Source organism: Marmota monax, unplaced genomic scaffold (assembly GCF_021218885.2).
Source record: "Marmota monax isolate L192 unplaced genomic scaffold, Marmota_monax_Labrador192_F-V1.1 WCK01_AAM20220418_F8-fsc00013, whole genome shotgun sequence".
Lineage (NCBI taxonomy): Eukaryota > Metazoa > Chordata > Mammalia > Rodentia > Sciuridae > Marmota > Marmota monax.
Genome location: NW_026692202.1, coordinates 10,021,265 through 10,165,443, shown reverse-complemented (window position 1 = coordinate 10,165,443; position 144,179 = coordinate 10,021,265). Strand labels below are relative to the sequence as shown.

The 144,179-nt window shown below is 34.4% G+C and overlaps 3 protein-coding genes and 1 long non-coding RNA gene across 14 annotated transcripts; 1 reads left to right on the top strand and 3 right to left on the bottom strand.

Annotated features, from left to right (window-relative positions):
* Positions 1-4,611: 4,611 nt before the first annotated feature.
* Coq3 (coenzyme Q3, methyltransferase) lies at positions 4,612-25,611 on the bottom strand. 2 transcript variants are annotated; one of them, XM_046431053.2, is made up of 7 exons: positions 20,954-25,611; positions 16,223-16,340; positions 13,911-14,063; positions 11,033-11,132; positions 9,355-9,597; positions 6,300-6,459; positions 4,612-4,915 (listed from the first exon to the last, which is right to left on the bottom strand). In XM_046431053.2, exons 1-7 carry the CDS (start codon positions 21,201-21,203, stop codon positions 4,731-4,733), a joined length of 1,209 nt encoding a protein of 402 aa, XP_046287009.1. In that variant the 5' UTR covers positions 21,204-25,611; the 3' UTR covers positions 4,612-4,730. The 2 variants fall into 2 exon arrangements, with proteins under 2 accessions (XP_046287009.1, XP_046287011.1); XM_046431055.2 differs by lacking the exon at positions 20,954-25,611 and adding an exon at positions 20,752-20,926.
* A 137-nt stretch (positions 25,612-25,748) lies between these two features.
* On the bottom strand, positions 25,749-50,730 carry Pnisr (PNN interacting serine and arginine rich protein). 4 transcript variants are annotated; one of them, XM_046431021.2, is made up of 13 exons: positions 50,622-50,719; positions 50,109-50,145; positions 40,751-40,864; positions 38,850-39,038; positions 37,263-37,486; positions 35,687-35,858; positions 34,445-34,635; positions 32,523-32,660; positions 30,389-30,488; positions 29,625-29,678; positions 28,315-28,485; positions 26,349-27,435; positions 25,749-26,099 (listed from the first exon to the last, which is right to left on the bottom strand). In XM_046431021.2, the coding sequence occupies exons 3-13, from the start codon at positions 40,836-40,838 to the stop codon at positions 26,069-26,071; spliced, it is 2,445 nt and encodes an 814-aa protein (XP_046286977.1). In that variant the 5' UTR covers positions 40,839-40,864; positions 50,109-50,145; positions 50,622-50,719; the 3' UTR covers positions 25,749-26,068. The 4 variants fall into 4 exon arrangements, with proteins under 4 accessions (XP_046286977.1, XP_046286966.1, XP_046286987.1 ...); XM_046431010.2 differs by lacking the exon at positions 50,109-50,145 and having other exon boundaries at positions 50,622-50,730; XM_046431031.2 differs by lacking the exons at positions 25,749-26,099; positions 26,349-27,435; positions 28,315-28,485; ... (2 more) ...; positions 32,523-32,660; positions 50,109-50,145 and having other exon boundaries at positions 34,498-34,635; positions 35,687-35,800; positions 50,622-50,730.
* LOC124084087 (uncharacterized) lies at positions 50,725-55,681 on the top strand. Its single transcript, XR_006849024.2, has 2 exons — positions 50,725-51,254; positions 53,620-55,681. It is a non-coding gene; the product is annotated as an uncharacterized LOC124084087 (long non-coding RNA).
* A 3,838-nt stretch (positions 55,682-59,519) lies between these two features.
* Usp45 (ubiquitin specific peptidase 45) lies at positions 59,520-140,898 on the bottom strand. Of its 7 annotated transcripts, XM_046430939.2 has the most exons (18): positions 140,815-140,898; positions 134,137-134,245; positions 129,021-129,193; positions 127,414-127,517; positions 121,725-121,825; positions 108,148-108,290; positions 107,516-107,611; positions 105,685-105,815; positions 93,488-93,575; positions 80,483-80,564; positions 78,343-78,434; positions 77,305-77,361; positions 76,828-76,968; positions 73,039-73,714; positions 71,485-71,582; positions 67,165-67,251; positions 63,921-64,074; positions 59,520-63,245 (listed from the first exon to the last, which is right to left on the bottom strand). In XM_046430939.2, exons 2-18 carry the CDS (start codon positions 134,234-134,236, stop codon positions 63,115-63,117), a joined length of 2,454 nt encoding a protein of 817 aa, XP_046286895.1. In that variant the 5' UTR covers positions 134,237-134,245; positions 140,815-140,898; the 3' UTR covers positions 59,520-63,114. The 7 variants fall into 7 exon arrangements, 4 of the variants coding, with proteins under 4 accessions (XP_046286895.1, XP_046286903.1, XP_046286914.1 ...); XM_046430967.2 differs by lacking the exons at positions 59,520-63,245; positions 63,921-64,074; positions 67,165-67,251; ... (1 more) ...; positions 73,039-73,714; positions 78,343-78,434 and having other exon boundaries at positions 76,827-76,968; positions 140,815-140,892; XR_009225797.1 differs by lacking the exons at positions 59,520-63,245; positions 63,921-64,074; positions 67,165-67,251; ... (1 more) ...; positions 73,039-73,714; positions 76,828-76,968 and having other exon boundaries at positions 78,343-80,254; positions 140,815-140,892.
* Between the last annotated feature and the right edge of the window lie 3,281 nt (positions 140,899-144,179).

Sequence of the window (144,179 nt, the reverse complement as noted above, 5' to 3'; positions counted from 1 at the left end):
ATAACTCATACCATGAGTCCAAGCAGAAATGAATAAACAAACAGAAGGGGCAGCTCTTCCATTTAGAATTCTATTAACAAGTGTAAAAAGATGAAAACCACAATTAGAAATACCATGGTCATAAAGATTTCAAGAAAGGATCATAAATGGATGATAGAACTTGTGGGCAAAATGTGGTGAAAATTAAGATATTTAAATATTCTCAAGGTATTGTGCTATAACATACTTAATCCATTATCAAGGGGAAAGTAGTAACTTCACAGTGAAGAAATCTAGTACTAAAAAAAAAATCCTAAAATTCAAATTGAAGCAAAAAAGATTCTGAATAGTCAAAATAATCCTGAGCAAAAAGAATAATGCTGGAATTATCACAACACCTAATTTTAAAATATACCTCAGAGCCGGAATAATAACAAAATAACAGTATGGTACTGCCCATAAAAACACAAAACTCAACTAAAAGTGGATCAAAGAGCTAGGTATTGGCTCAGACCCTGCAAATGCTAGAAGAAGAAGAAAAAACAAACAAACAAACAAACGGTAGACTCAACACTCCAACATGTCAGCTCAGGAACTTTAACAAGAATCCTAAAGTGCAAGAGGTAAAACCAAAAATCAATAAGTGAAATGGCATCAAATTAAAAAGCTTGTGCACAGCAAAGGAAACAATTAAGACTATGAAGATATCCAAGTGCCACTGGCACATGCCTATAATTCCAGTGGCTTAGGAGGCTGAGACAGGAAGATCGTGAGTTCAAAGCCAGCTTCAGCAAAAGCGAGGCACTAAGCAACTCAGTGAGACACTATCTCTAAATAAAATACAAAACAGGGTTGGGGATGTGGCTCAATAGTCAAGTGCCCCTGGTACCCAATTTAAAAAAAAAAAAAAATGAAGACTAGGTCGATAGAATGGGAGAAAATCTTTGTCACCTTCTCCTTAGAGCTTTAATCTCCAGGATATATAAAGAACCCAAAAAACTTAACACCAAAAGACAAATAACCCAATCAATAAATGGGCAAAAGAATTAAACAGGAACTTTTCAAAAGAAGAAATACAAGTGGTCAATACATGAAAATGTTCAACATCTCTACAAATTAGAGAAATGCAAACTAAAACTACATTGAGATTTCATCTCACTTCAGTCAGAATGGCAATTATCAAGACAAATAACAATAAATGTTGGCGAGGATGTGGGCAAATAGGTATACTCATACATTGCTGGTGAAACTGCAAATTGGTGCAACCATTCTGGAAAGCACTATGGAGCTTCCTCAAAAAGCTAGGAATGAGGGCTGGGGCTGTAGCTCAGTGGTAGAGTGCCTGCCTCACACGTGTGAGGCACTGGGTTCGAGCCTCACATCACATAAAAATAAATAAAGATGTTGTGTCCGTCTACAACTAAAGAAAAAAATAAGGCTAGAAATGATCCAGCTATTCCATTCCTTGGTATATATCCAAAGGACTTAAAATTAGCATACTACAGCAACACAGCCACATTAATGTTTATAGCATACAATTCATAATAGCCAAACTATGGAACCAACCTAGGTGCCCTTCAACAGATAAATGGAAAAAGAAAATGTGGTATATATACACAATGTAATATTACTTAGCCATAAAGAATGACTTTATGGCATTTGCCAAGGAAATGGATGGAACTGTAGACTATCATGCTAAGTGAAATGAGTCAGTCCCAAAAAGTCAAAGGTAAAATGTTTTCTCTGATATGTGAAAGCAAATAAAAAGTAAGGAGGGTAGATGAAAAAAGAATAGAAGAAAGATTGGTGGACTAGACAATGGGGAATTAGGCAAAGAGAGGAGGGATGGGATAGGGCAAGACAGTAGATCAATTCTAACCTAATTTTCCTATGTATATATACAAATATACCACAGTGAATCTCACCATCATGTACATCTACAAGACAGTAATTAAAAAAAACAAAAAACCTAAGTAAATAGCAGGAACATCAGTAAAGTAGAGGGAAACGAAGGGCGGGGGGAGAGGAAGAGGGAAGGGAAAGGGGAGTACTGGGGATTAAATTAGAAGAAATCATATTCCATGCCTTTATAATTATATCAAAATGAATACTATTATCATGTATAACTAGGAAGAACCAATAAAAAATAAAAGTTGAATCTATTTTTACTTGGCAACAAACCCCAGACAGACATGTAGGCCAATGTAATAGAAGAGAGATCACAGGTAAATCCTGAGGGCTCCAGGTATGTGATTCTTGACAAACATGCCAAAAATGTACATTGGAAGAAATGTAGCCTCTTTTGCAAATGGTGCTGGGAAAACTAGATAGCCATATGTAAAAGGCTGAAACTAGATCCCTGTGTCTCACCCTATATAAAAATCAGCTAAAATCCAGCACAGCGGCACATGCCCGTAATCCCAGAGACTCAAGAGGCCAAGACAGGAGGATAGAAAATTCAAGTTCAGCCTCAGCAACTTAGTGAGGTCCAAGTTCTCAAAAACTTAAAACGGATCTTTTCCTCAAAAAGACCTAAAGGGGACTGGGGATGTGGCTCAAACGGTAGAGCGCTCTCCTGGCATGTGTGGGGCGCTGGGTTCGATCCTCAGCACCACATAAAAATAAAAATGTTGTGTCCACCGAAAACTAAAAAATAAATATTAAAAAATTCTCTCTCTTTAAAAAAAGAAAAGAAAAAAGACCTAAAGGTAAGGTCTGAAACTTTAAAACTGTTAAAAGAAAACAGGGGAAACATTTCAAGACATATGCACAGGGAGTGACTTCCTTTATAGGACTCCAAAAATCTGGAAGTAATAGCAAGAATTGACAAAGGGAGCTGCCAACAAATTAAAAACCTTCTGCACAGCAAAGGAAACAGCAGAGGGAAGAAATAGGCTACAGACTGGAAGAAAACCTTTGCCAGTCAATGAAACAAAGGATCAATACCCAGAATATATGAAGAACTCAAAAAACTTAACACCAATAAAAAAAAAAAAAAAACAACCTAATCAATAAGTGGGCAAATGAACTAAAGAGATACTTTTTACAAAAAGAAGCACACAAGGCCAATATTACATGAAAATGTTCAATATCTTTAGTCATCAGGAAAAGGTAAATCAAAACTACATTGAACCAGGGATAGTGATGAACATACATGTCTGTGAACCCAAAAATTAGGGAGGCTGAGGCAGGAGGATCACAAGTTTGTGGCCAGCCTCAGTAGTCTCAAAATAAAAAATAAAAAGGACTCAGGATGTAACTCAGTGGTAAAGCACCCTAGTTCAATTCTCAGTACCAAATAAAACAAATACCAACAAACAATAAAAACAAAAAACTATACTGAGAGCCCATCTCACCGATGTCAGAATGGCTACTATCAAGAATACAAAAAAAAAAAAAAAAATGCTGTCAAAAATGTGGGGGAATGGAATCCTTTTATACTGTTGGTGGGAATGTAAATTGCCACTATGGAAATCAGTACAGAGGTTCCTCACAAAACTAAAAATAAAACTACCATGTGATCTAGGAATACAACTCCTTATTATATACATGAAGAAATTAAAGTCAATATATTATAGAGATAATTGCATTCTGATGTTTATCACAGCAAAATTCACAATAGTGAATGTATGGAATCAGCAGGGTTTTTTTAAAATATATTTTTAGTTTTAGGTGGGCACAATGTCTTTATTTTATCTTTATGTGGTGCTGAGGATCGAACCCAGAGCCTCACACATGCGAGGCGAGTACTCTACCACTGAGCCATAACGCCAGCCCTGGAATCAGCAGTTTTTATGAATAGATAAATGATAAGGAAAACTTTGTATATATACATAGTGGAGTATTATTCAGCCATAAAGAATGAAATCATGTCATTTTCAGGAAAATAGATGGAACTGGAGATCATAACATTAAGCCAAACTCAGAATGATAAATGTCATCTGTTTTCCCCCATGTTTCCCCATTTGTTTTCCCCCATTCTAGGGGAAAAAAATGACATGAAAGTAGCAAACAGACTCTTAAAGAAGAGGAAGCGGATGGGAGGATAGAGGAAGGGAGGAAAAAAGAAGGATAAAAGCAGGGAGTAGATATGACGAAGCTATGTTAAATGCAAATAGGAATATGCCATATTGACCCTTTTTTTCTGAGTATTAAAATGCACTAATTATTTTTTAAAGGACCATAAAACTTTTAAGGAACTGTACACAGAAGTATATTCATCATAATCTGAACATCTTGATTTAAATGTCTGAGTTCAAATCCAGTTCATATTTAACATCTCATTTGCTTTCCAATGAAGTCAAATTTAAAGAAAAAAACATTTTATTTTCCTGTAAGTGATAACTACATTTGGTTTTCATCAGTCTGGAGCAAACAGCCTTTAAATAAACCAAATAAAAGAAATGTATATGATATAGATTCCTTATTAAGTTAAAATAAATGACAGCATAAATGTATGTGTATACATGTGGGAAGTATGTATGTATGTATGTGGGAAGGTGGGGGATGTATTCTGGAAGATACAATGAATCATGCATAGCCTATTTATATAACAAAAGTCATAAAACTTTTTTTATCAATAGAATCCCTTGAAAGTCACTATTAGATGACGTAAAAACTTTTATCCAAAGATTTAGCTCTTTTAATGACCTTCTTTTATTTATGATTCTCTCTCAAAATATAAGTTGTATATTTTTTGAATCTGTAAACATCAGACTTTCAGCCCTAATACTACAGTCCTCAGAAACAATTCATTTCTTCAGCTCTTCGTGCACACCTGGGCTGGTGGCAGCATTAGCAGCAGGCACTGTGTGTTCCTGTACCATGGATCTCACAGCATGCGCTGCATAGTTAAGGCTGGTATTTTTGTTCCAATGCCAGTAACCTGAGAAGGGGTTATACAGCATTCCTGCCACAGTTTGAACTGACAGACCATCTGAAAAAAATATAAAAAATGTAGGTTTAATAAATACCTTCCAACTGCCAATAATCTCCTTTCACTCTTCATATTAACAAAGGATTTTCAATGTAATGGGCAAAAAATACTTTGTAACCATGTACAGATGATAGTTCACTGTAGACTACTAAACATTCTCTAAAGTATACTGCCTGAGTTTAAATCCCAGCTCTGGTACCTAGTATATGGTGACTACAGGCAAGTCACTTTCCTTTCTGAATCAGTTTTCTCACATGTACCGAACATTTACCATAGCATTGTTAGAAATGGAAGAGAGATGTGCATAAAGAAGCAGAGGGTTGGAATTTAGTAAGTATTCAATAAATATTAGCTGTTACAGAAAATATCTTCATCAGATTATTCCCATAAAGCTTCTGCAAAATATTTTTTTCTACTTGATTTTCAACAAAAGTACTCACAGAACTTACTACATTCCTAGGGACTGATAATATTCCAAGTAGAATCAATTTTATTGATATGATGTTTTATGAATAAAAAGTATGAGAAAGAAGGAATTGAAATACTCAACAATACCAAATGCCAACCAGATGTGGTGGCACATGACTATAATCCCAGCAATTTGGGAGGCTGAGACAGGAGGATTACAAGTTTGAGGCCAGCCTCAGAAACTTAGCAAGACTCTCAGCAACTTGGTGAGATGATGTCTCGAAATAAAAGATAAAAAGGACTGGGGCTATAGCTCAGTGGTAAAGTGCCCCTAAGTACAATTCCGAGTACAGGAAAAAAAAAAAGTCAAATAAATGAATGGAGAAATACGAATTACTTAACAGGAATTCAACACATTGAGTGTTCCCTATATGTAAAGCAAGAACAAGATACTATAAGAAATACAAAAAGGAGATATAATCTTGCCTTTAAGGAATACACAGGCCAGAAAAAGGTGAAAAATAATAATAATATAAGTAGATTATAAGTAATGTAAAACATTAAAAGTGACATGAAGTTCAAAATACATCTAAGTGTAGAAGAATCAGGAAAAATAGATAAGATTAGCCAGTAAACGCAGGGCTTGGTAGGGCAAACTGGGGTGTAATATTTAGTCCTCATTTGCTTAAGGATGAGGTACAAACATCTCACCCTTAAACAAACGAGGACTAAATAGCCAGAAAGTATCATTAATCATCTATTATTTGCTTGGCCCTGGGTTAGATGCCACAGGTGATAAAAAAGTAGTATCTACTTAATTCTAACTTCAAAAAGTTGATGACATAGTTGAGATAAAACCAACATCCAAAAATAATAACCTGTTTAATTAAGTGCTAGATTATGTGATTAATAATTATAAGTACATTTTAAAGTCTCAGTTAGGCTGTGAAAATTGGAAAAAAAAAATAATACTTACTTGATTCCAGAATGCTTTCTAGCATTTCAGGTGAAACAAACTTCTCCCATATATGAGTACCCTTTGGTACAATACCTGCAACCTGCTCTGAAAAAACAATTCCCAAAGCATATGACAGTTGTGTTTTGTTGATTGTAGTAATGAACAAAGAACCGCCAGGCTAAAAGAAGCAAAATTATGTAAGGATAAAATTGTACTGAAGTAAAATGTAAAAGGTTAGGAGTATCAGTTAGGTAAAAGCTTTTCCTTCCTTCAAGAATTTAAGTGCAGTTAAGATACATGAGTATAAATAAAATATAATTTACCAAAATACTATTTTTTCTATTGGGAAATCTACTACTTGAGGCAATCCACTCAGATTCACCGAATCTATACAATAGGGTTTATAACTCTTAAAAATCATACATTACTGACATATTATTTTACATATATTCTTTTGTACACATCAAATACTTTAAAATAAAATACAGAAATAAGATGTTCTTCTTTGTTACAAGTTCACATTTACATTCTAACATGTCACCACTGCTTCCTCTTGGGTGCCAAGTCTGTCTAAGTTTTTTGGTACAGCACAAAGCTACACATCTTATGCATGGGTACATTGCCAGTAAGTGTCTTCAGTTCAAAACATTCAAATGGTAAGGTTTGAACATTCAAATATTAAAGTTTGAATGGTTTTTTTTTTTTTTTGGTTTGTTTTGGCATTGATTTCATTTGTACAAAGATTATGAACAGATCAAGATAAGCACTTAGATGAATACAAAGCAATTATGGGTTATTTAGTCTCCCCTTTTTTTTAACTACATTTATGGTGTTTCTATGTTTAGTATCACAAACAGCAAGGACATTAATGTTCTCTCCCTCTTTTATGCTTTCTTATTAGTGTGATAAGGATAAGATGCCAAAGATTCCTTTCAAAATAATCTTTCTGTATATATGGGACCGGGGGTGGGCAGGGAAGAGATAATATATCTCAAATACCACCCCAAACCAAAAATAAAAAGGATCAGGCCCTGAAATATCAGTGTGTGCTTTTAAACACTGGAATACCTCATACTATATTGTCATGTTAACTTTTCTCTGTAAAACTTTAGCATCTTAAGAATCATGCTGGGTTCAATAGTGCACACCCGTAATCCCAGCAACTGAGACAGGAAAATTGCAAGTTGGAAGACAGCCTCAGCAATTTAGGGTTACCCTGTCTCAAAATAAAAAATAAAAAGAACTGGAATGTGCCTCAGTGGTAAAACATCCCTTAGTTAAGTCCCCAGCTTTAAAAAAAAAAAAAAAAAAGACTCATATATGGACTTAGGGCGGGTGGAGGAGGTAGCTCAGTAGCAGAGCATGCCCCTAGATTTAATCCTCAGTACCACCAAAAGAGAATTTTAAACTTTTTAAAAATTAAGGTTTTTAATTGAAAAATAGGGAATAAGCCTCATAAAATTCCATGTAAGAGAAAACACCAAGAAACTGACAGATTGAAGAAGAGTTAGGAAACATGGCAACTAAATGCAATGCAGGAACCTTAATAGGATCCATAACAGAAAAATGACATTAGTGGAACAACTAATGAAATTTAACAAGCTCTATTGTGCAGTTAATAAGCATAATGCCAATGTTCATGGCTTATTTATGTGCCAGGAGTTATGTGCAGGTACAGAACTATGGCGAGGCAAGTGAGGCTCTAGGGCACAGAACTGAAACAGGCAGTCCCTTCCAGGGTGCAGTGCAGTGCAGGGCTGGCACCTAATAGCTGCCTCCTTCAATTTTATACCCTAGGCCCTTCATTTGATTAACCCTAGTTCTTACCCTTATGATGTGAGTCTTTAATGTAAAGTGAAAATAGTGGAAGAGAACTCTGTATTCTCTTCGCAATTCTTCTATAAATCTAAACTTACTTCAAAAAAAAATTTTTTTTTTTAAAAAAAGCTCTACTTGGACATGGGATAAGTATTTCATTCCTTTAGCTTTTGGCCTTAAGGTGTTACATCTTAAATACGTAAACAATACAGTCAAAACCTTAATAATAATAGCACATTAAAGATATTAAGCTGAGCATAGTGGTACAGGCTTGTAATTCCAGCAACTAGGGAGGCTAAGGAAGGAGTAAGTTCAAGGCCAGCCTAAGCGACTTAGTGAGGCTCTCAGTAATTTAAAGAAACTCTGTTTCAAAATGAAAAATAAAAAGGGCTGGGGATGCTTGCTCAGTGGAAGCAACTAGTACTCCTGGGTTTAATCCCCAATACCTGCCCCCAAAATTATCTTTTAAAAAATTAAATAAATTATTTTAAACATATATATATATATATACACATACATACACACACACACACACACACACACACACACACACATATATATATATGTATGTATATAAAATTGGAACCACATTTGGAGGACTAAATTTGTGGAAAATTATATAAGCATAATGAGAAGAACCAGATTTGGAATCATAAGATCTAGCCTTAAACCCCACCTAACAGTTTTGACATCTCACCAGTTCCCAGTCCTCAAAAGTCAAAAGATGATAACTCCCATCTTTCCTTCCTCATCTGGCTGTAGATAAGATCAAGCAAGATAATATGTATAAAGTGATCCTTTCATAAACTAAAAACACAGATTTACTTAACAAATGCTATTTAAGTAAACTTATGCTAATCATTGTTTTTGTTGATTTGTAAGTATTAATCCAAATCAGTTTCTTGGTAAATTATCATATGATAGCTATTAAGTATTTAATCCAGACTATAATCTAGATCAATAGAAAAATACCACTATAAATGTGTTTGTTATTTTTCCAGTGTTTAGCACCAATATTTTTCAAGATCCCTGACATCACTAAACTAATAGAACACTAGAAAACCCCATATTAAGGGCAATCTGAGGGGCAGAAGTAATTACCAGCACAGAGGCTATCCCCTAATCCTGGATTCTTGGTTTCTTCTCTCTTATAGTTTATCTGCTAGACTGTTAAAGTATTATCGAACATATTAACGGTATGGATATACACATGCACTCACAAGAGAAAGCAAACAAGTGATTTTGAAAGTCTTACTTTTAACACTTGACAGCAGCACTGTATAAATGTTTCTAGATCATTCACATGTTCTATAACTTCAGAAGCTATAACAGCATCAAAAGTTTCTGCCTTCTCTTCCACAATTTCTTCCAGAGAACATACTCTGTACTCTATCCTCTTATCCAGGACTGGATCAAATGATTTATGGTGCTGTGCTGTTTTAATATTTTCATCCACAGGATCTATTCCAACAACTGAAGCACCTAATCGCCCTAGAGGCTAATGGCATAAGAAAGTTACTCTCAGGAAGAAAAAGAACACATGTTAGCAATAAAAAACTTACCAAAAATGAATTGAGATTAACCACAAAGTGATAATTACTGAAGATCATTTTTGTGTATGGGTTCATATACTATTTTCTTTAGTTCGTATACAGTTGAAATTTTCCATAATAAAAAGCTTAAAAGTGAGAACAACAATCAAAATGTACATTTACATAAATGTAGGACAGTGTTAAATATCTGAAATGCAATAAATGTAACACGCCATGGTAAAAACAGCTATTGTTTCTAGTAACCAATTTCTTCTTTATAGTTTTTTCCTGTGACTGACCAGATTTGATTTTGTATGCATGAATATGTGGTATTAGGGGTCAAACCCAGGGTCTTATGCACATAAGCACCCCTCTACCACTGAGCTACATCCCAAGCCCTAGAAATAATTCATAGCTAATTATTTGTTCATCTTTTACATCTGGATACTTCCCATGACATTCCCTAATATTTAAATACAGTCTTAATTTTAATCAAAACTTATACAGTGTTTCTATTAAACAAGGTTAGTCAATAAGCTTAAGTATGACCCATCATCTTAACTTTAGAGACATAATTTCTGCAACAATACACTGAACAGATGGCAGAACACATAGTAAAATCTTATTCATTTATAATTTGTACACCACATATCCTTAATTCACATATTTTAGGCTTTCTGAACTTTTATAATTGATGTAAAAAGAAACTAGCCCACTTCCAGGTCAGGAGCAGGTTTTCTGTGCATGTAGGAACTTAATTGCATATCAAGGACTGTTAGTCACACTATAAACTTGGTTGAGTTATGGACCTCAACACTATCACATTCCATTGAATCTTAAGACTTTTATATCCCCTACTGTTGTTTAAAATATTTCAAAGATCAAATAACAAAAAGTCCCCATGTTGACAGAATACAATATAGCTGCAAGGCGTAAATTTACTATAAACTAAAGCATATATTCTTCAAAGGAAGGATGACTACTCTTTGAAGTACTCTACAGCATCTAAGAAAGAAAGAATCCTACAAGTAGGTAAAATGCTGATAGCTTTGTTATTAAAACAAGTACAAAAGGACAACCTATCATTGCATTTAAATCAATAGAAACTATCTAATTTCTTAGGACAGAAGAGATCACACAAAGGTATTTGAATTACCTATGCCCCATTTTTTATTAAAAATTACCACTACCACAACTAATAACAAAAAGTTCAGTACAATTTTCTGAGACTTTTAGTTTTTAAAAAATTTCAAAAGGCATGAATTACTTTTATAATCATGAAAATATTAAACAAGCATTTAAAAAATTAATAACACTATTCGTAAAAAGGATAAATGATGCAACAAGCCCATTTCTCAATTTTTTTCCCAGCTAAAAATGGCAGAAAAGTCAGTCACTTACTTCAGCTAATAATCCACCACCACAGCCAACATCAAGAATCTTCATCCCAGACAAAGGTTTTCCTAGTTGGTGATTAGCAACTGTTTTCAAAAGATTGTCTCTTTTTAAAAAAATTCAAAATATATAAAAATAAATGATCAATTCAATCAACAAAAAGTCTTAAAAGCATACAGTTTTCAAGGAAATGTTAATTCCCATTTTTAATAGGTTATTAACTTTGGATAAATAGATCTTTTATTTTCAGCATTAGATGACTTTTAATTTACAAAATATTCTAGAGAGAAAAAAGGAAAAGAAAGGTGAAGTGGGGCAGGGATCTTATGAAAATCCAAGTGAAATCAGTAGATGAAAGGGTCTGGAGGGTGGGAGGAGGGGAGGGAGGGGGGAAGTGCTGGGAAGTGATACTGACCAAATTATATGGTTATATTATGCGCATGTACAAATATGTAACAACATTTCCCACCATATGTACAACTATAATGTACCAATTAAAAAGTGGAAAGAAAAAAAATTTATAAAACATTTTCAATAATCAAAAGTAGAAAGTTTAGAGCAAAGCTCTAAAACAGAATCTAGTAGTAATTATGACTTAATTATTGCTTCAGTGATAATCTAAAGAAAAATAATCTAAATTGCTTTGATTAACCTAATTTTATTAAAACACTTTAATTAAACTGACTCAACAGAACAGATACAAATGCAAGGCACCTACTACATCATCAGTACTTGTTAGACCTTTATCAGCAAATAGGTTATTTCACAGGAATTTTATTCAAATATTTATTGAATCAAACTGTAGCAACAGGATGGGATACAAATATGTCTATTGGCTATATCATCAGTACTTGCTAGACCACTTTAGGTCAGCAATTTAGGTTATTTTATAGGACTTAAAGGAGAAGATAAGAGGGCTGGAATTGTGGCTCAGTGGTAGAGTGCTTGCCTAGCTTGTGTAAGGCACTGAGTTCAATTCTTAGTACCACATATAAATAAATGAATAAAATTAAGGTTCATCAACAGCTAAAAATATTTTTTAAAAAGGAGAAGAGATCTATATTTACAAAAGCTGTCCATATTCCCTTCCTAATTCTTCTTTTTTTTTTTTTAGTCATAGATGGACACAATACCTTTATTTTATTTATTTTTATGTGGGACTGAAGATCGACCCTAGTGCCTCCATGTGCTGCTACACAGGTACTCTACCACTGAGTTACAAGCCGAGCCCTTTTTGGTGTGTGTGGAGGGGGAGGGTGGTACCAAGGATTGAACCCAGGGGTACTTAACTACTGAGCGACATCTGCAGTCCATTTTATTTTTGAGATAGGATGACTAAATTTGTTCAGGGCCTCGCTAAGTTGCTGATTCTGGCTTTTAACTTGCTATCCTCTAGTATCAACCTCCTGAGCCACTGGGATTATAGGTATGTACCACATGACTGGCTTCAATTTTCTTTTAATCTTCTAAATTAGTTGTATTCTCATGTATGAACAAGTAGGATGATATCTAATAAAGCAAACTTATTTCTAAGATGATCATAGTAATCCTTTACCACACACACAAACATATGTACATGTGCATGTACACATGGTAGATATATACCTAATGGTAATGTAAAGTGAACTTTTAAGTCAGACTGCATATGAATTATAATTATATTTATATTAAAATATATATTACATATAATAAAGATCTTTGGCTATCCTATATTGCTAATAAAATTAATTGAATTCTTAGAATGACATGTATAATTCTTAGAATGACATGTATAATTCTTAGAATGACATGTATAATGACATTCTTATAATGATATGTATAATGTATAATGATAATGTATAATATTACTTTAAAATATTATAATACACATAAAGTACTCAATTCAAATGAAGTCCAATCCATTTTTCAACAGTCGAAATGACTCCTCTGTATCAAAATTTGTATCACATCACTCTCTTCTGATGGCTTTTAGTTGTGCTGAAAATAAAATCTAAACTTGTAACCATATCTTGCACTGCTCTAGATGATTTGTTTTTATTTGATGTCTAAATAAAGATGTCACAATAGTTTGAATAGACATCTCAAACTTTGTATGCATCAGAATCACTTGGAAGGTTTGCTGAAACATAGACTGCTAATATCCTAGAACAGCAGGTCCAGGATGAGACCTGAGAATATGCATTTCTAATGAGTTCCTGGGTGACACTGATGCTTGCTGGTCTAGGGCCTGCATTTTGAGAACCAGTCATCAACAGTTCTGTTATTTTCTACCTTAGTTCAGTGATCCACAAATTCAGTGATAATATTTCCCTTTTTTCTGCACTGATTCTGGATGACAAGCAAAAACTAATCAGAGAGTTCCTTTAGAATCTGAGTGTGATATTATATGACAATTTCAGGGTCTTACCCTTATGAGTTGTTCAAAAGTGTTTAATGAACAAATAAGTGGAGAGAAGATCAAATAAACTATTTCTTAAATGCAATCCCTGATGGTCTCTGGCCTTGCTTTATCTCCCACAGCAAATATGGACTGAAGCACATTCATGAACTGAAAGCCACAGCAGGTCAGTAGCTATAAAATGGCCTTGATGACCTAGGACCTGAACTCCCTTTTATAAGAACTAATTCTAATTAACTCATATGTCCAAATATGCTCCAAATTGAGTTATGGAAGCATCCTAGATCTTAGATAATGTTAATATAATAAAATAATAATGTTAATGATAATAAAAAATTAATGATTTCACATAGTGGACACTAAAGAGAATGTCCCTAATTTAAAATTTAGAATTTTGAACCTAAGTATAAACCAAGAGAAAAATGAATCCAAAACAAATGAATCTTAAAACGAGTTGCATTTTTAAAGATGTGGAGTTTCTGTTACCTAATAAATGGCACCCTCAGGTCGTTCATAGAATGAAGAGGAGCATATACTCCTTGTTCATCCCACCACTTATGAGCCAGGGCCCGGAAGGTTTTTACCTCACTGCTGTCAACTGTGGACTGTGAAGTACTATACAGTCTTTTCCAAGGGGACCTAAGAGGTGAAAACAAAGAGCCAGGCAAATAGTGCTATTTTTCAAAAATGTAATATGGGATAAACTGTGTAGAAAGATATTTTATTTATAATTTGTTACATTCTAAATACAAAGATTGCTCAATTTTAATGCTTTAAAACCAAGTTTTGTTATAATTGCACTATTCATATATATATTCACTTTTGCTTTCAAAGTAAATTACAACTAAAAACGGAACTTCATAAAACTTGGCCTTCTGGGTCACATCTAATAAAAAGCTACATTTATAGAACCTTTACTAATGCCAAGTACATGTCATCTCACTTCTTCAGACAACTCTACAAGGAAGGTACTATGATTATTCCCATTTTACAGATTAGAAAAGAAAGGCTCAGAAAGATTAAGTAAGAGGTGAAGCCAGGATTTGAACCCAGGTGCCTCCACCTTATTACTCCATTTCTACTGCTATCATCGAGTCCAAGCTCCCATCATCTCTGAACTATTGTCCCAGCCCTTTAATCAGTCTGGCTACTCCCTACCTCATCCCCTTACGATCTGTTCTCCATGATGCATACAGATTAATTACTCCAAAATATTAATCTGATTATGGTATTTTTTCATGTAAAATGTTTCTATGGCTTCCCAGTATCATTAGGCAAAAGATTAAAATCCTTAGCATGGTTTATAATGCTCAAAATTTTTGGTCACCCGTTTGCTCCCTCTCCAAATTCATCTCCTGTAATTCTCTTCATCCTCTCTAGTCACACAGGCCTTTTTTCAGTTCTTTGAACTGGCTATGTTTGCTCTTTCATCAGGCACTTTGCATATATTGTTCCCTCTGCCTAGAATTTTCTTCCCACATCCCTGTTTTCCTCCTCATTCATCAGCTCTCTCTTTTTTTATATATATTTATTTGTTAGGTATAGTTGGACATAATACCTTTATTTTATTTATTTATTTTTATGTGGTGCTAAGGATCGAACCCAGGGCCTCGCACATGCTAGGTGAGCACTCTACCACTGAGCTACAACTCCAGCCCCTCATCAGTTCTTAGTTTAAATGAAATGTCATCTATGAAGTCTTCCTTAATCCTCAAAATTGGGTCAAGTATCCTTATTTTATCTCCTATATCACTTCCTCCTGTGGTTGTATAATTATTTGGTCATGCCTGTCTCCCCACTAGACCATAAGCACTATGAAAGGCCAGCATGAACTGTCTCGATTACCATTATATTCTTAGTGATTAGTACAGTTCCTAGAACATAGTTGATGCTCAGGAGACATTTGTCAAATAATCGAAGGAAAAGGCCTAGAAAAGTATATCATTCACCTAACATTTTTAATCACATAAGATCAAACAGGGACTAAACAGAAATTAGACAGATACTACACTGAGTTCGAAGTCACAGTAGAGTACAGAAAAGTACTCCAAAGTTCTGCTTGTGTTGCTAAGTTAGAAAGGTAATACCCATCAGTTTGTACTGCTTTTCTTAGCTACATATAGAGAATACATTCTAGATTCATTCATTCATTCATTCTTCTTTTTTTAAAGATTCAAATGCCACTTTTCTTTAATATTATCTTAGGAATATTGATTTCCTTTTCCATATTGAATGCATAGTCTTAGTAATCAAGAACTAATTAACCACGGATAACAGTGAGTTCAGTTGAATAAGAATGGCTTCACAGACACCCAATCTCAAAAGATCTCTTTTAAAAGAAATAGGACAATGCACTTGGAAATCAGAGTTCATCTGAAGCAATTATTTTTTACAAGGTTAGAAACTGGTTTATAAAATATAAATACAGAAAGTCATACTTTGACTCATTCTTACTACCTAAAATGTATACTTATCCACCTTGTCATATTTGTTTCTGATTTTTAAGCCCTGCATTTTTTTTCAAGTAATACAGTATTCTAGTAAATATAAAAGCTATCTCTGAATCTGGATGAAAGATATGCGTGGGCTATATATTTTAACTTTTCTATGAACTTGAAATTTTTCAAATCTAAAAGTTGTTAAAATATAAATTAGTTAAGAATATTTAAATAACAAAAGCTACTATAATCAAAATACATGAACAATTGCAAACTAAACAAGTTTATTAAAAGAATCAGTACTAAACTACTTTAACATATAATTATGTAAATATTTTCCAGAGTAAAAAATAAACTCACCTGTAATTTTTTATTCTATTCAAACAGGAAAAGGTCATCCTACAGGATTTGAACCACATGGTTTTGTATTCATTGAAAACCCATGGTTTAATTTGTAGAGTCCAAGTGGGCTGATTCTCTGAATAAAGTGGGGAAAAAAGTTAAATGTCTAGAGAAAAGCATTGCACAGTAAGAATCCCTGATATACATGTAACTGAAGAAATTCCATTTTATATGGTAATTTTATGTTACATTACAACTATTTTTTTTTCAATTACAAAGGAGTTTTTACTCAATTTTAGATTCTACTCAAAACAAACAAACAAAAAATAACAAAATAAAGGTCTTATTCTCTGAAATCTAATTCTATCCAGATATTTCTGAAATTATAATTAGCAAAAATAAGTAATGCATATGTAAAAGCTTCTCACGTCATTAGCTTTTGTAGTCACATTATGTTGCACAAAATGACAAAAAAATGATGTTCTCATATAAAATGTCACCTTTTAAAACAGGATAATATTAATTCTGAGGTGATTTGTCAAAACTAGTTCAAATTCTGTCAATTCCATGTTAGTGACATTAAATGAATTTTTACATATGCTCAACACTGTTTACACAGAGGAAAAAAGTGTGTGTGTTTGTGTGTGTAGCTAAAATAAACACTCACCCAATCTATACGTTCAAATTCACATAGGGACTTGTTTTATGAATCAGTTACTCGGCTGCAGAACGTTTAGGTGTTCAGTAAACATTTAGGCAAAAAAGACTTATAACAAAGACTATTAATAGAGACAAAGAGTGATATTATATCACGATAACAGGAACAGTCCACCAAGAAACCAAGAAGATAATACAATGTATATGTACAAAATAATGGAATTTCAAAACAAATAAAGCCAAAATTGACAGCATTGAAAGGAGAAATAAACAAATCCATAACTACACTGGAAGATTTCAACATCCCTCCTTTCGTAATTGGTAGAACCACTAGACAGAAAATAAGCAAGGATACAGAAGAATTAAACAATATCATCAACAAATAAAATATAATTGAAATTTATGAAACACCCAAACTACAAAACAGTATACATTTTTTCAAGCATGCACAAAGCATTTATAAATATAGACCATATCCTGGAACATAAAACAAATCTTAACAACTTTAAGAGATTTGAAATCATACAAAGTATGTTTTTGACTATAAAAGAATCAAACTCAAAATGTGTAACAGAAAGATAACATGAAAAGAGCAAAACACCTGAAATTTAACAAATGCATAAGTTAAAGACAAAATCTCAGGAAAATAAAAAAACAATGAACCAAATGAAAATCAATATATCATATATAAAATTCTGTAAATGTTTTTAAAGCAGTACTTGGGAAACTTATAGAACTAAAATATTCATATTAAAATGTTGTTCTCAAATCAACAATCAAGTTTTATAGTTAAAATTATGAAAAACAGAGCAAAATAAACCCAAAGTAAACAGAAAGGAGGAAATGATAAAAGTAGAAATCAATGACATTGAAAACAAAACAAAAAAAAACAGAGAGACAATAAATCAAACCTAAAGTTAACACACTGCAAGAATCAATAAAATTGATAAACCTCTAGCAAGACTGAATTAAAGGAATTAAAGAGGGTCTATCACTACAGACCTGGCAGAAATTTCAAGGATGATGATGTACTACAAACTACAGAAATTCCACAATTAGACAAAATGGACTAATTCCATGAAACAACCAAAAACAACCAAAACTCATGTCAGATGAAAGAGAGAACATGAAAAGTCATATGAACACCAAAGAAATTGAATTCATAGTTAAAATGCTTCTAAAATATAAATTTCCAGGCTAAGCTGGCTTCACTGGAAAGTTCCACTAAACACTTGAAGAAGAAATAAAGACCAATTCTACACAACATCTTCCTAAAATACAAGAGAGACATTTCTCAGAGACATTTCTCAGAAATTAAACTGTTCCTACTGTCTATATAGTAAATCCCAAGGAATCTTAAAGAAAAAAAAAAAAGGTACCTAATGTTATGGGCCAGGCTATATGGACAATGACCAAACAAGACTCCGTCTTACCCTGTGACTCCACATCATGTAAAAGCTGTTTCTTCTATGGGAAAGCCCAGCCTCTGTATCCATCAATAGTTGCTTAGCAAAGCATGTTTGGCAACACAAAATGGCCATTCTATTTTTTTAAAATATTTTTTTAGTTGTAGTTGGACACAAAACCTTTATTTTATTTATTCATTTTTATGTGGTCCTGAGGATCGAACCCAGCGCCCCACATGTGCTAGGCAAACACTCTACCACTGATCCACACAGCCCCAGCCCCACAAAATGGCAATTCTTATACAATGTAAAATCGTTCTCTCTTTGGTTCCCATTTTTCTTGGACAGTGTACCCTATCAGAGATTGATTGTCTAGATGTTAGTAACCATTCTTTAACTTGTACTCAACTAGGGATATTTTGACCCACTCCCCCTTGTGCTTATGATTTTAGATCTCATGACATTTGTTTTATGGTTTTGAATCACTGCAACAGCCAGTTATGATTAATATGGTTTTGGACTATAAAATGTGTACTCAAACCCCAGAAGGGGGTCAAAGGGTATAGACTTGATTTTTAGGCCATTCACAGCATAGTCCAAATCCACTACAGTGTTCTAAAGAAAGGGGGGACAGGGACAGTTGTACTTTTAGGCTTTTGTTCATGTTATTCCCTCTTTCACCAACTCTCTCTGGTCTACCTTTAAGATAGTTACCTTTAGCCAGGCATAGTACTACACAACTGTAATCTTAAGTGACTTGGGAGGCTTAGGCAAGAGAATCACAGTACCCCAGTACCATAAAACAAAACAAAAACAAAATGCCACCCTCTTTATGACTTTGGGTAGGTAAATGAAATACTATTAAATAATTATATAAACTATGATGCATAGATGAGGAAATATAAGGTATTTTTATAAAATTGTGCCTCACAGATTTTAATAGTACCTGCCCTCTGATACTCCTTGACCTTCCTCTTATCTCTATTTCTGGAAAATGAATCTATTACTCATCAGTATTGCTAGAATTCTCAAGAGCTTTAAAAATCACCTTATTACAACTGAGTATGTATTAATAAACAGAATATAACCAATTCCTTTCCTAATGTGAATCCTTGTATTTGAGATTTTAAATGAATGGGGATAACTTCACTTAATTAACTTGAAAGTCATTTATAGCAGACTCCACACTGTGAGTTAACAAAACAGGCAACAGACTTTTACCCTGACAACACTTTTTTTCCCCAGGAATCAATTCCTGTCTGGGTTGCTCTTAAGTTTGGAGCCCAAACTTGCCTCCATCTCAGCTGTGGAGTGTTTTTTTGTTTGTTTTGTTTTTTTAATTGATCACATTGCTCCTTTAATAATTTCCACTGTCCTCAGGATAAACAACCTCAAGAGACTTCATGAACTTGTCATGGCCTAAAAGGTCTCTTGTCTCACCTGCTGCCCTCCATTCACACACTGTTCAAGGAACACTTCGCAGTTTCCCACAAACCTTAGATTCTCAAGTTTGTCCTTTGGTGTCTCCAACTGCTTCTAACTATCCAATTCCTTCAAGACAGTTTCTATAAATACCTTGTTCAGAAAGTTTCCCTGATCCCAAATATAGATTCGATGCTCCTTCTATATTCACCCACCCCCAATTTGGAAATGACTTTATTCTTAATTTGATTATAAAAGACATGTTTATTGAAAAGTTTTTTGGGGAAAGTATATAATATATGATAAAATGATTGAAAAGCACCTACTCCACCACAGGCAATCACTGCCAAAATTAGACATATATTTCCAAGTTCATAACACACGCTGATTTGTATCTTAACATACTTAAAAGTATATCCTAATTATTTTCCATGTGAATACAAGTGGATTTATATTGTTTTTATTTGACTGTACTATTTTTCACTGTATGAGAATACCAACTAGTCAACTCTGTTTGTAGGCTATTAGATTTACCATTTTTTAATTCATTATATCCCGATCTTGGTTCTATTATTAATTTTTTTAAGAAGAGACTGTTTACGTATCATTTTTTAATTCCCGGGGCCCATTACAGTTCTTATTATACAGTATTCGTTAAATGAGTTTCATGTAAACGAAGAACTTAACTTTTTGGTTAATACTGGGAGTTCAATAATTTGACGGTCACATACAAGCACCAAATGCAGATAGTTATTTTCTTGATCCTAATTGTAAACAGTCTGTTGAATGAATCAACGAATCAAAAAAGTAATACAGCTGCCTTAAATTCTGGTAAAAGGGGCAAGACATGTGCAAACAAAACACTGCTACGAATACCTACGAAAGACCGACTGGTGTCTTTCAGACCCTTGCAAAAGAAAGAAAGCACGACCTTGAGGCTCCAGTAATCACAGAGTGGGTTGATGGCTCCTGGGGCCAGGAACTTAACCAGAATGAGACTAAGGTCGTTGGATACGTTGCGGCCGCCCGCTGGCTGCCCTCTCCCCGGACAGTACCACTAACCCCTTAGCTTTTTCTTGGCCTCTGCAAAAACGAGCACGATAACACGGTCCTGGAGTTGAACGCAGGGCAAAGTCAGAAGCCAAGCTACAGATTTTGCGTTGAACCAGCGCGGAGGCCAGCGACACCGCAATGTCCCGCCGCGCCTGCGCAGAACCGCCAGGCCCCACAGTGGGCTGCCTGAGGGACTTTAGCACATACTCACCCGCCCAGGAAATTAGGCGAAGACGCTCCGCCTGTATGCCCCGGCACCCAGACCCAAGCACTCTTAAAAAGCGACCCCCAAAGAAGTTCAGCTTCCAGCCTCCCCACATAGTGGCAAAGGGTCCCACTTCTTTTCCGGTTCCTCTCTCCGAAGATCCCCAACAGAAAGGTTCCGAGACCCACTCGCGCCATCTACTGCCGACTTCTATGATTATTTTCATCCTGAACGTGTTGCAAGTTCTTTTGAACATCTAGCAAATTGTGGATGCAAATGAAACTATAAATTGCTTCCAATAATATAAATGGTCGTCTCCTGTATAACCTCTGACTATTCCTATATGACCACCTGAAAACCTCATAGTCATAGTTATAAGTATAAAATCATGCCACTACTTTGTGCTTTCATTCCCTTGTAGTTCTAACAAATGTCTCCCCAAGGACATTTGTCTCCATGTAAGACACCGACCCTAATGATTAAAATCACGAAAAGTATGGAAATGCTTATTCTTTACGTGTAACAGTTTCCCTTTCAAAGGCACTCAAATATCAGATGGCAAAAAGTCTTAATTTATGTTGTTTTGTACTGGGGCTTGAACCCAGCAGTTTTACCACTGAGTCCCCAGCCCTTTTTAATTTTTGAGACAGGACCTTGCTAAATTGCCCACGCTGGCCTAGAACTTACCACGCTCCCGTCTCAGCCTCCAGTATAGCTAGGATTACAGGTGTGTCACCATGTCCAGCTCAAGATCCCAAACTTTTAAATTTCTGCAAATGACATAATCTCCTGGACAGGATTATGTATCCAAAGACATTCAGCCTTGGTAAACTTCCATGTGGAGCTACGAATAGTGGTGACGTTTTTTTGTTTTGTAATTTTTTTTTTTTTTTTTTTTTTTAGTTGTAGATGAGCAGAATGCCCTTATTTTTATTCACTTATTTTTAATGTGGTGCTAAGGGTCGAATCTAGTGCCTCACACATGCTAGGAAAGCGCTCTGCCACCGAGCAACAGCCCCAGCCCACATTTTACTTTTGAATATATAAAAGGCCTTTCCTTAGGTGATGTTGATAAATTTTCAATGTTGAAGGTAAAAATTTTATTCTATCAGGCAGATCCAAATAAGTAAAGGTTCTCAGAACGAGTGAAGTTTGTTACTCAGGAACAGTCTTTCCACCTATAGCTAAAATATTGACCTCCTCTTAACAGTGGTTGCAGGCTTTTCAGCTGCTATGTCTTCTTCAGATTTCCTCTCTCCTTAGATACATGACCATACCTCCAAATGAAGGCAGAAAACTCTGCACAAAAGAAAATTTAGCATGTATTATACAAATTTGTTGAAGTGACAGATTCAAGGGAAATATGGATTTAAAGTTCTAATGGTTTTATTTGCACCATACCACACGGGTTTCAAAGCCGTCCCAGTTCAACAAAGGCGATCAATGATTTGCCTAAATACTGATAGGAAACAATGGCTTTTTGAATCATCAGAACTGTTTGGCCCAGATACATTAAGAGGGTCATGGTACTTTTCTCTACAAACATCAACAAAAGGTTTTTCCAATGATCCTAGACCTCAGCTGTGTTGGAAACAAAGTTGTGTTGGCTGTAATGCAGTGTATGGTCAGTGATGGGGATTATTTTCCAAGTATCTCTACGGTCTCACCCATAAACCTGTTGTAAACTAGAGTTTACTAGTTTATTTTCCTATTTCGCTAGAAAATTCTAATACCTATCCAATATTTCATAATTTGGCTTTATAATTTTATGTAATAAACTTTTAAGGGAAAAGTGCTTCCTTAATGGTTAACAAAGTTTTATACTTTTGAAATGATATATTCCTACATTCACTCTATTTAGCTGGTGTATTTACTCAAAATTCTACAAAAATTGGTAATTTAAAATAAATGTATCATAATTTGCACTATCACAATTAGAATGTGACAGATTTAACTAATGTACAAGAAAACTATGGATGATACCTGGTAAACTTTTATAATATAAATGTAATGCATATTATGTATTATGTGCATAATTTGATAGCTAATAAAAGCTCACTTTTGCTTTTAGATTTGACACTACAATCATATTCTACTTAAAACTGAAGCACTTGGGCTGGGGCTGTAGCTCAGTGGCAGAGGGCTTGCCTGGCACATGTGAGGCACTGGGTTCAATACTCAGCACCACATAAAAATAAAAATAAATTAAATAAAGGTATTGTGTGTGTGTGTGTGTGTGTGTGTGTGTATAAACCTGAAGCACTTAAGGGCTGGAAGAGAACATCTACTTTGTTCCTTATACAAGCTAAAGAAATAGAAGGCCACAGTAATTTAGTGATTTTCCTAAATACATCAATTTAGCAGAGCCAGGTCAATCCAATAACTCTAATGCTACTTCCATACTTAACTATACTCAGTACATTTTAGAAGTTTGAAAAAATTAAAGTAAGTTTATGTAGGAGGGGAAAAAAAAGTTTAAATGTAAAGGTGTCCATAGGCAATATTATAGGAACTTTGGGTCTACCACAACTCCTATGTAAAAATTCCCAAATAAAAATTTTAAAACTCAATACCATTACAGTTCATGTTTCTTTGAAGCAACAATTCACACTAAAAATGGACTATGTTTGAAAAATTTACTATATAATACCATTAGAAACATGCTAACAAAAGGTAAGTCTACAATGGTAGAAAACATGTACACTAATGAGATTCCACACCAATCTTTATTTATGTTTTTGGGGCCTGTGACAAATCTTATAATTATCTCTTCTGGATTTCACTTTATTCTCTTAATGGTGTGGTTTACCCCCCACTTCACAAAAATCAAGTATGATTAATACACCAGAAATATTTTTTAAAGAGAATTTCTTAAAAAAGACATTTTTAATAACCAAGGCAGAGCAATGACTGTCTCAAAAAATGAATTTATAAACTTTGTGGTAGTGTCATTTTAGAAAAGATTTCATAACCAAACTACACATCTAATTATTAATTTATAATGTATAAGTTATAGCATTCACCTCCTAAACCATGGAAGGTGATTATAAAAATCTTACCACTAGAGGTAAACACTTCATCACATGTCAAGGAAGTGATTTCTCTAATTTTTCCATAAATATATGATTATTTAAATACATGAAAAACTCAAAATTTTTAATTCTTTTTTAAAAAAATATTTATTTTTAGGTGTAGATGGACACAACACAATGCCTTTATTTTTATGTGGTGCTGAGGATCGAACCCGGGTCCTACCGGTGCTAGGCGAGCGCGAAGTGTTCTACTGCTGAGCCACAACCCAAGCCCCAATTTTTTTAATTCTAACACTGATATTCCTAATAAGAATCACAAACATCATGATGGTTTAAAAAAAAAAAAAAAAAAAACCCTACAGATTTAACTGATAAGAATCTTACAAATTAGGGCATAGCAAATAAAATTATCAACTACTACTTTTGGCTCTAGTTCCTATCTTGTCCAAAAATGTGTATATCATAGCCAGCAGAATTTTTCTGTAGAATTTTATTTTGAAAATAATATTTTACTTGATGATTAATCTAAAAAACATCTTAAGATATGAAAATGTTATACAACTTATCTATTACAAATTAATCAGATAATCCAATTAGGTACACTTCAATTAGCTTACCTACATATAAAATATTGCACATTTTCCTTTGTCTCCAAATATGACTGATGTTTAAACTATATAGAATTTCAAACTAAGTTATTCTGTGAAATGTCAACTTTATAAGAACTAAATGCACTGTAAACAGCCATTTTGGTAAACATGCATTTATTCACAGTTGATTTATTTCCTTTAGATAAATGCGTAACTGCTCAAAATTATTTAAGAAACTATGTAGAGGTACAGGAGCACTATACAGATCTATTTTTATCTTCATTGTGAGGAAACACTGACCTTGGCAAAAATCTGGCATTATTTTTCAAATGAACTATTGCTGGTAAAGAAGGCATACTTTAAAACACTTTTGTGTTCTGCACTTGCTTTTTCTTTTTAAAATTAAAATTTAAAAGCATTTTTCAGAGATTCATCTATCACTGCATAAGTGCCTAAAAATAAAAAATGGACCCTGAAAACAGTTGAGCACTTAAGTTAAAATGCCTTGAGAGCCCCATTCTTCTTATAAGTTGGCTGCCTTAAAGTAAACCACCCCAATGATCATAATTACCATTAACTGACAAAAATCAGACAATTTTAATGTTATGTAATTGACACAAACCTGCATAAACACCATTTCTCCACTGAGTTGAGGTCATATTATACTTTAAAAATATAAATAAATATACTGAATTGTAAGTCTTATTATCTATAGTAACCCCAAGGTGTTTAAATATACTTGTAAAACAGAAGTGGACTGTAAAATATAGTTCCAGAGTTGACCATTAATGTCAAATACAATCATTCATTACAAATAACTACTGGTGCACTGGCTTGATTGATTCTAGCAATTTCATTTTACAGGAGTAAACCATTATTTAATACACATAGAGAATATATTACTTGAAAATCCCCAAAATAGGAAATTTAGAAAGCTGATTAAATCCTTCCAAATGAAAAGTAAAGGTCTATTTCTGGCCCTCTTCCATACCCTTAAAGTTAGAAATTGACAAAAGTCCATGGGCACAATTTACAAACTTTGACCAACTACTAAGTTAAAACCGTTTTCTTTGGGGGAAGTGGGAGGAAGTACCTTTAAAACCTGTTATACAAAATTCCAGCTGCCTTTTTATAAAAGTACGTTCCTTAGATTAAAATCATAAAATTACGGTGCAAGAGTTTAACAAAAATGAACTAAAGAGCTTTATTGACATCACAGTACATTCGAGAATAATTTTAAGAACATTACAGCTGAAAGAGAATGGCATGTTTATAGTCTTATTATGCACTATTTTTTGAAAAAAATGTAATACAAAGAAATCCTATTAAGTAACTTGGAGCAGCATTTGGAAAAAAATACACCTATTTACAGATTAAAAAAAAAAAAAAAAATTCTGGTTTCACCTACACAGCCACAATGTGCCTCTATAATGAGACAAGCCCTTAAAACTCATGGAATTTTTTAAAACAACATCATGGCATTCTTGCCACATCATTCCTCAGCGCTTACGACGGGGAGGGGTTGTTGATCTGGAAAAAAAAAAGGGAAAAGACAAAATTTAAAAATAAAAATGTGTTTGAAATTAAAAATCTGCAATTTAAAATAAATAGTATTATATAGGATTTCTAACATTATTTAAAACTATGATCATTTATCAAGTACCAAGTACCAAACTGAGTTTATTAAAGAGAGAGAGAGAAAGGACACTTTCAACTTTGAATAAATTCAGTCAAATTTTTTTTTAAAAATCAGACAAAATACTTTAAAAAGTATACTACCTTGATCGGGACTTAGACTTGTGTTTGCGGCTTGCCTTCTTACCAGACCTTTGAGATTTCTCCATGGATCGCGATCGACTATGTTTAGGCTTCTTAGCCTTCTTTTCTTTGCTACTTCCTGGAGATTCAGAACTGCTCCTTCCACTAGAATCAGAGCCTGAATGCTTTTTACTATCTTTGGTAGTACTTTTCTTACTATCCTGTCTAGGATCATGTCTTATGATTTTAACAGATATAGAACCACTCCTAGAGAATGTTCTTTCACTTTCTCGTTTCCTTTTTAACCTATCATCTTGACTACTGAATTTAAAATCTTTTTCTTCCCTTTTTTGTTTCTCTTTTCTTTTATCCTGTTCACGCTCCCTTTCCTTATCTTTCTTTTTCCTATCTTTATCTACACTTCGACTCCTTTCCTTTTTCCTCTCTTGTTCTTTAGCCTCACCTTTATGCTTATGACTGCTCCCACTAAGATTTCCACGTTGATCCTCAATTTTACGCCTATCTCGACTCCTACTGCGACTGGAACGACTGGTTCGTCTATCCCTCGAGCGACTTCTACTTCTACGTCTCTCTCGGGAAGGACTCCGATTTCGTCGTCTTTCTCTTTCAAGGCTACTTCTATTAGATCTTCTCCTATCTCTAACCTTAATCCTAGCCCTATTACTCTCTATTTTAATTCTGCGAGAGTAGCTTCTACTTCTGCTACGTCTAGCTTTAGTTGTTGGAGATCTACTCCTACTATGTCTCTTTTTCCTTTTAGGAGAAGAAGACCGAGAAGATGTGCGACTACTACCTGAGCTAGAACTGTATGAAGAACTAGAGACAGTACTACTAGTACTACTAGTTCTGCTATTGCTACTGGAACTACCACTACTAGAACTTCCTGATCTACTCCTCCCTTGTTTCTCTTTTTCTTTATGCTCTTTTTTTGGTTCTAAAACTGACGTATTTTCATTCGGAGTTCTTTTCTTTTCATTAACCAGATCACCATCTGCTTCTCTTGCTTCTAGCAGTGATAAACTATTTTGCTCTTTATGGATAAATTCATTCATCTCTTTTGCAACCCTTTCTGTTTGTTGCTTTTCTTCTGAAACAGAAAAAGACAAAAAGAAAGGCTATGAAAAGTTGAACTTAAAACAAAAAAACCTATACTACCAAATTTCAAGGTATCAGGTTCTAACAATAAAGCAGCACTATTTAATAGAATTAGTATATAAACAACATAAGAAATTGAAAAATTGTCTAGTAGCCACATTAAAAAGGTAAAAAGAATCAGAAGGAATTAATTAGAATGTTTTATTAACCCAATATATTAGAACTGAATATTCTACTTTTTTAATGTATAATCTTTGAAATCTAGTATGTATTTTATACCTTACAGCACCTCTCAGTGTGGGCTAGCCACATTCTAAATACTCAATAGCTACATGTTACTAATTAGCTACCATTCTGGTAGTCACAAAGAGTATTAAAGTGTGGAGATGCATATGAAGGGAAAAAAGTTTTCCCTTTTGTTCAATTACAGCAACTTAAGGAAAGTAAGTGATTCATAGAAAAATTTGAGCAGGTAACTCTTAAAAATCATCTTTAAAAATTGTCTAACATCTTTCAAAAAAGAAATTCTAATATTCTCTTTCATTATTCCTAGTATTATATAAACCCTTAAAAGCAGCCCTCAGGTAAAGTATTTTAAATAAAAAATTTCAAGGCCTTCTTTCCTTATGCCCATATATCCAACCTACTTGTCAACAGTCTTACAAATAACATTCCTCCACTTAAAAAAATCTTTTTCATTTCAACAATTTTAACAAGAAATAAAGTTGCTATAAATAGATTAGCTTACAGCCACTGGAATGAATGGCTCCTAAAACAATGAAAAATTTGTGACCTTGGTTTCAGTTATAACACATATTACTTGAAATCTAGACTCAAAATTCATTCTATCCTGATAGTTTAAAAGATATACCTTCCATCTGTTTATCATGTAATAGCTGTTGTTCTTTCTCTTTTCTCCAAAAAGCTTCCTGTTTTTGCCGGATTCGGTGCCGCAATTCTTCATCATCAGTGTCAGATGACTCAGAGCCTCTGTCGCTCCTCTCATCTTCACTGTCTCCTGATCCGTAACCACCCAGTCCACCTGTGTGCATAAAGCTCAGTCTATCATATGAAAAAATTATGCTATCATTAAAAACTTTTTAAGGTCCGAGAAGAAAGCTCATTTTTTTATTATTGCCTTTTCCTGGAAGAATATGCTTATTCGGGGTGGGGAGAAGCATAAATTCAAATGTTTAAGGAGTTTTTTGAACACTGAGACAACTTTATATCTTATTCTTTCTGGGGTATTTTATATATTTTTCACCATTATGGAATCATGATAATGGCTGTTTCACTATCCACACTGGCCAACAAAACCATTTAACAGGGTAGTAATAGTCTCACTAAAGCTTAATCAATTCAACTATCTTAATAGAATTTATGATGATTCTGAAATATTTCTAAAGTTAAATCTTTCATTGTCCAAAGTTTAGGAATCTCAGGTAGGATACTAAGCATTTTTTCCCTAAAATTAGTATACTGTAATTCTCATTGGTACAAAACTGATATGACACTGAAACTACTCCCCACCCTGAAGTGATCTAAATAGTAACCATAACAAAACCATATGGGCATTTGGTTTTACCCAGTTCTCTTGTGCCTCACAAAATTTATGAAATGAAGATGTAGAAAAGGCAAATTCAAGTTTTAGAACCTTGATAATGTATCATGCAAACAGCAAATTCTGAACACATCACTACAGTTATCCTATGATAAGTAGACCCTTTTCTCTATATTAAAACTTGACTTGTTGCAATACAATTCATATAAAAGCCATTAAAAGCATTAGTGGATAGACAAATGCCTAAGGTATGTATGCAATAATTCTGAAAGTGAGCTTAGATACTATCATGGCTAAATTATGACTTCTTAAGTACAAACTATATATATAACTATACATTTATACAATATACATATTGGAGCAATTAATGAGGAAATCCTTCATTCAACTTGCCCCAATAACCTACAATTAACCATTACATTTCTAATAGTCCGAATATGACTGCTTTAAGTAAAAAAAAAAAAATAAGAAAGCTTTTTAGAAACTGATATAACCCTGAGATCTAGGTTTTATAAAATGAGTAAGAATAGTGCAGTTTCAATACAGAACATGTGGAGAAACAAGGTAAGTGTGATTTTTTTTTCCCTTTAGGCCCTCTCACAAATAAGGAAAACACTTACCGAGTCCAGAGAGGGAAGCCAGTGCACTGGACTGTGCCAGCTGTTTTGCAGGAGCTTTGTATCACATCAACAACAGGAACAACATGTTAACACAAATAGCCACGATTTCATAGTCATGAGAGTCTATGGTATTGTTAAATCTACTACTATTGCTGCTTTTTGGGGAGAGAAGAAACATTAAAAACATAACATTCATTTTAAACCAGTAGCATGTCTGGCTTTGAAATTTTAATTCTGATGTGAGCTGAAATTGGTTTATAACTAGGAAAAATGTTGACTAGTACAACTGTATTTCTGAGATACAGCACATAATTTTTGTCTTCAATATGTATTTAAAGTGTTACTAAAATCATGGGGGGCTGGAAATCACTTGTTTCTGTGAGAATTATAAGTGATAAAAATGAAAATTCACAAAGTGCAAATTAAAAATTCATTGTCAAATATATTATACTATAAGTCATATATTGATACCATGGTATCTATAAAAAAAAATCAGGTGAAATAAATTGAACATCAGAAATTTGCCACAATACATGTTATAGGACAACAGCATAATTGCTAATTTGTGTTCAGGTAGGTCAGATAAATATATTTGTATAGTTTTAATATGGTATTTATGAATCTAATCTTTCCCAAAGAGTTAAAACATGCATAGAGATTATTTAAATATCTATATAGTAATTCAGAGGACAACAAAAGTCCAAAATAATCAATAAAACCAAAATTCCCCCAGAAAAACAAAACCAAGAACACCCACAATATACCTTTCGTTGCTTTCCGGTGTGCATCTTTGGCTACATAATAAATTTCTTCGTCTGTGACATCCAACAGAATTTCAGTCAGAAGCATTTTTGTCAGCAACATCTAAGGAAAAATATTTATACACAGTTTCTTATTTATTATTATAGTTAAGAATACAGCTTGGTATTTTCAAAAAGTTAAAATTCAAAGCCTTTTTTTTTTTTTTTTGGTACTAAGGACTGATTACTGATTACTACTGAGTGCATTACCACTGAGCTGTTTTTTTTATTTTGAGACAGGGTTTTGCTAAGTTGCAGAGACTGGCCTCCAACTTGTGACACTCCTGCTTCAGTCTCTCAAGTCACTGGGATTATAGGTATATGTCACTATGTGTGGCAAAAACACTTCATCAAGCATCATTTTGAGATCACAGCAGCCATTCCAAGAACAATCTATCTTGAAAGCTATTCTAAAACACTGAAACTTAAAAATTTCAAAGTCATGAGGATTTAAAAAAAAAAAAAGTTCATCTATAGAGACTGAATTCTTTGTTTTGTTTTTACTTTAATTTTTTTTTAATGTGGTCCTGAGAAGATTGAACTGTGTCTCACATGTGCTAGGAAAGCATTCTACCACTGAATGACACTTCTGCCCCCAAACACTGAATTTTTATTCTAGAATGACACAAAAAGTTAAAAGTTTCTAATAAAAATTTCTATAGGTGCTTTAAAATTAAAGAAGTAGGCTTTCGTTTAATAATACTGGTAAGCAGTACGGTATCAGTTTCTTAATCACTTCTTAAGGTTAGGTTAAAAATATCAATGGGGGAGAGGGCAAGGAAAGTTAAGGACTACCAGATGAAGTTCTTTTATTCTTGACTACCATAATGTAACTCATAAACTATATCAGCTATTTAAATAAAAGTTAATGTCGCGTAAGATGGAGAGTATACTAGGTTTGGAGTATGAACTGGATTTTTGCACTGATTTGGCTACCAAGAACTGTTTGAAATGTAGACTCTTAGTCCCCTACCCTCTCTATGCTTCTAATTACCCATCTATTAAAATGAGAGCAGATTGAATTGATATTATCTCAATGTTTCAAAGACCTCTGGTCTTGCAATATGGGAAGTACATCACATTATTCTCCTAATCTCACAAACTGACAATATACTTTATAGATAACAAAGGCTTTAAAAACTATTACAATGAAGAAATACAATTAACTCTGTTCAATCCCAGTGCTTCCTAAACTTATTTTTCTGTAAATTCTTCTAATCTTTCTCAGTATTTCTACTTAAAAAAACAAAACAAGGGGCTGGGGTTGTGGCTCAGTGGTAGAGCACTTGCCTAGCATGTGTGAGGCCCTGGGTTCGAGTCCCAGTACCGCATATAAATAAGATAAAGGTCCATTTACAACTAAAATATATTTAAAAAAAAAAAAAAAAAAAAAAAACCTTAGAAAATAATGGATCAGGGCTGGGATTGTAGCTCAGTGGTAGAGTGTTTGCCTAGCATGAGAGAGGCACTGGATTCACTCTCAGCATCACATAAAAATAAATAAATAAAATAAAGGTATTGCCAGGCACAGTGGTATGTACCTGTAATCCCAGAAACTCAAGAGGCTGAGGCAGGAAGATGGTGAGTTCAGAGCCAGCTTCAGCAATTTAAGGCGTCCCTAAGCAACTCAGTGAAACACTGTATCTAAATAAGATACAAAAAGGGATGCAGATGTGGATCAGTGGTTAAGCACCCCTGTGTTCAATCCCTGGTTCCAAAATAAATAAATAAAAATAAAGGTATTGTGTCCATCTACATCTTAATTTTTTTTTTTTTTTAAGTAAGTGATCAACATATTCTCTTGGGTCTCAACCAGTAAAATCCTGTTTAATTACATCACTGATATTAAGAAACGAGCTTAATAACTGCTTTATAGGTTATGATTTTGTGATTTATTTATATTACTCGAATTCTTTCAGGGTAGTAGTGGTAGGGGTATTATTTGAATCTTGTAGACATAATTTGCCTAGCAATCTACATATATGAAAAAATAGTTCATAACTGTTTCAGATTCCTCCATTTAAATGTTTTAGATAACCAATCAATTTTAAAACGTTATACACAAATCCTTATACATAATAAGAACTTAACATGATACCATTTGATATTCTTTCTCTTCTTCAGTCATCTCTGGTTCACTTTGCTCTTCCTGAGGAACTGGAGATGGACTTCTGGTGATTTTTCCACTGCTTGCAGCCTCAATGTTTTCAGTATCTTCATCTTCCTCATCACTATCCTACAAAAATAATTAGTAGTCCAAATTGATGTATAATATAAAATCTTTATGAAAAATACAAAACCTGAAGTTAAAGTTGATGAAACAAAAACATACAAGTGAAACTGCTCTCTGAATTACACTGTTTTTCTTATTTGGTGCTGGGATCAAACTCCTGGATGCTAAGCATGTGTTCTACCACTGAGCACCCTTCTAGTCCCTCTAAATTACGTTTTTGTAGTACAGATTTCATTTGGTAGTTTAAAGTATAACCCATGAAGGAATGTAAAGAAGCTGATGAAAATCAATTATTTTTTCAATTTTCTTTTCTCTTTGGTCAATTTTGAACTTATTTTACAAATAACCAGAAAAATATCCCAGTCAGAGACAAAATTTAATTGATATCCATTATACAGGATGGCCCCAAAATAAGTGGCTTGTAGAATTTTAGATAAATGGACCATAGCAGTACTAGTCAAAATAATTTTTACAACTATATGTTTAAGCCATTTACCTAACATGTGACTTAATATGAAAAATCCCTGGTCGGTTCCAAGATCTCAGCTTGCCCTGAAACTTAACAGTAGACAGATACATAAGAAATTAGGTTTACTTGAGACTAAGAAAATGCCAGCAGTTTGTCTGTATCTCTTTATAGTTTTAGGTTTCAATGTCTAGATACCATACCCTAAAAAGGGGACCCTTGCTTAGTCAAAAACAACCACAGCAGCAGCAACAAAACCCAAAAATCCCATTATCATAACTCCCTGCAATGCTATTAAGAAAAAGATAAGATAGCTATTTAAATACTATTATGGAAAGACTATTTGAACCAAGGGACAAATATATGCAATACAAACACAAAGGCATTTGGGAGGACAATCTCCAGTTTTTTGAAGACACTAAAAGAAATCTGGAGAGCCACTGTGTCACATAAAGATCTTCTTTGATCTTTAGAAAAGGTAAATTCTAATGGTGTTTATTCTTTCTCATTTCATAACATCTATATAGATTTGGCAGAGGTGTTTTGGAAGAAAAATAAAATTAACCTAAGATCTTTGAGGAAAACCAAAGACCAAAATCCAGTTATCCTGCTGTACTTGAAACTTACCTTTGAAGCAGAAAATGGCCCTGAGGGGAAGACCCGTTTCCTGAGTTACATATTGGGTACTGATGTGGCTGTCATACCAGCTAGGAACATGTTAATGCTGAATAGAAAAATTCCTAAACTTCTCATGCCATTTAACTGATGAATGAAGATTAAAAGACTTAAAACACAGTGATTTTCAGTACTCATGTCAACAACAATGAAATATATTACATCCTTAGGTGTAAGTATTTACTCATAAGAAGGGCAGAGTTATTTTCTCTATTGCCATTTAAGTTTTTTTTTTTTAGTTGTCAATGGACTTTATTTTATTTATTTATATGCAGTGCTGAGAATCAAACCCAGTGCCTTATACATACTAGGCCAAGTGGTCTACCACTGAGCCACAACCCCAGAGCTCTACTGCCATTTAATATAGTTTTAGGGAGTCAGCTGAACAAGAATGAAAGAATATAGATTTGTTTAGACCAATTCAGAATCTGATGGAATAATCTCTTTCTGGAATAAAATGGTTTATAAACTCATAGTTCCTCTTTCCTTCATCTACTTTTTCCCCATAATACATTAAACAATAAACCCCAGAATACTTACTGCAAGTAATGTCAGAAACATTAATTTTTCTTATAATTATCAATCTCAAACTTTTTGCACAGACAAAATTATCACAGGGAGTTTCTTGCCAAAGGCTTCTACTTACAAATTTACTTCTCTGAGGTAAGCGAGGGCCATCTCCTCCTTCAGCATCTTCTGTGGCCTTCTTTTCTTTTTTGGACAACTGTGAACGTTGTTGTTCCATTCTTTCTTTTTCTAATTTCTTCTGCTTCTCACGTTCCATTTTTTCAAGACCTTCACGAATCCAAGCTGGAAGAGTCCTGCGTTTTACTGCATCTGTTTTACACCAAAAAATATATACAAGTCAGGCAAAAATCATAACAATTGAGTTCCTTCTACAAGTTTTCTACAAACTTGTGAGTAAAAATAAAACACAAAGCCCATCAATATCATGTTTTTCTTTAAAACCATCCCATTTTCAAAGTAATATCAAATATGTTCAAATGCTTATAATTTGCCAGGGCACAATAAAAAAAAAAAAAAAAAACACACTAAACTGTCACCTCATTTAATCCTTACAAAAGTCAGAAGAGATTACCATTATTATCTGATCTCTTTCATAGGTGAAGAAACTGAAGCTTAAAGAGATAAATGAATATGCATAAAGTTAAAAAGTCAGTAATATGTGTGTGGGTGAAATTCTATATTAAGTTGTTTCCTAAAATATGAAAGCAGAGTCAAATAAAAGCACAACTAAATTTTCACACTAAGAATTCATTAAGTTAATAAAAGCCATAATTAGAATCTTCCTAAAATATAAAAAGAAAAGACTTTAAATGTTCTAGTCAATTAAATGTTAGATGATTTGTAACTTTCCAGATAAAAGTAGTATTTATGTAAACTGGCACTGGCAATAAATTAGCTTTAAGGTTATTTAAAAATTGAAGTTTTCTGCCAAAATACTTATGGAGAGTGAAATAATCAAAGGAAAATTAATTTGGCCACAGTGTACCAGATGAACTGAAAGTAAAAAAAGACCCAAGATGGAGAAGAGTCAGGTTTAAAAAGGGAGAACTGTTCATAGAACTGCATAATGTACTGAAATATCAACATTGAAGAAAACTGCAAGATTCTCTAGTCATCAAAAAATTGCATTTTATCACAAAATATAGAACTTAAGGTAAATATTTAAAGACTATTCAAAATCTTTTATAAATCAGCATCTTTTGTGTAATTTTAAGGTTTTATATTATTAAAATGATAAGGTTTTCAAGCACCAATTTTTAACATATCAGAGGCATTAAAACAATTTAAGAAAATAAAGACACCCTTTTTACAGTGATAAAGAAATCATGCCAATTGTGGTTCAACAAACTTAAATAGCTACCAATTTGTGGAGGCTCCTGCTTCACAGGAAGTGCAATAGGTGAGCGTTGCCGATCCCTGAATGATGATGGCCTTTCTCTCCGATTCTGGGGAGGTGCTGGAGGTCCTGGAGGTCCTGGTTGCCAATAAGGAGGATGAAATCCACCTTGCGGTGGACCAAAAGCAGCCCCATGCTGAAAGAGTATTGCATTTTATTTTTCTTCAATTTAAAAAAATACACTCTCTGGGACACACGTGTGTTATGAACTGGGACAGTAGAAATCCATGTGTGCAGCAAATCCAAGAACTCCATGGTTCTAACATCCACCGATATTTCTGTAAGCCCCAAGAACCTAGGCTTACTTCTCTTAAGAAAGATAAAGATTTTTGCCTATTAAATGTAAAGAGCCTTCTAAAACTCAGCTGATACACTATTTTCAATTGTATAGAAGCCCTACTGGCACCAATACATGAAATATCAAATTTTCTTTTAATTAGAAAATATAGGAAATTTCTTGTCAATTTAAACTTCCTTTTTCTACTGAACTCAAGTTGTTCCTATAATCCTGCAGAATCTATTTATATATAAGCAAAGAAAGAAATGAATTATTACAGTAATTTTTTTTTTGCAATTCTGCTATTTTTCAGAGGCTTTTCTAAGGCCTGTTGCCAATAAAAAAAATTCTTTGTCTTGTTAGCATGGGATTCACAAGTAAAATGGGTAAGTAGAAGCTCTCTATCACTATGTTTATTAAAAAAATAAAATAAAATAAAACCACCATATACGTATAGAAAGTGAGAGCATACAACCAATATCTGAATATATATTAACTCGATCTCAAGGCAAATACACTACCAAATTTACCTTGGAATTAGCGAAATATTATATGGGGCTTTTCAAATTTTAAATCATGACAGCTCCGTTTATAAAGTAACAACTGCAATCAGTTATTTCAAAATGTCATCTAGCATTATAACTTATGGGTAGACCATAGCAGAGTAAATACAGAAAATAAAGTCTCACATAATAACACTATTCCCCATAGAGTTCTATGTCCCTAGGAATGAACTGGATGTTACAAAGGATATCATGTACAAGTCCATTAACATGTCATGTCGGAATGGGAAAACAACAACAACAACAAAGCCACTAGAAAAGTCATAATTCTACATAGCAGAAGGACCTAGAGTTAGGAAGATGATCTATGTTCATGTGTATTATTAACGTCTTAAAAATAATCTATTATTGATAAATAATGTATTCAACTACTGTGCATTTTCTAAACTTTATTCAATATTTAAATGTATCACTTTGAAATTAGAAACAAAGAATCATATAACTATTGAATTTATACATTTTTTAATTTTACCCAAAATTTCCTCTAATGTTTCTTTATACTGTTTTCCTAATCAAATAAAAAATCAGAAAATAAAAATCTAATAATTGTAATAAATTGACAACTTTTCTGAGACACTGTACATGCTTATCTGTACAACTCTGAAAAGTGAAACACATATCTTAGGTATTCTTGATGAGATACTTCCAAAAATGGATTACGTGCACATCTACAATATTAAAGCAACAAAATATCTTTCACCTGATAGTCAAACTGGTTCACTGGCCCCACTGCAAAATTATCGGGTGGTCCACCAAAGTTGTGATTGTTCTGGTTAAATATATGCCTGTTGTCAGGGGCAAATTCCCCACTGTCCTGACTGTTGCTGTCTTCAGAAGGAGGAACAATGTCCATTGGGCCTGGTGTTGGTGGCATCCATGGCTGATCTGGAGGGGGGTGTGGGGGCTGCTGATGCATTCCCCATTCTATTTAGGATTTAGGCATAAAAATATTCAACAGGGGGTTATAACAAAATCAACACAAATTTTTAAGATTTCAAGAAAGCTAGATTTTTCAGTAAAGAAACAGATTTTTTAAAAAACAATTTATGACTTCTTGGTCAAATTCCTTTTGTATATCTTACAAATAGGCAAAGAACTAAACTATCTTATAAATAATTCAAATGAGTTAAATCCATTCTAATTCACATTCTAAACAAATGGGAATCAAATGCCCAAAATTATTTTTAACGAACGTAACATAAATCCACAGAAACTTTTTGAATTTTTCTATTCTTGTTCAAAAACACCATAAAAATAATACTTAAATTTTTATATAAGTTCTTTCTTCCATGAACACATTTATCCTCACAACATCCCTGTGAGGTAGGGGAAATCAGATATTATTTTTGCCCATTTCATGAAGGGAAATTGAGGCACACAGATGTTAAATAACTTTACCAGGGTCACAAAGAAAACCAGTAGAGTAAAACTGGTGAATGGGGATGCCAGGGTGAGTCATTTATAAACTTGAACTTGGGGATTAAAACATTTTCAAACTTGAGAAAATTTGGCTTTCAGGAAAGCTAGAAATAAATCACCTCACAATATCAAAAATTAGAATATTTGTTATTTTTAAAATAGTGTTAGGGAATTCCTTCCTGTATTTCCATTTTTTTATAGTAACATGAGAAACAATAAATAGGGAAACAGGAATATGACTTCACCATCAGCATACCCAAATGAGAAATTCTTCTATAAATAGTTTAAAGTGATTATTAAAAAACAATAAAAATACAAGCCATGGAATTAGCCAAGGAATCTAAATCATACTGTGAATTAAAAAAACAAACAAACAAACAAAAAAATAAAACGAACAGAAACTTATGGAAGATCTTCACTATCAGAAAAAAGGAAAGAGTAAGATGGGTGGATGGTAGGGGCAGAGTATATTTGACAGACTTATTTGTCACATAGTGACACAATTTTTCTTTAATTAGAGGCTAGACATGTACTCTGCCAGTGCTGCTTCTGAAAAGGCCAGAGGTTGCAACAGAGAGACAAAGAATGCTCTCTTCCCTAGATGCCAAGTGAGGTTTCCAGAGTGTTCCCAGCCCCTGTCAGCCTAGGAATGAAGAACCAAGAAAAGAATCAAACTGAGTGCCACAATGCTAGCAGAATGAGCACAGAATAATTTTAACCCCTAAATGTCAAGGTCAAATCAAATTGAGACTGCCTATTCTTTAAAGAGCATTAATTTCAAGAAGTCATAAAACTAAGCAAATTAATTTACCATTAACCTTCACTTTATTTTAAAAACAGTCCTAAAATTTGGAAAATGTAAACAAACCTGGTTGCCACATTCTATTAAAATTGGAATCCCCTTGAAAATTCCCATGATTGTTTGGACCAGATTCCATTGCAGACATATCTTGTCCATTTGGCATCATTCCTGGTGGTTGTTCTACTATGCTTTGCTGTCCTGAAGCTTCTCTTTGGGCAATCCAAGCCTGAGCCAATGCTGCCCAGTCAATCTGGCCTAACGTAAATTAACAAAGAATTTAACATTCAGAATGTAGGAGCTAAAAAAGAACAGTGCCTCTAATAAAACAAGTATCTCAGTTATTCCTTAATAAAACTTTAAAATTTTATAGAATGTTATACCTCAAAAGATGCTTAGAAACTAATCCATACTCAGGCCTCAGCATAATCTACTTAACATCTTCTAAAATGAACTCCACAAAGACACTTTTAACCCATTACTCATACTAACTCATAGGACGTTAATGCCCTGCATCTTACTTTTACTAAGTTTTTAAAAAGTCTCCTGCTGCCTCTTTTTAAACCACCATAAAAGTAATCAAAGTCAACCATTTCTTTCTTAGCATGTACTATATTCTTCTTTCCAGGCCTATCTTTGAGCCTACAGATCTGAATAAGTATAGTTATCTCTCCCTGCTCCTCTCCGGATTGCCCTTCTTTAAGGCTCCCTTCTCCAGTCAAAATACAGTTTCCTTAACAACTTTGTAGTCATTCTTCACTCAAAACTCATTGTCCCTCACTATCTTGAAGGTCTCTACACTTCTTCTCCAGCTTAAGATCAAATATTATTAATAAAACAAATAAAATAGAATGGGACACATCTTTTTCACATCTCAGTTCAGTAAAGATTAAATAGACAATCTCACATACTTTCAGTGAAATTCAGATTTGGCATAATCTGGATGAAGTTAAACTTAGCAATGTGTATCTCTAACTTTCAAAATCTGCAACTGCAACCTAGCAAACCTAGCTCTTTTACTTAAAAAAAAAATTAAACAAGTTAATAATGATATGTACACAAAATTATGATGTTTCAAAAATAAAAAGCTGTAAACAAATATCCAAAAGTAGGCTTTGTTAAATTATAGTATGATCCTACAACAGAATGTTATGTAGATAATAAAAAAACAAATGGCATCAGATTATAAAGTTGGCCATAACATAAACAAATGTTAAAGTAAAGAAACATATGGGGGGCTGGGGATGTGGCTCAAGCAGTAGCGCGCTCGCCTGGCATGCGTGCGGCCCGGGTTCGATCCTCAGCACCACATACAAACAAAGATGTTGTATCAGCCGAAAACTAAGAAATATATATTAAAAAAATTCATTCATTCTCTCTCTCTCTCTCTCCTCTCTCTTTAAAAAAAAAAAGAAAAGAAAAAAGAAACATATGGGGGAGAGGGAGAAGCTCCCTATACTATTCTTCTATATTTATATATGCTTGAAATATTCCATAGTGAAAAGAAATCTTAAAAGTGCTATGGTATAGCATACCCTGAATTTGATCTAATTGTGTAAGATTCAGAATTAACAACAGGGGCTAGGGATATAGCTCAGTAGTAGAGTGTGTGCCTTGTATGCCCAAGGCCCTGTATTCTAATCCCCAGCACCACAAAAAAAAAAAAAAAAAAAAAAAAGAAAGAAAAAAGAATTAAAGTATGCTCTATTCAAGCAGTAAATTTTATGCTTTTTAAAATTTCTTTGGAAAAATAACACACACTAATATGTAAAATCTTTATAAAGCTTTCTATCCTTGGGGGAAGTCTTTCAAAGAAAAATTCTTATTACATATGTTATGGCAAGGCTGTTAATGATAAAAGTTACATTTTGATCATAAAATGATTCAAAATGAATCCCAATTCTGTTACCTATCACCTCTCCATTTCTAAATACCCGCCCCACTCCTTATCAAATTCAATTTTTTCTTACTTGGATCCTGTTGATGCTGGAATGACTGCATCCATTGTTGTTGGTTCAAGGGCCATTGCTGCCACGGCTGTCCTCCTTGATCCCACATTCTTTCTTTAAAAATATATTGATTTTCTATTTTCAAAAAATTAAACATAGTTTAAAAATTACACTGCAAGTTCTTTAATTTTTAATCCGTACACACCAGAAATTATTATATGATGATACATTAATGTGATTAGAGCTCTAAAATTCTGATCAATATATTACCAGAGATGACTAGAATTTTTAGGTTGGTCAGAAAGAGTAGAAAATTTTATATTAATGCTCATGTTAGAGTTTGGTGGCCAAAAAAAGAAAAGCTCTAATCAACTTAGCTTAAAAAGGGTAAAAAATATAAGAATATACAATTTTCTGGAAATCTGATTTTTTTGAAAATTATACAAAGTTTTTATTCTCCCTCCAAATGACTCCTGAAAAAGAGTAACTAAATAGCGATAGCTGATGAAGAAAGTTTCTCCTTATAATTATAGTTAATAAATGCAGACAGTGGAATAGAATTAGAAAACTGCCATAATGCCAAATCTAATAATTGATTCAGGAAAACTTGGAAGAAAAGTTGATGAGAAATCAAATTCACAGGTTACCAAAATACCATCCCCAAAGATTGTGAGGTGTCTATGAATGGAAGTACTATGTTCCCAAAATCACTATGAATATTCTTACCAAAAATGTTTAACTGAAACTAAAGAAATTATAGAAGATTAAAAAAATGACATAAACAATATCTGAAAAAACAATCAGACAAAGCCAGAAAGTGAGAGAATCTCCAAGACCTGGTTTCTTAACATGTTAAATAGATTGAAAAATTGTGAGTGGGTCATCATAACTAGCCTGCTTTTTTGTAAATAATCCTGAAAACTTTTCTAATAAAAAAATTTTAAATTCCTACAAGTCTATTATCTTCGTACTTTATCATTGATATATAACCCTATTCAAGAAAAGAGAGACTAGATCCTTCTTTCCTCCCCTGCACAAAAGTCAATTCAAAATAGATTAAAGACCTAGGAATTAGACCAGAAACTATGTAACTCATAAAAGAAAATGGATACAACAGGCAACATAACAGGTAACAACTTTCAATAGGATCCCTAAAACTTAGTAAATAATGCTAAGAATTAATAAATGGGATGGCATCAAATCAAACAGCTTCTGCACAGCAAAAGGAAACAAGAATGTGAAAGAGAACCTACAGAATGGGAGAAAATTTTTGCTAGCTATTTGTTGACAGAGAATTAATATCCAGAATATATAAAGAATCCAAAATAAGTTAACACCAAAAAACAACCCAATTAATAAATGGGCAAATAAATACTTCTCAAAAAAAGAAATACAAATGGTCAACAAATACATGAAAAAAAATATCCAACATCATTAGCAATTAGGGAAATGCAATTCCAGTCTTTGCAGTATTCTCAGAACGTTATATAGTTCTGTTAGTGGTTGATTCTGATTTCTTTGTGGATCAGGGGTGGTACATTTCTTTGTTATCACGATTACTTTAAAAGGCAAAACTACTTGTCTTCTGGTTATACTAATATAGTTTATTGCATCACCATCAGTAGAAGAAAACAAAACTAGTACTACATAGCACCACAACTGGAATTGGACATCAGTTCCAAGCTAAATATACTTCTTTTTAAAATCTTTTCAGTGTTTCTTTCTTCTACCCCCACTTCCTCCCTTATTTCCCAACTTTAAAGTCCTTTAAAGCTAAATTAGTCATCAGAGCCCTCAAAAAGTAACTTTAATTTCAGTTTTAATTAAAGTTAACAAATCAAAAGGAAACACCAAAAAGCAATACCAACTGCTATTTTAACTGACTCAGAGATTCTCCTTCTGTTTAAAACTTAGGTTGATTCACCTAACAGCACAAATATTTATATACTGAGATGGTGTGAGGGAGAATGTGTATGTTCTTAGATTATGACGATTACAATAGAATAAATTTCAGAGATACAACATAAAAGTGTGATTATTTCCACATTAAAGTTTACTTTCTGTTAACTTGATAATGGGGAATTATTTTACCATTATAAAGTTAAGGAAAAGAGATACACTGAAAATAAAGAGGCAAAGCTTCTTAAAATCTTTTTTTTTAAAACACTTTCTAAACATGTTATCTACTTGAACAATCCATTCACCATACAATATAATGTCAAACAATTTAGAAAATGAGAAAAAGGGGACAAACATTTGAAAATATTTTTGTCTGCCTGGCATTAACTTAAATGGTATAAATAAGGTAATAAAATGCATTAATTCAATTTTTTTCGGTGGTACTCAGATTGAATCCAGGGCCTCAAACATATGAGGCAAGTACCTTACCACTGAGCTGCATCACCAACCCTTTGCCTCAGCCTCCAAAGGAGCCGAGATTACAGGCATATGCCACCGTGTCCTAGCTTAATTCAGATTTTTCTATAAAAGTCTGTTTGAAAATTAGCAAAGACAAACAAAAACAAAGAAAAATTTTTCCATCTTTTCATTTTCCACATAGTACAGGACAACACCAAATGAATAATAACTGAGTGGTCTTTTTATTTATGGTATTTCTCAAGGTTAATAAGAAATTTGTTGACTTATATTTATGAGAATGAATATGCTGACCTAAGCACAACTTTGCTGTGTTTCCAAACTTTAACAGCTTTTATCAGAATTCAATGCATGGGGGCTGGGGTTGTGGCTCAGAGGGAGAGCGATCACCTAGCATGCATGAGGCACTGGGTTCGATCCTCAGCACCGCATAAAGTAAAATAAAGACATTGTTTCCACCTATAACTAAAAAATAAATATTAAAAAAAAAAGAATTCAATGCATGGATTTTTCAATCCTAAATTTTACACGATGTAGACAGAGTTCTATAAGGTGCCTACTGGAGACGCAAACAGTAAAACCACATTAATGATTAAATAGTATATATAACTACCTACACCATTTCCAAAACATAAATTTTCTTTTCCAGAAATCACTAGTTTCCCTTTCTTACTCAAGTTTAATAGATGTCATGAACTTTTTCAGTTCTCCTTTTAACTTTTCTGATCATCACTTGTCACCTAGACTTTAGAGCATAAGCTGTGGTTCATGATGCCTACTTCTACTTATTTATTAGCTATTTGAACATGGCAAAATAGTCTTTAATCCTTGAATTCCCCACCTATAACAATGGAAGACACAATGACTACCTCATAGGATTATAGTGAAAAATACATGTAAACAGCACAGAAAGTTCCAATCAGTGGTGGTCAATATCATTACCAGCACTTTCTCAGTATACTTCTGGTAGCAGGTTTTTAAAAAAAGTTGATAAAGCCCTTTTTCTTCTATTCAAGTGCATTTTATTCTCCAGAAATAATCTAAGACTTACACAGATTTTCATTTTATCTTTGGAAGAACTCGTTTGTCTTATTGTCCCTACTTCTCACCAAATCATAGGTTGATTTAAAAAAAAAAAAAAAAAAAGTGCCAGGCATAGCTGCATATGCCTATTATCCTAGCAACTTGGAGACTGAGAGGGGAGGATTTTAAGTTCAAGATCAATCTGAACAACTTACTGAGATCCCCCTCCTAAAAATAAGTTCTAAAAAAGAACAATAACTTCAGATATATACCTATATACCAAGAAGTTTTACTTACATAATTTTGACTGTCTGATTTGTATTACTTATAGCCATTATTCTATATTTTTAAACCAATCACTTATAATATAACAATTGTTATGTATCCCAAAGCTTTTCTTCCTGAAAGTTCTTATGGAATCTACTATTCAAGTATAGTGTCTGATAAATTTAAGCCGAGAAAAATGGAGAAAAAGATGTGAAACTGTGAAAGGCAGAGCAGAATTAAAACAACAACAACAACAACAACAACAACAACAAAAAACAGAAAAGAAAGTGACAATAAAATTCATGGAAGAAGTTAGAAGTTAGGAGCTGGGCTGGGGTTGTGGCTCAGTGGTAGAGCGCTCACCTAGTATGTGCGGGGCCCTGGGTTTGATCCTCAGCACCACATAAAAATGAATGAATAGAATGAAAGTATTGTGTCCAACTACAACAAAAAACTAAATATTAAAAAAAAAAAAAAAGCTAGGAGCTACTAAGGTGCTTCAATTAAATTTGGAATTAAGAAACTTGATCTGATTACCAAGAAAGACTCCTGGATGAGGGTATAGATATAAAAATGAACCAAAAAATGTACCTCTATTCAGTCATTTAAATGAATAAGGTAGATTTTTATGACAGATATGTTACAAACCATGTTAGTGGCGAGAAAAACTTACACAGACACATAAATAGAGATCAGGGAAATTTGATTTTTTATTATGATATTCTGTACTCTTTGAATGACTTTATCATGAGTGCACTTTTCAAAATATATAGATTTTAAAAGATATAAATCAAGGGAAGCTGATGAGCATAATCAGTAATGACTGATATGGAAAATAAAAATTAAGACAAAAATCACCTAACTAAGAGACACTGGGCAAATCTCCAGACCTTTATTTCATTTCTTATAGAGTAAATTTCTATAATTTAGTCCAAAAGAGGCGCCTCTGGTCATGAAAACTAAATTTAGAGTTACATTAAACATTGTAGAAAAAGAAGAGATTTTAGGCAAAGATCAGATATATTTAGATATTTAATATTATCTCTTATATATGTTTCAATATAACTCAACACTTGATAAAAGGTTTCATTATTTTTTAACTAAAGAACAAGTACCTAAGAATTTAGATGTCCTATTCTTTCTTTCTTCATTTTCACCATAATATTGTCACTATTAACAAACTTAACAAATACAAAATGTGAAAAACATAAGTAGTAGAAAAGCCTTTCACTTGGGTAATCAACAGATAGACATGCTTTGTCCCTCAGTATCTGTGAGGGATTGGTTTCAGGATGCCCATGGACACCAAAATCTGTGGACTCTCAAGTCCCTTATCCAAAAAGGTGTAAATTTGCATATTACCAATGCACACCCTTCTATATACTTTAAATCATCTTGATATTACTTATAGTACTTAATACAATGTAAATACTATGTAAAAGGTTGTTATACTATATTGTGTAAATAATAACAAGAAAAAAAAAAGGGTCTATGTTCAGCACAGATGTTATTTTTTTTCCCCCAAGTACTTTCAATCTGCAATTGGTTGAACCCACAAGATATGGAACCCACTGATAGGGCAGACTGTGTTTTTAAATTCACTGTGGTTCTTTTGTTCCTTGGTTTGTTCTGCACTGCTGCAGATCAAACCCAAAGGCCTCCAAAATGCTAGGCAAGTGCTCTAACTTAGCTACACCTTCAGGATCACTTTGGTTTAATGACTAGCACAAAAGTATACCATTGAAAATGACATTTACAGTGTGGTTTAATAATGATTTGGAAAATGTTAGTAACTGTTAAACATGGGACTTCTCTATATTTCTGCATTGTTTGAAATGTTCCTTAATAATTTAAAGATGATATACACAGTACTTCTTACAGGGAAAATGTAATGAGTTTTCATATTTTTGTCTTGGCTTAAAGAAGAATCTTCTTGAGGGGAGAAGAAATATCTTACAATATCTGAATTCTCTACACTGCTCTGTCCATACTAAGTGGTTAAATACTCATTCACTAAAATATATTAATATATTAATATTTGGTCATGAAAATGACATTCTAATACTGCTGCTGTCCTTTTATAATATCAAAATTCGACCCCAATCTATCTATACTTCCTTTAGACTTAATTTTAAAGATCAATAGACTCAACTTTTTTTAAACTTGAAGAAATTTGATGACTGATGAGTCAGATTGCAAACCTTTTTTTGAGAGTATATTTCTTCGCATGGTCAAGTTAACTGTAATAGCCTTGGAAAACAATTGGGATTTGGGAAGACCAGAAAGATTTTTTAAAAATCAAGGTTTATACCGCATCATCAAAACTATCACACTGCTACAAATAAAAAACTTATGATTATCACCAGTGTTGTAGACTGAATTGAGTCTCTTCAAAAGTAAGTTGAAGTCCTACTCCCTCATACTTGTGAATGTGTCCTTATTTGGAAATAGTCTTTGCAGGTGTACTCAACTTCAGATTAGGTTGTACTTAAGTAGGGTGACATCTAAACAAATGACTGGGTTCCCTACAAGACAAAAGACTCAAACACCCAGACAGAGAATGTCATGTGACAATAGTGGCAAAAGTTAAAGTGAGGAGTCTACAAGTCAAGGCCAGGACTGACAGAAAGCACCAAAAGCTGGAAGAGGCAAAGAAGGACGCTACAGCCCAGGGGAACACAGCCCTGCCAAATCTTGATTTCAGACTGTCTTTGGAACTGTGAAATAAATTTCTGCTGTTTTAAGCCATCCACTTTGTGGTAATTTGTTATGATAACTCTATGAAACCAATACAGTCAAGAAATGATCATTTAGCTTATTCCTTTCTAAAATGATTTTGTATTACAATCATCCTGTCTCTTGAGTTTCCTAAAATGACAACAGTTGTTAATATTTGCAAAGGTCACCCACAGACTGTGAGACAGAGATGAATGGGAATTAAAATTTGGTGTTTTAAAGCCATCATGAATCAAATACAAAATCACAAAGATATAGAACCAACTTGGGAGGTTGAGGCAAGAGAAACATGAATTCAAAGTCAGCCTCATCGGGGCTGGGGTTGTCGCTCAGTGGTAGAGTGCTTGCCTAGCATGTGTGAGGCCCTTGGTTCGATCCTCAGCACTGCATAAGTAAATAAAATAAAGTATTATGCCCATCTACAACTTAAAAAAAAAAAAAAGTCAGCCTCAGCAAATTAGCAAGGCCCTAAGCAACTCAAGTGAGACCCTGTCTCTAAATAAAAAAGGTAGGGCTCAGTTAAGTGCCCTGGGTTCAATCCCCAGTAAACACCTCCCTGCAAAAGACAGATAAACACACCTGTCCTTTTGATGCATATGGTAAAATTATTCTCACATCAAACATAAAGCTGAAAAGTCACAAAATACAAAGATCCTCTTTCCACCTGCCAGTTCAGTCTTACACACAAGTGACCTCAAAGTCAAAAAGAATTCATTTGTTTAATTCAAGTTAGGTGGAAATGGCACTGGTAAAGATTATTCTTGAAATGTGGTTAAAAGAAAAATTGATTTGATTTCACATGCATTTTAGTATACAGTGGAATATTTTGCAGCTTGTAGTTCAAAAGAGGAACAGTACTAAAAAAAACAATGCAGAATTGGATAGTTTGGTTCTAATGCCCCCCAAACTAGTAATAACTGAAAAATAAAGGCCTAAAGTGACAATTAGCAATGAGCATGTTTATGCACCTACACCTTAGTTCTATGTCATTTGGCAATAAAAGAACGATGAGTTCTTAGAGAAGGAGCTGATTCTAGGACTGGGGCAGGAAATATGTGACTGGACCATCTTATGGTGCCAAGAAATACGAAAGAGCTACAAAAAAAAAAAATAAAAGAGGAACAGTACACAAATTGAAAGAGCTGCCAATGGTCAAAGCTGAAACAATTTAAAAATCAAAATGAAGCTATACTGGATTATAACAGATTATAAAATAAACATCCATGGGTCTACACTGACATAAACGTTTAATTAAGCTGGACACAGTGAGACACACTTGTAATTTCAGCAACTTGGAAATCTGAGGCAGGAGGATCCCAAATTCAAGACTAGCCTCAGTAATGTAGCAAGGCCCTACGCAACTCAGCAAGACCCTGTTTCAAAATAAAAAATTGAAATTGGTTGAGGACATGGCTCAGAAGTCAGGCACCCTTGGGTTAAAGCCTCACTACCAAATAAATAAATACTTAAATAAATTAACAAACAGGAGGAAAGGGACAAATCCCCCATAGAGATTTCCAAATAAATTGTGAAAATACTCCACCCTAATGGAGGGGGAGAATAACTCTCCATTACTAAAGGTTATGCAAAGCAACTTCCTGCCAAAAAGGAGAGCATGGAAAGGAGAGAAGGAGGTAACTTAACAATGGTAAAGCCTGACAAACACTATCTCAGGAAGATGATCAAACTCACTATCAATATTTTAAGTCACACTAAGAGTATGTACTCTTTGTAGCATGTGATGAAAAGGGCTTTACCTCAGCGATCATCCTCCCAAAACTACTAACAGTATTTCAATCATGAGGAAAACATCTGGCAAATTCCAGTATACCTGACCAACACTCAAAAATGTAAAGGTTATTCTACAGAAGTATGCCAGGGCTGCCATAACCAACTACCACAGAATACTACTTTAAGCAACAGAAATATATTTCCTCATAATCATGGAGACTGAAAGTCCAAGATCAAAGCTTCAGCAGGACTGATTTCATTCTGAAGCTTTTCTCTTCAGATTGTAGATCCCTCTGCATCTAAATCTCTTCTTCTAAGGAAACCAGTCATATTGGATTGGATTAGGGCCCATGAGAATGATATTATTTTACCTCTTTAAAGACCCTATCTCCAGGGCTGGGGCTAGCTAGGGTCAGTGGTATGGCACGTGAGGCACTGGGTTCAAACCTCAGCAACACATAAAAAAATTAAAATAAAATAAAGGTATTGTGTCCACATACAAAAAAAAAAAAAAAAAAAAAAAAAAAACCCTATTTCCAATATGGTCAAATTCTGAAGTAAAGAAGTTAGGACTTCAACATATGAATTTTGGGGGACACAATTCAACCCCTTTGAGTCATTAAAAAAAAAAACAAAGCCTGAGAAACTCTCACAGGCCAGTGGAGACTAAAGGCACATGACACCTAAATGTAATGTGGTGCCCCAAACAGGATTCTGGTGAGAAAAAAGAACTACAATTTAAAAAACTAAGGAAACAGTAATAAACCACGGACTCCGTTAATAACAGTTTATCAATATCGTTTCATAAATTGTAACAAAAAGTACCACACTTATAAGGGAAGAAACGGGAAAGGAGGGACGATTATGTACTATCTGCTCCATTATTCTGTAAATCAAAAATTATTCTAAAATATAAAATCTATTAATAACTTTTTAAAAACAGAGTCTCTCAAGGACATCTTAAAAGAACTGATTTACTATTATTCTCCCGATAGCCCTTTTACACTTTACAAAAATCCCAGAATAAAATCTTTTTGTTCATGTTTTGTTGTTTTCACTGTATTCAAATGAGAAATTTCAGGTTTACTTTGCTTTACGTGGTTCAGGGAGGGAAACAGATTAATAAGGGATTTTAAATTAGAATGTTAATTTAACAATTTAATCACCCAGAATCAAAATTTGTCCAAAGCCCAATTTAAGTGACGATACTATCCACGATAAGACGAAAACAACCGAAATATACTACCTGTTTCCTTGTGAAGCTTAACACATAACGTCCACCACTAGATAAGAACACAAGAAAAACAAAAAGTAAGGCACCTAATTGTAGTTAACAGGACGCAGTGGCCTTCAGCCGCGCCTGCGTAGTTGGAGCCGCGCAGAGTGTAAGCTCCAGGCCTCGGCCCCCGCCTCCTCCGCCGCCGCAACACCCCCTCCCCAGAAGAGTTCCCACTGCGCACGCGCAGTACTTAACGGCCGGTCAGGAGCCCAACAATTAGTCCGGTCTCATCCAAGAAGAAACTCTTAAATTAGAAGAAAAGGTAGTGAGCGCTCTCTTTAATAACATTTCCCTTTTACAGACAGCACCGCTCTGATTCACCAAGTCAGGCAGACACTGCTGCTTTAAGGGAATGAGGTTCCAGCAGTCACGCCAAGCAGCGTACGCAGCCTATTTAACTCATGGTACCTAGGCCACAGCAACCAAGAGGTTTGTAATAATCCAGCAAATCCCCACGTGCAATTGTTCTTCATCACTTACCCACTCTTGTTCCGGAACACCGCTGTCGCCACGGTTCTTGCAATACCTCTCCAACCCTTTTCGATGCTTCTACTTCTTCACGAACAAGACAAGATGGCGCAGGATAGGACTCACCCGGAAGTGAATATTAATAACATCCGCTTGTCATCTGAAGCCATACTAGCACTCGTCCTTGCTTGTCGGCACGTCACTGTGGCGGATTGACAAGGTCCGATGCCATTTTTGTTATGGGCAAAACCACATCGACTTCTACAAGCGTTTGAACATTCCTATACATCACCTCTTAACGTAAGCTCGCTCCGGTGCCCTACGCATTTTCATCTTTATAGTGGGCAGAAAGCCAAGAGCCTAACTGTCCTACACAGAGGACGCCCTCAAATCTCTTACTTTAGTAATAAGCTCCTCCTTCAAGAGGACATGTGTATCCCACTCCCGCCCCTGGAACATTCCCGCTCTGGGAAAAAGGCTGAGTTCACGTCTCCACTTTCAGACTACGGAAGGACTTGAGGGTCAAACTGAGTCGTCTCTGGTCAGTTGCCGAGTGATCCCGGAACAGCTTTTTAGGCACGACAGGATTTGGCCCCAACCTTCTTGGAATACCCGAGACTGGAGCCTCATTGAACGCTGCCGAAGGTTCGGGGGAACAGGATATTTGTGCGGGTGGCCTGTTTGGGTCGATAGCCAAAGTGGAGACTTTATCTGACCCACAGCCATCTGCCGTCCCCTTTGTTAACCCAAAGCATGGCGCCCCTTCTGGAGATGTTTGCTCAGCTCTACTTGGCTCAGCTAGTTCTTAAATTTCTTTATCTGTGACCTTTAGGAAATAGTGTTCGGAAGTCTTCTATTCCCTTTTCCTCCCGAAGGGCATATGCAGTGCAGTTCCTTAGAAAACTTTGACTCCACAATTTTAATATGAACAACATTTGTCTATCAAAAGTACCAATTTACATACTAGGAATTTCAAATTATAAAAAAGTGTCCCCAAAATGTAGTATTTATTTCTTGGCTAATCGTGGGTAAATGCCTTTCCTGAGGTGACAAATTTTTGCATAACTGAAGAAAGTCTGCACTAAGAATCTAAATCATTTCCTTGGGAGTTGGTGGGCGGGAGAATTCTGCAGATTACTGTAGAGTCAAGAGTACTACTAAATGAATAACAAACATAAGTATATGGCCCACGATTGGTCTCACCTTCAAGGAATTATTACTAACATCTGCTTGTCATCTTTAAGGGAGAGAATATGGGTGCCCTTTATCAGTGTTCCTTGCTAAAGCACTCTGAACCCAGAAACACCTGGATTATCATCAGAATGAAGTCCTCACTGGCTGAAGATCTGCTGGTCCTCTTTAGGAATTAAACCAGAAACAATGCAACTCTTAGAAAAAAAAATGTATGGCCAACATATAGGCACAGGCAATGACTTTCTCAGTAGGACCCCTAAAGCTCAGGAAATAATGCCAAGAATAAATGGGATGACATGGAATTAAAAAAGTTTCTGCACAACAAAGGAAACAAGAATGTGAAGAGAGAATCTACAGAATCAGAAAATCTTTGCTAGGCATTCTTCTAACAAAGGATTAATATGTGGAATATGTAAAGAACAAAGTTAACACCAAAAAAAAAAAAAAACAATTAAGAGATGGACAAATGAACTCAACAGATAAGTCTCAAGAAAAATACAAATGGTCAACAAATACATGAAAAAGAAAAGTTTTAAGATGATTAGCAAATCAAAGTTACACTGGGATTTCATCTCACTCCAGTTAGAATGGCAGCCATAAAGAGTATGAACAATAATAAATGCTGGAAAGAATGTGGAGAAAAGAAGTCTCACGCTATTGTTGGGAGTGTAAATTTGTACAATCTTTGTGCAAATCAGTATGGTGGTTCCTCAAAAGATTAGGAGTGGAACCGCCATATAACCCAGCTATACCACTAGGTGGTATTTATCCTAAAGAATTAAAGTCATCGTATTTTGGTGATACAGACATACCCATATTTATAGCAGCACAATTTACAACAGTGAAACTATGGAACCAGCCTAGGTGTCCAATGGTTGAGTGGATAAAGAAAATGTGGTACACATACACAATGGAGTTTTATTCAACCATAAAAATGAAACTATATAATTTTGAGGAAAATGGATGGAACTTGAGAACATTATCTGAAACAAAAGAGGCCAAACTCAGAAAGTCAAGAGTTGTTTTCTCTCATATGTGGAAGCTAGAGAAAAAAAAAAAAAAGGAAAAGAAGGGAGAATCTCATAAAAATAAAAAGGAGATGGGTAGAGAAAAAGGAACCAGGAGGGAGAGAAAGGGGAAATAGTGGAGAATATTGGCCAAATTATATTGTTATATTGTGTGAATATATGAATATGTAACAACAAATTCCACCATAATGTACAATTACAATGCACCATTAGAATTATGGGAGAAAAAGTCATCATATTTGGCATAACCAAGTTTATAGCAGTACAGTTTACAATGGCTGAACTATGGAACCATCTTAAAGTGTGTGATAATGGATGAATGGATAAAGAAAATGTGATACACACACACACACACACACTGGAGTTTTATTCAGCCATAAAGAAGAATGAAATTCTGTCACTTGCAGGGAAATGGATACTTGAGAACATTGTGGCAAAACAAGTCAAACTCAAAGTCAAGCATGATATGCTTTCTCTCATACATGGAAGCTAAAGAGAAAAAAGGAAAAGAAAGGTTTGTGTGTGACAACAAGGGGTGAGGGGAAACCTCGTGAATATCAAATGGAGATCAACAGAGTAGAGGAGAGGGACTAGGGAGAGGTAGGAAGGAAGGAAAAGGGGAAATATGGGGAATGGTATTGGCCAAATTATATTGTATGCACATACAAATATATAAAAACAAACCCCACCATTATGTACAACTATAATGCACTAACAAAAATATGGGGGAGGAAATGTATGCTGTAGCATGATGCCTGAATGTTTTGCCTGGCTTGCTGCTTTTCTAGGTTTGAACTCTGGTAGACTTCAAGGTTCTCCAAATTGGCCAACCCTCATGATGAACTCTTTGAGTGCAAGAGGCTGGAGGCAATGTCAGGAGAAGGCAAGATGCTTGGATTCTGGTGTTAAAAGAGGAAGAAGTGGAATTATTCAGAATACATGCACACTTACTTGTTTCAACTGATCCCATCTTCATAGGTTGCTTTCCAACTTTGGAACTGCTTCTTACTTTGGCTTTGTCTGTTTATATTTCCCTTAACTTTCTGGCCATAAAATATTTGAGTCAGCAGGGAAAAAAAAAAAAAAAAACTCCTGGTCCTCAAATCAAAATATAAATTTATTTTGGGAGAACAGTTCACTAATTATGGAGGTTCACTAACCAGAATGTGAGTTCATGAGGATATTACTAGAGGAAAAAGGAAACTCATTTTCTTTGACCCTTTCCTTGATTACAAGCTAGCACAACTAAGACTACTAAACAGTCTAATATGCTTCTAAAAGTCACTTTATGGAGCAAAAACTAGAAGAATATATACCACATTATTAGTAATTATCTCTGGTTTTCTGTATTTTCCAAGTTTATTTTCATGAGAAACATTTAATTGGAGAAATATTCTATCAGTGAAACCTGACTATCATGTTTCTACTGCCTATAATCAGCCTGTAATTGTTTGCTTATTTCCCTTGTAAAGTTGAGGTAATTTGGGGGGTCAGGATTTTTTTTCCCACTTCTGTACTCCACATGCGAAGAACACACAGAAATATTTACATTTGTCAAATGATTGGATTTATATTTTGAGCAATGACCTTAATGTAAGCCAATCATTTTGGATATCCATTGCCAAACGGAGGGGATGATTAAATGCTTCACTTTTTGTTCCTTGGTGCCAGTTTAATAATACACTAAGCAGTCCCATTTACAGACCAAAAATGAGTTTTATTCCATTTCCCTTTCCCTAACCATTCTTCCAGAATTTCCCTGTAACAGGACATGATGGTGACAACACATAAGTGTTGGAATACTTTGTATTTCAACCCCAAATTTTCTCAATGTGTATGCTGTTGTGATAAAGTGTCTGTGTAAACAGCTATCACATATGAACTCCTGTGCTTTAGTCATCCTGCACCCTGATTATCAAGTGCTATTAGCAGCCACCATCTTGCCAGGGGTATCTGGTATCTGCTAACGATCAAGGGACTTTGAAAATTAATTTTTAAATTAACTTCCAGTTTGCAGTGTTGGAGGTAGGAAATTTTAGAGAAAGATATACTTTAGTACCTTGGCTCATGGAGAGAAATTGTCCTTAAAGTAAAATGGAATAAAATGTTGATATGAGATGTGGAAAAAATACAGAAATAGGAACTATTCCTGCTTTTCAATATTTGAACCTTTATAATGCTACTAGGTTCCATGCCACATCTTAAACCTCAAAAATTTACAGTTGTGATATACATATGCAGAATATTATTTAGCCTAAAAAGAGAACAAAATTCCAGTACAGCTGGGTGTGAACACAACTGTAATCCTACTGGCTCCGGAGGCCAAGGCAAGAGGATTGTGAATTCAAAGCCAGCCTCAGCAAAAGCAAGGTGCTAAGCAACTCAGATCCTGCCTCTAAATAAAAAGTAGAAAACAGGGCTGAGGTTGTGGGTCAGTGGTTGAGTACCAAAAAATCCCCAGCACAAAAAAAAAAAAAAAAAAAATCCAGTACATGCTTAAATATGGATGAACCTTAAAAACATGTTGGTGAATTAAACCAGACACAAAAAGATAAATATTGTATCATTCCACTTTTATGAGGTATCTACACTAGGTACAATAGGTAAATACAGAGAGTAGAAAAGAGGTTGTCAGGAGTTGGAGGAAAATGGGAGTGGGGAGTTGTTATAGTTTAATGGGTATAGAGTTTCTATTCAGAATGGTGAAAGGATTCTGGAAATGATGGTGTGGTTTGCACAACAATGTGAATGTACTTAATGCTACTGAATTATACACCTAAAAATGGCTAAAATGGTAAATTTTGTTATATGTATTCTTCCACATTATAAGCATATTTAACATACTATAAATTATTATGAACTGCAACTCTTTTAATTATTCAGTAACTACTTATGAATCTTTTGGAAAGTAGTGAGACTTTCTGGCATAATGAAGTATGAGGTGGACATGAAATAATAATTGGACTGGGGGAATAGATTGCCTAACATGCACATGACATCGAACCCCAGCACCACAAATAACAAAAACAATTTTAATTATTTAATGATAGACCATGCTGAGATTTATGCAGGTATGGGTCATTTAGGTCAGACTGCAGAAAGACTGCATATTCTTATCTAAAATATTTTATGATTCAAGCTACTGTTCCCATATTATTGTTCACTAATACCTGGTTCTCCTTGTACTTTCAGTACACAGAAGACTGCACTTCTAAGCTCTCTTAAAGTAAGAGAGGACTTCATGAATTAGTTTTGGCCATTGCACTATAGGTTAAGTGATGAAGTCATTTTGGGACCTGAGTTTACAAGACCTGCTACAGGGTCACTAGACTGTATATTTCAGATACTGTAACAAGTTCCAGATAATGCATGTTTCGGAGGATTGGCAAATCCTCTATCAGCTTGTATCTCTTTGAGTTGCTGCATAGTGAAAGTTGCCAGAAAAATTCCCAAATCTTCCAAGGACTTTACAATGACAAAAAAAATAAGCAGTTGAGGTTCTGAAATCACTTACTATAGAATAAAGCTAACCTAACTTGAGATATTTGTAATAGAAACTGGGTGTTGCTCAAATGAAAAACCTGTAATAAAAAGCATTAGCTTAAAACAGAAATTTCAGTTTAGAGGTTGGTTGGTAGACATAGAAAACTAACATTGGAGCCTATAAACATAGCATTTCACATTATACAATGGTAAAACATTAAATAAAACTATTGCCCATGATAATAAGAGGGGAAATAATACATATAATGAATTTCAAGTTAGGGGAAGAGATTGAAAAACAAGACACTAGTGTGTGGTAGATGGTATTTGGAAGCAATTGGCAAGGTATTCTAAGAAAAAGTAACAATGGACATGGTGGTGCAGGTCTCTAGTTTGAACTGTGTGGGAGGCTGAGGAAGGAGAATCACTTGAGCCTAAGAGTTTGAGACCAGTTTGGGCAACAAAACAAGACCTCACCTCAAAAATCAATCATCTAGCTAGGTGCACATACCTGTAATCCTAGGGGTTCCGGTGGCTAAGACAGAATGATTGCAAGCCTCAGCAAAAGCACAGTACTAAGAAACTTAGGTAAGAACCTGTCTGTAAATAAAATACAAAATAGGGCTGGGGATGTGGCTCAATGGTGTAGTGCCCCTGAGCCCCGAGTTCAATCCCTGGTACCAAAAAATAAAACAAAACAAAAAAATGCAATCATCTATCTATCTATATCAGAAAAAAAAAAAGGGTGGCTTGTGAGGTCACAACAGGATAGATTAATGGCAACCCAAAATTTTGAACTTCGTGCAAGATAGCATTACTCCTAAAAGGAAGAGGTAAATTTAAAAATGCTTTTAAGTGACAAAAGATCATTAAAACTCAGCCTTATACCAAGGGTCACAAGTAAAGGCATAAATTTTTCATCTATTTTGGAATTTTTTTCAATGGATTAATTAAAGGTATGGAATCATAACTTCTTACTCACTTGGAGGGAAAAAAAAAATGCCTGAGTGTGAAAATGTGGTTAAAAGTATGCTTTTCCGGGCTGGGGATGTGGGCTCAAGTGGTAATGCGCTTGCCTGACATGTGCAGAGCGCTGGGTTCGATCCTCAGCACCACATAAAATAAAATAAAGATGTTGTGTCCACTGAAAACTGAAAAATAAATATTAAAAAATTCTCTCTTAAAAAAAAAAGTACGCTTTTCCCACCAAATCTTATAAATGAACTGCCACAAAGTAAAAACAAACAAACAAACAAAAAAAAAAAACAACGTGGGACAAAAAAGTAAGGTAATACAATTAATTAATTGGCTTTTTTTTATCTGAGGGTTCCCTAGCTCCAAGTTCCACGTTCCTGAATTCAACCAAACCTACTGCATCTTGAAAATGTTTGAAAAAAATTGTGTTTGTACTGAACACACACTTTTTCTTTTTCCCTACCATTAAACAGTAGAGTTTAACAACTGTTTACATAGCCATTTACATTGCAATAGGTATTTTAAGTAACCTAGAGATGACTTAATGCAAATACTATGCCATTTTATATAAGGGACTTGAGCATCCTTAGATTTGAGAGGGGTGGGCCTGGAACCAATCCCCAAAGAACACCAAGGGAAAAATGTATATCCAACCCCAAAAATATATGTTTCAAAAAACTCTGGTATGGATACTGGCACATGGATCTGACTGGAAATATGCGATGCCTACTAAGTTTCTAAGAATTGCTCTGAAAGACAACCATGAACTTGACTAAAAGAATGTGCAACTATTCCAAATTAAAAAGAAAAAAAAATCAGCCCCAATCATCTAAGAAATGATACACACACACACACACACACACACAAAGTGCAACTCCCAATTATATATTCTTCAGCAGTCATTCCAATAGAAGTTAATTTTAAAAAACTCTCCTTCTGGGCTGGGGTTGTGGCTCAGCGGTAGAACACTTGCCTAGCACATGCTATGGGTTTGATCCTCAGCACCACATAAAAATAAAGATATTGTGCCCAACTAAAATAAAAAAAAATTATATATATATATAGAGAGAGAGAGAGTCTGGGGTCACAGAGAACAACGTCCAATCATGAACATATCCCCCAAACAGGACCCTGACACTATCTCCCATTCTTCCCCATTCTGGATTAGAAAGTTGATTATGGGCTATGGTTCCATCTTTTCCACCACCATTAAGCATGTGGAGAACAGAGCACATCATATTGGTTTCTGGGTCTCCAGGTGAATGGGGGCAAAAGCCTAGTCTTAGACAATAATAAAGTGTTGCATGGACAGGACTTCTGGGCAGTCCCTTGAACAGGAAGTCATTGTGTTCCATGTTTGGAAAAAGAGTGAGCTGAGTATTTGGTGACCAGAAGGGTGGATTGTGGTAGACACCTCAGTAAACTCACACATCCTATCTCCTTTTCTACTGAGCCCATGGGAAATTTCCTCTTTCCTATCTATCCTTTGTTGCAGTTAGGCAGAGTCATGTGACCAATTTTGTCCAAAATGAAGAACATAATCACCAGTGCAAGACCTCTTAGCACTCTCTTCCCCTGCCACAGAGAAGAGACTTGGTGTTGAAATGGTGTTGCCAAAGACTGAATCAGCCTGCATTATAGTTACAAGTTGGAAAACAGTTGCCTTGCAGATTGCTCACTTAAAGTTTACTGTGAGTCTAAGCAAAGAATAACTTAGTAATACTACTAAGAACAGGATTCATCATCATAACCCAGTCTATCCTAATAAATAGAGGAATGCAAACATTTTGGACCATTTTGTGTGGCTGTAATTGAAAAAACTGTATGAAAATGGTTTCAGGGGTTACTTGAACCTCTGAAATTACATATCAAACAATAAAAGGGACATAAAGTTTTGGAGGGAACATACAAATGTCAAGCTTTTCCTTCCCAACCTCTACATTGATAGAGAGAAGGCCCAGAGAGCTTCCTTGATTCTTTCGCCACGTGAGGAAACAGTGAGAAAACACTAAAAATCAGAAGTATTCCTTCACGAGATCCTGAATCTGCTGACAACTTCATCTTGGACTTCCCAGCCTTTAGAATTGTAGGAAATTTCTGTTGTTAATATGTCACCAGTTTATGATATTTTTAGCCCAAGGGACTAAAACACAAGGAAGTACAATGTTGACAGATAAAGTATTCTGTTAATAACATGCAGTGCAAAAACTCCAAGACCAGTCTTGTAACATAAGATGAATAAGAATTTAATATTTATTATGATGTTTATACAGTAACAACAAAATAATGCTCAATAAATTACATAACTATTTTCTAAAAACACTGCAAAAAAAGATAAAACAGTAGGAATGACATTATGAATTTAATACTCAAAATTTAAAATATAGTCCTATATCTTTTAAACAGATTTGAACTGATAATTTCTACATGAACAAAAACATTTAAAATATAGAAATAGTCTTTCTTAATAACGTACTAGACACTATCTAAAGGTTCAATTTTTATTGCACATTTTGGTTTAAGCTTATTTGATCATGTACCATGCAGAAAAATAAATTATGAAATAAAGAAAAATAGGGAGGATGTTACTTTGTACTACAAAAATTAGATGAGGGATAATACACTTCATTAATCTTCAGGAAATTTTATTTAACTATTGCATAAAACCACTGGTTAAAGTCATTACACATTCAAACTAAGAGCTATTAAATGTAGTAAAATAGCTCTGCTGGTACATAAACTATCCTTTTAATTGATACCAGTTATCACTCTCTTTAGTCAACTAAAGAGATTGTCTTCACATAAATTTTAAAAAATACTAAATGATAAAAACTTCGGTGTATATGTATATTTGGTTATGTCAAAATATTCACATAATTGGCACATAATCAAAATGTTATCATTTTAAATATGGAAAAACTAGAAGGATCTGGGGCTAGACATACCCTGTAAACAACTTTCTAAACAGAGCTAGCAAACTTCTGTTTTACTTCACAAATGTATTCAGTCAACACTATGGTAGTTGTATTGAATGTAAACATTCTAATTTATTTATACTGTTTCCTGAGGTAATCCAGAAACTATTGTTATTACAGTAGTCTCACAATTTAATATCCCTGCAAATGTGCTTTGAAAAAAATTCAAAATGAAAACAAAAATTTAAAAGTAGACTCAGACAGGCTCATGCCTGTAGTCCCAGAGATTCAGGAGACTGACGCAGGAGGACTGCAAGTTCAAGGCTAGCCTCAGCAACCTAGTAAGACCCTGACTCAAAATTAAAAATAAAAAAAGTTGGGGGTATAACTCAGTGTAGAGTGCCACTGGGTTCAATCCCCAGTACCTCCCCCGGGTCAACACACACAACAGGACTCATGGAATTCAGCATGCTCTATTACAAAAGCTACATTTAGGAAAGACCTAGGTTTCAAACTCAAGTTTTTTTCCTATTTTCAGATGACAAGAAAAAAGCATTTCATAAACTCCAGGCCATAAGAAAATAGATTTCAGAATTGGCTCATTTAATACTAAAGGAAATGAAAATAAAAACATCTGATTTCCAAGTTACTGGTAGAATAATGTCTAAAATCTATATATATATCCATCTTTCCATTTTAAAAGATAATAAAATAGTGTCATCACAGTACATGACCCATGGCAGGTACAGATGCCTCATCTAGATATCTATCTGAAACAAAAAATGGGTGCCTATCCAGTGAAAATAGTCAAAATGACACTTAATAGTCAAAATGAATGAGGTGACATTATTTCAGGGTGGGGACGTTGCTTGTTGGCAACTGCTATTACCAAAATGGCTAATTCAAAAAAAGAAAAAATAAATTTAATATTTTTCAAAAAATCATTGCTCTGGTAATAAAATCTTCATCGTTAATGGATTACAACTAAATAGAAAATACTAAAAACTTCTTTTACACAACAAATTGATCCTACTAACAAAAATGTATTTCTCCATTGAAAAAAATTATACTATTAGACAGGTGCAGGGGTACACACCTATAATCCAACAGCTCGGGAGGCTGAGGCAGGAGGATTGTGAGTTCAAAGCCAGCCTCAGCAAAAGCAAGGTGCTAAGCAACTTGATGAGACCCTGTTTCTCAATAAAATACAGAAAATAGGGCTGGGGTTGTGACTCAATGGCCGAGTGCTCCTGAGTTCAATCCCAGTACCCCCCCCACCAAAAAAAATTTTACTACTGAAATTTCTACAGCTTAAAAACAGATTTTATGCAATGACATTTTGAAGCTCTTCGTTTTGTATACCACCACCATTTTTAACACTAACTCCAATTCCATTCAATCGTGTATCAAAAGGTAGCACTGGTAACCTTGATAATGTACACTTACATCTTAAAAAAAAGGTCAGTCTTGGTAAAATATTTCTACACATTATCTACAGCCACTATTCCTATCCTTTTTTCCTTTCTAAAAAAAAAATATCTGACACTTGCCTATATATCATTCATTGGCACTAATGATTAGGATGCTAGAACCATAAAATTATGTTTTGATTCAATAATATGACACTGAAGTTGCCATGATTTTTTGAAATTTAAGCCTGAGTAATAGTAATATTTTCATACTAAGTTTTTAAAGCTTGATAATTTGTGTTCTAGAGGTGGGGGAGGTACTGCATTTTTGCTGTTAATTATTTAAAAGAGAACAGAAGTGCCAGCCCTGTGCCTCATTAAAGTGAAAACTAAATATACCTGAACTTTTAAAAGATATTTGTTAAAGACAAAAAAAAAAAAAAAAAAAATGGGGGTTTCTTTATACCCCAAAACCATGTTTAATATTTACTTAAATACAGAAATAGAAGGTGTTCCTTGTTAAGTATAAGAATTCTCTATTATGCACAAACATAATTTGCTCATTTATATTTCAAAGACATCCAATGATCAGAAACGGATTATCAACTTCTGTTTATAAATTCTCTACGTCAGTTATCTATAATTATATTTTGATCTTGGCCAGAAACTTGCAAATTATGTTTAACTCTATCATGAATAAGCTGTAAATGGTTTGTTTATAAAATGTTTCAATATTCCCCAAACCTCAAAGCTATAAGCTAATCAACACATTATTTGTAAACCCACACCACCAAAATTACAGTGATACCTTTTTATATGGCTAAATTATATAAAATATGACAAAGTAACTATGTTATATTAGATATTACTTCATATAGTTATGGCAATGTTTTCTAAACAATAATACACATATGCCACTAGACAGCCCTGAGATGATTTTAAGTGGTGTAGTACATGGATGAGTAATTTTTCCTTAATAGTTTTAAATTTATTTTAATGTTTATTAGAAAAAATAAGTACATAAAATGTGAAATATTATTGCTCAAAACAAAACCATGGTTTAAAAAGGCTAAAACATTTTTTTAAAATTAGTAAATATAGCACAGTATATGTTACATGAGATCTGGAAAGTGGTAATGCATTTAGGAAACACTATATTAAGGAATGATTTGATTTAGCTAGTATTATTTCTGAATGTTTGTAATAATGAGCCATATCAGAAAGGGACTTCCTCAACCACTAAAAATTTTGATTATTTTGTCCCTAAAGACAAATATTTTTTAAAAAAAGTTCTTTACATTTAAAAATATGAATTTGAAAGCACAGAGTAAATTTAGTTTACTTTAAAAGGATTCACCAAAATGGTGAAAAAGTTAAGGAGCATTGAGTGACATGCTATTCCAATGTAAAAGAGAAGACTAAAGGCACATTACATATTATGGTTACCACTGCAGCATTCAAATAAAAGTGAGCTAAGTAATCACTGCCATTAAACAAATCATTACAATATTCTTTCATAAAAAAGAAGATAAGCTTGTGCACTAAGTGCTCTCGATTCTGGAACCACCTGCACATAAGTGTCACTAACATGGACCCACTGGCCTCCTGATTCACTATCTGGTTCTTTCAAACCTAACAAAAAAAAAAAAAAGAAGTAAAATTTTACAGTAAGCATGTTTTGTGTTCTCTAAATATAAACAGCAACATGTTCATTATAAAGTACACTTATCTACTGGCAGATTTTATTCTCGGATTCTGTTTCCTCTTGCATTAAACATTTTCCACAATGAACCAATTCTTTCAAAGCATGAGTTTTATAATTAATTATCCTCAGTTAACAGAACTTTAATTTAAATATGTAGCAAAATATTAGCCTTGTAAATACTTAATTGCTCAGAGAAAAGAATCATTTTCACTGAAAAAGGGAAGGAGCTAAAGTTAATTTGATGATCCATAAGTAAAGCCAGCAAATTTCCAACTCCTACTGTATTCTGAGGACCAGGTGGGTCTTCAAAAAATTTGGGTATTGTTAAGTAAAATAGTAATTCTACTGCAATACATGATGATTCAAAACCTTGAAAATTATGTGTCACCTCGTATCACCTACGAGTATATTCTTTTTTAATTTTTTAAAAGAGTATAGTCTTATGATAATTAAGATTTTCAAATTATCTAAACACTCTTAAGACATAACTTGCATTAAACATTGATAAAGTGAATTCACCTGAGGTAATATCTTACTCCTTCCAAAAAAGAAATAGTAAATTACCTTACTTTTAAGAATAAAAAATACTTAATATGGCATACCAGGTACATTTTTCTTTCCGGTGATATGTTCCAATAATTTCCTGGAGGGTACTCTCACTTTCACATAAGCAGTGTAATGCCCTCCTCTCATTGAGCCACTGTGTTCCACTATGCCATAGAGACCATAGAGAACTTTGTCTCCCACACTTACATTCTTTTAAAAAAAGGAAAAACACAAATTAGTAATATTTAATGAAATATTCTTATAAGAAAAGGTAAATGTATATCCCACTTAAAATAAGAGAAATGCATTATTAAAACTACACTGAGATATTTCCCCTATACCTATTAAGCTGGCAAAAATGCAAAAGCTTGATAAGCTTCTCTGTTGGCTGGTTTGCAGAGAAAAAGACTGCTTGCTGAGAAGTTGCATGGGGGAATATGAATGGGTCCACCCTTAGGCAAGGATATTTCATGTTATATAGCTAAGTTACATATGTATTACTGTCGGATTCATCAATTCTGCTTCTAGGACTGTATCCCAGGTACATAAGAAAAAATATAAAAAGACATATACCAGACTATTAGTTGCAGGATTATGTGTAATATCAAAAGACTGACGTAGACTCAAATGTCCACAATTAAGAAATGGTTGAATAAACTATGATGCATCCAATTCAATTCTGCTTCAAAAATGGAGTGCCAGCCTGGAGAGTAGCTCAGTGCTAGAGCATGTGTTTAGTATTCACAAAGCCCTGAGTTTAATTCCCAGGAAAGAAAGAAAAGAAAGAAGAAAGGGGAGGAGGGAGAAGAAAGTGCATACTCTCTCTAAACACTGCTAGGAAATAATCTCCAGGATGTAATGTTAAAAATAAAGTAGAAAACAAGGACACGTGGTGTAAACTACCATTATTTAAGAGGGGGGGGATGCAAATATGCATACCCATCTGCTTATATTTTAAAACAAAAATAAAACATAATTTAACATGTTAATCTATAAAAGGAGGGAATAAACAGGTGAAATGCATTAATTTTATCTTGTTTAGTACATTTGATACACTTGGCTTGGGAATTATGTAAATATTTTATTTAAATATTAAACAAAATTAAATTTTAAAAAGTAAACACTAAGCAGGGAAATTTGAAAATACACAAATGAACAATATATTCAGTTGATGGCATAATCCATAAAGAGAGAACACTAGGGTCATGTCATGAGAATCCAGAAGCCAACTTGTAGTGATTTTCAGTGGTCAGATATGGGCACAATAGACTGGATACATTAGATCATGATTAAAAAGAACAACATAATGAATTGGAACATACGTATTTAAATCCATGAATCCATAATCAGAATATTGTAATTTAATCACAGTTTGAGGAAATAACTAATGAAATAATTCATTATTTTTAAAAAATGATTTAGAAAGAATCAAACATTTATCCTGCCTTTTCTATAACAATTATACCATAAGACAACTAAACAGAAGAAAGGAATTTCTCTTTATATATTCAAGCTAATAAATGAAAAAAAAGTTCAAATTAAAATACCCCACCATTCTGTAATTCTTAATGAACTCATGGATCTAGTATTGAGCATTACTGGTTGCTAATATCACACAAAGATGGATAATTGATATGCTGTGCTTCCTGACAAAAGAACAGAACAATCCCTATAAAATAGCCTTACCAGAAATGGTGGGGTGGGGGGTTGCTATTAAATGTGAATTATATTCAGCCCTCTCCAGGTCTAACTACCTATCTGTAAAAATAAAAATGACAGGGGTAACAATCATAAAAATATCAATTATGGGAAATTCCAAGAAAGATGACCTGATTTAACAAATAAACTACGAGAGAGGAGAGAGGCAGGAGAGGAAACACTACCCATTGGAAATACTGAGGATATAGCTCAGTTGGTAGAGTGCTTGCCTTGCATGCACAAGGACCTGGGTTCAAGCCCCAGCACCAAAAAAACAAAAACAAAACAAAATAAAAAAACACCCTAAAACAAAACAAAACAAAACTTTGCCATGTCTTAAAAGACATCATTCATTCATAACTTATGGGCCTTATTTGGTTATCAATTCATTCTAAAAAATCACATTTGAAATAGTTGGAAATATGAAGATTAGATGATTGAAGAAATTACAATAAATGATACTGTGATTATGTCAAAAAGGATAGGGAGCATGTCTTTCCTTTTAGAGATACATAATAAAATATTTATGGATTAAATGTTAACAACAGAGAAGAACATAAAGGAACATGTAGATGGGGGAGGACCTGCCATAAGGTTTTAAGGCTGGGCGCTGGAGGTTCACTGTACTCTTCTGACTACTTTTGTGTATGTTAAAAATTCACAACAGGCACTTTAAAAATGTAACGTTCTTTTTTTTTTTTTTTTTGGTACTGGGGATTGGATCCAGAGGCACTTTACTGCTGAGCCACACAACCCCAGCCCCTCTTTATTTTTTATTTTGAAACAGGGTCGCACTAAGTTACAATCTCAACCTCCTGAGTCACTGGGATTATAGTCATGTGCCACTGGACCCGGTTTGTTCCCATAAATTTAACACGAGGTCTGAGATGTAACTCAGTGGCAAAGCACTTGCCCAGCATGTGCAAGACCCTGAATTTGATCCCTACTACCCCAAGTTAAAAAAAAAAAAAAAAGCAAAAAGCTTACTAAATTTCATTATTATTTACCACATTACCAAATTTTAGGAATATTAAGTATTACTAGTTGCAGATAGTATTGGTATCCCACAGCAGATAAACTAGACTCATTGGAAAATTGCATTTAAAATATTTTTGTTTTGATTGGTCAATGTACTAAAAATATTAACTTCAAAAAGCATTCTACTACATAACCACAAAACCTGAACAGGACATTATGTTACCTTATAATAGTTTGGTTCCCATTAGTAATCAATTTTATCTCAACAATTCTTACATGTACACACAAGCAATTATTAAACATTGTTTTCTATACCTAATAAGGTATGAACAATTTTGAAGTATTATACACAGCAGACAAGTACAGCTTTGATCTTTGCGATTATCATGCCTCATGCTTTGTTCATCTTTGTCTCAAAGGACAGAAGTCAGATTCAGTGTATTAAATGTGAAAAAAAAATTACTGGTTTACCTTCATTATTAAAATTTCCTTTCAGAGGAGCAGCTTATTTTTAAAATGACAACAACAAAAACAAAAAGTGCAAAAGCATGGCCTAATAAACAAAACAGATATGCTTTAAAGCATATTATTTGCAGGTCAGTTAAATAACTTAATATACTGTACCTTACAAGCAGCAGAACAGAATGGTGCTAAATCAAGCGTAAGTGGAAAATCTACATGTCTGTTTACTTTACGAAGACTCAAGCCAGCCTTAAAAATACCAAAAACAAATTTTTAATACAACTTAATTAGCTCTAAAGACTGGGTTAATTAAAATCCCAAAAGGAATTCTAGAAGTTATTTTTTTTTCATATAGATAAACAAACGTGACTAATCAAGAGTCCAAAATTCATATGACTAAGTTAAAAATCAGGTTTTCATACATTGCTACTGAAAAGAGTACTCATTTACATGGAGATTTTTACCATGAACAATAAGGGAAATGATTACTTTCACTGTGGCTTATCAACACTTATGGAAAAATAAATTTAATCTGTTAAATGTTAAGCTACTAACATATGTGCTTTCATGAAAATGTATCCAACTGAAGAGTCAAATCCCTGGTATTCTGGGCCTAATTCAATGACTTGTTAACAGTGAACTTGCCTCTAAACAACCTCATTTAGGTGAATGCTGAAAACAAGGATAAACTGATTATATTATGTCCTTTTCTAAAATTCAGTAAGTTTTATTTTTAAAATTCAATAATATTCATTCGCTAAAAAAGAAAAAAAAAAAAACCTGAGCACTTGAAACATTTATCAGTAAAAGTAAATGTAATATATATAAATCTTCATGTTCTTAAATAAGCTCTACCTCTTTTTATGTTTTTAATTTCCAAAGCCAAACCTTGCAAAATGTATGACTGGCATTATAAAATGGTAATAAAACAAGCTGATAGACTACAGAATATATTGGGTAGGAGACCTATAAATGGACACTACTGGAATGAGAAAATACTTAAATCTGAACTGTCTAGATAGACTCTCTAATAGACACCTCCTTTCACAGGACTTTCATGACTTTGGTTTTTCCATTGCAAATCACATAATTTCACTGTTGATCTGCTGCTTATTTCTTGTTTTTCTTTAAAGTAAGAAATAAGATTATTTGGTTATTTTTTGGAAAATATAACCAATAACTGATTTGTTTTTGTTTTCTCAAATGATCTTTAGAAAGTTCAACATGATATCTGACATAAAATTTTATGAGGTCGTATCTCAAGAATAAATATTTGAGGCTGGGGATATAGCTCAGTTGGTAGAGTGCTTGCCTCACACGCAACAAGGCCCTGGGTTGAATCCCCAGCACCATACACACACACACACACACACACACACACAATAAATATTTGATCTACTTTTAATTATTTTTTCTCATTTTTAATCAGGTGACATTTATAATTTTCCAATACATGTACTGTAATTGTTTCAAGTTTTTGTATCCTCCACAATCAGGACTTCACTGCTGAAAAACCATCCCATATAGAAGATATTTTGTAAAGGCTTTTAATATTAGATGAATCTTTTCACAGAGGATAATTTTGGAAAAATATCTAGCCTTATATTTGGGCATATGCGCTCTCCTGACTTTTTAAAATTTTTAATAGAATGAGACACAATATTTTCCTCATGTCATTAAAATATAAATCTGATGATTCATATACTGGATACCAAAGTTAGGCCTTGAACCTGTCATAATCTATATAAGTGGTATATGTAATTTTGTGTATATCTCTATTTCCTTGCAAGGGGTTCTTAGAAGTGAAATTACTTAAGAGTATTTTTATTCAAACACTGATTCAAATCATTTCTAATGTTCTTGATATCCATTACTAATTTACTTTCCAGATGGTGTTATCAATTTATATGCCCACTGCTGAACAATGAGAATGCATATATCCCACTCCATCCATATCAGCACTACTGTATCTTTGCTAATTTGAACACGCTAAAAAAGCGAATCTATGGATGTGTAACTGATGTGATTCTGCAATCTGTGTATGGGGTGAAGGTGGGAGTTCATAACCCACTTGAATCAAAGTGTGGAATATGATATGTCAAGAAATTTGTAATGTTTTGAACAACCCACAATAAAAAATTAAAAATATAAAAAAGCGAATCTATCATTTTACTTTATTTCTTTTGCTATGAACAATGCACCTATTTTTAATGTCTTGGAATCTGTACATCTTCTAGAACTGTCAACTGATATTTTTTATACATGTTACTGTTAGGGATATTTTCTAGCTAGTCTTTAAGAGCTATTTACATATTTACAATGTTAATCATTGGAATGTTTATGACAAAGACATCTATCCAGTTTGAGATTTGCCTTTCAGTATTGTGAAAGATTCTAATATTATAGAGAAATAGACTTTAAGAGAAACTAGAAACAGAGACATTACTTAGGGATTGTGCTCCCTACAATTCTCGATCCTTGGAAATTAGAATATAGCTTTGCAGACATTATGTTTCACTTGAGAACAAGAAGGGTCTGAGATGTTCATAAATATTTCCCTTTATGCACATGAATTTTCTAAGTTGTTCCTAAAGAGGGATTAAATACCAAATATAAAATAGCTATAGTACACTGTGAAATTAGCATCTACAATCCAAAATGATCCTCTCTTGTTCACAGAATCACTGCAGATGCAACCCTTCTGCTAGACATTCTTTTGCTTCTGTTCTCCATGGCCATTTCTATAATTTTGGCTATAGAGAATCAAAAACTTAATCTAATCTTTCTATAGACAGAAGTAGGGTCAGAGAAAAATCTTTTCCTGCCCCCTGAAATATTCAGTCAAAACTCTCAATCCAGGCTTGGGTTGTGACTCAGTGAGTGTATGATTAGAATGTGCAATGCCCTGGGTGTGTTCTGTGTGTGTGTGTGTGTGTGTGTCTCTCTCTCTCTCTCTCTCTCTCACACACACACACACACACACACACACACCTCTCAATCTTTTTCCTTAAGATTTCTTTCATGAATTTTACACTTAGAAAGTCTTTCACACAGATATCAGATCAAATACTCATTTTTTCTAGTCTTCTTAATAATTTGCTTGATGCATTAAAAATATATCTGAAAATCTGGGCTGAGGTTGTGGTACAGTGCTTGCCTAGCATGATGTGTGAGTCACTGGGTTCAATTCTTAGCACACATATAAATTAATAAATAAATAAAGATCCATCACCAAATAAAAAAATTTAAAATATATATGGGTATATGATACAAAGTTCTAATTATGTATTTTCCAAAGAAGCATTTTCCCTAAATCTTTTACTGAACAAATCTAGAATCATAATAGCTTTAAATTACACTCATGTTTTATTTTTGACATTTCCAACTAAACTCCTTTAACTACTATAATATTTTAACTTATTCATTTTCCAGAGAAATTTAAAAATAACTTTCAAAATGCAAAAACAATCCTCTTGAGAAAAGACACTGAATTAAAAACCACAAATAATTAGACAAAAACCTAACACATTGAAAGTATTTAAATTGGGATGGGCTTGGCGGCACCTGCCTATAATCCCAGCCACTCCAGAGTCTGAAGCAAGAGAATTGCAAGTTCAAGGCCAGCCTTGGCAACTTAGCAAGACACTAGATCAAAATAAAAACAAATTAAAAAAAAAAAAAAAGAGCTGTGGACGTAGCTGAGTGATAAGAGTGCCCTTGAGTTCAGTAACTAGTACTGCAAAAGAAAAAAAAAATTTAAACTGGACACTAGTGTGTAGCTACAATTCTAGCTACATGGGAGGGTGAGGCAGGAGAATCTCAAGTTTGAGGCCAACCTGGTCAACAGAGCAAGAACACATCTCAAAAAACAAAAACTACAACAACAACAACAAAAAAAGAAAATTAGTTTGCCTCCCATTATGAAGTTCTAAAAGTGTAGGACCTGCCTTGGAGCCATTCTTTATATTCCCAGCCAACACCGACAGCCAAGAACCCTTTCAGTGTGATCAGAAGAGCTCAGAAAGTTGAGTGTACTTTACTACTGTTCTGCTTATAAATATGTTTATTAAAACTTATTTTCTATCACACATACCAATCACAGACATTACTAAGGGTCCTACCGTCTAAATCTTCAAGTACTACAAATTAAACAATTTTAATCAGAAAAGTCTTGTAAACTATTATGGCTAAACTAGTAGGAAATCCTACGTGGCAAATTTTTAAAAAAATATTTTTTAAGTTGTAAATGGACACAATATCTTTATTTTATTTTGTATTTTTATGTGGTGCTGAGGATCGAACCCAGTGCCTCACATGTGCGAGGCAACTGCTCTACCACTTAGCTACAACCCCAGCCCCACATGGCAAATTTTTAAACTCAGTAAGTTACTCTCTAATCTTTGACAATATTCCCCAAAACACAGGACTCCACAAAACACCTAATGAAAATGAATGACTAGAGTTCTATAAAAGGACTTTTACCTGATGGAATCTTTTAAGATGGAGAATTAGAATAGCTGGAGCAGCAGAAATAAGCAATTGCTTCCTGGCATTAGTATAAACTCCTTCTGCTTTCTTTTCTGCATAAAAGCAACAAATTTATTTGTAAAAATTCCACATTATATATTACCTATAATATAATATAACAAGAATTTATATAGCAACATCATACCATTTTGTTTTAAGTGTTAAGAAATTGGACTTCTGATTACAGGGTACCTCTCTATTCCTTTCCATAACTCCACTGAGATGAAAGTAAAGATGTATGTTTGTTTGTTTGTTAAGGCATAAAGACTGGAAGAGGAGGCACAAGAAAATGTTGGATGCTAGAATGCTAATTACTTATTGTTAGTAGCCCCTTCCAGCCAAATACCACCAGAAGCAACTTTAATTTTAAAAGTTGAGTCTATTACTCATTGCAGCAAAGAGAGAACACACAACATGGCAAATCACGGGGCATTTCAGTAAGTTTGATAGAAAGGACTTATGACAAGATTTAAATATGGGCAATCGCATATTTAACTTGAATTAATTTAAGTTGGTACTTCTTACTTCTCCCATCCATCCATTTCTTTAATTACTAGTGTACTAAGCCTGTCTTTATTCTTATGCTTTGGATCAAGAGTTTTTTGTGTTTTTTTTTTACCATAACGGGACAACCCATTCCAGGGCTAGCTAAATCCTGGAAACAGTAAAACAATTTAAGCTCACCTTTCATGTGCAAACTAACCAAGCCCGTATACCAATAACAACATCCTTGATTGAGCTCTCACACTCTGGGCTACTCAGAGACCAAAACAAAGGATCTTGCCAATTTTCTGTTTCTCTTTCACTTTTTATGCTCCATCTGCCCCTAGTACTTCTCCATGTGGCCTTGTATAACATCTACCCCCCTACTTCTTGGGAACTGTGACTAATTTTTCAGTGTCAATCATTTCTTGATTCCTTGACTTCACCATACCTGAATAATAAAACCTACATGTTTAAAACAAATAGTCACCTTAAGCGTATTCTTTCCACTCAATTAAGGTGAGAGTGCACTGAAAATTCTTACTTAACAATATCCCCCTTTCCCACTTTAATCTGGTTAAACTAAACACAGTCATTGTATCACTAGCTTAATAACATGCAAATATTTAAAATCTTCAAATCTATACCTTGAGTTTACAACAGATGATGGGATTTCTGAAGGTCTTACTTTCACCAACAATCTTACTAGTGATACAACTAAGTTTTAGAGCTGTTTCTTTCAGAAAGATTTCAGATAGTTATTTCTTTCAAATAAGATGTGGATTTGCATTTTTCAAGGCAGAAATGTATACTTCATGATCTTCAATTATTTCAACAATAATCTATTGAAAATATTTTCTCCCTAGTGAGTGCCTCAAGTGCTAAGGCAAAAATACAAGATAATCACTGGGCCAACTAGCTCAAGTATGAAGATAAGGTTCCCAGGTGCTTGAATAGGGGATTAATAACTCATTAGTCACTAATAATCCATTAATAATACAAAAACAAATTAAGCTAAATGTTTACCTGCAGAATTATTTTCCTTTTGGTACTTCTGTTTCTTTTCAGTACAATTCTCACATAGAAGCTTATTATTCCCCATTAGTAATTCCATAGATGTAAACTGGTACAAACAGGACTGAACCGAACATTCTTTAGAAGTAGTTACATAGCTCTGAGAAAGGGTCTGAAAAGCATTCTGGGAACTGTGAGACCTCATATGCTTCTCCTCTGAAAAACATAAATTACTTGAAACACTGGGTAGCTGACTTTCTCTGTCAAAATCTCTATTTCCAATTACAGTGCTGCTCAAACAAAGTTCAGAAATTGCTTCAGCCATTTCCTCATCACCACTGTCAGTCTCCTTGGGGTGTGGCAGTTCACTTGCAGATGGGTGGTGAAGGTGCCCATCTGTGTACATACAGGATTCACTGCTGGATCTAAATAGCACAGTCTGCTTTGAAGCACTTTCAGATTCTGAAGCCTCACTGTCTGCATCAGCACTACTTTCAGAATGACAGGCTTCTTTTTCACTACCATCCGTAGGGCTTTCATTCAGAGATGACTCAGTACTCACGATGTTTGCATATACTGACAACTCCCCACTGGTTTCAAGGTTTTCATTTTTCTGATATATAAAAACAGTTTTCTCTTCCCCAGATGACAATTTTCTTATATGGTTTCTGTCATGAATTAGTTGATTCTGTAAGTTGACAGTGTTTTCAGAGAAAAGAATTTTATGACCTTATTGAAAATAAATGCTAAGAAGTCCCACTTAGCTGTCCACAATTGTTAAATAAGCACTACTTCTCTGAAAGTCATTTACTAAATCTAAACTTAAACTAAGATGAACAGAAGATATACTAACAAATAGTTCTAATTTATTTTTTAAAGGTGCATTTCTTTTTTTTTTAAATATTTATTTTTTTAGGTGTGGATGGACACAACAATGCCTTTATTTTTATGTGGTGCCGAGGATCGAACCTGGGTCCCGCCCGTGCTAGGCGAGTGCTCTACCACTGAGCCACAATCCCAGCCCCTCTAATTTAAAAGTAAAACTTAACATGGAAAACCAACATCTTCAGTAGAACAGGGCTATAAGGGGGACTTTTCAACTATAAGTCTTTCCATACTTGTTGATTTTTACATATTGAAGACGTAGTGGGTATTTTTAAATAAAAGTTAAAAAGTAACAAACTACAAACTCTATTATGACAGTGTTGCCTGCCGCCACTGATCTGAAAGAAAATATTTTATTTGTGTCTAGACTTTAGCTTGCCTATTAATTGCTGCTTTTAAATTAGATTAAGTAGTGCCAAAGTAGTGTTTCTTGTCAAGGTGATTATTTCTCCATTTGTATTTACGTTTCTATCTTGGTTTAATTTCTCACTGTTGTTTACTCACCTGATGCTTCTTTGTCATTCTTTGCATTAAACTCCATATTAAAGGATTAATGAGATAACTAGAACAATTTAGCAAAAAGAAAAAGTAAAAAATTCAATAATATAGCTGGCTTGGGAGGCTGAAACAGGAGGATCACAAGTTCAAAGCCAGCCCCAGCAAAAACAAGGTACTAAGCAACTCAGTGAGAGCCAGTCTCTAAATAAATACAAATAGGGCTGGGAATGTGGCTCAGTGGTTGGGTGCCCACCCCTGAGTTCAATCCCTGGTACCACCCCCCCAAAAAGAGACAATACAAAAATTTATTAAAGTTCAGTACTTATACCTCATTATTGATTTTAAAAGACACAAGGTGCTTCTGTTTTTGTTAAATTCACTTTAATTTGTATGGGGAAAGTTTATTTAAACCTCGAAAATATAAGATGAAAATGTTCAAAGAGATACTATCTTTCCTAGGTGTTCTTAAAATTCCCAGTGCTAAATTATGAGTCAACACCACATGATAAATAAGAATATTCTTGCAATTGTTTTACTTGGACTTAAAAACCGAAGTATATGTTTAATTTAATCCCTTGAAATATTTACATAGGATAAGTTGACAATTTCTCAAATATTTATGCATAATATTATAAGCAATTTAGCCCAGAAAAACAGTAAAATCCCTTTGAACGTGGAGGTTTTGTCTCAACTATGTTGCCAAGGCTAGCCTCAAACTATCAGGCACAAATGGTCCCCCTACCTCAGCCTCGCAAGTAGCTAAGACTATAAGTATGTGCCATTGCACTCAGCTCCTCAAGTCTTTTCTCTGTGAAATAAATCCCACATAAATCATACATGCTTCAAGGTGTATATTTAAAAGATATTCTTTAGGGGATGAGGGCACAGTGCAGTGGTAACGCACTTGCTCATGGCCCTGAGTTCAATACCCAGATACTCTTTGTAAAAACATAACCACAGTACCATCATCATACATTAAAAAATATTAATAATTTCTAAACATAAAATTTCTAATGACATTTATATTTAACTTTTTGCTTCTTGAATATGGCACCATAAAAAGACTTAACGGTTTCTAGAGAGTAGAAACCAGGAAGTATTCATTAGAACCAACTTGATTGAGAATACACCACCACTTATAAGTTTTCTTGCCAAAAAATTAAATAAATAATCAAATCTGAACCTAACATAGCTTTTAGATCTAAATCACTTTAGAGAGGAAATAAAGGAGACGGAAGAACCTGTGAATATCATAGGAATACAATAGTAAATATTACTTAATGTGGGAATGTGGAAAAATGCTAAAAAAATGGATGATTTCTTTGGTTAATAAATTGCAAAAAGAAAATGTGATTAAATAAAGAGTTAAAGACACATGATACTCTTTGGGCCCAGGTATTCTGGAGGTTAAGGCAAGAGGCCAGCCTGGGCATCCTAGCAAGACACTTTCTCAAAATAAAAAATAAAAAGGGTTGGAGATGTAGTTCAGTGATAGAGTACACTTGGACTAAAGTACCAGTACTGGAGGAAGAGAGAAAGAAAGAAAGACAGTCAGACACACACATACACACACACACACAATCCAGACTTTGGGGATGGTACAAGAAGATCTCAGAAATGACTGTCCCAAATTAACAAGTGAATTACAACTCCAAAAGGGAACATATGGAATATAGCCTTTGAATCACCTCTTTTAAAAGCCCCATGTTCCTGTGATGGGCAGAATCACAAACTTTGAGACAGGAGTCCCCTATGTTTCTCCTTTGCAAGCAAAGCAATAAACCTTCTTTTTCCTTTTTCTCAAAACAAAACAAACAAAAAAGAAAAGAAAAGAAAAACCTGAGTATTTATGAGGGAACTGAAGAAATTTCAATAATGACTGAATGCTTGGTTTCACAAAGAAGTATTAATATTTTTATGTATGATGATGGTACTGTCGTCATGTTTTTACAAAGGGCATTTGGGTACTGAATTCAGGGACTTGAGCAAGTGAGCTATACCCATGGCTCTTAAAGAATACCTTTTATTTTTTTATTTAAATGGAAATTATTATTTTAAAAATATCTTTGTTTTATTTATTTTTATGTGGTGCTGAGGATTGAACCCAGGGCCTCACATGCCCTAGGCGAGCACTCTACCGCTGAGCCACAACCCCTAGCCTCAAGAGTATCTTTTAAATAAATATCTTGAAGTATGTATAATTTTTGTCGGATTTATTTCAAAATAATCTGGGTGGGGAAGGGTGGAATGTGGGACAGATACTGCAAAAACATAATTAGCCATGAATTGATAATATGAAGCTGAGAAATGGGTGCATGGGAGTTTATTATATTATTCTCTCTACTTTTGTATATATTTAAAATATTTCTCAATAAAAAGTTAAAAAAACAAATATTTAACAAATGTTCATAGTCTCACCTTATCTTTTGATGAAGAATGCTTCTTGGCAGCTCTGGGTTGAGTATTTTCTATAGTAACAGTGCCACTGTACTGATCAGGATCTGTCTCCTGTAAACTTCTATATTTACTCATTTTTCCCAAAAGCACAGGTTTTGATACCTATGTAGATGCCATATACATAACACAAAACTTCTTAAGCAAATAAATTTTGGATATACCTTTCTTTTTAAAATCTCTTAACTCACTAAAAATATAAAAAGATTATTTTCTTAACATTAATTCTCAAAAGCATAAGGATTTAAATTCCTGGAGAATAAGAAGTATATCATACTTAATGCATACATGCATAAACCCCACTATCGAAACACCATACAAACTCAGTTATATGTAAAACATAATGACTCTCAGACATCTGACAATACACTCAAAAAATATCTAAATGAGTGAATAAATGCTCTTCACAAAGCCCTCAAAATTACTTTTTTTTCTCCTTACCCTTTCTTCTATTATAGGAAGTGAAATATCAATGAAAGGATCTTTCACAGTGGAGATCTTAAAAAGAAAACAAATTGAGAACTTCTGTTAGAATTATAATATAGACATGTAGTTCCGTAAAGTATCAAAGAAATCAAACTTCCCAGTTCAAAGTTTTAAATTAAAACAAAGCATGAAATGTTAAGGAAAAAAACCATGGGGAAAGAAGCAGAGACTTTGACAGTGTTTTGAAGATTGCTTAGGCTAATTGTTTTAAAAGATACTTTCTACCTTTGTGAGAGAGAAATCAACTTCTATGTTGGTTATTGCAGAAATTTAAGTTATAGCAGGTTGACACATTATGTTTAAATGGGATAGGCTAGAAGGATATATAATTTATAATCCTGATTTTATAAGACTAAAGAGGGCAGAAGAGTACTTCACAATCTGGGACAGAAAAAATGGATATAAAGACTCTTTTTTACCAATCAAGTCTGACAAAAGTTTAAATTTACCATACTCTAAGCCATATACTTTCAGAAGTATTCCTTATGAAGCGACTGAAAATCTCTAACAATTTATACATGCTTTAAGTTGTTAAAGATGAAATTTAAAATAAAAAGTATTACTGAATTCAAAGATGAGCCAAGACAAAAACAAAAAATGTTAGTAAGTCTTATAGATATAAAATTGAAATTAAGTGTTATAGAATCACCCTAAATTATGTTACGATTATGTCTATACAATGTAACATAGTTGCCCTTCACAGAAGTAGCTAATGTATTTTAGCAAATTAAGATAGACCAAAAGCACCTCATGGATGTGTCAAGAAGAAAAATAAAATCATAAACATAACATATTTACTTGAAAAAATAATTTTAAATTATGTTTACTTTCTAGGAGTATAGGGTATATGTTTAAAATGACTTTAAAGATTAAGTCATGTAGTCACTTATTGTGAATTTTAAAAATGACTGCTCATTAATATATGTAAAAGAAAACATAATAAAAACGATGTGACTGTAATGTATTCCAAGAAGTGAATTCCAAAGTACCTACATTTGCACATTCTTCACACATGACTGTGCTAGTTAATTCACCAATAAAGATCCGATCTATGAAGTTCATTTTCACACCTTCTTTTCCATATGCTGTAAAAATCATACTTTTTAACACTAAAAACATAGCAACCATCCAATAATGTTACATGCTATTGTCTGTTATTCAAAAGTAATCCAAATAAGGCAGACTTCTTTTATTATATTTAATAACATATTTTACTATATAATGATACAATGTCTCCTTCACTTTTTTTTTTTTTTTTTTTTTGGTAAGGGAAACACAACCATCAGCTACCAGAGTCTCTAAGAAATAAAGATTTTCTAAAACATAATAGAAAACTAAATAGAGCAATACCACTATTCCACATCTCAGCTGCTCCCATTAAACCTTGGAAAGCCTCTGTGTCTAACCTAGTAGCACACAGAAGAATAGGGAAGATTATGCTTTCAGGCTGCAGGTGCCAAGGTCATACTTATAAAAAAAAGTGATAAAAATAAGTAAACATAGCATAGACGAAGGAATTAACATGGGCATTCTTACAATTCACCTAAACACACATACACACATGCTCATAGTATTTTTTTTAATTAAAATTAGTTTGCTCAGGAAATATTTATAAATCAAAGGAAACTATGCCTGTGATTTGCTTTAAAATAATCTGGAGTTGGAAAAATAAATTAAACATAAAAAGTAGAGTCAGGCATGGTAGCACATTCCTGTCATCCTCAGGCTGAGGCTAGAATATCACAAGTTCAAGGCAAAAACAGACTACTTAGCAAGACCCTGTCTCAAAAAATAAAAAAGGGTTGGGGATTCAGAGGAATGGTATGGTGCTTTGTCTAGCATGTATGGGGCCCTGGATTCAATCCCACTACTGGAAAAAATGCTACTACTACTAAAGTAAACATAATAAGCCATGAGTGTAAAGCTGGATGATAGGTACAAGAGACTACATTATATTATTCTACTTCAACAAAAATTTGAAAATTTCCTTAGTAAACCATGAGGGAGAAAGCATATTAATAATTCTATTCACCCTTCTTTCAAACTTACCTTCTATCCTTTTTGGACCTCTACCAGGTTTCATACAAACAGTATTTATAATCATTTAAAACATTATCTGAAGCACTGAATAACATAGATTTATATTTAACATATATCAATAAATATTAATTACAATAACTTTAGAAATACTATGATAAATTAAGATATTTCATTAAGAAAAATTGTACAAGGAGTTAAAAATACAAAAAACAAAAATGGGAAGAAACTGAGCTATATACTACACATACACTAGATGGCACTATCTCAACACAAAAGAACAAGGAGCATGCTTAGGAAAAAATCTCAAATGTTTAATTAATGAGTCTTAGACGGTACAACAATTTATGTATATTTGTTTATAAATTATAGACATATAGCATGAACATTATAAAATTACAAAAGAAGTTTTAAAAAGAGGAAATAAATAAAACAAAATATTTTAAATGATTTTTAAAAATAGCCAACTACTTTATACTAACATTAGTTAGTATCACAAGGTAGATTACATACACTTAGGACTGGGTAAATTGTTCATATCACAGGATATAATCACACTGAAATATTTATAAGCTGGGAGCTTTGATTACAGTCATTGATTTTGCCCTGTATTTTGACTGATGAAGAACAAACACTAAGAATAGGCAAATTGTACTTATGTTTGACTTGTTAGTACTCTTAACAAATTATTTCTTTACAAGTTTTTGGAACAGTTAATCATTTTATCTAGATAAATTTAGATAATAACTGTAAATATATCTAAACACCAAAATGACACAATATGATAAATGTGAACTTCCAAGAGAAGATGCTGCTTTCCACATATTTTCAAGTCTCAGAAGGCCTAACATAGGTCGTCAGTGACAATCTGTATAAGTGAAATTAGTTTGTTTGCTTTTAGTTTTAAGAAACTCACAGGATACATTCTAAAATTTTCTATGTCCCATTATAGCATCTTGCCACCACTGGTGTAAGTACACCCTCCTTTTAAAGGTCTTAAGGTTAGAAAATTAGTTCATACAATGCTCTATTCTTTTTCCCAGGAGACGAATCTTAATATTGTAGAAAAAAGTTTTAACTTTAAAAGTCAACATACCTTTGACTTTTTTTCTAGTTTCTTCATCAGCCGTTTTAGTAGTTGGGTTGTTAAATGCTTTTAGAATGCTTGCTTGTATTCTCTGTAAAATAAAGTTAATAGAATCTTATGTAGTAATAATTAACTCAGAGCTCATTCTCTTTGACTTTCAAATAGCAAGGTACACTGTGGATCTCAATTCCTTAGTCTGAAAATAAAATATCTGAAATTTTTTTAAAGATAAAATATATTATTTTGTCCTTTTCTAAAATTCCATGAACACTTGAGTAACTCTCTAGTGACAAATTCTTCATAGAGTCAAAATTCCTATGTTTAGATTTTTCTCTTGAGCTTAAAGTATTTCTATCAGTTTAAAAAAGCAAGCAGAATGGAATAATACTTGGCTTTAAAGAAGAATGAATTTATGGCATTTGCCAGTAAATGGATAAAGGTGGAGAATATCATGCTAAGCAAAATAAGCAAATCCCCCCAAAAAACACAAATGCTGAATGTTTTCTCAGATATGCAGATGCTAACACACAATAAGGGAGGTGGGTGGCTAGGGGAAAATAGAGGTACTTTAGATTAGGCAGAGGGGAGTGAAGGGAGGGGAGAGGGTATGGAAGTAGGAAGGATAGTAGAATGAATTGGACATTATTACCCTATATGCAATATGACTACACAACCAGTATGATTCTATATCACATACAACCAGAAGAATGATAAGTCATACTCCATTTATGATGTGTCAAAATCCTTTTTACTGTCATGTATAACTAATTAGAATTAAAAAATGAAAATAAAAAGATTTTCCATTAGGAGGCTGAAATAAAACAGGCACAAAAAATCATTAAAAAATAAATCATAAATAATAAAGCAAGCAGCCTATTTTTCTTATCAGCTTAGAGTAAGTTTATTCTCTCTCCTCCTTTCTTTCTCCCTCTCCCTCTCTCTAAAATGACTTTCCTTAATCAGAACAGAAAAAAATAAAATAAAAATAACAAAGAGACCATCTGGAATTTCCTGTCTATGAAGAAAACCTTAAAATAGCTACCAAGTTGGTCACTATGATCTCCATATAGAATAAATAGGCATGTACATGCACATACAAACTCATATACATGCCTCAAGTCCAGAATATCAATATCCATAGAAAGAAGAATACCTCAAATCCTAATTATGATTCTATTTGAACTTAGTTGTCAGTAAATATCATACTATCAGAATTTCTTAGTAAATAATGAAGTTTGTATTTCTACATCTTATGCTTTAGGGAAAATCCAATCTCACAGAAAACTTTCAGAATGAAATAAACTACACATTCCAAGAATATAAACTTATTTAACTTAATAAATGATTACTTTCCACATTAGCTGTGTCCCTAATTAGTAGGATGAATTTCTTCTGTAATTCACATTCTGACAGTGGGATGAAAGCGAAGCTTACTGATTATCTTTCAAAATATATTTTCTATCTTGAGCACAGGTTTGGACATATAAAACCACTGTCTGAACTGGACTTCACAGTGTGAAAATGATAAATAATTCTGTTGTTAAAAAATATGTCAAAAAGAAACTAAACCCAAACTGCAGATTTCCTACAGAATAAAAACACTACATATTAGAATCCAACACATATCCATTGTTCAAAAGAAGTTTTACAACCTTAAATATTTAAATAAGTTTTAAAAAAATAAATAGTTGAAGCAATAAACTTATAGATTTAGAAAAAGGGCATCTAAAATAAATAAAAGTAGGAGGAAAGAGGTTTTTTTTAGTTGTTGATAGAACTTTATTTTTATTTGTTTATATGTGGTACTGAGAATGGAACCCAGTGCCTCACACATGTTAGGCAAGTGCTCTACCACTGAGCCACCACCCCAACCCCCAGGAAAGAGTTTTAATGAAAACAAAAATAGCAACTAAAAATAGAAAAAAATTAAGAAAAGAATCAAAAGTTAATTCTCTGGGTAGAAGATAAATAAACCCACTAGATAATCTTAAAGTATAGTGAAAGGAATAATATCATGCCTAAGAAAAAAGACAAACCACTTATAAGTTCAGGAAAATTTCAATAACTATAAGGGACTACTTTGTTCAATATCCAGGTTATTACATTTGAAAACTTAAATACAAATACCATAGATAATTTTCCAAGAAAATAACATTATTAAAATTAACCTCAGGAGAGACAGAAAATATTTCAACTATCATGGGGAGGAAAAAAAAAAAAAAGAACATTGTTTAATAGAACTTATAAAAAGCCATAGGCCCTAGTAATTTCACAGAGTAGCACCATCAAACCTATGTTTCAGGACACAGAAAAAGAGAAACTTCCAAATTATTTCCATAAAGCTTAATACAGGTAAAATAAACAAATCACACAAACTGCATACAACACAGACCAGTACCACTCATGAGAAAATTCTAAAAATGTCAGCAACAGAATAAAAACAGTAGCACATTAAAAAAACAAAAATACATTATAACCCAGTGTAAGATGCAGAAAATCTAATTTAAAAAAAATTTTTTTTTAGTTGTAGGTGAACAAATACCTTTAATTTATTTATTTAGTTTTATGTGGTGCTGAGGATCAAACCCAGTGCCTCATGCATGCTAGGCAAGTGTTCAGACACTGAGCTACAACCCCAGTCCCGGAAATCTATTAATATAAGCCATCATTGGGCTGGGGATGTGGCTCAAGTGGTAGCGCACTTGCCTGGCACGCGTGCGGCCCAGGTTCGATTCTCAGGACCACATACAAACAAAGATGTTGTGTCCACCGAAAACAAAACAAAAAAAAATATTAAATTCTCTCTCTCTCTCTCTCTCTCTCTCTCTCTCTCTCTCTCTCCCTGTTTTAAATATATATATACATACATATATATATATATATATATACACCATCATATTAATAGATTTAAGAAACAAAAAATTATAAGATCAAATCATTTGATATATTTTATTCACTAGAATCTACTATTGTAAGAGATTTAGTTGATACGGTTGGATAGAAAACACATCTTAGAAGTATAAAAATGATAAATGAAATAAAATTATTTTTATAGCATGGCTATCTGAAAAAGCTTAAAGAACCTATTGACATGAAAACTACTAAAATAAGAAAAAAATCAATAGTGGGTTATATGAAGTCAATAGCCTTCATGTAGACAAACAAAAAAACCAGAAAATATGGAAGAAAATACTCAATTTATAATAGCAACAAAAAGATAAAACATTACTCACAAACACAAAAGAAAACTTGATTAAATGGAAAGAAATACCATGTTCTTGGATAGGTCATACAGCATTATAAACATTCAAAACATACCAATCTATCCACCAAATTTATCCATCCACATATTTCCAGTAAAAACACCAACAGTTTGTCCTTCCTTCCTTCCTTCCTTTCTCTCTTTCTCTCTTTCTTTCTTTTTAAGGGGGAAAGGTAAAAGCAAAATTGATTCTAAACCAAATATGGAAAATAAACAGAACTGTAATGAAAACTCTAGTAGAGAGGGAGTACAGTGAAGGAAGATGGGCCTACTAGATTTACTTTTTTCCAGTTTTTATTGGCACACTGTAGTTGTACATAATGGTGGGACTGTTATATAATAGTACATGCACACAATATAATTTGGCCAATATCATTCCCCAGTGTTGTCCTTTTCCCTCTTCCCATCTCTCTCCTGTTCTCTTTCTCTTCTCTACTGATTTCCCTTCTATTTTCATGAGATTCTCCAACCCTTTCTTTTCCTACTAGATTTATTAAAATGCATTAAATCCTTAGTAATTAGCATTCAGACAAAAAGAACCAAAGGGAATTTCATAAAAAGTCCCAAATATATGTGTGAAAATTTGGTATAATTAGAGTATATGAAAAGTATATATTACAGAGTTCAGATATTTGTAGGATAGCTATAAGAACAAAGGAAATACCCACAGAACAGGATATATTTTAAACAGGTCAAAGGTTTAAATCTAAACAGTATGGAGATTCCTCAGAAAACTTGGAATGCAATCACTATTTGACCCTGTTAGCCCACTCTTCAGCATATACTCAAAGGACTTAAAATCATCCTACTATAGTGAAGTGGCCACATCAATAGCTAAGCTAAGAAACCAACCTAGGTGCCCTTCAACAGGTGAATGGATAAAGAAAATGTGGAACATATCCACAATGGAATATTACTCAACCATAAAGAAGAATGAAATTATGGCATTTGCTGGTAAATGGATGGAACTGGGAACTATCATGATAACTGAAATAAGCCAATCCCAAAAAACCAAAAGCTGAATGTTCTCTCCGATTGGCAGATGCTGATTCACAATGGGGGGAGGGCAGCAACAGGAAGAGTGGAGGTTTACCAGATTGGACAGTGGGGAGTGAGGGGAAGGGAAGAGGGAAAGACTGTAGAATGAACCCACATAATTTTTCTATGTTCATGTGAATACACACCAGTGTAACTCATCATGTACAACCACAAAAATGGGAAATTAATACTCCATGTCTATATGATATGTCATATGTAACTAAAAAGAACAAATAAATTTTTTTTAAAAAGGTTTAAATCTAAAAATGAACCATAAAAATATAAAAGACAGTGACATACCTTTGTAACTTTGAGTGGAAATAACCTTTTTAACTACTACAATATTCAGAAGCCACAAAGAGAATTTTAAAATTTAAAATTATTTTAAAAAAATTAAACTTAGAAAAGCCTACCATTTTATAAGCAAAATCAAAACAAAAATGACCAACTTGGAAACACATTCTCTCCCTAGACATAAAAAGCTCTTAGAAATCAGCAAAAACTGGGAGGGGGGGGGGGAAAGATGAAAAGAATGCATGCTAAAACTACCCAGAGATACCATTTATTCATCTATCAGACTGCCAAAACTTCAAAAGTTTGAGAATAATCTTTTGGTAAGGCTGTGCAGAAACAATCTCTTAAATGATACATTACTGTCAGAAATGGAAATTGTATAGTCTTTATCTACAGAGGACAAGTTGAGAATATCAAAATTATAAGTGCATATATCTATCAATAAAGGACTGGTTAAATGTGTTAAACTAAAAACTAAATAAAGAAACTTCCTATCTTCTGATATGGAAAGATCACTATAATGTGTTAAAGTGAAAAAAGACAAAAGCAAGGAGAAAGGTGTATACATGTTGAATATTTCTAATTTGAAATGTCTGGAATCAGAAGTGTTTCAAATTTTGGATTAGGGATGCTCAACCCATATCTAGTACATGCCACCTTTTGAGAAAGGAGAGAGAGAGAAATAAGGAGAGGGAAAGAAACCACATAAACCAAGAAAGACAACCACATAGGATACAAGCAACAACTGCACCAACACATAGGAAAGGCAAAGGAAATCCACAGGAGCAAAGTTACCAATGACTCCTGTCATTGCTTTTAACTGGAAAATAGAATACTTGAAGAGTAAACTGCTCATGTTCTTATTCTCCCTTCCATGCTCTGCTGCCTTGATTAGCAAGGGACGGGACACACATTACCCTATCAAAAATGTTTTGCTCTGACCTACTCTTAAGAGCAATGGAGTAGGCCATGATTAACTCAGGAGATATACAGAGTAGCCGGCCTCTAGCCCTTCAGGAACAGAGTTAGTACTGCTCTCTCTTACACCTCTACCAGATATTTTGACTTTAACAAACATGGTTAAAAACACTTTGATGATCTTGCCCACTGACTTCCATAAGGAGCACTTATAAACCTTGGAAAGTCAAAGCTAGATATGTTCCAGAGACATTCTCAAATTGATGTTCTTTAAGGAGCTGTCAGTCAATAATGGCAATAGGTTTGTGCTTGCTACCTGGTTTAGAAAACTAAACAATTTCTATTGTTTAAGAATACACAGGTTGCTCTCAAAACAATGAGAAAAAGCAATGAAATAATTTCTGACTTCTAAGGAGGAAAGAGAAAGTATTTACAAAGGAACAGTCAGCTTCTAAGGTACTAATAATTCCATTTTTTAACTGAGAGGTAGTGAACAGGAGTGGCAGTGGTAGGTTGTTTCTCACTGTACTTTCAGTTTGTGTGTGTGTGTGTGTATATATATATATATATATATATATATATATATATACACACACACACACACACACACACATTCCTCTGCGTATGATACTTTTTTCATAGTAAGTTTTTAATGCCTCCATTTCCATTAATTGTGAAACCAAGTTGCATTAACCAAAAGGCTCATGGCTAGCACATTATATGTCCTATAACTATTTTCATGATAGTTAATGCAATATTCGAAACACTTAAATCTTTACAAGTAGGGTTAAAGTAAACATGAAGCAATTCATACCACCATATGCCATCCTGAGATATAAGCTAAGAAAATCAAAACAATAAAATTCTCCCAAAAGATAAAAAATATTGAAATAAGTTCTAATTCAGACTCAATAAGTTGAAACAATATAATTACAACATTTTCTAAGTTAACTTTTACAATTTGAAAAAAGAATATATTCAACTAAAATAAACAAATTATAATGGTATAAATTTCACATCAGAAAAATGTTTGATGGGCTTAAATGAAAAATTACAATAAATACCAATGTTCGCCTGTAAATATTTAACATATCTATAAATAGCCTTTAGTGCAACTAAAAACAAAAACCTCTGACTCAAACTTATTTTACAACTTAAACATTATACTAACTCATATGACTTTCAATGATTTAATTAGCCTTTGTGACATTCTGAAATACAAAATCTCACACACAAAAAAGCTAAAAGTTACGATATTATTCTAAAAGAAGTTAAAAATAGTGCAATTGTTTAAGTTATTTATTTTTAAATATTAGGCTTTTTATTGCATTGTAACCCCAATTTTCTATTTTGTGTTCTAAACTTTTAAGAGTTATTCATCAAATTGAATAAAGTAAATGGGTTTAGGTCTCAGTACAATCCCTTATTGTTTTTTGACATCGATTTTGACCTATTTAGGTTAAAAGAAAGAGATTTTGGTAAGGGAGCTTCTAATAACTGTAGCACAATAATTAATTAGCAGTATCAAGGTTCATCTTTCAAATCTCCATCTTACATTTCTTTCAAAAACAAAACTGCAAACAATGTACAAGTTAACTGAGACGCTCTGCCTTTAAAATAATCCTATCCAATAACATATTAAAGTGATATTTTTGAAAATATATTAAAAATGTAATATTAATTTGATGATAGCTCAAATAAGAAGGAAAAAAGCAAATGACAAATTTGCATATTGAAAGGACGTCTATAAAAGAAGTGATTTTAGTAAATGTGATTTTATTTACATAAAAAATATATAATTTCTTCTCAAATTATCCCTTTAGTGCTGTATTCAGTGCAGCAAGAGTATATTCCTCAACTTTATAGTCATAAGAAAATACTTTAATGAAACAATATGAAAGTTTCTAATCATTACTAAAAGATTCTGGTGGCAGATATAACACTGTAGCCTTTCTTTAATCAAAAGCACATGGCAGTGGCACACTCCAACCTCACCATGATTAACAGCTGTGGTGTTCCCAGACCAGACAATGCAGCTCCTGCCTCAGTACTCACTATAACTGACCACCACGACTGTTCTTGCTTAAAAGACTGAATACATCCAGACTTGACATTCTAATTTTGCCACACCGTCTAAAGCCCTCAACTAGAGAAAGAAAGCTTTCAAAACCAAGGTGCATTGTCTAAGTTTTTAAGTTACTGTGCATCCCAATGCACCACACTGGCCAAACAATAATTTAATTTTGAAAAAAAGATAGGGATAGATTGTATTGTTTTATTTGCAATATCAACACAGAAAACCAATGCAAAGAGGAATTTTTAACCCATTTATACTGATACATGACCACTGTGTAAAAAAAAAAAAGTATAATGTCTTAGCTCTAGGGAAATATGATCAAATATTAGCTGAGGAGGATTATGCTAATGTCCCCCAAACTTAACTAAGTATAAATCTCTTAAATGATTTTTTAAAAAATACAGGTTAGGGCTGGGGATATAGCTCAGTTGGTAGAGTGTTTGCCTTGCATGCACAAGGCCCCTGGGTTCAATTCACCAAAAAGAAAAACCAAAAAAAAAACAGGTTAAACATAATGCAGTATTATCCTATCAATTTACCCAAATCACAACATATTCAAAATAATTGAAAATTCCCCAGGAAACCAGATCATAAAACTGATTTAGGAGATTATTATTTTCTTTCCAATTCTTCCAAGTTCAAATCCTATGAAATCCACTAAGGGGGCCACTTAAAGAAGCAGACTGTATGGGCTGGGGTTGTGGCTCAGTGGTAGAGTGCTTGCCTAGCATGTGTGAGGCTCTGGGTTTGATTCTCAGCACCACATATAAATAAATAAAATAAAGGTCTATTGACAACTAAAAATATATATTAAAAGAAAAAAAATTTAAAAAAAGAAGGGGACTGTAATACATACTGTTTTCTGGTACTTTTTAGCAGAAAGGAGAGATCAACTCATTATTTTTTAAGATCATTTTTAATAAAATTTTAGAATACTAAACTCTCCACTGAAAAATGGAGATTAGGAGTACAAGATTATAATTCAAACAAAGTAGACTTTTAAAAAATGGTATGTGTAGGGGCATTGGGAATACAGCTCAGTGGCAGAATCTTTGCCTGGAGTGTGCAAGGCCCTGAGTTCCATCCCTGGCAAAGAAAGACAAGGGGGGGAATAGGGAGGGAGGAGAAGAAAAGCAAGCAAAGAAGGAAAGAAAGGACAGACAGCCAGGTGCAGTGGCACATGTCTGTGATCCCCGCTCCTCAGGAGGATTAGGTAGGAGGATTGCAAATTCAAGGCCAGCCTACAAAAATTTGCAATACCCAGTCTCAAAATAAGAAAGAGCTGAACCAGGCAGGGTGGTGCATGCCTGTAATCCCAGCAGTTTGGAGGCTGAGGCAGGAGGATGGCAAGTTCAAAGCCAGCCTCAGCAATTTAGTGAAAAGGGCTAGAGATGTGCTCAGTAGAAAAGTACCCCTGGGTTTACTCCCCAGAACCAAGAAAGAAAGAAAAAAAAAGGAAAAAAAATTACTAATTTAATATTAAAGTCAATAAACAACCCATCAATCAAGGGATAGGGCACAATAAACGTTACTTAGGAGAATCCACTCATGAGCTCTTCCTTATCTTCTGAGAAAAGTTCCCTGATTCACAAGGTTGAAATCCTACTCTCCTAGCCACAAGTAACTGATCCAAGTGGAATTGAGTCCAGGATGGAATAATGAAATTTCACTCTACTGGGAATTTAGAAGTGAGAATCATGGTCAGTTTATGTTAGAATCTGTAAACAAGTCAGGATGGCGCCTAGCAAATGTTAGAGTCTGTAAACAAGTCTGGATGGCGCCTGGCATTTTGCCAGAGGGAGTGGTTTGTGAAGTAATGCCAGCGAGCCATTAAGTGTGGAGATTCCTTATTGGTTGGCTGCTGTATCTAGTTTATGTTAATTAGATAAGCTGTGTGGAATGTATAAATACCTCTGTTGTCCTACAATAAACGGCTTCCACTCCTGCTGTATTGATCTACATAAGTCATTCGTCACACACACACACACACACACACACACACACACACACACACACACACGGTTATTTTGCCCAGCCAGCTGGGCTGCGGCAAGTTTAGTTTAGGTTTTTTTGTTTGTTTATTTGTTTGTTTTTAATACATTTTTAGTTATACATGGGAACAATATCTTTATTTTGTTTATTTATTTTTATGTGGTGCTGAGGATCGAACCCAGTGCCTCACATATATATGCCAGGCAAGCGCTCTGTCACTGAGCCACAATCCCAGCTCAGTTTAGTTTTTAATATATGTTGAACTGTAGCATGCAAATTATGATTATGTGCTATCATTCAGACACAGAAACATAGAAATAATTCAGTCTAAAAAATAAAGAAAATCTACAGAGCCAAAGAAACTAGTGAAATAATTTAAATACTTCCTAGATTCCTGATAAATTTCCTGTCTCTACATCACTCAGCTATATCTTCTTTGGCATGGATTTTTAAGACCCCCCCCTCCTGCTTTTTTTTTAGACAGGGTTTCACTATGTTACCTAGGCTGCGCTGAACTCCCAGACTCAAGCCATGCCCCTGCTTTAGCTTCCTGAATAAGCTATACTACAGGCACATGCCACCATTCCCAGCTAAGATTCTCTTTTCTTTTAGTTTGAATTGCTTTATTTACAACCAAAGGGCATGAACTAATACAGGATAGTAGAACTATGAAAGAATAAAATAATCTTAACAGGAGAAAGGAGGAAAAAAGAAAATACAGAATTTTAAAAAATCAATTACTTTTCACTATATTTATTTTACAGTGCTGGGGATTAAACCCAGGGCTTTATGCATACAAGACAATAGCTCTGACTGACCTACATCCTCTGCCCTCACTGTATTTTAAAATTATAGTAGAAACCAGTTTTCAGTGTGTATCCTGTTCTTAAAGATAATATGCAATAAAACTGGAACAAGACAAGGATGCCCTCTTTCACTATTTCTATCAACATCATCCTTGAAAACTCTAACCAGAGCAATCAGACAGGAAAAAGAAATTAAAGAGACATGAATAGGAAAAGAATGCAAACCATCACTATTTGCCAATGACATGATTCAATATTTATAAGAACCAAAAAATTTCACCAGAAAACTTCTAAAACTCATAAATGAATTTAGCAAAGTAATAGGTTATAAAATCAACACCCATAAATCAAACATGTTTCATCATCAGTGATGAAGCTACTAAAAGAGGAATTAGCAAAACTACCCCATTCACAATAGCTTAAAAAAAAAAAAAAAACTTGAGACTCAATCTAACAAAAGAGGTGAAAGACCTCTACAATGAAAACTACAGACACTAAAGAAAGAAACTGAAAAAGACTTTAGAAGATGGAAAGACCTCCCATGCTTCTGGATAGGCAGAATTAATATTGTCAAAATGGCCATATGGCAATATGCGTTATACAGATTTAATGCAATTCCTATTAAAATCCCAATGACATTCTTCATAGAACAAGAAAAGGCAATCATTAAATTCATTTGAGAAAATAAAAGACCCAGACTAGCCAAAGCAATCCTTAGCAAGAAGGGTGAAGCAAGAGGGACCACAATACCAGGCCTTAAACTATACTTTAGAGCAATAGTAACAAAAGCAGCATGGTATTGGCACCAAAACAGACACGTAGACCACTGCTACACAATAGAAGACACAGAGACAAACCCACATAAATACAGTTATCTTATACTAGGCAAAAGCACCAAAAACATTCACTGGAGAAAAGATAGGCTATTCAATAAATGTGCTGGGAAACTTGGAAATCCACATGAAACAAAATGAAATCGAGGGCTGTGATTGTGGTTCAGTGGTAGAATACTCACCTAGCACATGTGAGGCCCTGGATTCAATCCTCAGCATCACATAAAAATGAATAAATAAAATAAAGTCTTTGTGTCCATCTACAACTAAAAAAAAAAAAAAAGAAGAAGAAAAAAAATGAAATTGAAATCCTATCTCTCACCCTGCATGAAACTAAACTCAAAGTGGATCAAAGATTTAAGCACTAGACCACAGACCCTGTGCCTAATAGAAGAAAAAAGGCCCAAATCTTTACCATGTTGGCTTAGGATCTGACTTCCCTAACAAGATTCCTAAAGCACAAAAAGTAAAATCAAGAATCAATCAACGGCCTGGGGCTATAGCTCAGTGGTAGAGCACTTGCCTAGCATGTGTGAGACACTGGGTTCGATTCTCGGCACCACACAAATTAAAAAAATAAAAGGTACTGTGTCTATCTACAACTAAAAATAAAATATTTTTTTAAAAAAGAATCAATAAATGGGATGAATTTAAATTAAAAGCTTCTTTTCAAAGGAAACAATCAATAATGTGAAGAGAACACCTTCAGAATGGGAGAAAAATCTTTACCATGTACACCTCAGATATATATATATACACACCAGGATATATAAAGAACTCAAAAAACTCAACACCAAAAAAACCCAAATAACCCAATCAATAAATGGGCTAAGGAACTGGACAGACACTTCACAGAAGAAGAAATACAATCAATCAATAATATATGAAAAAAATGTTCAATATTTCTTGCAATTAGAGAAATGCAAATCAAAACTACTCAAAGATTACATCTCACTCCAGTCAGAATGCCAATTATCAAGAATACAAACAACAATAAATGTTGGTTAGGATGTGCAGAAAAGGGTACACTCACATTTTTCTGGTGGGAATGCAAATTGGTGCTACCACTATGGAAAGCAGCATGGAGATTCCTCAGAAAACTTGGAATGGAACCCCATTTTACCCAGCTATTCCAATTCTAGGTTTATACCCAAGGACTTAACATTAGCATATTATAGTGATGCAGCCACGTCAATGTTTATAGCAGCTCAACTTACAATAGCTAAACTATGGAACCAACCTAGGTGCCCTTCAACAGATGAATGAATTAAAAAATGTGATATATATATATACACACACACACACACACACACACACACACACACACACACACACATATACACAATGGAATATTACTCAGCCATAAAGAAGAATGAAATTATGACATTTGCTGGTGAATGGACAGAGTTGGAGAATATCATGCTAAGCAAAATAAGCCAATCCCAAAAAAACCAAAGGCCAAATGTTTTCTCTGATATGCAGATGCTAATTCACAATAAGAGGATGAGCCCTCAGGAAGAATAGTTACTTTAGATAGAGGGGAGAAATTTCGTATGGGGATAGGAAGAATAGTAGAATGAAACAGACATTATTAGTTTATGTACACATATGACTGCATGACCAATGTGATTATACAACATGTACAATCAGAAAAATGAGAAATTATACTCCATTTATGTATGACATATCAAAGTACATAAATGTACTCTACTGTCATATATAACTAATTAGAATAAAGAAAAACAATTTTAAAAATAAAAAAAGGCAATATGTGATAACATTAAGGAACCTGACCTTTGTTTCTTCTGTCCTCACAGCATCCAGCAAATAATGAAGAAGCTCCTGACTGTCTTGTTGTTGAAAACCTTTAAATCTAGGTGCCCTGATTTAAAAACAAAAAGAAAAAAAAAAAAGAATAATCATTCCATGGTTCATCAACAATGTTATTCTTATTTAAAATCTCTTCGAAATAATGAGTCAATGATTCAATTTGCTATTTTTTTCAACAAAGCAGAAAGACAAAATGTGATTCCTGTTCCACTTAGGATGAACAGTTAAATGCAACCAGAACAAAATGGCTATCACTTATTAAGCTACTACTAAAAAAGTCCAAGTATAGTACTAGGAATTTTACATATTTAAATCATATAATTTCCAAACAACTTGTTGAGATGTATTTTTTTTCCAACATATACATGAGGGTTCAGGATTATTTAAATAATTTGCAAGGTTATTCAAACAAAAACAGCATTCAAACCGAAGCCATTGTGATTTATCTATATTAAAACATTAAAAGAAAAAACAAGAGTGTTTATATTAAAATACAGGACTTATAAACTGATCTCTCGTGAATATATTATACTTCTTATGTAATTAATTAAATAAAAAGATCAGGTTCTATTCATGGAGATATCCCCAGCAAATATTTAGTTGATTTGAGTAACTCTAAAAAATAGTTTATGATAAATCCCAATGATAAAATGAACATTTGTCTTAAATGCAAACAATACTAAATCTAGAATGTGTTCTAAGATAGAAAACTAATTCTGTCAAATACAACAAAGCAATATCTTTATGCTCATACAAGACAAATTTAAGCACAATTTCATTATAATATATACCATTTCATAATACAATAACACTGTTAAGGAACTTACAATAAATATAAATTGCATTGTATACCTGAGAAAACTGAAGAACAAGCTAAGAAACACTGACATCAAACCAGGTCTTCTGATTCTGAGTCTAGTATTTTAAGCATCATTCCTCATTATCTCATGATAAGTATCCATCCTAATAATACACTAATGTGAGTCCCTGATTGCAAAAAAAAAAAAAAAAAGTGAATTCAACTGCTAGTGAATCTAGTCTGTAAGAAGAAACACTTCAATAACTTTCTAATAGTTACTCTTTTGCTAAGTACCAGCAAATAACATCATGATGTTGAAAACACTTTCATTAACTACCCTGGTAGGCTTCCCTTTCTGAATGCGGTGGATGGCAGGAGATAAGGATAGAAACCAAGATGGACACAAATTCCAACCTTACTTGGGCCTTCATGGCTGGCACTGTGAGAAGCAGAAACTGCATTACACTACACTTACGCTGTAGATATGAAGGAAGGTCAGTGAAATGGAAAATGACTAGGAGTGGAATCCTTTGGGGACCTTCACCAGGTGTTGAGTAGAATGAGGGGGCAGCTTGTGGCTTTCAAAGAATATACATAGATAGTAAATTATTCCTGAACAAAGAAAGCCTCAACAATGGCTCTGCCTGTTATGGTTTAGATCTGAAATGTCCCCCAAAAGCTCATATATTAATGACTTGGTCCCCAGTGCAGCAATGTCCAGAAGTGGAGCTTTGGAAGTGACTGAATAATGAGGTCTCTAACCTCATCAGTGGATTAATTAATTTGATAAATTAATAATTTAAAGGGACTACAAGAAGGAGATGGAAACTAAAGGCAGGTGAGGTACAGTTGGAGGAAACAGCCACAGGGGTATACCCTTTGGGGACTATATCTTGACCTGGGCCCCCTTCTTCACACACACTCTCTCTCTTCCCAACTGCCATAAGCGGACAGCTTTCCTCCCCTACACCCTTCCACCATGATGTTCCATCTCACCTCAGGCCCCAAGCAATGGAGTCAACTGACCATGAACAAAAATCGCTGAAAGCAAAATTTTCTTTTCTTTTCTTTTTTTTTGTACTGGGGTTTGAACTCAGAGGTGTTTCCACGTAGCTATATCCCCAGCGCTTTTTATTTGAGAAAGGTCTTACTAAGTTGTTGAAGGCCTTGCTTATTTGCCAAGGTTAGCTTCAAACTTTCGATATTCCTGCCTCAGCCTACTGATTATCTGGGATTATAAGCATGTACTACAGTGGCCAGTTCAAAACAAATTGCACCTTCTTGAAGTTGTTTGTGTTAGGTATTTTGGTCACATCAACGAAAAGCTGACAAACACACTACCTGTAGCTCCATCTCAACCACACACAAACTACTTACTGCCTTCTAAATAAACCAATGAAGACAATTTAATAAATGTAGTTTTTTCTTTTACCTAAAACTGAAAAAAAAATCTTACTACTATTTACAGAATATTTGATGCAATCTACATGAGCTACTTAACATAAAGAGATCGTTAAAGACTAAAAAGAAAAATCAAATGGATAAAGATATATAATTTATTCAAAATAAGGGGAATACTCACAATAAATGTGACTTACTAAAGGCACTACTATGTGAAAGAACAGAGGACTTAAAAAAAAACAAAAACCTTCAGCTGTCAGGCATGACAGCACACATCCATATTCCTACCTACCTGGGAGGCTGAGTCAAGGAGAATCACAAGTTTAAGATTAGCCTTTGCAACTGAGTGAGACCTTGTCTCAAAATAAAAAAGGGCTAGGGATATAATTCCATAGTAGAGCTCAATTTACCAGGTGCGGTGGTCTGGGTCCAATCCCTAGTACTGCAAAAAGATGGATGGATGGATGGATGGATGGATGGATGGATAGATATAGATAGATAGATATAATTTTTTTAAAAAAACCTTAAGATGTAATAAGAAAATTTATGTACAAGCATGAAATAGGAAACTACCAAGAAAAAGAAAAAATTAGAACAAGAGAATTTGTAGAGATGTCTACTAAGTAATGATGAATCAGTTAATTCATAATCCAGAAATTGCAGGCTAAGGTTGTGGCTCAGTGGTAAAGCACTCACCTAGCACATGCAAGGTGCTGGGTTCTATCCTCAGCACCATATAAAATAAATAAATAAATAAATAAAAAGTATTGTGTCCATCTACAACTAAAAAAAAATATATGTATATTAAAAAATAAAATTATAGCCAGGCACGATAGCACACGCCTGTAATCCCAGCGGCTCAAGAGGCTGAGACAGGAAGATCATGAGTTCAAAACCAGCCTCAGTAAAAAGCAAGATGCTAAACAACTCAGTGTAGACTCATTTCTAAATAATATACAAAAATATAGGGCTGGGGATGTGACTCAGTGGTCGAGTGGCCTTGAGTTAATCCCTAGCACCCCCTCACCAAAATAATAATAATCCAGAAATTGCCTCTACTACAAACATACTGACAAAATATAAAAGAGAAAACTATCACACACACAAAAAAGTAGGGTACAGGGGCCAGGGTTATGGCTCAGTGGTAGAGCACTTGCCTAGCATGTGTGAGGCACTGGGTTCGATCCCTGGCACCACATAAAAATAAACAAATAAAATAAAGGTATTGTGTCCATCTACAACAAAAATTATATATATATATATATTTTTTAAAAAAAAGGATATACAATACAAAGTAAATCCCACAGAGCAAAGAAATGGAACACAAACATAAAATAGGTACAGGAAGAAACAGATATGTTGGACTAGAAAGAGTTCAGCCCTGAAGGGTAAAGAGAATGGTTTCTTGACAAACACAAGAGCCAGGCTCATTGTTTAAGGATAGCTGGTCTTCCCTTCAGCAAATATAGCCTAAGGCTACAACAGAACACAGCAACTGCCTTAGAACCTGAAGCTGAGACTAGCCTTGCCCGGGCTCTGTCAAATCCCCAAAACCATGGCAACACCATAACTTGGAACCATGAAGAGACTGGATCTCCAAATCCACCTTGGAGGGCTAGGTTGAGGCCAAATATAAATTTTAAATTATTCGGCAGAGAGAGGAGGAAGTATGAAGGAGAAAGGGAAGGCAATGCCAGGGACAGAAGAGGCAGGGAGGAGTGGAGAAACAAAGTAGGAGGGACAAAGACAGGGAGGATGAACAAATTAAAAAAAAATTTACTCTAAGTGAGCCTACAAACCAATTAAACACAAGAAGAAATCTAATGTTAAAAAAAAAGATCAGGCAGTTTGAATTGTGGTGCCACGAAGGAGTAGGTGGTGGGATCTCACTTTGTGTCTGACTAGCCTTTTCTTGCATTTTTCTCTGCCTTGCTTGTCTGAGCTTCAGCAGAATTCCAGATGGCTGGTGGTAAGACTGGGAAGGACTCCGACAAGGCCAAGACAAAGGCAGTTTCCCGATCCCTCAGAGAGCTGGTTTGCAGTTCCCTGAAATCTAGGACAACCAGCCATGGACTACGGCAGCCATCCTGGAGTACCTCACCACAGAGGTACTTGAATTGGCAGGAAATGCAACAGAAGACATAAACATAAAACATATCACCCATGGTCACTTGCAACTTGCTATTTGTGGAGATGAAGAGTTGGACTCTCTCATCAAGGCTATAATTGCTGGTGATGGTGTCATCCCACATACCCACAAATCGCTGACTGGGAAGAAAGGGCAACAGAAGACTGTTTAAAGGATGCCTGGATTCCTTATTATCTCAGGACTCTAATACTCTTAACAGCGGTCCAGTGTTGGTGATTCCAGGGGACTGTAACTTTGTAAAAACACACAATTTTGCCTTTTTGTAATTCTATTTGAGCAAGTTGGAAGTTAAATTAGCTTTCCAACCAACCAAATTTCTGCATTCAAGTCTTAACTATATTTAAGAGTTATGGTGGCTTCAAAGAAGCTACTGATTCTGAAGTAGTGGGTTTTGATTGAGCTGACTGTTTTTAAAAAACTGTTTGAATTTTAATTGTGATGCAGAAGTTATAGTAACAAACATTTGGTTTTGTACAGACATTATTTCCACTCTGATGGATAAGTTCAAAAGATTATATCCCAAACTAATTTTTTTTAAAAAATCAACAATTAGAATAAGTTTGCATAAAGCAAATAAATTTTATAAAACTGTCCAAAAACATTACAATATGTTGTGGAGAGGCGTAAATGCCATTAGAACCAAATTTTAAGCAAAATTAGAAAAAAATAATAATAATAAATTTAATAATACTAGAAATAAAATAAAACCATTGATATAAAATACAAAAATTATAATACTAAGCTAAACACAGATGAAGAGTGAAATAGTAATTAGAAAATAACACTAAGATGGGCTGGGGATGTACCTCAGTGGTAGAGTGCTAGTCTAACACATACAATGCCCTGGGTTTGATCCCAGTAGGACAAAACAAAAACAAAAACTGGAGAACATACCCAGAGTACAGTACTTTTATCCTATATTGAGATTATGTGGCACACAGAAGATTACAAAAATTAGGATCAAGTGTCTTCTGAGTAATGCTGTTCAAGCATACATCTTGTCCAGTTGATTACATTTCCTCATGGACAATTTTTTTCTCCCAGCCCCAGAACCAAAAGCTCAGCACATAACACTAGTTAGCAAAATGAAGTAGTATAGGAAGCAAAGACAGGCATGGGTGAGAATGGAAAAACAGAATCACTTTACAACATCTCTGAATCTTTTAAGAAAGAATTCATGTAAAACGTGGTGCAATAGATCTGTATCAGAGTGGTCAATATTGTGTGAATATCCATTTTCTAGTTTTGACAATGTATTGTGAAACATTATCACAGGTGGAGCTGGAAAGAGGGTACATGGAAACTCTGAACTATTTTGTAACTTCTTGTGAATTTAAAATTATTTCAAAATAATAGTTATTAAAAAAAGAGAAGAAGAAGTAGTAAGTTGAAGAACTTATTTCCAAGTAGCACTCTTCAAAAGTGGTTCAAGTGTCTGCTAATCACCAACATAACCGAAACTTCATGATATTGGTCCAACTTTCAAAAGTCAATCAACATATACACATATCATGGATGAATCACAAAATAATTATTCCAAGAGAAAGAAGCCAGATTAAAAATATATATACACTCTAGTTTCCATTTTTAAAGAATTCATTAAATTGCAAACTAATCTATAGTAACAAAACAGATAAGCAATAATCCAGGGATAGAGTTTAGGGGAGGAGATCCAAACAAAGAGATTACCAAGGGGGCCTAAGGAAACTTTTGGGGTTGATGAATACATACTTTATAGTGGTTGTGGTAATGTGGGCACATATGTTAAAACTTAACTTTAAATATGTGCAGTATGTTTTATGTAAAATATACTTCAGTTAAGCTATTCAGAGCATTTATCAGTACAATTCACTATTTCTACAGACCAAAAAAAAGTCATTATTTCAGTAGATGCAGAAAAAGCATTTGAAAAAAATTACCACCCATTCTTTTTTTAAAATACATATATACACATATATACATTTTTAGTTATAGTTGAACACAATATTTTATTTATTTATTTTTTTGTGGTGCTGAGGATCAATCCCAGCGCCTCACACATGCAAGGTGACCACTCTACCGCTAAGCCACAATCCCAGCTCTAACACCCATTCTTGACACAAACTCTTGGGGGGGGGGGACAAATTGGAATTTACTTATTCTGATAAAAGGTATCTACAAAAACCTATGTGGCACACACCTATAATCCCATCCACTTGGGAAGCTGAAGCAAGAGGACAGGAAATTGAGCCAGCCTCAGCAACTTAGCAAAACCCTGTCTCAAAAATTTTTTAAAAAGTAAAAGGGCTGGGGATGTAGTTCAGTGGCAAAGTACTTCCATGTTCAATTCCCAGTACAAGGGGGGGGGGGGAAATCCTAGAATGACTGATTTTTTTAAATATTTATTTTTTAGTTAGAGCTAGGCACAATAACTTTATTTTTATGTGGTGCTGAGGATTGAACCCAGTGCTTCATGCATGCTAGATGAGCATGCTGGGAGGAAATGATTGATTAAAAAATAAATAAATAAATAAAGAGAGAATTTAATATTTATTTTTTAGTTTTCGGTGGACACAACATCTTTATCTGTATATGGTGCTGAGGATTGAACGCAGCACTGCGCGCATGCCAGGCGAGCACGCTACTGCTTGAGCCACATCCCCAGCCCCAATGATTGATTATTCTTATGTGTTTGTAAGGATGGCTTTAGATCTTAGCCTAAGAAACTCCATTTTAAAACTCCAGTTTGAAACCTGCAGTCTCATCAGGTACACCCTCCAGTATAGCCCTCAGGCACAAACAAGTCACTTCTCCCCACCTTGATAAACTCAGAATGAAGTCTCTAGCATGTTGCCCTCATCCAGATAAGAGCGAGAAGCAAGAAAATCAGGGTGGGGACCACCAGACCAGATGCTTTAACCTCAGGGTAAATGACATCACTGAGAAATGCAGTAGCAGCTGATAGGAATTGAAAGGGTGGTCAGAAGCCCCAAAATTTAGTATAAATGATGGAACAAATGAACAGACATTCAGCCAGCCGACACCAATGCACACAAGCTTGAGAGCCTGATGAGGACCTGGACTGACATCACAACTCTTCTCATCTGCCTGATCCTGTGTTTTCTCACTGGTCTCAAACTCTATAGCAGTCTCTTGACTCTGGTGAGAAAAGGACTTCTCCCCATGACCACCTCCTCAGCCAGCCATCAGCTCCACCCCAAGAAAAGCCTGCCTTGGTTCCTGATCTGATCACCACAGTCTGAGTGAGTGTGCATCTGCTGGACTTAGAGCATAAGGCTTGAGACTTTCGATCTGACACTTGAGCTTAGCATGCAGATGGAATGCTTGTAATGAGCATGTCATGATTAAGTGTTTGTAGTGCTTAAAATCAATCTAGAATTGTTTGCTATGAATTGATTATGTCTATTGCAGTGCCTAACATTAAGGATTGTCATTTTCTTGAGTAAGAATCTATACAGTGAAATTATATTGAGTGATTTGAGTAAATAAAGCATTGAAAAGGGAAGCGCGAGGACATTCTTCATTTCTCCCCTCGACTACATAAGTCACACCTTTTGCCCATTGTGACAGTGTTAAAGAATGAATGTTCTCACCCATAATCAGGAACAAGGCAACACTGTACCAGAAGTCTTGCTAGTGATACAAGTAGCAAAAAAGAAATAAAACTATCATTATTGGCCAATGATGTTATTGTCTATACAGGGTATCTCAAAACAATCTACATGAAGTTTCTAGACCCAATGAGTTGGGCAAGAGCAAGAAATAAGGTTAATATACAAACACCTATTGTAAATAACACAAGAAGCATGAAACACTTAGGACAAATCTGGCAAAATATATGCAAGATTTGTATGCTGAAAACTATACACCTTGAAAAGAAAAATTACAGACCTAAACAACTGAAAAGAGCCAGGCTTGAAGATGCATGCCTATAACCCCAACTACTCAGAAGACTGAGGCAGGAGGATGGCAAGTTTAGGCCAGTCTCAGCAACTCAGCAAGACCCTATCTCAAAATAAAAAAATAAAAAGGGCTGGAGATGCAGCCCAGTGATACAGCATCCTGAGTTCAGTTCCCAATACCACCAAAAATGAACAAACAAAACACCTAAAAAGATAAAATCATGCTGGGCGTGGTTGTGCACATCTGTAATCCCAATGGCTCAGGAGGTTGAGGCAGGAGATCACAGTTCAAAGCCAGCCTCAGCAATTTAGTGAGGCCCTGAACAACTTAGTGAGACCCAATCTCAAAATAAAAAGGGCTGGGGATGTGGGTCGGTGATCAAGTGCCCTAGGTTCAATCACTGGTACCAAAAATAAATAAATAAATAAAATCATACATTGGAAGATTCAGTATGGTTAGCTATCAATTCTCCCCAAATTGATCTACACATTCAATATGATCTCAATTGACAAACCTGATTCTAAAATTCATATAGGCATGATGGTACGTGCCTATAATCCTAATGACTGGGAAAGCTGAGGCAGGAGGATTATAAATTCACAAGCAATTTAGCAATGCCCAGAGCAACTTAGTGAGACCTTGTCTCAACATAAACAATAAAACTGGGCCTGGTGGCACACACCTGTAATCCCAGCAGTTTGGGAGGCTGAGGCAGGATAGCAAGTTCAAAGCCAGCCTCAGCAAAAGCAAGATACTAAGCAATTCAGTGAGGCCCCGTTTCTAAATAAAATACAAAATAGGGCTAATAAAACACAAAATAGGCCTGGAGATATGGCTCAGTGGTGGAGTGCCCCTGAGTTCAATTCCTGGTACCCAAATAAATAAATAAAAAGGATTGGAAATATAGCTCATTGGTAAAGAACACCCCTGGGTTCACTCCCCAATACCAAAAAAAAAGGAGCTAGAATAGTTAAAAAAGAAGACCAAAACTGGAAGAGTCATATTATCCAATTTCAAAACTTACTATGAAACTATAGTACTCAAGACAGTATAGAATTCAGGGTAATGATAAGATATACAGATCAATGAAACAGAACAGAATTCAGAAATATATCCATACATAAATGGATTAAATCTTTGCCAGATTTTTTTAAAATATTTTTCTTAGTGTATATCACTTTTTTTTGGGTGGGGTACCAGGGATTGAACTCAGGGGCACCTAACAGCTGAACCACATCCCCAGCCCTTTTTTTTGTATTTTATTTAGAGACAGGGTCTCACTGAGTTGCTTAGGGACTCATTAATTTGCTGGGATTACAGGTATGTGCCACTGTGTCCAGCTCTTAGTATATATCTTTTAAAAGTAAATATAAGGGCTGGAGCTTTAGCTCTGTGGTAGAATGCTTGCCTAGCACATGTGGCACTGGGTTCGATCCTCAGCACTGCATAATAAGTAAGGAAATAAAATAAAGGCATTATTGTCCATCTACAACTACAAAAAATTTTTTTAAGTAATAAATACAATAACATAAAAGAAAATGCAGTTTAAAATTTTTCAAATAATATTGATCAAGTTATTGTACTCATAAAAATTTATTCCACAGATGTACTCCCATGAGTTTAATATGATACCCACACACATATATACTCTAATAACTTATGTCTATAAGTGCTAATATGGAAAGGTGTATAAAACATATCTGCAAAACAAGCAAGTTGCAAATAATTGGCATACGTATATCTGTGTATGCATAATCACTTTTGAAAATACAAGAAACAGATAATACAATCTGAACATCCCCAATCTGAAATTCCAAGATCAGAATTGCTCCAAAATCCAAAAGTTCTTGAGCATCCAAAAACAATTTCCCACTTGAACTCATCTGACACATCACAGTCAAAATGTAGGTACACTTAAAAATACTGTATAAAATTGCCTTCAGCCAATCCTAAAGAACCAAAGGCTGAATGTCTTCTCTGATATGCAGATGCTAATTCACAATGGGTGGGGGGCTAGGGAAAAAAATAATTATTCTGGATTAGATAGAGGGGAGTGAAGGAAAGGGTAGGGGTATGGAAGTAGAAAGGATAGTAGAATAAATCAGACATTATTACCCTATGTGTATACATGATTACACGACCAGTGTAATTCTACATCATGTACAACCAGAAGAATGAGAAGTTCTGCTCCATTTATGTATGATGTGTCAAAATGCATTCTACTGTCACGTATAACTAACAGAACAAATTTTAAAAAGTTGCCTTCAGGCTACACATATATAAGGTGTATATGAAACATAAATGAATTTAGTATTTAGACTTTCATTTTCTTCTGAAGATCTCATTATGTATATGAAATTATTCCCAAACTGAAAAAATCCAAAATCCAAAACATGTCTGGTCTCAAGCATTTCATTTAAACCTATAACAGTTACTTCTGAGGTATAAGGGTGGTGAGAAATGTGAATTTTTATCTATGAGCACCTATTATTTTAATAACTTTTCTATTTTATGAATCTTTATAGAATCAGTATAAGAATACAAAACAATGGGTTGGGGATGTGGCTCAAGCGGTAACGCGCTTGCCTGGCATGCACGGGGCACTGGGTTCGATCCTCAGAACCACATAAAAATAAAAAGAATAAAGATGTCGTGTCCACTGAAAACTGAAAAATAAATATCAAAAAATTCTCTCTCTCTTTAAAAAAAAAACAAAAAAAAAAGAATACAAAACAAAACATTTCTGGCACCAAAAATGAATTTTTAAAGCATACAATGACCTAAAAATTGAACTCTCTGAGCCACCCATCTCTCTGAGTCTTTGACAAGTTGTTTATTTTTATTTTGTTTTTAGCACTGGGGATTGAACTCAGGGACACTTTGTCACAAAGATACACTTCTAGTTCTTTTATTTTTGAGACAGGGTCTTGCTAAGTTGCTCAGGCTGGCCTCGAACTTGAAATCCTCCTGCCTCAGTTTCTTGAGTCACTGGGATTTCGGGTGTGTGCCACTGATAGGTTTTTTGGTCTCTAGACTCTGAAGAAATAGCATTTGTCAGTCAAGTGAAGCATACACTAAATTCTCTATATTCTAAACTACATTTGAAATATCATGGCACAGATAACTAGTTTGAAATTTTAAAATACAAATTCACATTTAAGAAATTCTGTTTTCATATTTCAGTAATTGTGTACTGGACTAGCTTATGAGATCCATGAAGACAGGGGCCATGTTTAATACATCATGCATACATAAAGAAATGCATGACTGCATTAATGTTAAGTCAAGTCCTTCATGGTAATGTGTTTATTTACAGGCACATAAGGATTTTTGTTTTTACATATGTAATAATAGTTTGAGAAATTCACTTACACTCTATTTTCTTCAAAGTTCATCTCTAAAAATGAGGAAGCCAGGGAGTAGGAATATAATTCAGTAGCAGAATTTGCCAAAATTGCACCAAGGCCCTAGATTTGATACTCAACATATACACGCACAAAAAAGAAACTAGATTAGATTACCTTTATAATACTTTCTAGATTTTAGGATTCTTTGATTTTCTTACTTTACAGTATTGTCTCAGAGGCTTGAGACAAGATAAACATTGAGCCAACATAGACTTCTATTTCACTTTCAGCACTGTCACTCTCATACTTGGTTAGCAACTTAATTTCTAAAAGTCTCCAATTCCTTCTATACTTATGAGGATAAAAAAAATCACTTCTTCAGAGTATTATGAAATATAATTTGCATAATGCACAAAGGCATAACTACACAAATGGCAGTACCTTATAATGATAGTCTGGGCAATAATAGCAATGTCACAGAATGGAACTACTCCTGTTAAGTGATGAAGGCATTAATGTTTTGTAACAGGATTATTTATACTAAAAAGGTAGATGCACTCACTTCTGACAAAGCTGATTAAAAAGAATTTTAGGAGAAAGTGGTCCTTTTTCGGTCTCCTTCATGCTGTGAAGAAACAGGAACAAAGCTGAAGTCAGCGGTCCAGGGCTTGAAAGTTCCACCACTAATGGATCCTTTAAAAACATGACCAACTCTATGTCAGAAACACACAGTTTTAAAACATTATTTTTAAAAATCTAAGAGTTACACTTTATTTAAATGAAAACAATGAAATTGGCTAATGTATGTTAAGAAATGTTATTCCTTTATAAAATGGACATATAAAAATAGAAAATAGGATTAAATGTTTTACCTTGGAAAACAACTATTTTCATATCCGCTGCACTTTATTTAATAAATCTTGAGTTTAATCATTAATCCTTAGCTGTTTTAACTGCCCCTTAACTGGTTCTCCTATAAATAAAACTACTAATCTACTTGGTATTTTTACTTTTCCACAAATAATCATAAGTTATATTTACTAGCAAAAACTCCATACACTTCTTTTCCCCAAATATTTTAGTAAAAAAATAAGGAATGAGGAATTATGTGACAAAAATCAGTACACCGTCTTCCTCTTTTACAGAAAAACAAAGTTTGGGGCTGGGGCTCAGGCTCAGTGGCAGAGCACTTGCCTAGAATGTGTGAGGCACTGAGTTCGAGCACCGCATACAAATAAATAAAAAATAAAGGTTCATCAACAACTAAAAAAAAGAAAAACAAAGTTTGACAAAGGCAGCTAAGATTATATGAAGGATTAACCCAATTATTTTTCTCCCAAGTTTTGCTTTCTAAAATACATTATTCCCTTTGTCTTTGAAAGAACAATCTGAGATTATTTCATTGGGCTAAATGTTTTTAAAATCTCCTTTTTAATTGTTTTCAAAGGACAGATCATGAACTATCCACATACACTCTTTTCCTCTATCAAAACTCTCAATTTCTAACTAACATTATTATTTGTAGTGTCAGTGCCCTCCAGGCAAAGTCCTCCAGGAACACACTTGAATTAAGTTGATCACTTGTTGTAGTGAGGTAGAACACACACCTTGGAGAACCATGAAGTGTCCCAGTAAGAGGTTCTATAAAGAAGGATTTGGGATTTGGTTAGGTAATTTGGGGAGGGAACTAAGGAAGTGGAGATTTACTCTAAATTGGATGCCACCAGCAAATGGAGATAATGCTATACTACAACTGAGTATCTCAGTAAGTCTTATCTCAGGAGAGAGAAGGGATGAGGTTACTGGGATTTCCTCAATGGCAGATAGACCTTGTTTTTGTGTGTTTAGACCAAATTTATGAACTGATCTTGCTTTGTCTCACTTTAACACTGTCCTCAGAGAAACCTAGTGTGAGGCTTCTCTTCTGTGAGATTCTCCAAACATGGCCTCACTGTGGGAGTTAAACCAGGTTCTGAATGTCAGGGGCTCTTTTTTTATTATTGTTTTTTCTTTCTTAAAAATCCATCATCAGACTAGGCTTCAAAAGAACCTCCAGGTGCTGATTAAGTCTACTGTTAAATTTAAATAAATGTCACCAGCAACCACAAAATAGGGGTACTATTTTGCTCAACAAGTCAAACCTGTTTTACTTTTTGCGTTTGTTTAAAAGCTGCCTCAATATATTCACATTGTTTGATCTATGATATTTGAACAATAACTTATATTTTCATATACTTTTTTACATATTTTCACAAAATGCTTTTGAATTCTCTTTTTTAAAAAAGTCTTCTGACTCCTATCCCAATTGATAGTTCTGAGAAATAAGACACTTTGGGAACATCAGCAGCTGATCTGAAAACAGCCATTATCCAGATAGTATACTTCTTACTCACCAACTGAGACTCTGAGGAAGGAGAAATCTTGAATTTTGTACCATCTTCTTTTATCTCATTCATCAGCTCAAAAAGTATGTAAGTCTGGGCCAAGTTCTAAAAGAGAGTAAAGTCTTCTGATTCAGTTACATTATGCCTCTAATCTTACGAAATGAATATTCTCTCAAAGTGTCAAATTTCGGGCTGGGGATGTGGCTCAAGTGGTAGCGTGTTCGCCTAGCATGCGTGAGGCACTGGGTTCGATTCTCAGCACCACATAAAAATACACCACATAAAAATAAAGATATTGTGTCCATCTAAAACTAAAAAATAAATATTAAAAGAAAGTGTCAAATTTCATCCAGCATAGCAAAATTTCTATTTAAAACATTTTAATCTGAAATGAGTACATTTCATATTTAGTAAATGTCACTATTACTGATGAAACCATGGTAAAACACATAGAAGGCCTTTCGGAAGAACTGTGTAAAAGGTTTATGCATATGGTGATGGCCAAAGACAGCCTACAATAAAAAGAAAGCAGAAAGAAATTTTTAGTAAACATTCAGCAGTCGTTCAATCACTTAAAGGTATGCTGAATGCCCATTTAATTAAAAATTCTTTATATTTTATTAATCTTTGGTGACATTTACCTGAATGACTGCATTAAAAAAGCAAGTATTTCCTAAATTTATAATTCCTTTTACAGATGGTACACTGCTGCCTTTTCTTCCCTTCTTTATTTCACCTGCTTCAAATTTTTCTTCACAGAGTTTTAGGATTCTTGAAAATGCATCTACAAGTTAAAGAAAACAAAACTGACATGAGACATAAAATTTTAAGTGTCACTTGACAATGTAAATATATTATTTAAAATTAAATAAGATTATCTCTCTGAATCAGTGTTCCTAAAAGACAAACACAAATGTCTTTGATTTTCTATCTTATCACTATGAAATTCATTTTAATGTACAGATCTATGCCTCACATCACATAAATAAATTCTAGATGAATTTTAAAAGTATATGTAAAGAAATATAGTAAAAAAAAAAAAAGTAGAAAAGATCTAGCTTCTAAAGGTTGGAGATGTAGCTTTGTAGTAGAGTATTTGCCTAGCATGTTTGAAGTCCTGGGTTTAGTACCCAGCGGGGGGGGCGGGGGGGGGGGGGTAGTTTCTAAATACCACTCTCCACTAAAAGGAATGAGGATTGATAGGGCAGGAAAGATGCAAAATAAGCCTATAACATTTCTCTTGTATCAAAGAATAAGAAAGTATTCAAAAATAGTGGGACTATATCAAAATACACAGGCACCATACTGAATAGATTCCTACTGCCCAATGTAGTAGGGTAGTATAATGGATTATTACACATAGAATGTGTCTGAATAGGTAATGGATTTTTTTAAAAGGGGGAAAAGGAAAGAGCAGTTCCTTAGAAATGACAACTAATAAACAAAAGAAATGAAGGATCAAAAAAATCAGCATCTTATAGTGGTAATTTTTTTCTATTATTCTTGCAACTTTCCTGTGAATTTGAACTTGTCAAAATTCAAAGTTTAAAAAAAAATAGTGCCATAGTATAATACAAAAAGTAAAATACCACGGCTGGGGCTATAGCTCAGTGGCAGAGCACTTGTCTTACACATGTGAAGCACTGGGTTTGATCCTCAGCACCGCATAAAAATAAATAAATAAAATAAACACATGTTGTCCATCTACAACTACAAAAAAAAAATTTTTTAAAAGTAAAATACCAAGTGTACAATAAATAGCTGTTCTGTGCTGTTAATATAGACCTGAAGGTTACATTACCAGCTCATGTTTAATAACAACGAAGAAGCCCTAAAATTAATGAATTGAAATGGTCACTATACATCTCTCTGGATTACTTTTAGTAGCTAATACATAAATGTAAATAGTTGTTATACCACCAAGTATCAAGTACAACACATTTTCTCATAGTTTTCATAAGTATTTAATGAGCTAACAACTGCAAAGTGCCTAGCATGGTAACCACTATGTATTTGAAAAACAGCTCTGAGAATCTCCTCAAAAATGCAATTTGTGGGGCTGGGACTATAGCTCGGTGACAGAGGATTTACCTAGCATACAAGAGGCACTGGGTTTGATCCTTAGCACCACATAAAAATAAACAAAATAATGACATGCTATCAACCTACAACTAAAAATTTTTTTTTCAAAATGCAATTTGTGCCAAAATCCACATCTTTGTGAGCCATTCTTCATGTCCATTGTTTATCTGATCTCCCTTTTTTCTTTCTTTAATCATTTCCTACACATTCTGAATATTTGTTCTCTCAAGGTTATTTCTGATTGAATTTTCTGAATTGCTGATATCTGTTTTGTGTTTCATATTGAATTTGTGTTTTTCAAATATCTTGTCTTCTTTCTTTCCTTCTTTTGTGTGTGCGTGGGGTGGGAGGCGCTAGGGCTTGAACCCAGGACCTCATTCATGCTACACAAGGGCTCTACTATTGAGCCCCATACTAGCCTAGCCCAACTTTTCTTTTTAAATCGTGGAAATAGGCCTGGAGTTGTAGTTCAGTGGTTCAGCATTTGCCTGGCATGTGTGAGGCACTGGGTTCAATTCTCAGAACCGCTTACAAATAAATAAATAAATAAATAAATAAAATTAAGGTCTACTGACAACTAAAAAAAAAATTTTTTTAAATGTGGAAATCTCTCATGAAATGGTAGTTTCTAATATTTTTTTCAGCAAGCAAATCTTTTTCATAGAAAATATTTTTCTTCCAATTCTGTAAACATTTTTTTGGGGGAGAGGGTAAACCTTATCAACTGTTTCTCCCTTTATTTTGGTTTGTTTTTTATAAAAAAAAAAATTATTAGTAATTATTGGATATCTGTTATCCAGATATTAAGGAGTCATTTTTAAATCCCAACCCCAGAATCCTAAGTTAATGCAGAAAATAGGTCTCTTCTGTCCTCCACATATTGAAATAAGTGATGAGAAATGAAGCCTATACTACAGCTTAGAGCATAGGCCACTAAAATCAATGAAGCAGCTCACTGAAGTATAGAGGCATGAGGAAAAGGAAAAGGCAGAAGAGACCAACAGTATTCAAACCTACCAGTGAATACAAAGGCAAATGAAAAAAGTCAACACTTTAGAAACAGTACACAGAGGAAGCCTGATATGGATCCTCGCTGGGTTTGTAGACAGAACCGTCTGCCTCTTATTTATGTCTGGAATTCCAATTAGAACCTAAAATGGGCACGTTTTAGACTCTCATTATATCTGTTGCAAATAGATAGTTTCACAGTGATTTTTGTATGTTAGGTATATGCATTCACAGTTATTTTTAAGAAATTTAAAATCAAAGAATAATCAAATCCAAGCCTCACTCCATCTTTTCAGATAAGGTAGTTAACTCTGATTTTTACATTTATAAAACTTAGTCCCAGACAGGTTAAACGACTTACTTACAGTCACAGTGATAATTTTCTGATTACAAATCCATTGTCATTTTACCACTTAAATCCTCACCCATTATTTATGTACAATGAGATTAATTATAAAAAATAGTGGGGCAAAATTTTTGTAGATATGGGCATTGGCAACCCCAAACAAATATGATTCCTCAAAGTATTTCCCTAACATTCTTAATAAATATCGCCCTAATGCCTTTTAGCTTTTTAACATGAAAACAGAATAGTTGGGAAAAATAAACTATAGATTATAACTATATATAAATATAAAATACACATTATTCACTTGGAAAAATACTCTCAGAAAATTATATTTTAATCGCAAAAAAACCCCAATATTTTAAAAACCATAACATGCAAATAATTTACATGTCTGTGTACCACATTTATTTGTCAGTTTTCAAAACATCTGGGATGGCATACCAAAGTAAACAATGTTCATAAGACCATCTGGACAGAACTGCAGGCAAAAAAAAAGCATAAACATATGGAAAAACAGATTTTCCCCTTCCTTTCAGCAGTAAGGGATGACAAATGTCAAACTTAGATATATCCACGCTTCACTGTGCGATGCTTTTCAGCACCACCTGGCTCTCCATGCATAGCCACCAAATATGGACAGCACTGCCAGAAAGAACATATCCACAGGGCAATGGCAATAAAAACAGTTTATTTCATGGTTAAATAGCCTCTTCACACAAGTGGCAAGGGTCTGTTTGTTGACTTTTACATTAAGTCTATGAGAAAATATTTAAGATTAATCTTATTAGACTTGAATATTAAACAAATCAGTTAATTTAACTAACTAGAAAACAGAATAACATTTTCTAAGATACTAAAATACTTGTAAAAATGCCTTTTTTAACAAGTATTTTATTTAAAGTAAAAGCGCAAGTTTTTTAAACTTTACCAATAGCACAGTTATAATATATAACAATTTAAATTAAATTGATTCACAAATGTCCATTGTGTTCAGGTACTATATAAACCATTACATTTATATGCTTATGGTTTATGACTGAAGTAAAAGGAATTGATACATAATAGAGAGATGTTAAGCATTAAATTTATAACAATATTTCAGCAAAACTTCTAGAAACTAAGAATATATATTTGTATATATGTTCATTAAAAAATGCCCAGAGTTAACAGTCTAGTTTAAAATAGGGGTTCTGAATCAGACTTTTAATATTTGACATACATGAAGGTATATGTTTTAATAAGAAGCAATTAATAATTTCTAAGAATGATTCTGATTATTTTGTTTGTAGAGACAAAAAAGCTTTCTCCATCTGGCAGTGCAAATATTTTAGATCATTTTCACTTTTAAGAACTCTCTTCTTCCTTTTATAAATATAGAATCAAATACCTTAAGACTAAACTTCTAGATGTTTTGAAGTATGGTATAATTAAATGGACAAAGCTGCTACAACACCAACAAGTAAGACAAACTATACAAAATTTTGATTATCATTTCATTTGTTCAATCATCACCTATGAAAAAGTGGTGCCCATAATTAGAAAGAGTAATCACAGAAAATTTCAATGTTATTTTATTTGAAAGGATTTAATCTACTTAACCTTCCTTATTACTTCTATATTACCAACACTGTATTCTGATATTCCTTTTCCTAATAGAATAATATAGACCCAGAAGGCAAAGTACACTGAGAGAAAACTTGGGAGACTGGGGGGGGGGGGGCCTGAATTGATTCCAAGGCCTATGAAAGTGCTCTCCCACTGTGCTACACCCTCTGCTCTCCAGCTAAATTTCTTAAAGTCCTTTTACATTTCTGTAGTTTACCTTAAAGCCTATAATCTGAGTGTCAAAGAACAGCTGCTTAATTGAATAGACCCATAGGTTTTGTACATACCTCAGGTCTTGCAAGACAGAAAACTGTCTGAAGTACCAACAAAGTAAAACAAACAAACAACAACAACAAAAACAAACAAACAAAAAAACTGGTAATCTTAGATAAAATTCAAATTTTTCTAGCATAAAAATAATTTAAACGCTTAAAGACCATACAACTGTCATTTTTAGAAACCAAGTTTAAGGTTATTAAATGAATAATAAATATATTTTGAAAAGTCTTTGGGCTGAGGTGTAGCTTGATGACAAAGCACTTGCACAAGAGAGGCCCAGGGTTAGAGCCCCAGCAAAAATAACAATAACAAAATGATAATAATAAGGTCCCAGAAAATTTTAAGTCACTATTCTTTATAATCTTAGAGAGCAAAAAGACTTTCAAAGCATGACCCTAAAAGCTAAAAACATATATAGGAAAGACTGATGGGCCTTGGAATAATGACATTAAAAACTTCATTATGATAAAACTGAACTAAATGATAAAGTTAAATACAGGAAAATGGGCACTCTTGTTAATTATATCCTTCACATAATCTTTAACAACAGTAATCAAAATTTAACCTAGGTTTATAATTTGGTCAAAAAAATTTTTTTTTAAATTTAACCTTATAAAACGGAAGAGCAAGTACACAAAGATGCAGTTTTGTTTAGCATGGGAGAAACTGAAAATAATCAATAGTGGGCTTGTTGCCAAGTAATATTAAATTGATCTCTTTTCTCGAAGGAGTATTTGTAAACTGCCTTAAAATAGAAGAGTACGTTTCATTCCTTCTTTTTCCCCTTTTGGCAAGGAAGAAGTAAACTTATTTTGCAGTTCACTTATTTAGAGTAAGAGTGTGATATAATTACCACCTCTGATAACTATCCTCATTTTAGAAAGGATGATAAAATAGGAATACAGCTGGTTAGTGTCAAAATTCAAACACAAGCAGCATGGCTTCAGAATTTATACACCGACAATTTGATCTCCTATTTGTTATGAACCTGTATGCTACAATAAAGAATAGATAAGGTTTATAATTGTGTAACAGTTAAGACACCAGTGAAATGGCTAATTGTGGTTATGAAAGAAAAGGCCATTAATCTCAAGCAAAAACTGGATGTAATGAATTGCTTGATGTCTTTGGTATTTGTATTCAAAGCTATATCAGTTATAGTTTATAGCAGACTGATTCAATCATTCCTCAAAAGAATTAAGCTACTGCCCTAGGAATCCACTGTAAGCAGTTAACCTCCTCATGTATCTGGAAGGGTACTAGGTATGGGTCATATTTGGAGAACTGAGAAAATGGCTACTCAAGTAATTTTCTGTGTTATGTGGTTTGGATGAGGAACCTTGCATTTAAATCCCTTCACATAAAAATAAGCTTTTTAAAGACATACACCATCTTTTTTGCCTCAATTCCTTATATATACAGAAATAACTATTTTTTTTGTGCTCATTTCTGATTTATTTGTTTGTTTACTGTGTGGTGGTGGGGATTGAACCTGGGGCTTCACACATGCTAGGCAAAAACTACCACTGATCTACATGCCCAGCTCATTTTTTAAAATACAAATTTCTTAAGAGCACAACCATCACTTTATAGAAGACCAAATTATAACCTTTTAAAGAAAAGGATTAAACCACATTCAAATTGTTGCTATAAAAGGTCACAGTATTATTTATCCTTAGATACAGTTTCAGATCCCAAGTATACCATTTACTGTCAGTTTTTTAAAAAATACAGAAATCTTTTACTTTATAAAACAAAAGTACCAATATATTTCATGCCTTTTGTATACCAGGAGCATTAACAAATGAATTAAACAAAATAGATTTCATTTTCTTGTTAAAAATGGCCTCACACCAGTATTAAAATATAAGTCAAATTTACTGATATAGGCTGGGCATGGTGGCACATGCCTGTAACCCCAGCTACTCAGGAAGCTGAGGCAGGAGATCTCGAGTTCAAAGCCAGTCTCAGCGACTCAGCAAAGCCCTAATCAACTTAGACCCTGTATCTAAATAAAATATAAAAAAGGACTGGGGATGTGGCTCAGTGGTTAAGCGCCCCTGGGTCCAATCCCTGGTGCCCCTCTCCCCCCACAAAAAATACTGATTTAGAAAAAAATGTGAATTGTCACTCACATGTCTAGTTCACAAAAAGCAAACCAATATTCAACAATATTATTCCATCCAGAATTCCTGCATTTTATAAGCATTAATAGAATACTTCAGTTTACAAGACTACTGAAATAGCACATCTCTTAAGCCTTTCAGAGAACATGGCTCACTTTAAAAAAAAAAAAAAAAATGTTTTTTGAGCAGGTTTTAGGTTCACAGCAAAATCAAACCAATGTGCCCCGTCCTCACACATGCACATCCTTCCCCATTATCAATATCCCACAACAGTTCCTTTGTTAAAAATTATCAACTTATACTGACAGATCATTATCACTCAAAGTTCATTCTAGATGGTGTACATTCTAAATGTACAAAATGACATGTAACCATCTTTATAGAATCATACAGAATTGTTTCCCTGCCCTAAAAATTCTCCATCCCTTGCCTTTCATGATTTCTACCTTTCTGACCTCTAATAACCACTTATCTTTTTACTCTTTTTTCTTTCTTTCTTTCTTTTTTGTCTACTTTTTAGTAATATGTATTTCTGGTTTGTATCAAAAGAACATTTATTTGCTCTTCTTAAATCTTGTGTAACATACAACCTTTTAAATCTTGTATTATGTATAAACTTTATATTATGTATATGGGGTGGGGGACTGAAGGAAGGGTTTGTCTTTTTTTTTTAAGCAAATTCTAACATCAGATGTGAAATCTACACAGCTGTAAGCATTCTTCTGGGAACCTGCACTGGGGTTCATCTCAACTGCTTAATGCAATTACCTAAACCAGCCATGTAGTATTAATGTAATTTGCCCATTTCAACAGCTGAAAAGGAGTTTAATTTTTAAAAGAAAAAACTTGCTTCCCCACAATTCCCCTACCTTAAACTACACAATAATAAGCTTACCTGTTTATTCTCAAAACCTAACTCCCAGTTACCTATTAACTTAAAATATTTATGTAGTCATGATAAATTAATATTAACATAATTAACGGGCAGATATATGCCTACATTCCTATCTATCTATATACTATAATTCAAATGATCTGTTTAAAATACAAAACTGACCATCAGCTTCTCCACTTAAAATCTAACAGCAGTTCCTCACTGCCCTCAAGGCAAACTCTAAACTGACCAGGTCCTTAAACATCTGTTCCTACTTACATTTTGAATCTCACCTCTCACCATTCTCCTAATTCTATAAAACACAACCTCTCAGCTCTATAGAATTCCCTGAACCAATTAAGTTCCTTCATCAAGGCTATTTCCTCTGCCTGAAACATATCTGTTTTCCCCTTTTTGTCTAGATAATTTCTAGATATCCTTCACCTTTTGGCTTAGAAGGTTATGCCTCTAAATAAAATTGTTCTGGCTTTTTTAGTCTGGGTTAGATAGAATTCCAAAGTGTTCCCATTAGTTGCCTCTATTTACTCCACCATAGCATTATTTAAACAAGCAACAACTAAGTATGATTTGTCTATATCCCTCACTAGACTGAAAGATCAGCAATTACAAGAACTGGGAAATAGGTCTGTTTCATACACTGCTGCTTCTGCAAAATTTACTATGTCATGTGGCATGAGGTGGAAACTCAAATATATTAAAAGACTGAATAAATCAGATAATTTGGGTTTGGTTGGGGGTGAACGTACAAAGCTTACCTATCAGTTTTTACCCTCAGTAAAAACTGTTTAACATTCCAGTTCAGTTTAATTCAGCAAGTATTTACTATCTAGTCACTTGAGAAACAAAAACATAAGCCATATTTATCCTTAAGGAATGGACAGAAAATAAGACACATATGTACAAGAAAGCTAAACAGCATAAACAATGTGTTAACTAGATTCTGAAGTGTGCTGTATACACATAGTGTCTCAAAGAAGAGAACACTGTCCCAATCCTTTCCTCAAGAAGGATTCTGAGTGTTAGTAAATAAATAATGCTAAAGATGGAAAATATAGACAAATGTTAGGTCAGCAGTTCTCAAATGGGTAGGAAGACACCCTTTTCCTTTCAGGGGTCCTTAAGGTCAAAATACTTTTCCTTAATAAATCTAAGGTGTTATTTGCTTCTTAAAACCTTCACTCACTCTCAATTGTACAATGCAGGTTTCAGAGACTTACAGGACATACAATATCACAATGACTGAATCAAAAGCGAATGAGAATCTAGTTGTTTTTTAATAAGCTAGCCACTGAAGATATTTGTAAAAATATTTCTTTTTTTCATTTTGAAAATATCTTTCCTAAAAATATGTTTGTGTTAGCATGTCATGGAATTATTTTTCAGTGAATATTCATGTTTTTGTTTTACAAGCACAGAAATTTCTCTATTGACAAATTTTCAATTTACAAACTTTCAGTTTCCGATTATAAAAATCCGAATATTTGATGGTTAAAAAAAAACCGTTTTTAACTTCTATCATGATAAACATTGACAGATATAACCTACATAACAAAAATTCTTTGAATTATCAGTAATTTTTTAAGAGCCTCAAGTGGTACTGAGAGCAAAATTTAATGATTCCATAAGCTACTTATTTTTAGAGATGGTTGGGGTACTAGCCCAGATTGTGTGTGTAGATAAGCTATAGTAGACATATTCTAAATGGAATTAGTGCAGGCACTAAATAACATAAAAATATGTGTAAGGTACAGATACAGGCTTTCTTCCACCTTAGTTATTTTTACTTAGTGCAAAAATATAAAAATAATATTTTAAAAATCATTGTTACTCTCCCACCCAGATATAATATTAGTTTCACATTCCTTTGAATTATGACATATAGGCATTTTTACATCTCTAGAGTCTTCGCAATCATCACTTAAAAATAACTACAAAATCATATCAGTATTCTTACAAGCCTAGATAGCAACATTCATATTTGATTTTCAAAGTATTTATTAAAAAAAAAAACTTTGTATCCAAATATGGCGGATTACTAACCCTCAAAACTTCTAAACTGCCAACCAAGAAATCCTATTTAAATCAAACTTGCCTGAGAGATTCTGTAGCTTGATCCAAAAAGTTGAAAACATTTTGCTCTAGAACTTCTGGAAACTGAACTCCCAACTAAGTATCACTCTACCTCTGAATGCCTTCAAACTTCCTCAAGCGCTATTTACCAGGTGCTACTCATGGTTCCACAAACACAATTAAGCCTTCCATTAGTGTTTCCCACCACCTAAAGTGATTTATTCTCCTCTGCCCAAAATTCATCCTTTGAGGGTCAGCTTGAAAGCCAGCTCACTTGTAATTCCTTTCCTTTTCAACTGAACATTATGTGCATCTTTGAATATCTGAAGAGCTTTGAATATCAACCAACTTCATTTTCTAAAGTATTAAATGTTTTCACCAGCTGGAGATGGTGACACATGCATGTAATCCCAAAGGCTTGGAAGGCTGAAGCAAGAGGATCATAAATTGGAGACCACCCTGAGCAACTTAGTGAGACCCTGACTCAAAATAAAAAAGAGTCGGGAATGGAGCTCAGGGGTAGAATGCTTGCCTCGCATGGTTACGGTGCTGGGTTCAATCACCAGTACCACAAAAAATAAAATAATAAGATATCTTTCACTACATTTTGCTGATCCTTTGTTAGAGAAGAAATGGATTTATGACTGGCATGCCTGAGCAAAAGGAAAAATCCAATGAGTGTTTGTTGAATTTAGTTAACAAATGCGTGGTAAAATTCATCATTTCTTTTGTTGTCCAAGAGCCTGAGTTTACTTCTAGTTTCTCCAATTTCTTCACCATTACTGTTTCATTACGGTGATACATAGCTTTTCAACTGAACATTTTTTGCTCTAGAACTTCTGGAAACTGAACTCCCAACTAAGTATCACTCTACTTCTGAACTTTTCAACAAAAACAATTGTATTATCGGAGATACACAGGAGATATAACTGGCAACAATATTTTTCCTTTTGGGCAACCATATTTCTACATAACTTTTCAGTTTCAGTTCAGTTTACTTCAAAGGGATCTCACGCTTACCATGTTCACTCACTCCCCCTTACCTAATTGCTCAATCAAAATCCCTAGGTTTGGATTTAATTCTCACTTTCCCTCATTCACTATATCTAACCCACCCACTTTCCACCACAGCTTCTACTAGTCTTTCGTTTGCCCTATTACATAGCCTCCTTTAACCTTCTTAATGATCTCCCCACCTGTTATGGTTTGGATATGAGGTGTCCCCCAAAAGCTCACAGGTAAGAACAATGCAAGAGGTTTAGAGGAGAAATGATAGGGTCATAGCCTTTACCTAATTAGTGAATTAATCCCTGATGGGATTAACGGGGTGGTAACTGAAGACAGGTGGGGTGTGGCTGAAGAAAGTAGTTTATTGGGGGTGTGGCTAGGGGGTATATATCTTGTATCTAAAGAGTAGAGATCTCTCTTTGCTTTCTAACCATCACATGAACTGCTTCCCTCTACTACACCCTTCTGCCATGGTGTTCTGCCTCACCTCCAGCCCCGAGGAATGGAGCCAGGCTTCTATGCACTAAGACCTCTGAAATCTTGAGCCCCTAAATAAACTTTTCCTCCTCTACGGTTGTTTTGGTCCAGTCTTTAAGTCACAGCAATGAAAAAGCTGACTGAAACACCACGCAGCCCCACTCAACCCCTTATAGTCTATCTCCATAGAGTAATCAGTTATCTTTACTTTTCTGGTAAGAGGAGGATTGAACCAGAGGCACTCTAACACTGAACTACATACCCAGCCGATTTCATTTTGAGACAGAGTCATGCTAAGTCTGCTGAGGCTAGCCTTAAACTTATGATCCTCCTGCCACCACATGTGGGTTTTTTTTAATGTAGCTGAGTGGGGGAAAGGGGGAGTGAAATGACTGTAATACTTCCCTGCTTAGAATACTTTAATAACTTATATTATACTTTCAAATAAATATTCTTCATCATGGAATTCCTAACAGTATGACCAGACCCCCTACCTCATAACTTCAACTCATTCTATTCTCTCCCAATAAACTACATTTCAGTCACATTGGTCTCTCCTGATCATTGTGACTAGTGGATTACTTACTACATGTCTCTGCAACCTTTTCATTGCAGCTTTACCAGAAGTTATATATTTGCTTATTTTTTGTTTCCCTCACTATACTCTAAACCCCAAGATTGGAAAATAAGACTATTTTTCTTTCACTACTAAATGCTTAATAAGTATAATGCCTGGCATGTTGGAGGCACTATTTTCAGATGAAAAAAAAAAAAAAACTGGTTCCCTAAATACTTTATTTATTTATTTATTTATTTTTTAGTTATAGATGGACAGAATATCTTTATCTATCTATCTATCTATCTATCTATCTATCTATCTATTTATTTATTTCTATGAGGTGCTGAGGATCAAATCCAGTGCCTCACATGTGCTAGGCAAACACCCTACCACTGAACCATAGTCCCAACCCCAGACCCAATGTTCTTAATTTATATGAACTTGTATATTAATTTTATGTTAGGTAACAGTAATATAAGTAACAAAGTATATGCTAATACATTATTGGCAGGTCTTTGTTCCAGTTTCCTGGCAAGTACCCTTTAAATCCTTGGAATTTCCAACAGTGAAAAGGGTGCTTGTTATTCATGGGGGGGCTGGGGGGGGGAACCCCGCCTGGGACTGCAGTTAATGGTTTATGTTAACAGAGTGACTCATTAAAGTCACCCGGACAGTTTATGCTAAAGAGATGACTCAGAATGGGGCCTGTCCCTGCCAGAAAAAAATGGAACATGATTAGCTAGCTGGCTGGGGTACAAGATATTGAATTAAATCAAAGTGGCCAGTGACTCAATCAATTATGCCTAAATAATGAAATCGCAGAAAACTTAACACCAAAGCTCCAGTGATTTTTCCTTGGTTAACAAAATTCTGCACATTGTTACAGAAGTGGATTTGGGGGTGTGTGTATGTGGAGAGAGGCGGAATCCTCATTCTTTGTAGAGCGGACAGAGAAGCTTCATATTTGTGACCCTCCAAAACCTTGGCCTAAGTCTCATTTGGCTGAAATTTTTTTGCTATAATAAAACTGCAGTTACAAGTATTCAATCTTAAGAACTAGTGCAAAACCCCCCAATTTGTAGCTAGTTAGAAATGCAATGACCTGGAAACCCTTGAGCTTTCTAGTGTCTGAAGTGAGGACAGTCTTATGGGTAACTTGAGCCTCTAGCTAAAGTCTAGCCTAACTCTAGATGGTTTGTATCAGAAATGCACTGCAATTACATAGCAAATAATAAGATACCATTTCATAAGTGTGTATCAAGCACTATGAAAGTGTTTTTATACATTATTTCTAGATCTTTACCAAATATTATCTCTAGGCTTCAAAACAACCCCATAAAACAGAATTATCATTCTAATCTTGTAGTAAGAAAACTAAAGAGTAAAAGCCACAGAATCAATAAGTTGAGGAGCCCGAACTCAGGACTGTCTGATTTAAAAACCCATGATAAGCCTTTCAGATTGGTTATATAAACACATCACAAGATAACATTATAAGAGCTGGGAATGTAGCTCAGAGGTAAAGTGCTTGCCTAGCATGCATGAGGCCCCGAGTTCAATCCCTAGTTTAAAAAAAAAAAAAAAAAGTAACATTATGAGCTTGCCATGTGTGACATGCATGACATAACATCTTTACTCAAATTATAGGCTGAGATGTCACAGTGAAATCTTATGGTATCTTTATGAATTTACAAACTTTTTATATGAAATATGAAATATCATATTTTAATACACATTCCTTTAGGAATTGCTTAACTTACTTGTTTGTGTTTTAGAAACATGTTTCTGGAGAAAATCAACTATCTGAGCCAAAACCTTCTTATTACAATGCGTTGATAATTTTTCATCACACTCATAACACCTGAAAAAATAATAAAATTTAAGCAAATATTATGCACATTAATAACTTTAATAATTTTGCACATTAGATAACACACTTGTCTTTAAATTACCTAAGAGGAATACAAAGGGGAAAGCATTAGGTAAGTCTAGAGACAGGGAATAGTTTATACAGAGCCTCTGAGTTGACATAAAAGTTTTGTAGAGACAGGGTATAGCTCATTGAAAGACAGCTTGCTTAGTATGCTCAAGAATCCTTGAGTTCAATCCCCTGTACTTCAGGGAAATAAAAAAAAAAAAAGTCTGATAGTTTTCCTTAAGTGTAATAGAATGTTATGAGGATGTTTTAAGTAGGATAGTAATAAGACCTAATTTATATTTATAAATATAAATATAACGATATAACCCATTATGTTTATAAAAGTTTCAAACACATATTCTTATGTGATCATTGGATCCATGAAGATAAAGGAAACAGGTACAAAGAAAAAACATCTTAAGAGGCTGGGGATATAGCTCACTTGGTAGCATGTACAAGGCAAAAATATAAATAAATATAATATAAAATATTTACATAATTAAAATACAAATATAAATAAATAAATATATTCACTTCAACTAATGTGATAAACTAAATTGAAAGGTAATGGGAACAGCAAGATCAGCATAGTAATGTGAATCTGGAAAGAAATGAACATACTTAATTATATTTTCAGGTAGAAACAGTAATGAATTAGACATAAAGGATGCAGGAGAGGTTAAGTATCAAAATAACTATCATAGGAAGGGAGGAGCAGGCAAGGTGTGTTAGTGATTCTCGACTTGAACCAATTGTGCACCCTAGGAGATATTTTCCAATGTTTAGTAAGAGACATTTTTTGGTTATCTCTGGATATAAGAAAGACAAAACTTTTTAAATTTAGGGCTTATTCAGAGGTAAGAAATTAGGAAAGAGATTTTTTAAAGCACATTACATTTCAGAAAACTATTCTCAATTAAGTTTCTTTATTAGTGCCTAAAGCATTAAGATGTTTCTTCTTTTTTTTTTTTTTTTTTTTTTGGTGGTGCTAGGGATTGAACCCAGGGCCTTGTGCATGCTAGGCAAGCATTCTACCAATTGAGCTATATCCCCAGCCCCTTAAGATGTTTTTTTTCTTTATATTGCCCTTACCTGTTTCCTTTATCTTCATGGATCCAATGATCAAATAAGAATATGTGTTTGAAACTGTTTTATAAACATGATGGGTTTTACCAAACACTACCTTACATATTCAATCTTGTCTCTTTAATTATTAGTGGTCCTGAGATTATTAATGGCTATAAGCTAGATTTGGGTTTCTTTTATAAAAAGCATTCAAAATTCAGTTTTTACTGAGTTCCCACTCTATTACTAGAAAGAAAAAAGAAGTCACAGAAAACATTCCTAAAAACATTATCTTTCAATAAACCATGGAGGAATTTAAACAATTTAATTACAATACAAAACTTACATTTTAATAGGTACCCAATATTTATTCATTTAACTATTGTCAAAAATAACAAAATATATGGAGCTGGGTTTGGTGGCACACACCTGTAATCCCAGTGACTTGGGAGGCTAAGGCAGGAGGACTGCAAGTTCAAAGGAAGCCTCAGCAACTTAATGAGGCCCCAAGCAATACAGCAAATCCCTGTCTCTAACTAAAAAACAAAAAAGGGATAGGGGTGTGGCTCCGTGGTTAAGTGCCCCTGGGTTCAATTCCTGGTGCCCAAAATAAATAACAAAATGTAAAATATTTTCATTTTCCAAATAATAAAATATAAAGAAATTTTTACTGTTATTGTGATTTGTTTTACTTGCTATAGAATATACTAACTTTGAAAGTATTAAAAAAAAAAAAAAAAGCAAGTAAATAAAGCCAACATGGGCTGGGTGTGGTGACACACACCTATAATCCAACAAATCTGGAGACTGAGGGAGGAGGATCAATCCCAGTAATTCTGGAGGTTGAGGGAGGAGGATCACAAGTTCTAAGCCAGCCTCAGCAACTTAGTAGTGCTCTAAGCAACTTTGTAAGACCCTGAATCAAAATAAAAAATAAAAAGGACTGGATTGGTGACTCAGTGGTAAAGCACCCTGGGTTAAATCCCCAGTACAAAAAAAATAAAAAGTCAAGATGATATGGTGAATTTGGAGAAAAGAGAGAGCTCAGAATAATTTAATTCTAGTTTCCACTAAAAATAACCCCCCAAATTTTAATTGAGCACCTACTATATACCAGAGTCTGTTCTAAATTTGCATGCATTATCTGGTTTAATTCCTCATAAAATCACAAAAGAATTACTTTTAAAAATAGATTATCTTCATGGGCTGGGGATGTGGCTCAAGCGGTAGTGCGCTCACCTGGCATGCGTGCAGCCCGGGTTCAATCCTCAGCACCACATACAAACAAAGATGTTGTGTCCGCCGAAAACTAAAAATATTAACTCTCTCTCTCTCTCTCTCTCTCTCTCTCTCTCTCTCTCTCTCTCTCTCTCTTTCTTTAAAAAAAATAGATTATCTTCATATATTTTCTTTTTACAGATGAGAATGTGAAATAGGAGGGCTCATAAATCAGTAATGTAACAAGAATACAAAGGAAATAAATGTTCCATCAACAAACTTTTGAATACTTTAAATGTTTATATGTTAACTTTAAGTACTGCTTCTTCACTCTGTTTAGGCTTCATAGTCACCAACAAAACTAAAAAAATACAGAACCCTGATTTAATAGATGTTATTTAAGAAAAGACCATTGGTACCTACAGATTTTTCAAAATCCTCCAGTATGATTCTAATGTGAAATCAGAGGTAAGAACCACTGTGCTTTGAGTAGTATTATATCCACTATCTAGCAACCTTAACCTTGTTAGCAGTAATTAAATTACAAAGTCTGTGATTTACCTTTCCTTTTTATACAGTTCAGATTTTTTCTCTAATTCAGGTTGGCTTTCCTCTAATCCAAACTAGTAAAGTATTCTACTAAAATCATTGTTTTTTATTGCTTAAGAATTAGAAAAATGATGGGGCTGGGATTGTGGCTCAGCAGTAGAGCGCTCACTTAGCGGGACCCGGGTTCGATTCTCAGCACCACATAAAAATAAAGGCATTGTGTTGTGCCATCTACAAAAAAGATTCATTCTCTCTCTCTCTCTCTTCTCTCTCTCTCTCTCTCTCCTTTAAAAAAAAAATTAGAAAAACGAGTACATGTGGTATGACTCTACATCGTGTACAACCAGAGAAATGTCAAGTTGTGCTCCATTTGTATACAATGAATTGAAATGCATTCTGCTATCATGTATAACTAATTAGAACAAGTAAAAAATAATAATAAAAAGAAAAAAATTAGAAAAACTAAAATAGGACAACATTTAAATTCCTATAATTATATTTGACAAACTTGAATATCTTCTTTCATAGGAAAATAATTCTATAGACTTTCAAATATGACTTTAGTTATTTTCATTATAATTGTAACACACACCCAAACTCATATAACTATAAAAACAAAATAAATTAGATAATTAAATGTAAAAATAAAATCACAAACCCAAATAAGTTAAAACTAACACTAATTTATTATGCTGGCTAAGTCTACTTGGCTAAAAATTAAAACCACAATTCATACAGTACTTACAACAGAGCAGATTGATTTGAGATGAGCCTATTTTACCAATTTTCCTGGCAATTCTTTTTTTTTTTCCCTTTAATTTCAGTGGTTCTCAAACTGTGGTTCCTGGACCAGCAGTACTGGCAACACTTAGGAACTTGCTGGGCATGCAAACTCTCAGGCCCCACCCCAGACTACTAAATCACAATCTCTAGGCCTGGGACCCAGAAATCTGTCTTAAAAAATATTCCAGGTGATTCTGATGCATCACACAATGTGACATGACCACAGTAAAATCTTTATTTAGCTGCAATACTATGACATCATCTCCTTGTCGCTTAACTCCAATGCATCATTTACATTTACATACTTTTTCCCCTCATTTAAGTTCTCTCTACTCTTTCCTCAGACTCCCAACAACAACAACGAAAACAAACAAACAAAAAAATCAAAAATGCAGCAAACACCAAAATGAGCAAAAATATCTTTGTATTAATTTTGGAATCCTAAAATCATACATAAGTTAAAATGTTTGTCTTAAAATTTGAAAACTCCAGAAAATACATTCAAGGGACCCTGAGGCTACAGACTCCAGTTAGAAGATTATTGTTGTAAAATACAGGGAAAGTGATAAACCCAGCCTAATTCCCTCATAAGATTGGGAGCCATCTTGTCACAAAGGCATAAAAAGTTAATTTTTTGCCTTTACTATAAAGTACTGCAATTTCTAAACTTGCTTGGAATACCTGCCCATGCCTTGAACTCACCCATGCCTGGCTTTCCCTGACCAGGTAACAACCCTCTCTGAAACTTTAGTGGCACCTCATAAATTCTGGCTTTCCCTGGGCAGATAACGACCCTCTCTGAAACTCTAGTGGCGCCTCATAAATTCTGGTGTTGGGATCTAAATTTACTCCCTAAGTGCTGAACCATTTAGACCATTAACCTACTACCTGCCTTTGTATTATGCTTGTCAAAATCCTGTTATCTGTTAAGTTCTCAAGACCCCCCACTTTTGCAACATTTTGGTGCTATAAAACTATGCTCCTAGAGAGCTGGAGGGCTGTCTTCTATTCCCATGGGTTTCAGGAGAGACAGCCCCAGCCGGTTAGAATTACAAGCTTGCTTTAATTTGATTTAAATTGGAGTTGGTGGTCTTTTTTTTTTTTGCATCATGGTTTAACAAAAGTGTCTCACTTACACCACTAAAACATATGGTATGCTGGTAACACATTAGGGAATAAAAAAACTCATTTTGGTGCCTAAATTTTTACTTTGTAACCAAACAAAAATTAAATGGTACTCAGTTTCCTTACAAATAAAATGAAGAAACTGACTAGGAGGTCTACCAGGGTTAAGTAGCAGAGTCGCCTGAGAAGTTCTTATAAAATACTTAAGCTCAGGCTTTCCCTTTCACTATAGAAATCACCAAATCACCTGGACTGCTTGAAGTAACTTCCTTCACTAAAACTCCAGAATTCTGTAACACGTCAATTATGAAAACTCTACCAGACAGAATTTTTCTTTATGGTATAAGGAAAATGATAGAGAAAAGTAGGAAAAAAATAGATTTTTCCCCTCATTTAAATTTTATGTTCATGGGTAACAGTGATTTTCTATAATTATCCTATGAACTAGGCATGGTGAAACATGCCTATAATCTCACATACTCAGGAAGATAAGGGAGGAGGATCTCAAGTTACAGACTAGCCTGGGCAATCTAGCCAGACCCTCTCTCAAGATTGTTACAAAGGGGGAGGGTACTGGGGAGGTAGCTCAGTGGTAGAGCACTTGCCTAGCATGATCAAGGCCCTGGGTTCAACTCCTAGGCCTTTCCCCAAAAAACAAAAACTTCTATAGACTGTGTTCAGGTTTAAATAGCATATATGGGTATTACATCTTTATGTTACCTTATAAAGCTCAAAGAAAAAGATCTTGGTTTTTGGTTTGTTTACACCAGTACTAACAAAATTTAACTTACCATATAATCCACGTGCTCAGACTAATTATAATACAATGGGACTCTGCTCTGAAACTCTTGAAATGCTTCAGTGAGTGCTGGCTTTCTGAATTTTGACCACATCCCTGAAAATGACAGAATACTATTTGTATGATTTACACAGTTTGTTTTGAATTAGTCAAAACTTAACCTGTACTCAAAAATACAAAAAAATTGTCTTAACTTCCAAGCAAAGGGGAACTGTTTCAGAAAGCAATAGATTCTTATTAAATTTAATTTTTGTAGAGACTAATTTACTTTTCATGATATAGTATTTGCCTAAAACAATCATAAGCAAAGTTAATTTCCCTATCATTTAGAAATTTATTTATTGTCTTGCATAGTGTGGGACGCAGATCATCCTGGTAGGTCAGTAGTGCCCCTCCCCAAATATATTCCCTACTCCTGTATACATTTCCACTGCAGCCCCTCTGTGAACTAATGAGACACAGACCAAACATAATAATTTCCTCCACTTAGTTAAGTAAAGAAATGATATACTATAATTCTTGCTAACATAACTTGAGAGAGAGTCAAGTCTGATGGATATTTCTGGGGAAGTTGTATATATGTTTAAAAGGAAAGGGATAGGCTTGGTGCGGTGGCTAGGAGGCTGAGGCAAGGAGGATCACAAGTTCAAAGACAGCCTTAGCAACATAGCAAGGCCCTAAGCAATTCAGTGAGACCTCTCTCAAAATAAAATATAAAAAGGGCTGGGATGTGACTCAGTTGCAAAGTGCCTCTGGGTTCAATTCCTGGTACCAAAAAAAGAAAAAATGTAAGGGATATATTCTTTCCCCCTCTTTATGAGCTTTGGCAATTTCTGTGATTCATAATGCCTAAAGTATCTTCAGTCGGGCTGGGGATGTGGCTCAAGCGGTAGCGCGCTCGCCTGGTATGCGAGCGGCCCGGGTTCGATCCTCAGCACCACATACAAACAAAGATGTTGTGTCCACTGAGAACTAAAAAATAAATATTAAAAAAAAAAAAAAAAAAAGTATCTTCAGTCATCTTGAAACTGTAAAATTAGATACAGCCCAGCAGAAAAATAGAAGCCTCAGCCTTTACTATTTTTTTCTCTTGAAATAACTAACCATGAAGGGGCCCAACTTCTGGACTTCTATTTGAGATAATAGAGACTGCTATTTTTTTTTCCCCTAAGTACACATTTTTAATTTAATTAGAATATTATTTTATTATAGATAACAATAACTTCTAAACTTCTAGATATACTCAAGTTATCTAAACTTTTTTTAAAAAAGCAGAATAATCTTTGAGAGTGGAAAATGAATCTAAAAAGTTGGATCCCTTTCCTAAGTAAAAACAAAAGGTTAAAGGATTAAAAGGTCCAGAAATAAGAACTATCACAAGTGAGTGAGATTCCCTTTTCAAATATTTATGAACAACACAATTACTTTCTGAACATATCATATATCTTACTTTACCTAAAACATTTCCAAGTTTATTTCTGGAAAGTTTCAATCTAAGAATGGGATAAACTTAAGTCCTAGGCATGACTATGTCCCACTCACAGTAAGCATTTAAGGAAAGGTATAAAACATACTCACTATAAATAATACTTTTCTTACCTGAAAACCACACTTGAGGCACAACCAAGTATCTGAAGAAAGTACTGGCTGTCCTTCATAGAATCTTCTTTCCTTTAAACATTCTGAACAAACTGACCATAGATTCTCAGCTACTGCTCTCTTCACATGATTCACACTAACAGCATGACTTACATGTTGGCAAGTTAAACCTCCTGAACAAGATGAAACAAAATGTGAACTTTTTTTTTTTCTTGGCTATACTACTGCTATTATTAGGAAGGCAAAGTCCATAGCATTAAAATGCTGTTAACTAAAAAGCAAAGGGATTCAAAAATGAAATAAATCAGAAGGACACATGTTACACAAATCCATTTATATAACATCTGTGAATTAACAATTCGGGAGTTGAACAAATTAGGGAATAGAAACAAAGAAGGGGGTGGATATAAATGGGTAACACACAGAGTGGTGGTGAGAGTGGTACAGTCAAATTCCTTGAAATATGCAAAGCTCCACATGTAATAAAACTGCAGACACACACACACATACACACACCACCACCATCATCATCATCATCATCATCATCATCATCTGGTAAAATCTGAATAAACTAAGGATTATACAACTGGTTTGGATACTGTACTAAATCAATATAAGATGCTAACATCAGGGAAGGCTGAGTGACAGATGAATGGGACCTCACTGTATGTTATGGTTTGGATGTGAGGTATCCCCCAAAAGCTCACATGTGAGACCATGTAAGGTTTAAGAGAAAAAATGAATGATTTACAAAAATCTTAACTCAGTGAATCAACCATCTGATGGGATTAAGTTAATCCCATCATCTGAGTGGTGACTGAAGGCACATGGGGTGGGGCTGAATTAAGTGGGGCTTTTGTATATTTGTATTTGGCAAGTGAGGACCTTTTTTTCTGATTCCTGATCATCATGTGAACTGTTTCCCCTTGCCACACTCTTCCACCATGTTGTTCTGCCTCATCTCCAGCCCCAAGGAATGGAGCTGTCTATCGACTGAGACCTCTGAAACCATGAGCCCCCAAACAAACTTTTCCCCCAAATAAACTTTTCCTCCTCTATAATTGTTCTGGTTGGGTCTTTTAGTCACAGTGGGAAAACAGCTGATTAAAACACTGTGTTTCTTTGTATCTTCCTACAAATTTAACATGAGTTCAAAAATAAAAACAAAAGGAGATTATTTATTGAATGGCTACTATGTGTCAAGCATTTTTTACTATTTTCTATCCATTAAGATACACATACAGGGGTTGGAAGTGTAGCTTGGTGGCAGCTTAGCATGTACAGGATCCTGAACTCAATTTCTAGCACCAAAAAGAGGGCTGGGGATATGGTTTAGTGGTAGAGCAAGTTTGCCTAGCTACACAAAGCCCAGGATGATCCCTAGTATTGAAAAAAAAAGGAGGGTGGGGGAATACATATATAAAATCATTTTACATATATTAGCTTTGCTATGTTGCTATTTTCATCATTGTTGGGAAAAAGAAGAAAGAGGAACAATGGTATAATTTAAAGAACCCAGAGTTCTCAGGATTCTCCTTAATGAATATTTTCAAAGAACAAATTATTTTGTTTGCTCTCAAATGATCCTTTATAACAGCTTCTACTGTGTGCTCCGTTTGGAGATATTTTGGCCAAAACTAGGCAAATACATTTTTTTTAGTTTTCAATGGACCTTTATTTTATTTATTTATAGGAGATACCTCACACATCCTAGGCAAGCTCTCTACCACTGAGCCACAACCCCCTAGGCAAATACATTTTTAAGTCCTCAAGTAACTGCTCTTCTCCCAAGGGCACAGTTACACTCCATTTCTCTCAAATACCTGAACACTCTACCTCAGATATTCATACATCAAAACTATAACTATCTACCAAAATCAAAAAAAGAAAGAATAAGTAACTGAAAAAGGAAAAAGAGAAGTATGGGCATTTCACTTTCTAAATGCAAAGCAGTCTTTTTTTTTTAACCTGCTAATTAACTAGAAACAAGTTAGTTAATGGAACTATGCATTAATTCTCTTTCATCCTGAAGACTAAGAATATGATAAGTAATTTGTAATAAAATATAATCACAAAAATCATATGTAAATATGAATGAAACATTAAAAATTCTAATTTTATATCAATAGCAAGCTATATAAACAAATATAAAAGAAGTAATTCTGAAGTCAGTTGTGTCTCTCAAAAACAAACACCCGTGCCACCAAGGAAAGAATAATTCTGGGGAAGATTGATGAATAAGCAGCATGTAAAGGATCTAAAAATGATTTACCAAATGTCATTGCTTTGTTTGAACTTTATATTTCAAAATTCTAAGGGGAAAACCATTCTACATACCTTTCTACATAATCTCTAAAATGGGATCCACCCAGGGTACAATTTAAACATTCTCTGATTGTACTATTCAGACTTTTAAAATTAAAACTATTAAGGATTTCGGAGATAAGTGAACTCAAAAAGTTTCCAGGACCTAAATTAAATCTATTAGCTTTTAAAGATCTCAACCAGGAGCTGGAATATAGCTCAGTATATAGAGTGCTTGTCATGTGCAAGGCCTGGGTTCCATTTCCAGCACTGAATTTTCCAGCCTAAAATCTTCCTATAGTAAGTAACTGCTGTTTAAACAGTATTCACTATCTCTTCTGGGAAGAATAAGTTAAAAAAATTCCTTTATTTTAATAAGTAAATTTCTTCAGTTTATTATAATTAGTTTCACTGTATAATGAAAAATAAATCCTTAGGGATCCATGAATATAAAATTAGATTAAAGTCTAAGTGTTTTTACATTAAACAAATCAAAAACAATAACTGAAATCTTTGTTTTCAATTTAAAATATTAAGAAAAAATTTAAAGAAATTTTTCAAATTTGAAAATGCTATCATAAAAATAGACACTTCCCTCTTTTTCACCCAGAAATTTTCAAAAGGCAGTAAGAATGGGAAGAAAACAGGAGATAGCTGAAGTCCCAAGTCATGAATTAAGTGGCAGGGCTCACATCTCAAAGCAGTAGATATCAGATAGAAGTGCACATAGAAGAAAGCAGAGAGAATAATGCAGCTGTAGATTTCATAAACATATGCTTCTTAGATACATAGCAAAATCTAAATAGCTACACATTAACAACAGTGGCAGGAGCTCCCCATATCCAATTTTGTTTTGAAAAGAAAGGAATTTCTCGTTCATTAAGTGAAAAAAAAGAAAGCAAAACATATTATCAGGAAATTGTATTGTCTCTATGGCAGTTAGGGAGAAGAGGTATTTTAGTTCTGAAAAAAACTAGGATTGCATAACCCTCTTAGCCACAAAAAAGTAAAGGCTATGATATGATCTCAAAGTCAAAACTAGATAGGACTCAACAAAGTTCTCACCCCTGTATTAGTCAAATACCTGAGAGAATTAACTTATAATAACAAATTAATTAACTTATAATGATAAAAGGTTTACTTTTGCTCATGGTTCTGGAAGTTCCAGTCCAAAAGTAAGTGGCTTCACTGCTTTGGGTCTCTGGACAGGAGTTGGAACAACATGGTGAAAGCATGTAGCAGAGCAAACTACTTACCTCTTGAGACAAGAAGCAAGAAGAAAGAGGATGGGCTAGGGACCCACAGCCCCTAGAGCATGTCACTAATTACTTAAGAACTTCCCACTGCATGCTACCTCCAAAGAGTGCCACCCTGGGGACCACAAGATTAACATGCATGGGTTCCTTATTAAACATTCATCCAAATCACAACACTTTCTTATAAAAATATTCTAAAACTAGTTCATCCAAGAAAAGCAATCCTACATCAAAGAATGAGTAATCGAAGAGAAATCAAAGCCACAGATTCTATGATAAGGGAAAAGAAAAAAGGGAAAAACGAACAGCAAAGCAATTGCTGCCATGAAATAAAAAACAAAATAGAAACAACCACTCTAGAAAAAGATGGCAAAATAATACGAAGGGACTGGCACAGTTCAAGAAAGAAGTAGAATTAAAAACAAATGAAACCATAAAAATGAAGGCTAAACTAAAAAGAACATAAGATAAAACAAACACTGTGGCAGACAATAAAGGGAAAAAATGAAAACAGCAAGCAGAATGAAAAGGAAATAAGAATTTTAAAGAATTTTAGAGAATCTGAGAAAGTGATAACTGTGGAAAACCATCAAAAGAGAACTAACGTAATAATAATCAGGAGCAAGGGGTATAGCTCAGTGCTAGAGTGCTTGCCCAGCATACCTGAGGTTCTGGGTTCCACCCCAAGCACCACAAACAACAGTAACAACAACAATAAAAAAAAAAAAAAAAAGAACAATTCAGGGGCTGGGGCTGTAGCACTTGCCTAACAGGGGTGAGGCCCTGGGGTCGATCCTTAGCACCACATAAAAAGTAAATAAATAAAGTTATTAAAAATTTTTTTTTAAAAAATTCAGACTTCCTTCACTATAGCAAGCTAGCCATCCTTTTTTTTTTTTTTTTTTTTAGTTGTAGATGGACACAATATCTTTATTTTTATTTACTTATTTTTACTTGGCGCTGAGGATCAAGCCCAGGGTCTCACATGAGGCAAGTGCTCTACTACTGAGCTCTAATGACAGCCCCGCAAGCTAGCCATCTTGAAGCACTAACATTTAAAATGGACAAAATAAAACTTATTTATAAATGGAGAGATAACCTGCGAGGAAATGAAGAAAACCATCAGACACCAAAACATAAGGTATGAGGCTTCAGAGAAAACCAAGTTGTAAAGTCAACAGACCTAAAGGGTCACTATCTGCCCATTCTCTATTGGCTTGGAGACTATAAAAAGGAACCAAAAAAAAAAAAAAAAAAAAGCACTAATTCTTATTTACTTTATAAGCTAAACAAAAATTCCAATAAAAACCCAATCAGAGGGTTGGGGATATAGATCAGTTGATAGGGTGCTTGCCTCACATGCACAAGGCTCTGGGTTCAATCCCCAGCACCACAAAAAAACAACAACAAGAAAAAACAATCAGAGCTTGAAATTAGACAATCCTCAACTTTATACAGAAACAGTGAAAATAAACAGTAATGGATCATCAATTAAAAATATGCATTGTTACTTCTTTTCTCCAATACCATTTGGGATGCTAGATATCATAATTTACCAGCAATGTCATCTGAAGAATCTTCATCATGAGGTATCGAAGGCCTTTTATTTCTTTTGCCTTTCTCAGATAAAACTTTGGATGGATCTTTTACCCGCATCTGTTATTACTGAAAAGATTTAAGGAAAAAAAATGAATATACTTTAATCTTCAAAACTGAAATTTTATATATTTTATTTCACACACATGAAAACTGCAATGGCTTCAATTTTAATTGGTTTAGTTAATCAACAACAGAGGAAAAAGATGGAAACACTATATAAAAAATAAACCTTTATTCAAATTAATATACATGTCGAGCACAGTGTCACATACCTGTAATCCCAGCTACTAGGGAGGTTGAGGCAAGAGGATCTAAAGTTCAAGGCCAGCCTCAGCAACTTAGTGAGACCTTGTCTCAAATTTTTAAAAATGGGCTAGGGATATAGCTCCATGGTAGGGTACTCACCTAGCATGCATGAAGCCGTGGGTTTGATCCCCAATACCATGCCCACACCCACAAAAACACAGACAATGTTCGAATGTTACATTCCATTTGACTTTAACCAACTACCTTGTTATAGACTAAACATTTGTGTGTCCTCCTCTCTCCAAGCCATATTCATTTGTTGAAATGAGAATACTTGAAGATGAAAGCTTTGGGAGGTTAACAAGGTCATAAGGGTATAGCCCTCAAAAATGAGATTCCTAATCTTATAAAAAGCAGCCAGAAAGCTAGGCTAGTATCTGTCAAGACACAAGGAGAGCATGGCCAAGACAAATAGGTCTGTTTAACAGGGATCTAAATTGCCCTGCTAACAACAGATCTGCCAGCACCTTGATTGAACTTCCCAGCCTTCAGTACTGAGAAATGTTTGTGGTTTAAGGTACCCAGACACCATGTGCAATAGGCACATCTATTATCCCAGTTCCTTAGGAGGCTGAGTCAGGAGGATTGCAAGTTTGATGTCAGTCTCAGCAATTTAGAAAACCCCTCAAAAATTCAGCAAGACCCCATCTCATAATAAAAAAATTTAAAAAGGACTGGGGATATAGCTCAGTGGTAAAGCACCCCTGGGTTGAATCCCCAGTACCAAAATAAATAAAACAAAAATTATTCACCCAGCCTACAGTAATTTATATCAGACTTAACTAAGACATATCCCCAGATATGAGACATCTAGGTGAATGGGGGAAAAAAAAAAGTTTTAATCAGCAAGTTAAATAAGTGCTGCTTCTGGACAATGTGTCCTCCTCTTGTCCTTTCTCTCATCCTTCTGGCAAGGAGAAAGTAGGAGACTAAACATTTGTGTGTCCCTCCTGGAATATCACACTGGACTAGGGTTAGAAGATATAAGCCAAGCAAAGTCCCCTACCTGTGCTATACTATCTACAGCTTGATTACTGAGAAAAATAAATAAATTTCTATCTTTTTAAGCAACCACATTTTTTCTCAAACTTATTATGAAAAATTTTAAACATCTATAAAGTTAAAAGAGCAGAGGGCTGGGGTTGTGGCTCAGGAGTATAGCGCTTGCCTAGCATGTGGGAGGCTCTGGGTTCAATCCTTAGCACATTAAAATAAATAAATAAATAAATAAATAAATAAATAAAGGTATTGTGCCCAACTACAACTAAAAAAAAAAAAAAAAAAAAATTAAGAAAAAAAGCAGTATAATGAATACTCATATACTATCTAGATGTCACATCTATTAACATTTTGCTATATTTCTTTCACTGAAAAATCAATTATATATAGACATATATGAGTGTTTTTCCTTTTTTTTTTTTTTTTTTTTTTTTGGTACCAGGGATTGAACCCAGAGGCACTTAACCACTGAGCCATATCCCCAGCCCTTTTTTGTATTTCATTTAGAGACAGGGTCTCACTGAGTTGCTTAGAGCCTTGCTAAGTTGCTGAGGCTGGCTTTGAACTTGCTGTCCTATCCTCCTACCTCTACCTCCCAAGCCATTGGGATTACAGGCATGAGCCACTGCACCTGGCAGCATATTTCTTTTTTTGCTGAAATATTTGAAAATAAGTTGCACAGATAATGAAAATTCACCCCTAAATACTTAAGCATGTATCATTGAAGAATTTTAAAAAAAAACTCCTATATAACTAGATCATTATCATATCTAAGAAAATTAACACTTCTCTAATATCATCTTCTATCCTAGTCTAATTTCCTTAGTTGACCCAAAAGTGTTTTCTATAATTGGCTTTTTAAATAAGGTTTCAATCAAGGCTTGTACTTTATATTACTTATGTTTCTTTAGTATTCTTATACTTTTTTTTCCTGTTATCTTTTAATCTAGAATAGTTCTTCCAACCTTATACTTGCCAAGGACCCTGGCTTTTTAAAAAGATAGTGGCAGTGCACATAAATCACCTTGCGGATCTTATTCAAATGTGGATTCTGATTTAATGAGTCTAGCACAATACCTAAGATTTTTGCCTAACAAGTTCCAAATTGAAGCCATTACTGGGGGCCCATGCAACACTTTTTCAGTGGCAAAGTTATATAATATAATGTCCTACACTGAATTTGTCTCTTTCTTCATGGTATCCTTTATCCCTATCACTTATATTTCTTAAAAACTCAGTTAATTCTAAAGATTTTAGATGAAAGCTATTTTTTTAATTTTATATTTTAGAGTCTCTTTTAGAGTAGTCAGCCTAAAACCTACCTAATGCTGTCCTGCTAGGTGACTAAGCTACATTACAATTTTCGTGGTTACTTTTTAATAATCAAAGTAATGGATCTTTGGATTCAATACTAACTCCTGAATATTTATTCTCATTCATATTTGTTTATTTACTGCAAAACTGGGTATTGACCCCAGGGGTGCTCTACCACTGAGCTATATCACCAGCTTATATATTTTGAGACTGGATCTCCCTAAATTACACAGGTTGTGCTGTATTAAGTAGCATGTATCACTTCCATGTGGAAACATTTTTTTTTTTTTTTGTACTGGGGCTTGAACCCAAGAGGGGCTTAACCATTGAGTCACATCCCCATTCCCCACCCTCCATATTTTTTTTAAATTTAGAGACAGGGTCTTGCTAAATTATTTAGGGTTTCACTAAGTTGCTGAGTCTGGCCTCAAGCTTGGCAATCCTCCTGTTTCAGTATCCCAAATTACTGGGATTATAGGGCTATGCCACTGCACCTAGCTCTGAATATTATCATTTAATGTTTCAGAAAGAGAGCCTTCATCCAGGCATAGCAGCACATGCCTGAAATCCCAGTGGCTCAGGAGGCTGAGACAGGAGGATTGCAAGTTCAAAGCCAGCCTCAGCAGTTTAGCAAGGCCCTACAGAACTCAGTGAGACCCAGACTCTAAATAAAATACAAAATAGTGCTGAGGATGTGGCTCAGTGGTGGAGCACCCCTGAGTCCAATCCTTGATTGGGGGGGGGGGGGAGAGATTCCAAGTTTATAATTTAGTGGTTGGTTGGTTGGTTGGTTGGTTATTTATTTATTTATTTATCTATTTATCTATTTATTTATTTATTTATTGCTAGAAACAGAACCCCAGGCCTCATACCTGCTGACCATATGCTCAACTTCCCCAGCTAAAGGCCATTTCTTTAGATAAAGAATCATCATTATTGAATCAAGTTGCAACAAATTAAGGGCTTTATTCAGGGTCACAGAAAAATAGTCTTTGAGTTCCTTGACCACCTCATCTCTAAGTACCTTCTCTCTCTAACATTCCTCATCTGCTTTCAGTTCCGCTTTCCAAATTTCCTAATTTTCCCTTCTCTGATCACAATTTCCCAGTTCTTCCAACTTGCTTGATTAGTCACTTCTATTCTCCTTTAGTGTCCACGCTAAAGAGGCAGCATCTCAGAAAATGCTTCCTACCAAAATTCCTACAGACACGGAAAAGGTGGAAGTTGCAAATGCAGAGCTGGTTCTTAAAGCTCCACCTGGAACTATACATCACATCTGCTCATATTTCACTGACCAAAACAAGTTACCTGGCTACATTGAACTTTAACTGGAAAAGAATGGGTGGGGGCGTGCAAACCCTACCAGGTACCAAGAAAGAGGTGAACCAGCATATTTGTGCGTAGCTTTAATCACTACAACATCACCCCTCTGGCAGAATCCAATCCTAGATGAATCCAATTAATCATTTTATCCATGTCTGGAGAAAGTTTCAGAAGCAAGCATACTGGGTCTAACATTATCCATTACACCTTTTAATTAATTTACATCTTCTCCACACATATATTTCAAACCTTTTTCACTATCCTTAAGCCTTCCTTCAACTCCTTCACCTCTTCACTCACTTAGCAAAAACTTCCTAGTCTTCAACTTTATTTAGGTCAAAGAGACACAATCAGATGGCAATTCTCATCTTTCTGCCCCGAAATTTACAAACCTACCTTCATCAATTTTTAATACCTTTATTTTTATCTGTTTTTACTTTTATGTGGTGCTGAAGATCGAACCCAGCGCCTCACATGTGCTAGGCAAGCGCTCTACCGCTGAGCCACAACCTCAGCCTACCTCCATCAATTTTAATTTGATGTCCTGAAGAGACAGATATTACTAACAGAATCTAGGGGGAAATGGCCCATGCAAATGGTTGTTATTTTTTCCCAATATTACAGGTAAACTCTTGCTAAAAAAAAAGAGCATTAACGTATAGATAATCTGACAAAATAATACACAGAATCAGGCATTTGACCTAGAATTTGTAAAAACATGTAACTTAAAAACAACAACAAAAAACACTGATTCAAACTTAAGTTAGCAACAGAAAGAATATCTGCATTATTTTTCTGACATATGTAATATGTGTAAACATATAGAATCATGTTGTACAATAATCCACAATATAGCAATTCTATGTAGTTTCTTTTCCAATTTTGATTTAAAGGGCTGGGGATGTAGCTTAGTGGTAGAGCATCCCTGGATTCAATACTGTTTTGCAATAAATAAAAATGAAAAAAGACACAATTAAAATCCAATTATAAGAGTTTAATACTTTCTATCATCAAAATTAGCAATCTTCAAGACCTCCTCCTCCCATATTTGGAGACTTTGACAGAAGGATACACAGGACTCAGCATATTCTATTCAGGGCTAACTTTCACCATAGCATGCTATATGAATATACAATCTGATCATAATGGAAAAAGACACAGGTGGGGTCTGGAGGAATCACGAATAGACTTCCTTATGTTCTCCCCCTCCCTGGAGAGATGAAACAGAGCATTCTTTCCCCAACAAGGAATATGCAGCAACATGTATCCAATGCTTCCACCCAGAAAGGCCATTAGAGACTTGGAGCACAAGATTTTTGTAGAAACTGATAATTTGGGCATGAAACACAGTGTTCAGGATAAATTAATTGTACTCAGGTTTGAACACTCCTAAATCAAAGTTCCCAGATGCCAAACAAGGGCCAAGATTGCAAGCAGGACCTTGGAAGAATAGCAGTCTCGGGTCTGTTTTGTTAACTCTTCAGCACAAATAGATTCTGGCCATTTTTCTAATGTAGTTTTCAAAACATCAAACTTTACAGTTTTCAACTTCAGCATAACCTAACTTTTCTTTAACACAGGATATGCAGCTAACTTGTTTTGTAACCCAAAGTTCAGTCCTAACCCCCCACACTAATCCAACAACGAAGACAAGATCTTGAGAAAAAGGAAAAAGGTTTATTGCTTTGCCAGCAAAGAAGAAACACTGAGGACTCCAGTCGGTTCCAAAGGCTGTGATTCTACCCTTCATGGGGAACAGGGGTTTTTTAAAGAGGTGACTCAAGGAAAATGAGATTAGGAAGGAGATATCAGGTAAAAGAAGTTTAGGGAAAATATCAGGGAGAAGATTAGAGCAAAGGAGATCTGGAAGAAGGTTTAGGAGAAAGAAGATCAGGCAGAAGGTTTAGGGGAAAAGAAAAACATCAAGAGAACCCCTGTTACAATTTGGAAAGTTTTGTTTTTAAACAGTCTATGCAAACGAAAGCCTATATTGTTAAAAAAAAAAATCACATATTTTTGAGTTGTTATTTTCCAGAGTGAGGGTAAAAAGAATGAGACACAATTTCCCTTGAGAGACCCAGGCTCAAAAAGATGAACGAAGAAGACAATTTGTTGTGTAGTACGCTCAATCCTAAACATTTCATATTTAACCTATTTAACCCTCACAACTACTTTGAGATACGATCTATTATTTTCTCCATTCCACACTTGAGAAAGAGAGTTAATTGACATGCTGAAGTCCCAGAGTCGGTAACTAGAGGATAGAGATGTGGATCGAGGCAGCGAGACTCCAGAGCCCCTGATGCACGATGTTGCCAGAAAGCCGTGGTTCGACTCGCTTCCTCCAGTCACTAATAAACGCACCCCAAGTGAGTCAAGAGAAACTACTGTGAGAGACCGCTGCTGGGAGGACGAAAGGGTGTATAGCCGCCACACACCGGGGTCACCAGGAAGCATGGACGCGGGCCCCTCTCGCGCCCCGACCCCAGGCTCCTTCTGCCGCCGCCCAGACACGGAGCGGGCCAGGCTGAGCTCACACGGCCCACGGTGACCGCCCGGGGACCCCGGGAATCTGGAAAGAGAGTGGACATGGGGAACCTGTCTTCCAGCCCACCCGCCACCCACCGCCGGCCTGAGTTGCCTAAGCGAAGACAGAGAAGATGTGGCGACCCCAAGCCGTCTCTTCAACTCACCCCGCCCGGCCGGGCCGCAGCAGTACAACCAGGAGTCATTGCGCCTGCGCGGCCACTGGGAGCCGGCAGAGGCGGAGCCTGGCGTCCGGGTTGTCCCGCCCGGGAGCGGGGGGGGGGGGCGTCGAAAGGACGAGAGGTGGAGGGGCGGGGCCGGCTCGGGTCGCGCCTGCGTTCAGTGGAGGGGCGGGGCCGGCTCGGGTCGCGCCTGCGTTCAGTACCTCCGCAGAGCTGCTTGGACACGAGACGGGCTAGGAGGGAGTAACGCAGGACTTTCCCACCCGAGTCCCGTATTTGCTGGTCGCCTTTTGGGACAGTCCCTGACTTCCCTCCATCACCCTTCTTTGAACTGTAAAGCTGTCATTCATCATATATCATTTTACGATTTTTTTTTTTTAAATGACTGTACTGGAACCTGTGTTCTTGCTTTCTGGCTAGACCGTACGTTTCTTGACCTACACCTATACTTTTCTTCAAAGCTGGATTATCTATTAAAGTGGTCCTCATCTTGCACGTTTAATAAAGTAGTTGGTTTGATAATGTTTAATAGATATTGCAAAAGTTAACATTGGTTGATAGGCTATAGAAATCGCCTTTCACAAGGACAGGTGGGGACTAATGGATAATTTGGGGTTAGAATTTTTTTTTTTTACACAATACCTTTATTTTATTTATTTTTATGTGGTGCCGGGGATCAGTGGTAGAGCACATGCTAAGCGCTCTACCACTGAGCCACAACCCCAGCCCTTGAGGTTAGAAATTTTAAAATACCACAGAGTTAGGCCACAAAAGTATGATTTTACTTTAAAACTCTATTTTTTCTCATTTCCATGTGAAAACTTGGCAAAAGCGGTTGCTGTTTGCCAAATAAGAAAGAGGTTGTGTTGTGGTGTAATTTTGAAGCAAAACTGTCTACTTCATAAATCAATATTTTCATTTTTTGAAATTGGGTTCGACCTAGAACATAGAAAAAAAGACATGCAAACTTGAGCAAATCTAAATAATCTGCATCCTAAATTTCATTGCAATTTTTTTTCTGTATCAATTGGAACCAATTTATAGTAAAAAAGGAATAGAATCAGAATATGAAAATTTAGGTTCTCTTCCTAAGAAAAAGAAATTTAGGAATCATGTAAACCATCATATAATTCTTAAATTTTTCTTGAAATAAAATTTGGAAGCTCTCTTGATTTTCAGATGTACCATTAGCATGACCTTCAGAGACTGCAACCTCCATGCAACTTGGCAAGATTTAAAAATTATCTGCATTAGTTTTTATTTCTGATGTTCTTTAAATTATATATCTTTTCATTTAATTGAAGTAAAATTCACTATTTTGTGGATTCCTCAAAGAAATCATTTGTAAATGTTACATTTGTAAATAGTACTAAAAATATACCTTTGTAAAGGTATATTTTTAGTACTATTACAATGACATGTCAAAAGGTCAAATAAAAATACTAGTCACTTAATATCAGCAGTGTATTATTATTATTATTATTATTATTATTATTATTTTGTATTTTTGCAGTACTGAGGATAGAACACAGGGGTGCTCTGTCACTGAGCTGTGTCCCCAGCACTTTTATTTTGAGACAGGGTCCCACTGAGTTCCCCAGGCTGGCCTCAACCTTGAAATCCTGCCTCAGTCTTCTGAGTATCTGGGATTACATGTCATGTGTATTTTTTGAATAATGCTAAACATCTTAGTTTTACCATTCTTGTTCTGTCTGTAAATGTGTGAAATACTTTCTAAGTTACAGGCCATCTCTCTCTCTCTGTCTCCTCAAGGGAGATGGAACCCAGGGGCACCCTACTGAACTATATCCCCAGTCCTTTTAATTTTTTATTTTAAGACAGGGTCCTTCTGAGTTGCCCAGGCTGGCCCTGGACTTGCAATCTTCCTGCCTCTGTGTCCCAAGTTGCTGGGATTATAGGTATGTACCACCACGCCCAGCACATTCTTTATTGCAAAAATAATACATGCTATTTTAACCAAGTATAAAGTTCTGCATCTTTTCCTTCCAACACTCCCGTTTCCTCTCTTAAGAGGTAATATATTTCCTTTCTTCTGTACTATGTTCTGTAGAGTTTCAAAAGCTTTCTTTGTGTTTACAATATATATTTGTATCATATTTTTCTATGACAACCTTTTGTGGAAAGAGAATACATCCAGATTACAGTCTACATCTGTTCTACAACTTGATTTTTTTTTTTTTCACTTGACAATGTACATTGGACAGAATTCTACATTAGCCACATTCTTTTGACTAGTTGCTTAGGACTCTAGTGCATGGGTGTATCATTTTATTTGAATCAGTCCCTTGCTTGTGTACATGTATCTTTGCCGACTGTGGAAATGTTTTCACTAGATAAGCTATTAGTAGTGGAAATGCTGAGTCAAAACATATTCGCTTTAAGTTTTGGTAAATATTCTTTTGAAAAAGTCACATGAAAGGCTATACATCTTCTAATTCTTAATTTTATTTGTTATAAGGGGCTTGAGTAAATTTAGGGAAAAAATAGGAAAAAACCCAAGTCTCTTAAAAATCCCTTCCATTTCAATAGCCTTTCACTTGCACACATTAAGACAAAAAATGAGTTTGAGAATTAATGATTCATAACAATTCAGCATTAGAGAACTTAAAACTACTTCTCTCCCTTTAATCCCACTTTAAACCTGAAAAAATAACTGAGACTTGTAGGGGAGGGAGATTATCAAAATTCTCTCTTGACAAGGTCTTTTTGCTCTAAGGACTCTTAAATAAGCCAGGTTTGGACTGTGGTACATATAGGGCATATTAATCTTTCAGAAAAAAAATATAGAAAAATATTTATCAATTATTTATGGACCCTGAAAAAGAATTGTTTAGTAGTATTTCTCTTGCAAAAGCATAAATCAGATTAAATTGACTCATTGAGGCCAAGTACACTGTTTCCATATCATGTGTTCACACTACCCGTGGTTTGTGAGAAATAGTCACATTAGGGATGCTACAAACACATGCATCCACAGTATATGAGGACATCTTAGTTCAAAGTTAGTTCACAAAATAAATTCCACAGACTATGGTTTTGGAAAAACATAACTGTGAATGAAATCATGAATATAAAAATGTGGTTTATTAATTATTGAATTATTGAAAACTGAATAAAAGGGCATGCTTAATGAAATAATTCCTTGGACATACATTTTAATGTTACTTAGAATTAATATCTTGTCTTTAAATTATGAATCAATTTTCAGATAAATATAGCTTTTTATTATGCTTGGGAACTAAACTGAGAATAAACTTAAGGTAATGAGAAACGTCCCCACCTACTCCAAAGATGTCCATGTTCTAATCCCTGGAAACTGTGACAGTGTA

Excerpts from the sequence above, each read along its gene's own strand:
- Coq3 (XM_046431053.2), bottom strand. The coding sequence starts at position 21,203 with ATGTTCAAAAGAACTTGCAACACGTTCAGGATGAAAATAATCATAGAA. Across the intron at positions 11,133-13,910 it reads CTGAGGGTGCCATTTATTAG|AGACAATCTTTTGAAAACAG; the intron begins GTAACAGAAACT and ends TTTTTTAAAAAG. Across the intron at positions 6,460-9,354 it reads GCTGCTGTCAAGTGTTAAAA|CCTGGCGGTTCTTTGTTCAT; the intron begins GTAAGACTTTCA and ends TGCTTCTTTTAG.
- Pnisr (XM_046431010.2), bottom strand. The coding sequence starts at position 40,838 with ATGTGGGATCAAGGAGGACAGCCGTGGCAGCAATGGCCCTTGAACCAA. Across the intron at positions 34,636-35,686 it reads GCAGGAGCCTCCACAAATTG|ATGCAGTAAAACGCAGGACT; the intron begins GTAGCTATTTAA and ends GGTGTAAAACAG. Across the intron at positions 27,436-28,314 it reads ACATGATAAACAGATGGAAG|AAGAAAAGCAACAAACAGAA; the intron begins GTATATCTTTTA and ends TTTCTGTTTCAG.
- Usp45 (XM_046430939.2), bottom strand. The coding sequence starts at position 134,236 with ATGCGGGTAAAAGATCCATCCAAAGTTTTATCTGAGAAAGGCAAAAGA. Across the intron at positions 129,194-134,136 it reads TTCTTCAGATGACATTGCTG|GAGGTTTAACTTGCCAACAT; the intron begins GTAAATTATGAT and ends CATCTTGTTCAG. Across the intron at positions 76,969-77,304 it reads TTCCTATAATAGAAGAAAGG|GTATCAAAACCTGTGCTTTT; the intron begins GTAAGGAGAAAA and ends GCATCTACATAG.